The 107,598-nt window shown below is 41.7% G+C and overlaps 5 protein-coding genes across 7 annotated transcripts; 4 read left to right on the top strand and 1 right to left on the bottom strand.

Annotated features, from left to right (window-relative positions):
• The first annotated feature begins 32,407 nt into the window (after positions 1-32,407).
• Positions 32,408-39,901, top strand: LMO2 (LIM domain only 2). 3 transcript variants are annotated; one of them, XM_056493589.1, is made up of 4 exons: positions 32,408-32,529; positions 33,192-33,369; positions 35,919-36,134; positions 38,943-39,901. In XM_056493589.1, exons 1-4 carry the CDS (start codon positions 32,469-32,471, stop codon positions 39,160-39,162), a joined length of 675 nt encoding a protein of 224 aa, XP_056349564.1. In that variant the 5' UTR covers positions 32,408-32,468; the 3' UTR covers positions 39,163-39,901. The 3 variants fall into 3 exon arrangements, with proteins under 3 accessions (XP_056349564.1, XP_056349566.1, XP_056349565.1); XM_056493591.1 differs by lacking the exon at positions 32,408-32,529 and adding an exon at positions 32,890-33,094; XM_056493590.1 differs by lacking the exon at positions 32,408-32,529 and having other exon boundaries at positions 33,110-33,369.
• Positions 39,902-41,512: 1,611 nt separating this feature from the next.
• On the bottom strand, positions 41,513-48,075 carry LOC130254237 (putative surface protein bspA-like). Its single transcript, XM_056493587.1, has 2 exons — positions 43,361-48,075; positions 41,513-41,735 (listed from the first exon to the last, which is right to left on the bottom strand). The coding sequence occupies exon 1, from the start codon at positions 47,861-47,863 to the stop codon at positions 47,291-47,293; it is 573 nt and encodes a 190-aa protein (XP_056349562.1). The 5' UTR covers positions 47,864-48,075; the 3' UTR covers positions 41,513-41,735; positions 43,361-47,290.
• On the top strand, positions 48,075-59,774 carry FBXO3 (F-box protein 3). The gene is made up of 11 exons (XM_056493586.1): positions 48,075-48,281; positions 50,194-50,283; positions 50,739-50,902; positions 52,445-52,559; positions 54,126-54,330; positions 54,605-54,650; positions 55,721-55,805; positions 56,470-56,592; positions 56,986-57,101; positions 57,444-57,634; positions 58,702-59,774. The coding sequence occupies exons 1-10, from the start codon at positions 48,082-48,084 to the stop codon at positions 57,629-57,631; spliced, it is 1,332 nt and encodes a 443-aa protein (XP_056349561.1). The 5' UTR covers positions 48,075-48,081; the 3' UTR covers positions 57,632-57,634; positions 58,702-59,774.
• A 2,783-nt stretch (positions 59,775-62,557) lies between these two features.
• On the top strand, positions 62,558-68,740 carry CD59 (CD59 molecule (CD59 blood group)). Its single transcript, XM_056493585.1, has 4 exons — positions 62,558-62,727; positions 64,786-64,858; positions 65,536-65,637; positions 67,111-68,740. Exons 2-4 carry the CDS (start codon positions 64,795-64,797, stop codon positions 67,302-67,304), a joined length of 360 nt encoding a protein of 119 aa, XP_056349560.1. The 5' UTR covers positions 62,558-62,727; positions 64,786-64,794; the 3' UTR covers positions 67,305-68,740.
• A 3,997-nt stretch (positions 68,741-72,737) lies between these two features.
• Positions 72,738-106,772, top strand: LOC130254234 (golgin subfamily B member 1-like). The gene is made up of 29 exons (XM_056493584.1): positions 72,738-72,856; positions 75,197-75,254; positions 75,915-76,058; positions 76,770-76,916; positions 77,998-78,120; positions 78,644-78,811; positions 79,021-79,206; positions 79,503-79,625; positions 79,769-79,882; positions 79,991-80,312; positions 80,661-80,770; positions 81,119-81,236; positions 81,327-81,418; positions 81,898-82,048; positions 85,506-85,615; positions 86,424-86,514; positions 87,393-87,523; positions 88,678-88,787; positions 89,051-89,219; positions 89,572-89,676; positions 89,940-100,613; positions 101,013-101,164; positions 101,244-101,403; positions 102,677-102,829; positions 103,332-103,499; positions 104,348-104,445; positions 104,796-104,930; positions 105,567-105,681; positions 106,150-106,772. The coding sequence occupies exons 2-29, from the start codon at positions 75,210-75,212 to the stop codon at positions 106,306-106,308; spliced, it is 14,373 nt and encodes a 4,790-aa protein (XP_056349559.1). The 5' UTR covers positions 72,738-72,856; positions 75,197-75,209; the 3' UTR covers positions 106,309-106,772.
• Positions 106,773-107,598: the final 826 nt, after the last annotated feature.

The raw sequence follows: 107,598 nt of genomic DNA, 5'->3' as shown, positions 1-107,598 counted from the left end.
TTTTCTTCACATTGCCATTGCAATTCTCCATACGTTCTGGGCAGAGCTTAGGCACATTTTTCAGCCAAGTTCTGATAGAGTTTGTACTCAAAACCTTTTGAGATGTTTATTCTTCATGGAAAAATGAAATACGAAGCAGCAAATGTTCATGGTCTCAAAAATAAAGGAAGTTAAAACACTCCTCTTGAGAGGAGTTATTGCATGAGATTACATGGTCGATCTCAGCTCCTGAAATACCTCTCAGTACTTAACATGCTCATAACTTCAGGCAGGCCTTGCTGTGAATTATTGATCTACCCCTTTGCCACTGTTCCTGTAGGAACAGTGACCACAAATTCCTCATCCTTCTGTGCCAACAATATGGATCACCAACACCTGGCAGAGGAAAGCCCCACAGAATTCCCAAGCACCAATAAAAGCTGAGACCTTTGCTTGGAGGAAGTGTTGCTGAGCTGTGGGTAAACTCCATCCTGGCAACTTCCAGCTTGTAATCAGCATTTGGGTCTCAGCATTTACATATCTCAGAGATAAGTATCCATGCACTTCATGTTTGGGAACTTTGCAAAATAAAAGTCAGCTCTGGAGCTGCTGGGTTTGGAGTCACATTTGTTCAGTCACCAGGAAAAGGCCCAAGAGGAGCGAAAGTCGCCCCAGCAGAAGCATTTCCACAAATGGGAACCTTTGGAACACAGAATTGCTTAAGATGAGGGAAATCACATTCCTGACCCTTCCCATTTCAAATTTCTTCCCTTCTGCACACTTTGCTCCCCTTTGCATGGGGACTTTTGACCAACCAAGCCTTGCCACTCCCTCGGGGGAAAATTCTACAGGGAACTACTACTAGTCCTCTACCCTCTTGTCCTATCTCCAAGTTGAAAAGAAAAAAGGAAAAATTACAGCTTTCCCCCCACCTGCCAATGCCCTAAAAACTATTTCCAAGCAAAAGCGATGTCCCAGGTGAGCTCCTTGTGAGCTCCAAGGATGAGCGGTCTCCCTGCAGCTCTATCAGGCTCTGACCATTCCCGTGCAGGTAATCAAAGCACACAGGTATGTGCTTCCATCTTCCCAAACCTGGCATCCCATCCCTGGGTCCTTTCATCTTCCGGTTCCCCACTTATCCAAAGCAGCAACTGGTTCTGCAGCTCGCCAGCTTTCCTACCCTGCTGATCTGTTCCCTGCTTCCCCAAACCAGGAACTCTGGCCCGTGCAGTTCTCTTTCCTTGATCGCCATATCTACTTCCTGGTTATACTCAGGATTATTCTGAACAATATAATTAAATTAATGTAATAACTTCCATTTTTTCTGTGCTGGGTTGTTTGGTTTTTTGTTTGTTTTGCTTTTGTTTGTTTGTTTTGTTTTTTTATTTTTTTGGGTTTTTTTAACTTTTGTTTTGCTTTGGGTTTTTTTTTTTGTTGTGGTTTTTTTTATGTGTGTGGTTTTGTTGTTGTTTTGCTGTTGTTGTTTTTAATAGGCTCCGTAAGACTAAAATAAAATTCCCTTCCCGCACGTTATCACAGGTCTATTCATCAAGCAGTTCCTTGCCTGAGCTCATGGAATATTATGAGATTTCAGTATTGCCAGTGTTCTGTTGGATTCTAGAGATAACCACAGCCTATGTTGAAAAGCAGATCCCATTACACTTCTGGAGCACAGAAAATGGGAAGGACCAACCTCTGTTTTCAGTTCCCAGATTTGTTATACAGGGATTATGGTTATTAGGTTTTGAGAGGGGCCTAGTCTGCACATTTCAAAAGCAGGGCTTCCTCCTACTTATCAGGATGTTTTAGAAAGGTATCGCTTGGTTGTCATTTAGGTTTCCTTTTTCCACAGGAATTTGCTCAAAGGAGAGAAATTCCAATTGTATTTAAGCCCACAGGCTGGGTAACTTTCATAATAAAATGAGACCCAGACAAAATAAACTTCTCTGAATAAGGATGAAAGCTCAGTGTATGTTTTTCCCCTGAATAAGATTAAAATACAAGGTTTTTATCAGAAATGTTAAACATTGATGTTTAGGGAGAAAAGTCAGTAAAAAATTCAGAAGGTATTTGAGTTCAGAGGAGATTAAATGAAGTCTAATGGTATGATTAGTCAAAGCTAACATAATTCCAATCCAGTGCAGCAAAAAAATTGATTAAATGCTACTAAATGATAGATTTCCCTACACAGCCATCAATGGGAAATCCTTACAAAAGGTATTTCTGTTTCAGTTCTTCGAGCCCTTCCATGAAGCAATTGTTTACTGAAGTCTCCAGCTGCAGATCCAGGTTGGGTGACTCCTTTGCTCCAAAACCTTTATGCAAAGCAGATCAAGCCTTAGTTTATGGACAAAGCCCTGGCACAGGAAGGGAGGAGGTTGGTCACACATGCCAAAGGAACTCTGAAAAGCAGCCCAAAACTGCCCAGAGCTTTATATTTGCCTGACTTAGCTAATTTGGATGGGCCCAGCTCACCCCACTATCCAGGATGTTCATGTCTGTCCTCTCTCTAATTTACTCTTTCAGTCCTCTTTTTGTATTTGTAAAGTAAATTAAGTAATTCTGTGTTTATTTCCTTACTGCTAAGGAAAATATTGTGACAAATGCTGAAGCCTCAACCAAAGTATCTTCTTAAATAACATTCTTCTGTTCAATTTGTTTCAATTTTTTTTCCAGCCAGTTTAGTGTATTACAGCCATTTAAAGGAGACTATCACAAGACTGTAAGTCAAATTTAGGCTGATCATAGTCTGACTGTCTTAGATCTTTAATTCTGGAGAACATCTACAGAGGTTGTCAACCCAGACTTGTAATCACCTCAGAAAATATTACTTATTTTTTTCTCAAAGAGATCTGCCGTGTAACTGTGGAATGAAAAAATGGCTCTTACTGAAAGGATAATCAGCCCAGTGCTGAAATGTGTCATGAAAATCAATAATTGAAAGGCAAAGATGCTGCCAAGAGCCAGGTTTTACTATAGGTGGAATGGGTAACATGGGGCTCATGATGTGCCTAATCCCAAATTTTTACCCTTATTTCTATGGATAGAATAATTTTATCTTTATTTCTATGGCTCTTTCTATGAATGGAGGAGTCCAAACAGTTCTGACATGAGCAGATCCAATACTTGCCCTCTTATACCTCCCCCCTCCCAGGAAATTTGTGCCTGAGCCTTTATCTCTTCAGCTGATTTGGTCAGGCACAGTCATTAGAAAAACAACGGGTTTTGCTAATTACATTAATAGTTTATTCATGCTCACAACACCTGAAAATTGCCAATCAAACCTCACACTCTCCAAGGGGCACGCCAGAATCTTCCTGCACATCACATACATAAGAAAGGTAAAGGAGTGAAACTGGAAGAAACTGAAGGTGAAGGATGACGGGCTATTTTAGGGAATCCATAATGCTGATATAGGAAGAATTCTTTCTTGATACTGCCTTTCTTTTTGACAAAGAATGACTGGAAGTTATTTTTTATGTAGACTGGCTTTGCACCCACTTTACTGCAGTTTTCATTTGGGTCATGATATCTCCAGGCTGCCTCTGAGCTGTGGGAGAGAGTATCAGAAACCTTATCAAAGTCAGGAGATCTTCCTCTGATTTTCCTCTGCTTCTCCTCTGTCCACCTGTGGAACAAAATGAAATGGCCTGGCACAGTTTGGTTGTGGCAAATTCATGTTGCCTGTTACCTCGTTTTTTCCGCAATCACTTGAGATGCTTAATGAATACAGGTAGAGCATCTCTAATTTAATTTAGCAAGACCCAAGTACACAGATTAATTTGCAGGTGGCCACATCAACTTGTTGCTTTAGTCTTGTTTCCCAGTTAAAAAACTCTTATGAAGAGCTTTCAAATAGCAAAGTTTCTCCCAGAAACATCTGAGGTGAGGGGATGCCTCTCTGCAGTTTGAGTCCTGTGCACTGACCTGATCAGCTCAGGCTGTATTATATAATTTACATTTCTTAGCTCAGTATCCATTTGCCAGGTCAGAGACGGACAGGAAATACTTAAATCTCTTGTACAAAATATTCTTCTGGAGAGAATAAAAGTGTTCTTAGTGAGCATGGCTGAAAGAACTGGAAGTAAACAAGCCTTAACAAGGGGCGGGTACAGGTTGTACCTTTCAGTTCCACTGTGCAATCTTTGTAATGTAGCCATGGAGCAAAAGAGAAGAAAATCACAGGATGTTTTACAATTTTCTTTCCATCATATTTAAGCTGTCTTTTGGAGGTTCTGAGGATTTCTCCTGTAAGTCAGGTGTATTTTTAGGTTAATAATATATTGACTGTAATTGAGTAGTTTTTCTGCCTATCTGTGAGATGGGAGAGTCTACCCATCAGCCTGTTTAGCTAATAAAGTGATAACAGAGATGTCATTTCCTCAGAGTGAACAGAATTACATCTCTCATGGAATGTAGAAAGCCTCTACCCCTGTAGGATAAGGAGAGCAAGGAGGGGCTGAGAATTCTTACTCTCCAGTCAGTGCTGGAGGCTCAGCTGGGCTGTTTTAAGGAAGACTGATCCCAGGCCCAACGCTAAAGAACAATTAATGGTTGCTTTAAACGAGTATTTTCAAATCTGTTGGTGTGACAGCTGCCTTTACACATGTGCTGGCTCCAGGAATGCCCACTGGCAATGCAGCCCTTTTCCTTCCTGTGTGCTCATCACTCTCAGAGAAATAAATTTGGGTGTTCCTCAAGACCATATCCATCCCAGGTAAGCTGAACTAAAGAATTCTTCCACTAAAACTTCCACCAAAGAGTTGCAAATGATTTGGCGTGGAAAAAGCCTCAAACGGACCAAAAAAAACCCAAACACAGCACAGCCCCACAAGCCACAAAAATAATGTGAAAACAAATAAGGAGATCAGATTTCTTCCTAATCTTTACCTGTGCTTCAATAGTTTTTTACTTGAAGTCCAAACTCTTCAAGTCCATTGGGCAATTCTGTTCCCCAGTGCCCCAGTGATGAATGGATCATAAATGTGTTTCAGGAGCTCTAGAATTATTTTATCTGCAAACACACAGGGTAAGACTCTGCTGCAGCAGAGGAAATAAGAAATTTGGGAACAGCTCTCCCTGAGGAAGCTGGAGCACACCTTGCCGAGGAGCAATGAAAGATATAAAGTAAAAAAAAACTCCCAAAACAACACGTAATTTGATTCACTGCCATTAGTAACTAAAATATTGCAGTAATAACATGTTACACTCTGAGAATTCCAATGGCAGAACAATTATCTAATTGGAAAGTAAAATTAATTACGCCATATTTTAATGATTTAATAAGCGAGAAATTGTCATCAGGCTGGGAAATGTCATGAAAAATTAGCAGGGAGTGCAATTTGCTGGCTAACAGAAAGTTTTCCTGGCAAACGAAATTTGGGAGCTGCTTTGCATCAGCTGCTCACAGAGTCACCACTGAGCTTTGTTTTATGTCTCCATATCTGTTTGAGGACAAGAGGGCTTGGTGAGATGAAGAGCTGAAAAATGTGGGATTTGGAATAAATATTGGGGATACAATCCTTACAGACCCAGGATTTTTTGTGAAGGATTCCTACTGGAGCAATCTCCCCATCTACTTGGAAAGCAGCTTGCTGTTTAAACTGAATGATGATGATGATGATGAAGGAAGCAGCCGTGAGGGGAAAGGCAGGCAAACAAGAAGGCACAGTCTTAAACAGGCAGCAGACAAAAATAAAAGAAAACATTCAAATAATGTGTGTCTGTGAAGCAGGATGTTTGTTTTTGCTGGACAGGTTGCAATTAAACTGTGAAAAGGTATGTAAATAAATAATGCTCCATGCAAATATTCCTGTGGACATGGGCCTGTGATCTATTAATTATTCCAACCCAACACCAGGATTTTGTCATCGCTGTCTGTGGCATGTTTCTTGCTTTAATCTGTCCTTTGGTCTGGGAGCTGCCAGATTTCCATAACTGGGTCACCCAGTTCTTTCTCAACTTTGTTTTCTGCTGTGAAGTGAAAAATTAGCATTTTTCTGTGGCATACATTCAGGGCTTCTGTGAAGACCTTGCGTGGCCACTCTGGAAATCTGGAATCCTGAAATAGGCGGGAAAATAGGCAGGAAAATATTCATAGTTGTGGATAAGATTAATTTTCAGTGAGCAATCACACAGTTTGGATGAAAATTTTTGCTTGTTTGAATAGATAAATGTTATTTTGATGCACAGGAGTGAGGTTAAACTCTCTTTGCACTTTACATAGTGAAAAACACCATTCCGTGGTGCCTAAGAATAAATTGTAATAAAATATTATTATAATTAGGACAATAATTATAACCCTTATTTTAAAATCTTTTTATCTCTGAGAGGCATGAGTCACAGCGAGTGATTTATTAATTAAAATTGAGGAGGTGATGGAAGGTGCCATTAGCAGTAGTTGCTCTTTAACCACTAGAGAGCGTTCAAGAACTGCTTTAAAGCTCAATTTTCAGCTCATCCCTTGAGCTCCAGGATTTATCTGAGGGACTCGGGACAGTCACGGTGGTTTGAAGGAGATGTGGGGACACATCTCAGTTCTGGCTTCTGTTGGTGACAAAGAGTGTGGTGAAGGAAAAGAGACAATCCTCGATTATTTGGGGTTTTCCCGTGATTATTCCCACCGGGTGTATCCATTCCTAGTGGCCAACAGCACATCAGAGATGGCTGTTAGGGAAAAATAATCTTGGAAGTCTTAGAGAAGGTGAAGTTTTTGTTTCAGTTTTTTTAAGAGAAGGTCTGGATTGCATATTCCAAGGATGAGTAAGCAGTGCCATTTTATTAACTCAGTGCTGATAAAATTTTTAATTATTTGTAAAATTCATCATCCTATGAAGAGTTTTGGCTAAAACTGGAGCAGGATGCCCAGAGAAGCTGGGGCTGCCCCATCCCTGGAAGTGTCCAAGGCCAGGTTGGATGGTGCTTGGAGCAACCTGGGATAGTGGGAGGTGTCCCTGCCCAGGGTAGGAGGCTGGAACAAGATCTGCTTTAAGGTCCCTTCAAGCCAAACCATTCATAATCATGAGATTTCTACTGGGACCTCCACAGAGAATTAAAAAATCTGTGGAGCCCTTCAGTGCTGCACTTTGTCCTTCCTCTTTGGAGTTCAGCTTCCAAATGGGGGTTGTACCCTTATAATCCCTGGAATCAGGGTGAGAAGTGAGAACAACAGTCATTGTTACAAGTAAAAAACCGGAAGATTTCTGCTGGATTCCTGTTAATAATGATGTTGAGCAATCCAAAGCTAATTTTCCCTTCAGGAATTCTCACTCCTGCACTGCTCTCCTGTCTTTTCCCCACTAGAAGGCAGAAGTGAGGTTTCATGAGCACATTTACCAAAAAAATTAATTGCCCAGCAGGAAGATTTACAGCAAACTGACTGCTGGTTTTCTATGGTTTCATCACCTTCACACTTCCCATTTTCCAGGGTGCCAGGGCCTCCCCAGTCCCGACCTGACCCCAGGGCTGTGTGCAGCACCCATGGTATCCCTCGGTGGCTCTGTGGCTGGCTCTGCCTCCTCCAGCCTCATAGGGCACACATGGAAGGATGTATTATCCTGCTGAAACTTCAGGGGGAATGTTAGAAGGAGAGTTGTAATTAATTGAGTTGGAATTTGGCCAAGGCAGAGACTTTAATATGTCTTCTTTCCTGGCTCTTTTTTTTTTTTTTTTTTTTTTTTCCTGCAGGCACAGGAATTGTATAACACCCTTGTCTAGAGCTTTGACAAATTCCTGGCAGTCCTATTCCCAGCAGAAAGGTCCAGCCATGGGGCTGGGGGGACCCATTCAGCTGTGTGTAGGTGCAGGCATGTCTTTGCTGTTCCCTCATCCGGGTCCCTTAAAGATAAAATTGATGTGTACAGCATGTATTTAGTAAGAGCTTACAGAGTGTTAGTGCTCCCTTTCAGCACATTGATGCTTTCATGTGTTTAAGCTCTTGGCTAAGCAAATCTTTGTATTTCTTTCCTACTTTTCCTTAGCACCAATTAAACTCCCTGGGCATATTTACACAAAAATCCCTGTTCTTTCCAAGGCAGAAACACTCTCTCTGTCTTCCCAACAGATTTTAAACCTCAAGATGACTGCAGCAATTTTGCCAGTTAGCAAAGAGAACCAACGTTACCTCATTTCTCTGGCAATTCTGCAATGCCATTTGCATAATGTGAAGTTTAAATCTTCCACTGTCACATGCTCCCACTCATTTACCACCCTAATGTCCATTGGAAGTGCACGAAGGAAGTGCTGGAACATTCCTAGTTCTTTGTTTCATATCAGGCTTGGATTGAACCAGTTGCTTAATTTTCCCCAATTCCTGCAGCACTGCAGGAGTTCCCAACATTTGTCCTCCCAATGTGCTTGTCTGAAGTGCTGTATCGTTTTTGCTGCATTCTCTAATGGCTCCCTCCAAGTAAAATGCCTTTATAGCATCAAGGAAAATAACTTTTAAACCTCATTCTTCCTTATTTTCCCCCCCTTAAACTGTAATCTGCATATCTGATTGATGCAACTTCATCCTGATCTGAAGCCACGCTGCTTTTCTCTCACCACTCCCTCCAAAACTGGCTCTGATCTGCTGGCTATGATTTTTGCAGAGGTTTTTTTTTTTCCTCTGTACTGGCAATCAACTTTCACCTCCATAATTATTTTGATCAGCAGAGTCACCTTTTGCCAGGATTGAGGCAAGCATTGCCTTCAGCCAGGCACCTGTGAGTCTCTCACTCCCACACCTGTTTGTAGTGGTGTTATTTTTGTACATGTTCCACAGCCTCTCTGTTTTTTAACTGATTTGCTGCTCTGGTGTTCCTCTGATCCCAGCTAAATATGGATTCAGCCCTGCCTCACAGCCTGACGAGTCTGTTCTTGCAAAGTGTTGTGGAGTCTTTCGTACACAAAGATGTGCTGGGTCTGATCCTTCATGTTTAATATGCAACTACAGGGTCACAGGATCATGGAATCAGAGAAGGGTTTGGGTTGGAAGGGACCTTAAAAGTCATCTCATTCCACCCCTGCCATGGACAAGGACACCTCCCACTATCCCAGCTACAAGTCCCATCCAGCCTGGCCTTGGACACTTACAGGAATCCACAGCTTCTCAGGATAACCTGTGCCAGGATCTCACCACCCTCATAGGGAAGAATTTCTGCCCAATATCCAATTTAAACCCACCCATTGTTACATGCCTTTTATGGGAAAAAAACCAAAACCAACCTAACAACAACAACAGCAACAAAAAAAACCCCAAAAAAAACCCCCAAAAAAACCAAACAAACCAAAAAAACACACAAACACACACCAAAAAAAAAAACCAACCAAACAACAACAACCCAGCCACTAATCTGTAATTTATAGAAATATTAGATATTTAAAACCCAATTTTTAAAGTCCTTCTGTTTATTGTTCCTATAAACAGGGTTAATGACAAAAGCAGATACACTTCATTGCTCCTGCAACAGCAAACCATGTGGCTTCTTTGTGTTCCAGCTACATTTTGGACTTTAATTAAATATAGCATTTCAGTCCCTGGCTTTTCTCTCCACTGTGTCACTTCTCATACCTTCATTCTTATTTTCCCCTTGTCTTCCCCCCACCCATATTTTCCTTTTTACAGCTCTCTCTTCTGTGAAACCTTAATTTATGATATCCATGCCTTGGGTGAACTCTGAGCCCCTGCAGCTCCCACAGCCCTGAGGTGGATGTGATCAGCACTTGCTGCGCAAGGATTTGGGTTTCCCAGAGCTCAGGACATTTTGTGCACTTCCCTTTTCTCCTGCCAGTGTGAAATATATGTGACACATAATGTGATGTGCGATGGGAGGGTGTATGAAAAAAGAGAGAGGTGCCTTCAGGATGGTTTTAAAGAAAAAAAAAATGGAGCAGGGAATAAAATCAGCAGCAGAAATGTTTGGTTTTGGCTCCTTTCACAGGGTATTTCTCGGTTGGTGCCGTTGCTATCGCTGTGCAGGGTGCTTCACACGCCCCTGTGGAAGGGGTGTCTGCGCCTCTGGGCACCCCGATAAGGGCGGCTCGGGGGCGGGGGGCTCGCCCTGACCACACAGCCTTTCCCTTCCCTTTCCTCCTGCTCCTCCTGCGAGGAGGGATAGCCGTGCCCTCATTATCATCTCTGTGCAGGGGAGCATCGCAGCATCTGCCCGGGCTCCGCTCGTCCCTCCTTTCCAGCCCTGCTTTATCAGCTCCTTCAGGAGCACGGGGAGTGGCGCCCAGGACACGATTCTGCACCTCAGATCTCCAGAAAGGGATGGCCCCACGTGGGGCGGGTGGGTCTGGGCCAGCAGAATTGCTCATTTCTAGGGATCTCTGTCAGTATATCTTCAGGAGGCCAGGTTGCCTTCCAGCATTTTGCTTCAGCAGTCAGGGGTGTGCCAGAAATATCTTTTCATCCTCCCACCATCCCTCTTCAAAAGTTTTTTAACCTCGCAGGAAGGACCTCAAGGGAATACCATACACAGAGCTGATTTCCTCCCAGCTTTCCACAGCTGGGATCCAGTGAACAACAACCATCCATCCTCTGGGAGCCCCTACCCTCTCAGGGGCCAGTTTGGATGGCTGGTGGGCAAGCAGCCATCCCATCTTCCCAGTGATGTGACCCAGTCCCTCTGTACTAATCCACAACATAGATTTTACCCTGCTTAAATATCCCACCATGGGAATTCTCTGAAATAGCAATTTTGAATACAGAAACTTGATGTTCTCCTTATCAGTGTGCTGCTGACCTGGAACCACTGAGGCACATAAATATCCAAGAGATTTTACACAGTCCTATTGAGTTCCACCCAAATTTTTGCACTTTTTTGAGAGTTTTTTTTTTTTTGTACTATGTTCTCATCTGCAGATGTTTTAGGCCAGCAGCTGTTTTTTTTTTGTGGCCTGGCTGGTATGATAGGTGAACACCTGAGAGCTGAAGCCTCTGCAGACTGATGTGATGGTATATCATAAAATCATGGATGATTATAGATGTGTGAAGAAATTCAGGGAGGAGTTGGATCACGGTCCAGGTGACAAATGTCACCCAAGTCCCTTCCCTGCTATGTCACAGACCACGGGGAGGAGATCTGTTTTGCTGGATGCCTGTACACGTTACCAGCCTGCATTGGAAAACCTTTTATTTTATTCTCAGTTTTATCTCCCAGTAATCTTTCAAGTATTTCTACAATTGAGCAGATGTTTAATACCCAGGGACAAGTCTAGAATTGAAGGAAAGATATTTTCCAAGTAATTTGGGGGAACCTGACAAGAATCCCTTAGTGCTGGCTGCTAACTGTGTTTTCTTCCTCTTTTGATAGATCTGGCTGTGTCAAGGAAAGTCTCTAAGGATTTGGTCTAACAAAGGCATGATGGATCTGACCCTTTGTAATCTTTGCCAATAAAGCTGGAAAAAATGTTATTTCTTTTAGTCTGTTGCTATCCTGCCAAACATAATTTTGCTCCCAGGAAAGACTGGCTTTGTATCATGCTTGGTGCAATAGTTACCCACCTGGCTTGTATCTTTTACCCAAGCATGCCAACTATTTTTTTTCCCCTTTGTATTGCCAAGGTTTTTTTTTATTTATTGTGCCTCAGCTCTTTCTGAGGTAACGTTATTTTGAAAGAAGATTTTCCTGATCAGTTGCCATAATAAACAAAGCAAATCTGACTTGGGTGACTGCAGCCATTAAGCACACTCAGATCTCTGTTTCTTGGGATTTATTATGGACCATAATGTATCTATGGGATGCATGGGTAGGAAATTCAGAGGGGAAAAAGGGCTCCTATCCCAATTAGGCTGGTGAAACTAAGTAGGGGAGAATGGTGAGAGATGCAGAAATAAAGATGTTATTTCTGATACTCTAATGCAGAAGGAGAATCTGTTCAAACTCTCCCAAAATGTCACTGTTCACTTAAAATGTGCTTGCTGCTTGTTAGGAACAATCTCCCAGGCTTGCTAGCACTGCTGTTGTTAATTACTGACTCAGAAGCTGTGTGAAGGAGGTTGAGGACTTAGATTCTTTGGACATCTTCCACTATCCCAGGCTGCTCCAAGCCCCTTCCAACCTGTCCTTGGAGATTTGCAGGGACAGTCACTGCTTCTCTGAGTAACCTGTGCCAGGGCCTCACCACCTCACAGGGAACAGTTCTTTTCTAACTTCTGACCAAAATCTCTCCATCTCTTATCCTTCTGTTTGATTTGTCTCTTATTTTTTATCTCCAGCACAGCAAGTGAGCCCAAAATGACTCAAGGATTTAAAATTAAGTCTTCGAGTAGTACAAAATATTCCAATGTTTTTGTCTGGTTGAACTGCTCACTTTATAAGTAATATTTCCTAATTGATGTTCTTTCCACCAATCATTCATTCCAGTGTCATTTGTGACCCCAGCTCAGCTGTTCAACCTCAGTGTGATGGATGCTGTGCAAACACAGGTCTGGGGTGGATCTGCACAAACAGTTCCCAAGGATGAGGCAGGCAGAAGGTGCTGGGAAGGAAGCAGCATCATTTGAATGTGCAAGTGGAAAAATTCCAGAGGCACACAGGGCAGTTTTCCCAAGAATACCCTGGGAACCCCTGGCACAGCCAAGAGCTGAATTAACATCCTGAGTCCTTCAAAGACAATCCCTTCTCCCCAAATCAGCTCTATTTTCTAGCAGAAAGCCAGAGGAAAGGACTCTGTTTTCAGTGATTTAAGCAGAGTCCCAAATGCTCCCAAAAATCCATTGCTGCATTCCCGGGCCACCTTATCCAATTCAGAGAGGAATTTTAACCTCTGTTTCTGTCAAGTTCTGACTCAAAGTCAGGTAAAGGGTGGTGCCTCAGCAGGAGCTCTGGCCCCTCACTGGCAGTTCTATGAAAATGATTTATTTTTGTCATTCCTTGTGATTAGTCATGTCTCACATGGGATACATTGGTACCATCTCTCTCTCCTTTTGCTCTGCAGTTTGAATTCAGACATGGAGTGGGGTTTTTTTTTGCTCAGCACACATCTTGTATACAGAACACTTCAAGGAAAGTCTTTTTCTGACCAGTCCTTATGATGAGAAGACCCAGTGTTCAATCTTTATCATAACCAGAAACCAGTGGAGGCAGATGCTAAAAGTTTGTAGCCCACATTTCCAAGAAAATCAAAGAGCCACATTCTTTTCCTCTGCTCTGTCCTTATTCTAATCCTTGTACATTTGCAAAGGCTTAAAAAGTAAAAGTAAAGGATGTGGAAATGCCCATGCCGAGTATATTTGGTTATCAGCTAATTCATTCTCAGGAGTAAAGCCCACACTGGTGAAGTCATCCTGGGTAACTGGGCATCCTGAAAGATTCTTTTTTTTGTCCAAATTACTCGGTGAGTAATATATTCAATTTCTTTTTTTTTTTTTTTTTTTTTTTTTTTTTTTTTTTTTTTTTTTTTTGCATTGTCAGGAAAAAAAAAAAAAGAACAGCTTTCAAGTTTCACTTGGTAGGTTTTTCACATGCCAGAGGTGATTCCTTTACATATTTGAAAACTCCCACATCCAAATTAACTCATTCAAGGATGCTTTTCATTCATGTTTTTCAGAGAGGGACTTTGAACAAGGGTGTGGAGTGATGGGAGAAGGGGGAATGGTTTTAAAATGAGAGAGGGTGAGTTCAAATTGGATATTGGGAAGAAATTCTTCCAGGTGAGGATGCTGGGGCCCTGGCACAAGTTGTACAGAGAAGCAGTGGATGATCCCTGGAAGTGTCCAAGGCCAGGCTGGAAGGGGCTTGGAGCAACCTGGGACAGTGGGGGATGTCCCTGCCCTGGAATTGGGTGATCTTGCAGAACCCTTCTGGGATGGGGTGGAAGTTTGTCCTCGAGGTGTGTGACTGATGGCCACGGCTGGCGAGGGCAGGGCAGGTCACAAGTGGCCTTTCCTTGTCACGCCATGAGCTGCTCTCCTGTCAGATCCAAGGAGAACAAAAGGGGCCATTTGTTGCCGAGCTGCTGCCCAGCTGTGGCTGCGTCTAATCAGAGTTAATTAGGGCGAGGGAGGCTCTGCAATGCTCCTGGTCCCTGAGCTCCCAAGGACCCACCGCTTCACCCTCCACTGCCGATTTTGGGAGCTGCCTATTATCAAGCACCAAAAGGTAGAGATTGCACAGGATTCCTGGCAAGCAACACAAAGTATCCCAGCTTAATACTAAAGCAATGACTAATCAGAACATCCCAGGAGGAAGCTTTGCAGTGCCTCTTGCAAGGGTAATGAGGACAATTTCCATAGCTATGACACTTTCAGCCAAGCAAAATGCCACAAATCTTGTTTATTCTTATTTATTCTCTCCTATAGCAGCAGGTAACACCGAGCCAAAAGAAAAGGACTTTTCCTAGGGGAGGAATTGCACCAGACGTTTTTCAGGATGAACAGCCAGGGTTGTTGTTTTATCATGGCAGCACTAATAGCTAAATTCTATTAATTGCTGAATGCTGTTTTGTTTGGCAAATACAGGAAGCAGTTTACATGGCTACGCAAGTGCTCTGGTTCCCAGTCCTTCTGAAATGGTATTATTGTAACGGGATAATACTGATTAAGGACAGTTCCCTGAGGAAGGAGGGCCTTTTGATGACTGAGTCATTTCCTCTCCCTGCTTGACTCCAGGGTGATAGTGCTTCTCTGCCACAGGCACACACCCTTTGTAGCCAGGGACCTCTCCACAGAGGAGGTCCAAAGCACACCCTCAGCCTTTGGTGGAAATGCCCGAGGCCATGAGTTCTAAAGAAAGCACTGGAGCCAGCAGTTCAAGCAGAAACTTCTTATTTCCGCCCAAAATATTTCACTTGCCAGTCCTTTTTCAAAACCACTGTCTTTGGCTACACCACTCTGCTGGAATTACCTATCAGCCCCTTAAAACTTTGATTTTTGTTCCCCTAGAGGTTTGGCAAATTAATTTGCTAAAGGGCAATAACACCTCTGCAACCATGGCAGTGCAGCCTTCTCCATCTGCTCGTGGTCACCTGTCACCAGTGACCACCAGGCCAAGGCCACCAGGTCAATTAACACAGGTCAGGAATCAGTAATAGCAGAACTGTTCACTCCTAAACTACAGAAAATTCAGAGTAAGGGCCTAGAGTCCTCTCACAACTGATGGGCTTCCCAACCATGCAAGCACAAGGACATCTGATCCTAGTGAACATGATAGACAAGAACAGCCCTCAGCCTTTCCTTTCTCTTTGATTTTTGTCACGTATTGCCGTGGGGGATGCTTGAATGAGCTCAAGTCTAACCAGGGCTTAGCAAGAAAATGCTCCTGTTATCACTTCTGAGCTCAGCCTGGGCCCTTCTCAACGTTTTCCCTTTTGAGGTACAGTAATTGCTCTCCGATTAGGCAGGAAACTGTACCAGGGTTATTGCTCTAAAGGAGCCAGTGTTATCAAAAAACAACACATCAGGGCCTGTCCTCACAGGAAGGGAATCATAAGTAATCAGCAGTGCTATAACACAATTGGCTGCTGCTCCCTCCCTGCTGAACAAGAAAGAAAGCAGCCTAGGACTTTTTTTGGGGTTTTTTTTTTTTTTTTTTGGTAGCCAAATTATTTTAAAAGAGCTCTGGTTCCTCTTTGCCTCCCTGTTTGGCTTCTCCAAACATTGCTGTGTTTCCTCAGCAGGACATTAAAAACCCTTGGTGTGTGCAAGGATGGGGCGAGGGGGCCATCCTCCCAAATTCTGCAGACTAGTGCCATCCCTTCCCTGAGTGCCTCCCCAGTTTGGGAGCAATGTTAGTCAAAGGGGAAGATCTACCCTAAAATAGAAAAATGATGAAGATCCTTGGGTGATGCCCTTCCTGCTCTTTATTCCCTTTCAGGTTATCTCCCTTGGAAATTCTTTCTAAAAATAGGTGTTCCCCAGTCCAATGTGACTATTCACAGGAGCAGTGGCGGGTGTAAAGTTGGTTCTTTTACACAGCTACTTGCCATAATGGCCTTTTAACCCTGTCCAAAATGGCAAGATGAATTAATTTCATTCATTAGGAGCTGCATCAATATAATTTGATTAAGCAGGACCTCCATCCATCCATCCATGAACACACCCACAGCGTGCACAGTGCTTACATCTGGGTTACAGAGCTCAGCATGTGCTACAAAAGGAAACAGAAATAGTGAATTTGGTAATAACACAGAATCCAACTGGAAGAGATGGCCAGGGAGCAAAGGGAAGGCAGGACAGAAAGGATTTCCCACATTGCTGGACCACAGATGAGGATTTCAGGGTCTCACCCTGGTCAGGTGGTCAGGAGACATGGTGAAGGAGAAGCTGTGAAATCTGTGAGAACAAATATTCCTGGAGGAACATTTTAACAGCTCCTCCTGCTCAGCTGAGTCTGCCTCAGCACTGAGCTTCTTACAATCCCCCATGGATGAGGAAAGGAAGGAATAAAGCAGAAAATGAAGAATTCTGTCAATAGACCATTTTGGAATGTTTCAATATTTTGCTGTTTGGTGAGCTTAACCATGAGTAACAAAAAGAACAATATGTGAACCTTGGGCTGTCAGAGAAGAGGATGGAAAATCAGTTGGTATCAGCATGAAAGGTCCCAACGTTTTATGCTTATCATGTGTCCCCAGAAATAGAAATATTTGTCCTTTGGTCTCTGCTTTCCTGTCTGTTTTCCCCCCTCTTTTAAACAGGGAAGTCCTTAGTGCTTAACTGAGCCCCTGGATGAGTTGGAGTTTGGACACACAGGGATGTGATCACATCCCTCCCACAACCTCCCAACCTCCCTGGCAGGAGCCTGGGCTGCTCAGAACTCACAGATAAAAGTCTGAAGGGCCCAAGTAGGAACATCTGCTTTGCCAGGAGTCACGATTTCCCCATTTGGTCTGATCCAGGGGTCATGGTCCTTCAGACCTCAGCAGAGTTTTTACCCCAAGGGGTACTTTGAGTGCTGAGCTGCTTTTACATCTCAGCTGCTCTCCCCTAAACGACTTTTGTCAGTTTGGTTGTTTGTTTTAGTGGTGATGTTTTTAAACTAAAGCCCGTGTGCCCAGAAGGCACATAAAATAAGAGGCTTTTAAAAGCCAGAGGATAAATAAAACACAACCTTGAATAAACAACAGGCTTTTGTCCTAATTTCCTCCCATTCCTTAATGGATGCTGATAAACTATCTGAATTTCTCAATGTATTAATGCCACAATGACAGCAGCACCAAACCTGAAACTTCACAATAGCAATGATTTGACCAAATTGTTGCCTTTGAGGCAAGCAATTGTTTCATTCCGAGTGGGTTGTAGGATATCATGGCCGTACTAGGCTTCTCCTTTCTCTATCCCAACACAGAGACTTTCAGTGAGAGGCATTTGTCAAAAAAAATCTACTCAGGGCTAATACATTTCATCAAAAAAAAAAATCTTGTTTGATCAGGTAAGACCATGCACATCATGTCTCATTACTAAATTTATGCTCAGCACTCCTACCAAGTGAAACTGTTAAATTTCTCCCCTGCTAGTTTGCCTGCTGCAAAAGTGCCACAACAGCTCCAGTAGTGCCTGGTGTCCTCCACAGTGACTCTCACCAGGAAGACCTTGCCTTTGTTGTTTCTGATTATGTGGTTAATTCCTCCCCTCACCCAGGTTTGTGTGTTTATGGACTTTTCCCTGAGAGGGTGGTGAGCACTGGCACAGGTTGCCCAGAGAGGTGGTGGGTGCCCCATCCCTGGAAACACCCAGTGCGAGGTTGGATGGGACTCTGAATGGCCTGGTCTAGTTGAAGATGTCCCTGCTCACTGCAGGAGGTTGGACAAGATGAGCTTTAAAGTCCTTTCCAACCCAAACCGTTCCAGGATTACAGATCCATGACCTGTGTTTAAGAACAAGAACTTCTGCACTGTAAATAACAAGGAGCCTTTTTATCCCTTCTTCCCAGTGGGAATCAGAGCCTGAGCCCAGGATTTCTGCTCTTAGCAGCTTCCATCCATGTGTCCACTCACAAACTGCTCTGGACTTTGCACCAATGGCAAGTCCAAACAGCCTGAACACCCACCCAGAGCTTTGTTTGGAGAACATTGCCAGGGCATGTCACACCCAATCCCTTTTTCCTCCTGAAAGTCTCAGAACAAAGCAGGGATGCTCGGTAACATAAACACACAAGCACCAAACACAGCCAGAAACAGCCAGCAAGCAAAAACAAAAGTTACAAGCAAAACAAATATACAGAAAAACACGAGTTTGGGCATGTCTAGACACAGCACTAATTTGGCAAGTGGATGTGCTTAATCTTTATTGCTTGGTGAGAGAAATTGTTCCTCCTCTGTATCATCCCATTCACTTCTGTTTTTTATTTCAGGACATATATAATTTTTATTGAAGGGGGATGATAATTTTCACAATCAGATTTAATTTTGCTTCAGAAGCAAGCAAAACATTAAAATGACTCAATTCATAAAAACACACTAAAATATTTCACATAAAAAGACCTCATCTCCAGGAATGAAAGCTGAGAATTCACATGGGAAGCACAATGGTTTGTTACAAGGGGAGCAGATGGGCATCATCCTAAAGAGAAGGAATATTCGTTCATCCACTGTTTCTTTCCTAAAGGATTATTTCCTCACATAGCAAGAAGAGAAGCCAGACCTTACATCATCAGAAACAATCTCTGGGCATCCACGTGAGAATCAAGCAGGGCATGGATTCAAGTATTAAAAAGAATTGTGGGGGTTTCTTCAACTCTGATTTTAGAGAGAAAAAGGGGCTGAAAAAAGAGACTTTTGAATTTATAATTAATAGGCATTCCAATCTCCACGGCAAATTACAGTTCTCCTATGCACAGGGTTATCCCAAACCCAAATGAAATGGAAGCTGAGTGTTCCCCTTCCAGTCACAAGCCTTTTCTCTTTAATCCCTAAAAGCATCCTGGACATCACAGCATGCCCTCAGTCCATCCTTGGGAGCTGGCAGCCTGGCACAGGAGCAGGGCTGGGAGCACTAGGCCTGGCTGTGTTATGATGAATTCTCTGTTTTAATGATTTGGAGGAAAATATTGTTCGTGAGCTACATAAACAATTTTAATTGGCTCGGGTGCCCAAAATGTGCTTTTTTTGTTTGGCTGCCAAGGTTGCTTTCTCGCTTGCTAATTATGTTTCGCTTTAGCTTTCAGCAAAAACAGGAAATAAAGCATCCATTACTCGAATGACAACTTTTCAACAAGCCAACATTTCAACATCCATTGTGTAATTTCCGACCCGGAGCCAGCTAGGAGCTAAGTGCCTTTAGAGCCATATATCCCCTCTCACAAGGGCCTTTTGGGCCCCTCGTGCTCCTAAATAATGTTTGTGTGTCTGAAACAGGCCAGACACATTATCTGCTGCTGGATCCACTGCCCAAAGAATTCCCTTTCCTACCACAAGATTTCAAGGATCCTGAAGAAGATCATCCTTTTTTCCATGGTTATGGAGTAATGGGAGAAAGGGGAATGGTTTTTAAATGAGAGAGGGTGAATTTAGATGTGAGGAAGAAATTCTTCCCTGTGAGGGTGGTGAGGCCCTGGCACAGGTTCCCAGATAAGCTGTGGTTTCCCCATTCCTGGAAATGTCCAAGGCCAATGCTGGACAGGGATAGTAGAAAGTGTCTCATGGCTGGGAGGTTGGAATGAGATGGTTTTTAAGGTCATGGTCTTTAAGGTCCCTTCAAATCTAAACTATTCTGTTATTCTGGGATTCCAGGTGTCAGGCCAAAGGCCCCCACATGTCTGGAAATCAAACTGCAGAGATTCTAGGGAAAGATGAAATGATCGTTTCTCCTCCCTCAGGTGAGAACACGGTGGTCCCAAGCCCCAGCACCACAGAGGAAGGTTGGACTGATGAGTGTGTGTATGTTTTGCTTTTAGTTCTCTGTTTCTTCAGTGCTGATATTGATTTTAAGTTCTGATTTGTCAGGGTTTTTTAACAAGTCCTCTGAGTCAGGCTTTTTTTCCCCTCCTGAGGTGTTCTGTCTTTTGTGGTTTCAAAACACACTTTCAAAAGCATCCAGAATGGATGCTCTGTGCCATTTCCCAGCTCTTCTTCCTTGTGTTCAGCCAGCTGAGCTGTTCTTGGCAAAGCAAGCAATAGGTACCTACCACATGGTGGGGGTGAGTGAGGATGCCCTTTAAATTACCTATAAAACCCTTTGATTCAAACTGCTGATGTTGCCATAGGCAATTTGCGAAGCTTATTGATCATCTTCTGTTTAAATTAAAGTTTGATGTCCTGGAACAGGCTATTCAGCACTGAGAGCTAATGGGTTGGGATAAGATACAGGCAGCCAGAGAAACATGCACATGGGGGAAATGGATTGTGGTAAAAAAGAAAAAAATAGAGGGTTATATGCTGAATAGGTTCCATGGGTCAGTTAGCAATAAATACTGTGGTTGTAAAAGACTCCAGTGTGGATGTTGGAGCAGAGGTTTGTCTATGTAATTAAAGGGAAATGGGCAGCTTGTTAGAAAATTAAAAATTTCAGGGAAAGGAAGTGAAAAAAACAAGTGTTATGATTTATTATAAATGTGTGCTTAGTGATATCTGCCGGAAATTCCAGCTGCCCCAAGTTTTTGGTAAGTTGGGTGAGATTTGAGCCAGTAAAGACAAGAGGTGACTGAGATAAACATTGGCCAAGGAAGTCGGGAGAGGTTGTCCCTTGTCTCCCCATCTCTCAATCAATCATACAATCATTCATGCTCACACAAAATAAAGCTTTGGAATGGAGAAAAGTCAGGCTTCCATAAAGAATGAAAGATTCCTTGCTGGAGCCATACCCAGCAAGATTGAGGCATTTTTTCCCCCTCCATGAAAATCAAGGTTGATTTCCTGGTTTTAGATTAATTTTCAAGCCTTTCACTATTTTCATTACACACCATCACATTTGTCCTAAAGTTAATGTAAAATGCACTTGCTGAAGAAATATCAATATAAATTCTATGGCTAAGTGTAAATGGGGTGACTGCACTACCTAATTAGTGGCTTGTTTTAATTTTCTTTTGTTTTTTTTCTCAGAGTCAGGATTAAAAACATGAAGGAGACAAATTTCTTGTGTTCGAACTTGGTTATTTATTAAATCTTATCTAAAGTACAGAGAGTTCTGCAACACTTCTAGCTACCAGTTAAAAGTGAGCAAAATAGAGGTGAATTTAGCTAGTTACAAGGTCTTTTAAAGCTAAACAGTTCACTAAAGAACTAACACCTATATTATTTATATTTTTGACCTAATAATTAAACTCTTGTGATTCACAGTGCAGCACTAACTATCCAACCAAAAACTGCTATCTAAAAGCATGAAGAAGAAGGAAGAGTAAGACAGAAAGAGACAACACTCAAAACCCCTCATCTTGTCCCATACCTATTATTATATTCTAAAAATCCCTAATTCCAAATCCTTCACCATGTGAAATTACACACTTCTATTTTAACTACACATTCATGACTCTAACTCCATCACTCAAATTCAGAAGGCTTCTCCAAGGCGTCAAGTCAAAAGCAGTGTTCTCCTGGGGATCAGTGTCAGAAAGCACAGAAAGCTCAAAACTCACAGGTTTCTGGGTTCCAGCTACTGAGTATCCAGAGGAGTAACTGAGAAAACAACTAAGCTTTTCCAGCCTAGGCACTAAACTTTGCCCACCCTGACCTAGGAAGTAATTTTATAACCCCACAAGCTTATTAAAGCTGAAATAGTATTGGTAAAGAGTGGTCCTGTCAGATGTTCACAACCTATGCTATGGAAAGTGTCCCTGCCCACAGCAGAGGGTTGGGATAAGATGGACTTGAAGGTCCTTTCCAACCCAAAGCATTCCAGGATTCCATAACATCTCGAGATAAGCTGACTGCTGTTGCTGATTTTGACAGGAAACTGTCAGATGTTCTCCTTTATCTCCAATATTACTGTAAATCTGTAAGCCCGTGAATTCTCTAAAAAGGAAAGGCTTGCAAGACATGGACTTCTTTATGAGCTATCCAGAATTTTTGTTTCTGAGCCACCCACTTGGCAACACACAGTTCCCCTGGGCAACCTGTGCCTCGGCACCTCCCAGGGAAGGATTTCTGCCCAATATCCCACCTAACCCTGTCGTCCGTCAGTGTGAAGCCATTCTCCCTTGTCCTGTCACTCCAGGCCCTTTTCCAAAGTCCAGCACTCTTGGAGCCCCTTTAGGCACTGGAAGGGGCTCTGAAGTCTCCCCAGAGCCCTTTTTTCCCCAGGCTGAGCCCTGCAGCCTCCAGAGCTGCCGCAGTGGCCGGGAGGAGCTATCGCAGGAAGCCATCTGTGCACAGGCAGCTCTGCAGGAAACCCCGCCAGCCCAGCACCCATCTTTTATTATTATTTCCCTCCCTGGCAGTTTTTCTCCTTGACACTTTCCCCAAATGACGGCGGGGAGGAAGTGAGTTGTCAATGGAGCATCATCGCTTGTTCCCAGCCTTGGAATGCAAAGTGCTTTAGTTAAGAGCCAGTGACTATTTATTGGGCACTTATTTCCTGTAGGACACAGCTAAGAGGAAATCTATTGGAAAGAGAAATAGTTAGAAAGCTACAGTGGGTGCTTTTGAAATCATAAAAATCACAGAATCAGCTAGGTTGGAAAAGGCGTTTAGGATTGTCAAGTCCAACCACCCTTTTACTGAGAAGGGTGATTTTTGTCTGGACAGAAATTCTTGTATTGGTGAGTTCTCAAAAACACAGAAAGTTGTGGAAACAAAATCAGTTAGTGGACAAAGCCTGATAAAAACTTTTAACAGCTCAGAGAAAAGCAATAGTGCAGAATGTACCTGTAGGATCTCAATGGACACTCCCCTCTGGATGCAAAGCCAATCCCACCTTTCAAATTGAAATTTTATCTTTTCCACGGCTAAATAATGACTTAAATAGACATTGATGCTACAAAAACGGTCATTCATTCTGAAAGAGCCACAGGATAGTGGGAAGAAAACACAGAAAATGTTGCTGAGATTGCAAACCATCCTATTGTTCATATTGTCATGGCAATATTAGGGCACTAATCCCACCTGGAATATGTTTTTCCTCTGCCCAGGCCACTGGTTGTGCAATTATTAATTGCATCTCAAATGACATAAAACAACAAAAATATCTATAGAATATTCTCTGAACAATTGATACAAATCTTCTTCGATTGAAACTGCAAATCTATAAAACAAATCTAAAATCTAAAAAAACCTAAGCCAGGTTTATCAACTCAGTGTAGTTAATATTATTCTAAGAGTCTGGTGATCTGCTTGTGCTACCTTTAAAAAAAGAGATCATAAGTCAGCCTTTCCCCAAACATAAGCTTAGAATAAGCTCAAAGCTTGTGATTTCTGCCCTACTCTGCTGTGGAGAACACCACTGGATTTTGTTTCACCTGAAGAAGGCGGCAAGAAACTCCTCAAGAAGATGCTCCAGAGCAGGCTGCCCAGGGCAGGGCTGGAGTTTCTGTTCCTGGAGGGATTTAAAAGCCAGGTGGATGTGGTGGATGTGGCACTTGGGGACATGGTTTAGTGATGGCCTTGGCAGTGCTGGGGGAACAGTCTTAGAGGGTTTTTCCAGCCTAAATTATTCCAAGATCTAAGCCGTGGTTGCACAGTCAGGATTTTGCTGGGGTAGTATAACAGCACAGGCAAATATTCCCCATTTAGATCTGACCCAAGCTTCCCACTCAGCAGGTAGTGAAGGAAATAGGAATTCAGACCTCAGGAAAACCAAGAAGACATCTCTGAGCCTGAAGGGGAAGTTCCCAAAGCAGAAATCCCTGGGTCAACAGGGATGCTGGGGACTGTCCTGCCTTGCAGCAGCCCTGCAGCTGCAGCATAACCCAGCTGCAGGGGCAGGAGGGCAGAAATTGTGCAAGAAGCTCAATCGGCGCTGAAATGAGGAAGGAAATAATGTGTTAAATGATTTAATTCTCTGAGCTCACTTTGTTCCTTACAGATAGACCCGGAATCGGGGCTGATTACAGTGCCCTGTTTTGATTAACGGAGGGAGATCTGAGACAGAGACATTTCTATCAGTTTCAAAGAGTTCCCACATCTTGTATTTCATTTTCACAGTGGGGTCAGGAATTCAAAGAACATTTATCTTTCATTTTTTATAGCTAAAAAATTATTTTCAACGATGCTAGCTTAATGCTAGTCAACTCCACTGACCTTATTATACTTCAGTGGAATTACTTCAGATTTACACCAGTGGAAGTAGGTGGACTTTATCTGAATGAATTTATGGGCTTTGAGTACTCTGTATATGCTTGTTCTACTTCTTGGGGAATTTGGTGGGATTTAAGGGTGATCAATTATTTTAGTTTTGTTTCAGCTCTACATATTCCATCAGTCAGGTAATGCAGCCACAATTTGGAAGTTAATGGGCCAAGTGCAGCCTCAATGCAGCCTGGGATGCTGTTGAGGCCAGGTTCCCCACCAAACCATCACTCCTGCTGCCAGCACCTGACAAATCCGAGCTCCTCTGTGCTGCTGCAGGAGATTAAAGCAACATTTCTTTTGTACTACCCAGTAATCTTTATGTTGGGTGGTAAAGTTAATGTACAGGATTGTCACTCAATCCATTTCATCAAAGAGCCCAGAGCAGCTCTGAGCCAGCAGTCTGGAGGTGAGAGCATCACCCACCCATTCCTCAGTCTCAGAGGATGTGTGGAGCCGCTAAATGAATCATTAAAAAGAATTGAGAATTCCTGAACTGTTGTAACTACTGAGAACACCTCCACCCCCACGAGTCTCCAGCTCTCGGGAACAGCAACGCTCTCTGGGCCTGATGGGAGAAATGTGTTTTAAACAACTCAGTTCTTTAGTGTGTGTGTTGCTGCTCACAAGGAAGGGAGGCAGGCTTGCAGAGCCCATTAGCTGTTCCACATGCACATCCACTGGCAAGGGGAATTAGTTTCTGGCCGGCACACAGCCACTGGGTAACACAAAGGACAGACTCCTTTAATCTTCAGCAGCAGCATAGCGGTGTCCAGGCTTGTCAGAAGCTGCAGGAGGAGTGATGGCTGTGCTGCTGACAGCCTTCTAATTGGGTAGTAGAAAGCAGCTCTAAAGGATGTGTTTGTGCCAACAAGTGTGGCTTGACATCAAGAGAGATGTGCCGAGGAGCCGAGGGGGGAGTGCGGCAGCGCTGGATGCACTCCGAGCCCAGCAGGGCTGGGGTCTCTCAGCCAGCAGAGCTGAGCTTGGCTGGGCTGCTGGAAAGCTCCAGCAGGGAACACATTGCTCGAGTGCAATCAGGAGTGGCTGGCCTGTCTGCTGTGCCAAAACGAGCTCTCTGCATCCTTGAGCTCCAGAGAATCATGGAATGGTTTGGGTTGGGAGGGGCATTAAAAACCATCTCATCCTGCCCCCTGACACACCACAGACGATGACAGGTGTGAGAGCCACAAGCACTGGAAGCCATTTGCCCACCATGGGTTTGCCCACTGTTCCTGATTCTCTCACTCCATATCCCAGAGCCCCCAGAGCTCCCAGTGCTGGGATCCAGCAGCTAGGACCTCCTGTGTCAGTCCCTGCTCCTCCAGATCCACTGCAGAGCAGCACCAGAGCTGACTGAAACTTCATGCTGAAAACCACAGTTGGCAGTGTAACACAGCCTTCACTTAAATATTAATAGGGGATGCTGAATAATTCCACCTTTAGACGTCGCTGGAAGGCTGGCTGATAGGGAGTGTGTGATAGAAGCTGCTGCACTTACCTGTCACTGTGCTTAGGTGACTCTACTGCTCAGTCAAAGGGGAATTGAAACCACAAATTAACCTGAGAGCGCTCAGCCCCTGTGGCTTTGGAATTAAATGCCTGCTCTAAATATAAATAAAGGCTGATGGACTTGCTGCCTAAAATATCTGGGAGAGAGCTGTAGCACAGGCAGGGTGAGAGGCACCTGGCCTCAGCTGCAGGGACAGAAAATGCAGGGACACATAGCCAGGCTTCCCAAGGCTTTGTTGTTGTTTTTCCTGATGACCAGAACAAGAAGCTGAAACTTCTGGGTGGTGACATCAGTGAAAAGGTCCCCAAAAGGGCTTGGAAACCAGAAAGAGCTCCAGGGAAGGGTGCACTCCAAAGTGGATCTTTTTCTTTTTCAGGCTTATTTCCACCTGAGAGTGGCCCAGTGGCACCTGGTCCATAGATGAGAGTAGAAAACTCTGCAGTGGGTTGATGGTGGTGACCAGGTGGGGTGGGATGGGATAGGATGCTCTGCCAGCAAACAACTCAGCATCCCAGCTGCCCTGCTTTGGCACACACCTGCCCTCCTTCCCCATGTCCTGCCAGAGTGGGGACATGGCACTGCTGGCAGCTCTTGCTCCACAGGCAGGCCAGGGGCTCTGGAGGTGACTGTGCAGAGAGAAGACATATGAGGATTGCAGCAAGAGGACTTCACAGAGTCCTATTTACAAAATGTGCCAAGACTGATGAATACTCCAACAAATGTGATTTTGATAGAGTCACTGTAAAGAGATGCAGTAGCAGTGTGGAGAGACCCTAGTTGTGCTGGAACCAATGCTCTTTTCTCCCTGAAGTGAGATTTCTCCACAGACCTGCATGTGTGGGGAGGGAGCCACACAACTTATATCCATGGCATCCAGAGGCAGCTAATAATTCCCTCAGTGGTGGAGTGCAGCATGTTCCCCTAACATCTGCAGTAACTGGAAATTTACCCATCCAATTTTCTCCTCTCCCCCAGCCACAAAGGGAGACCATTCCAATTATTTTTCAGACAGAATTAAAGCTGATGTTTACCATTATCTCCCTGGTAACCCTCTCCTCATGACTACATTATGCAATATAATTGTAAAGTCGCCTCAGCTCACTGGGGTTGTTATTAAATGCACTCTGCTGTATTTTTTTTTTTTTCCCCAAGGTCAAGGCTGGTATTCTTGGGACAGAGCCTTGTTAGGTAGGAAAAAAATTAGGAGGAATTTAAAAGATGCATCAGGCATTCCCAGGTGATGAAATTCCGCCAGCAGAAGGTAGGCCTGTGAAGGAAGGCGGATTAGGGGATGTGAAGTGGTCCAGCACATAGGTCTGCTGACGAAACTTGGACAGACTCAGGGCTGAAACGTGTTGGATGAATTTCCACAGGGAACGCAGGAAAGCGAGCGCTGATATTGCGAGCTGAGGTGAGCATGGCTCCTCTGCACTGCAGCCTTAATTGGAGCTGGTGGAACAATAGCAAATGGAGCTGTTTGTTTTTCTTCTGGCTGGTTTTTCTCCAAAGGTCCGCAGTGCTTGCACATGAAGTGTCAGCACCTTATTGTGCACGGCAGGGAGGTTGGAACGAGATTGTCCTTCAATGTCCCTTCCAAGCCAAACCACTCCATGGTTTTATGACTACACAGTCCCCAGGCCATGTATTCTTAGGGATTTGCCTGTGCAATGGAATGGGGCAGCCACTGAGCACAAGTTCTTGCTATTTCCCTGGTCCACATAAAGTCTTCTTTATTAAATCCACCTCCTAATATACATAGTTAGGGAATATTGCTTCATTGCATGTTGAAGGAAATAAGAGCAGAAATAACAGCATTTCATGGGGGAACAAGAGGACTGATGGGCTCCTGGAATGATGTCAGATTTCCTGGTAATATTGCTGGTTAGTGCCAAGACTATTAAATCTATCTGGTGACTCTCCCACGTGGTAACATGAAGAAGTGTGTTGACTAGAGCCTGTAATCTGGAAAAGCTGCTTTTACTGGGAAACAACTTGGAAAGAAGCACAAGATGAAATCCTGCAAGTCTGCGAGTATCTCTTTGCTCATAATTATATACATAATGCGTAATTATATACATAATACATAGAAATGTGTAAAAAAATCCAACAACATAAATATATAAATATATAAATATATAAATATATAAATATATAAATATATAAATATATAAACATATAAATATATAAATATATAAATATATATGTACATATCTGTGTCTGTATATATACACAAGAGAGCCTGAGCTACAGTTTCTGGTTCTCTATGATTGCCTCTGAAATTTTCCCTGAGGGAATTGCATTCCCAAGTCACCATTTATTTTCTAGACTGGAAGTATTTGTGGGTCCAGCTCAAAGACCGTTTTGGTTCAGATGTCTCTCTCCCCTGACATGAATGGGTTGGGATGAGATGTTTAATGCCAAAGTCAAAACTCCCCCCAGTGCCTTAGTGGGTCATTCCCATGCACCAGCATACGAGAGAGTATTTACCATGGAAAAAAGAGGGAATTACTTGAAAAGACTGTACTGTAGAGCAGTAGCCTTATGAAAACCATGACAGAGTAATTGGATCTGGCTTGCGTGCAAGGCAGCAAGAGAAATCAATAAAAGAAGAGGGAGGAAATGGGGAGGGGGAACCTTTCACGTTTTGAAATATCCCTTCATCTGACTGCCTGTAACTAATTTTTCATCATCCCTGATGTGATCTGTAGTTGAAGATTTCTCTGGGCTATAACCACAGATGCTGGGCTGGGTGGTTTTTTTCCCCCCTCTCATCTTTGCTGCTTGTGGGAGAAAATAAGGCAAAACAAAACAAAACTTTGTAACTGCCCAAACCTCTTTACGCACTAGGATCCTTATCTAATTTCTGGACCTCACAATCCCAGGACAAACCTCACCCTGACTGCGGTTGTTATTGTTCTGGTTTGTTTTCTTCCAGTTCAAAGGAAGAGTTAAGCCCCAAAAAGAGAAGTGTGTCCTTGGTTAGAAGTCTGTAAGTTCCCTGAGTCACACTTCACCAAAAGCCTCAAAGTGTGTTCACGTCAGTGCATGTGGTCATCACTCAGTGACAACTCCTTATCCTCTCTATCCACCTCTGTCCTGAAAAGGGTTTGATATGAAAAAGGAAAAAACAACAAAATCAAAACAGCACTTGTGGAGAGCACACAGACCAGACCAGAACTTACTGGCTGAAACAAAATTTCCAGGTTCATGAAAAGAGAATAAATAAATTTTTTTTTTGTCTTTGAATTATGTGGTGTCCTTCATGCCATTAATATGACACTGTGGTGATACGAGTAAATATTGATACAGCATTGGCTGTCCAGTGGCACAGTCCCATCTCCTTGGCAGCAGCTGGTTTATATGGAATCATGGAATCACAGAATGGATTGGCTTGGAAGGGACCTTAGAGATCCCCCACATCCAGCCTCCAAATTCCTTCTCAAATATTCTGTGTTCTTTAAGAGAGACCAAGGTTCTTGTTCTGTGGTGTCGAATTTGGGTTCAAAAAACCGAAACCAACCCTAAATTTCCATTACTTCAGAACCTCATCCCAGGGGCTGGCAGGTCAAGGCTTCAGTCCAGTGTGTGGCGGGAAAGAGGAAGATTCTTGCAAATAGGTGGATTGGAATGCAGTAGTGATTCTACCACCAAATGGTGGCTCAGCAGCAGAAGACAGCCCAAATTACAAAAATCCTGACTCTTTTATACCACCTTTTTTGTTAATTGTTCACCTTTAGTCACAGTCCCGACTTTTCTCTCCCACAGAAAGAATTAACAGAAAATCTAGGCCACTGCTACTGAGTTTTAATTCTTCCATCTATGCAGAGACTTCAATCTTCATAAACTGCATTTTTAGGCAACCAGCATTACTGGCTATTGAGGGCAGCAAAGTTAATCTTACTGAACACAGACTTCTCTAAATGAGGATGACCTGAAATAGCTCAATAGTATCCATAAGCTACTGGGGGCATAAAGCTGGGATATATTAAGGGAATAAAGGTAGGAACAACCTGAGGCTGACTGGTGATGGTGATATTTTGGCCTTCTAAAACCAAGCTGAAAATACTCCCTTAGGACAAGAGAGGATGTTTCTTTGGAAACAGACACATTGAGCTATTTCTTTACATTACACCACTCATTGAAATGATGCAGATTTGCATTAAATTCTTATTGAGAAACATCTAGAATAGCTGACTTATTCATGGCACATTATTCCGAGCCCCAAATGCCAAATGTAGTCTCTAACAGCAGATTTTACCTCAGCCATGGTCCAATAATGAGTCTATAATGTGATCTTTATTAATAAAAGTTAATTGAAACCAAAACTCATCCCTCAGGATTTTCAATCAATGAACACAAGCACACACACACGCAAACAAAAAGCCACACTAAAGAGCACTGGAAAATCCAGCTTCACAGAGAAAGAAACAATGGAAAGAAAAGCCCTCACTAAAAATAGTGCTGGCCTTTTTGTGCCTGGGCAGGAAATGTCGGCACCACCAATTCCAGCACTGAATAATGCTTTGTCTTTGGGAACATTATTCAGCAGGAGGCAAAAGTAAATCAACAGCCAATTCTGCTGAGGAAAGTAAACATTTGCAGATGGGAAAATTCAGGCAAAGAGGTATTAAGGGACTTGCTCAAGGTGAAGAAAAAAAGTCTTTCTTGGTTACCGGTCATCTCTTCTAATGGGACTGAAAGTCCTCATCTGCAAAGGCCAAATTTCACTGTCCAGAGCAAGAGTTTATTATATGTCAACCCAATAAATGAAAACGGAACTGTCCCAAAAAGGTGTATGGCTTTGTTCCTTAGAGGTATTTGAAGATGCAGCTCTTGCTTGGCTTTCTGAGGACCTTCTTTCTGAGCTTTTTGCTGCAAATCCAGCTTTTTTCCACTTTTCTTTGCTCACAACTTTGCCTGGCATCTCTCCTTCACAGGACTGAGAGAAAACAAGAAATAATTTCACAGTTTTAATTACAATTACTTTAGATGAGGAGACAGATGGTTCTTGCAGGCCCATGGAGTGATCCCAGCACTATCACAAGTTCTGTGCTTAAAGATCTGACTTCATCTGGGAAATCTGTCCTGGATCTGACTGAAAAAATGAAACACATACAAATTGTCCTCTCAGCTTCTACATTGCACATTGTTCCACCATTTTTATGGAGAAAAGCTTTTCTGCAGGTGAAAGGATTGATATGGCAATGCGGGGAATGTTCCTGGTCTGTCCGTGTCAGTGCACGTTGTCAACTATGAATATGAGAAATATCTCATTATCAGCCAGACCTGAGGTGGTCTGAGCAAAGCAAGGAATTCAAAACCTTAAAGATTGTGTTTTTTTCTGATAATCGCTGGCCACTGGGTATTGTAATTCCTCATTTTGATGTTCTTCTTCTAAAGAATTAAGTAATTCCTTATGTGCCAATGTTGATGCTTTTGTCCCTCACCAAAACCTTTGAACTCTTTTAGATACACAAAGGCACAGAGGTCTTAAATATATTAATTTCCTGCGAATTTTGGGAAAATAAATAGACGGAGGGCAGCAGGCCAGACGTCTGCAGTGTGTGCACAACTTCTGAGACCAGAACATTTACTGACATTATGGAGTTGCTCATATTATTCCATCAGGAGTTTATCAGAATATGAGTGTCCCAACCATCAGGGAAATTTTGCATTTATATTTTAAGAGTTTATATTTTATTAAACCTCGAGACACTGTAGAAATAAAGCTCATAGATATGTCTTGGGGTTTTTTTTAAACATGTCTGATGTCCTTCTGCATGCTTTTGAGCCATCTTTAATTAAATTTCTGATTATTTTTTTAACCAAGTGAAGTCCCTGGCAGATTTTTTTTTTTTGGACTCTTGCAATAGTTTAGTTTTTCAGTCTTCTAGGAAGATTTACATTGATTTTACTTTGCTGATCACAGGGTAAACATGACAGAAATTAAATAGTCATCATATAATTCAGTTCTGTCTGCGAAAACTTAACAAAAGATCCTTTTCCTTCAACAGAAAGGAGAGTGACTGTCCTGCTGTAATAGTTTAAAATACATTGGAGATAATGTGTTTAAAGAGTAAGAAAGATGTGTTTAATGACCAGTGATAGCTCTAAAGTATTTCAAGAGCTTGGTTCAAAGCCCTTTGAAAGAAATAACAGTCCTTCTATTAACATTACTAATCTTTGGATCGGGCTCATTAATGTATTGCAGATATAATATCCCCAGCTGCCAAAAAGCTGAGAAAAAAAGGAGAATGTAGTAATAAAAATAGACATCAAATACATTTCCCTTCTGGGAATTAATACAGAAGTGAAATATTGCTGCTACTACTCTCTGGGTCTTTATTGCAGATATTTCTTTACTGTTTTTAAATGAATTAACAGGGTAAGCAGTTCATCTCATCCAGAACTCTGCCTCCAGCAAGGGCCAGTGTCTGATGCCACAGAGCTGGCAAAGGCTCGGATTGCTGCAATAGTTTTCACTCCAGTGCTGTAAATCAGTCCTTTCCGGGATGTACTGTGCTGATGGAGGGGAGGAAGGGTGGGAGAGAAAATAGACATATTCGGGGAAGACTTTCCCCATCTTTGGCCCTCTTGGATTAATTACAGATCGATACTTGGTACTCGCCGACTTTTATAGCTCATTAGCATCCCACGGTGCCAGCGTGTAAATTTGTCACACAGCTTGCCAAGAGCCCGAGGGTGTCCGGAAGCAAATGTTCACTCGGGGCTATAAATGAGACACAACTGAGCTGACCAGTTTGAACTCCGGGTGGACAAATAATGCTCGGAATCTTTACCTGCGGCTCTCCAAGCGCCGTACAAACCCATGTGTGCGTGTGGGCATTTGCACGTTAGTGTCACAGAGGGAGAAGGCGAGGAGAGGGATGGTGAGTGCCGCTCCTGTGTGCAGCTGAGCAGGCGGCACAATCCGGAACCAGGCGCTTATTTTTTTTCTTCCAGCCCTTGGGATCATTCTCAGGTCGCCCACCTGCCTGCGCACAGGGACAGCGTTAGTAAGGGAATAATAATAATAACGTGAGACCGCCTCGGCAGCCCCCAGCCCTGGCTCTGGGGAGCCCCGCTCTGTCTCTTTAAGGAACCCAGCGAGTCGTGATGCTGCTGTTTGTATTGCCGAATCCCCAGGAGTACAGTTAAGAAACGGGCAGCTGTCTCTTTAAGTGTGATTTCCTTCTATTGTATTTGAATCGTGATCAGGAAAAAGGAAATGAAACCAGAGAGCCGGGGCTGAGCCACGGAGTAATAATAATCGCGGGGATGCGGCTCGCAGCGCTGCCGCCCGGGCGCGGAGCGTGTGCGGAGCTGCCCGAGCGGAGCCGGAGCCGCTGAGCGCCGGGCGCGGAGCCGCGGTGGCGGCCGCAGCCGCCGCCCCCCGCCCGCCGCGGGAGCGGCCCCGCCGGCCGGGGCGCGGGGGGAGCGCGGCGGGGATGGGAGGTCAGCGCCGGGGGGGCCGTGCGGGGCCGGCGGGGGCCGCGCGGGGCCGGAGCGCAGCCCCAGCCCATGTGCGTGTCTCTGTGTCTCGGTGCTGCAGGAGGAAATCCTGTGAATGTCATCGCGGGGCGGCGGGGCAGCGCGGCTGGCGACAAGGCTCCTCGAGCAGACGGCCTCTGCGGGGGCGGCGGGGGCAGAGCCCACCACCGGCACGCCACAAAGGAACCGGCCCTGCCAATGTCATCGGCCATCGAGAGGAAAAGCCTCGATCCTTCCGAGTAAGTGCGCGTTTTTTCTGCCCGGTCCCCCGCTCGCCATCGTCCCCGCTCGCCTCCCGGTGCCACCCCCGTCCTCCCCGACGGAGCCGCCGCCGGCATTGTGTGCCCGGCAGCCCCGGAGGGTTCGGCGGCGACCCCCCTTCCCCCTCATCGCACGCTGCGGGGCTGACGGCGTGGGGGAGCTTCGGGATAGCCCCCCAAGTTGTGGGAAGGAGCAGCCGGGAGCAGAGAGGCGCAATTCCCCCCGGGCAGGGCATCTCCCGTTCGCTCATCCCACCGCGGGGTGGTGGGGATGCTCGGCGGGAGAGGGAGCATCCCGCTTCCCAAGCGTTTTCCATCCCGAGGAACCCTCTCTGCCCCATCCCCGATGTGCCCAGCTCGCTGCAGCCGATCAGTAAAAGGTCAGGGCTGTTAGCTGCGGGCGCCCAACTTCCACGTTTTCATAATGCAACTTCCAAGAGCTCGTAGAAAGCTTTGGTGGGGGCTGGGTGTTCTGCCAAGAGCATGTAGACAGACTTGATGGACGGGATGTAGGAGATGAGAATTTCCCTCCCTGGATTTCACACTCAGGGAAAGGACCGGCTTCCATGCCCAGATCCAGGCTTTCTCCCGGGCTGCGCTCCGCTGTCCCGTCCCTGCTGCACACCCAGGGATGGTAACTCAGCACAGACACAGGTCACTTCAGCCCTGAACGTGCTAATTGACTGCACTTAGGCTTGTATGCGATCGCGATAAGAGAGAAGAAATAAATAAATAAATTATAAAATCTCCGTTTCCAGATAACGCTTAAAACATCGCTCTCAGTAAATTGAGTCATTCGTGGTTTGTTTCCTGTGAGATACTAAAAATGCCATCACTTGGGGCATACGGGAACCGCTGCTTTTGGGGATTAAATCACTTCATTCCACGGTGTTTTACACGTTCCATTTTCTTTTATGCTGTGTTTTAAGAAATGCTAATCCCAGCTCCTAATGATGTCCAGCTTTCATCTACAAAGTTTTTTTAAATCTTTATTTATTTACCTGCCTTGTGTTCTGGTGGCTTAAGTGCTGGCTTAGAAATCCACGGACATCAAAAGCCTAATGCGTAAACCAGGAATGCTGTTCCGCATAAACATCCGTTGGGCTGTTCCGGAGCTTAGGGCTCTCAGAGGAACCTGGCTTGGGATTCCCAAACACCCCTCCCATGAAATATTTTGGGGTACACTCCAAAGTTTCAAACAACAGATAATAAAGAATAATTATGTGTTCTTCCTTCTATTGGCAAGCTCTCAGAAGTTGTCAGCATGGAGGCCACATGTTAGGAAAAGGAGTATGTGGCCCAAAAGGATAACTTTGGGAAAAGTAGGGCCTAATCGTGAGTTCCCCATGATTTTAATGAAAACTTACAGGATAGAGAGCTAGCAGGAGAGGGGTATTACAACATAGTTTGCAGGGCACAGCAGTTTAAACTTAGAAGGGAGAAACCAGAGCAGAATAGAACCAGATAATATCTCAGGGCTTGGCTTGCCTAAATAAAAACTGCAGGATCACTTTCTCAGCCCAGAAATTCTGGACCAGAGGTCGTTCCTCCCTGCTGAAGAAACTAATTTTTGCCCAGAAAACTGCTGATCCAGTAAATAAGCAGGAGTAATCCAATTTTTTTCCTGTTGCCTGCTGGAAACTGGGAGCAGGGCTTCTTCATCAGTGTAGGTCTCCTCTGCCCCCACCAGCCCAGGGGAGGGCAGAACAATGAAAGAAGCAAATTGCTTGGAGACTCTGTGCTGGAGCACTAATCCAATAATATGAAAAAATTTGGAGTCCACTCTACTAGCCACAGGTTTAAAATGAAGCAAGTGCTTAAGGGATGGATCCAGTAGATTTTTTGATTGACTTCTCTGGCATTTAGGTGAAGTCCAAAACGTTATGAAACAGAGTTCAGGCACTCTTCTTTTAAGGCTTTTTGCCTTTTTTAAATTCATTTTTTTTAAAGTTGTGAATTTACCCCAAAAGATACAGAAGTCCTCAAGAAAGTAGCTTTGAAGAAAATTCTCACTTCTTTTACCTAGAATGAACCTAGATCTCCAAGCTTTTCAGAAAAAGGAACAAAATAAGGTGTATAAAGAGCCAGTGCTAATACCACAATAAAGATTTGTACCTCCTTTCGCTCATGGATGTGTAAATCCCAGATAATTGAGGTGTGTTGGCGTAGACCCATCCCAGGGGATTCATGTCCTTGGCTAAGGGAAAAAAGAAGTCCTGCAGCAGCATGAGGTAAAATGCTGGCTTTATTAAAACAGTGAGACTTAAACCATTTTGGCAACAGAATCAGCTGCTGTGTTTATTCACTTCATGCTGTTCTGAAAAGTGACAGCATCAAACTTAGTCTCCAAATATCCATTTCCCAACAGAAAGTGCAAAATCCCTTGTGTGCTTTTCTTAGCCCAGGTGAAAATGAGCAAAACCGAGGACACCCTCCCTGTCCTAACCTGTCCAAGCTCGTGGTTTATTTTGCTTTCCTCCTTCTCGGGATGGGTTTCCCTCAATCCAGCGGTTGTCTCGTTCCCTCAGGGAGCCGGTGGATGAGGTGCTGCAGATCCCCCCGTCACTGCTGACATGTGGGGGGTGCCAGCAGAACATCGGGGACCGCTATTTCCTGAAGGCCATCGACCAGTACTGGCACGAGGACTGCCTCAGCTGCGACCTGTGCGGCTGCCGCCTTGGCGAGGTGGGCAGGCGCCTCTACTACAAACTGGGCAGGAAGCTCTGCAGGAGAGACTATCTCAGGTATGCATCCCACCCCTCACACCCTTTCTCCCTCCTGCCCATCCTTTATTGAATACAGCTGGGAATGAGGAATTCATTTGGGATGGCTCTCAAGGTCTGGCAACGGGTGTAACCGTGTCTGCAAGCCCAGGTTTGCTGTGTGGGCTCCTGTCTTGGAATCCCTGAATCGTTTGGGCTGGAAAGGGACCTTACAGCTCCTCTTGTTTCAGCCTCTCTGACACCTTCCATTAGGATAGGTTGCTCCAATGCCCCTCCAACATGGCCTTCCACAGCTTCTCTGGGTAACCTATGCAGGACTTCACCTCAGGGAAGAATTCCTTCCCAATATATCAACTAAACACACCCTCTGTCACTTTAAAGTCCTTTTTGTCCCATTCCTCCATCCCTTGTCTAAAGTCTGTCTCCAACTCTCCTAGAATGCCTTTAGGCACTGGAAGGGGCTCTAATGTCTCCCCAAAGCCTTCTCCAGAGTGCACAGCCCCAGCTCTCTCAGCCTGTCCTCCTATTTTTGGGATTCATATACAGACGCTTTTAGTATTGCTGGGATTCTTCAGTGAGTTATAGATAAAACTAGGATTATCTGTGTTGGTTAGATAAGCAACTTGGAGTTGTTTATAGCTGAAACTTTAAAAATTTGGGGGGAAAAAAAGCATCTTTAATGGAAATGAAAGCAATGCTACGCATTGTGGACAAACCAGAATTATTTGATAATGTGAAGAATACAGAGAGAACTCCTAGGACTCAGAGTTGTTGGCATCTATCATTCTGCACATACCTAACCCCATAGCTCCAGATGGAGGGTCAGTGTGGCATTCTGGCAAGCAGAAATTGGAAAAGGGGCTGAATTCCAGCAATCTCCCACTGAGCTGGCAATAAACTGATGCCCCTGAATGGTTTTAAGGAGTTTTCTTCTTCTCCCAGTATTGCCTTGAAGGTTAAAGGTGTTTAATTCCAAGTAAGAGGTGAAAGATCATTTGGGTTTTTGGCATTCTTAAGCCTGGTGCTGAATAGACAAGAATTTGCACATTTTGCAGAATCAGATCCTACAAATACAGTTGTTATGGGTGCTTTCATCAATAACTCTCTGCCTGCCTGTTTTGCCAAAACTTGTAAGTAAAGGATTAGTTGGAGACCAAGATACTTCACAAAAATTAAAAACAAAGGATCTTTACATTTTAGATTAAAATGTATTGATCTTTGCTGTGTTGGTTGTGTCCCACTTCTTCTAATGTATCCTTAACATGTCAGGAGGTTTGTGGAACAGAATAATGATATTGGGTATTTTTCCATTTTTTTTACTGGAGGGTAATTTATCTGCCAATAAAAATGAAACCAAAGTCTCAGTGGACTTCCTAATTATGCTGTCCCTGGGTTTTGCTGATGGGAATTTTGCTGAAAAGAAATTAAGGACTGAGTTCTGCTAATGGGACCACTTGCAAATCCAGCAGTGGCCCGGTGTTAATTACACTTCCCAGATACTTTTCATCTTAAAATGGAAGCAACAGGAAATATGGCAATACAATTACTGCATTTTCTTGCAGTTAAATCCAACGTTTTTATGTATTTAATAATGCAACAGATAATATCTTCCCTCATTAATGAAAAATTTGGCAACCTTTGTGTAACCTTAGCGTTACTTTCACTGGGCAGAAGTAAACACTGACATCTCCTGGTAGACAAAAGGAATTATGTTCTTTCTCCTTAAAGGTCTTTTAATTTACCAGACATCCTTTTTCTAGTTCAGAAGGTGATTTAAATCAGGCACAGTACATGCAGGAGATGTGTAGGAGGTGGAAAAACTCTTTCCAGAATTAGTATGCAAGTTTAGAAGTCAAACTCAATGAATACATCACCTGTAGCATTCATCTCTTTTAAGAATAAAATATCTATATATTCATGTTTCTTTATTACTGATTTGACTTAATAAACTCTGCAGGCATTCATTAGAGTCTCCTTTTCATAGACAATATCATGAGGATCTCAGCATGGTTTCTCTATGTGGATTAAAGAACAGTCCACAGCATAAAATCTGTCTCACAGGTATATAGAAGATCTTAGAATGTGTCCTTCTGAAACCCATCGGGAGTGACTTCATGAATCAGAAGTGCCTTTATGGATATAGGAACGCTCGAAAGGATTTCCAGTGTGGAGGCACAGACAAAAGGCAGGACCTTAGACCATGGCTTATTCCAACTCCTTTCTGTAAATTACAGAGCAACAGCTTAAGAAAGGCAAAAAATACTAACAAAAAGTAATTTCTGTCGATCACAGAAGTGGAAGTGTTAATATGGCACAACTTCATGCAGTGCTCTGGGCAACCTTTGCTCCTCCAATTCAGGATAAGGTCATTGATCAGGAAAGCCAATTATATTGATAGATTTGAGTAGATTGGATATTAAGGAAAAAATCGTTCCCTGTGAGGGTGCTGAGGCCCTGGCACAAGTTACCCAGGGAAGCTGTGGCTGCTCCATCCCTGGAAGTGTCCACCGCCAGGTTGGATGGGGCTTGGAGCAACCTGGAGTAGTGGAAGGTGTCCCTGCCCTTGGCAGGCGGTGGCACAGGATGGACATTAAATTTCCTTTCAACCCAACCCATTCTGTGATTTTATCCAAGGTGAGGACCTTGCATTTTCTGTTTCAATTTTTGGTGTTGCAAAGTTTCCAGTTCTGCTGGAGAGCTTGCATGTGACCTCTCTCTAACTCCACACTGGTCCTAATGGATCAGGGGCACTGTGCTCTCGTTTTGATGTGGTTTTGCCTAGCTGGCCAGCACAGGAGCTGTGCTCACCTCTGTGCTGTGTGGTTGCAGGCTCTTTGGCCAGGACGGGCTGTGTGCTTCCTGCGAGAAGCGGATCCGTGCCTACGAGATGACCATGCGGGTGAAGGACAAGGTCTATCACCTTGAGTGCTTCAAGTGTGCTGCCTGCCAGAAGCATTTCTGTGTGGGGGACAGGTACCTCCTCATCAACTCAGACATCGTGTGCGAGCAGGACATCTACGAGTGGACTAAGATCAACGGCATGATCTAGCACGGACATGCCTGCGCTCTGTGACAGACACCTCCCGCGCCCGGCTGCACCAGGACATCATCCCTTGGGCTGCGGGCTTTGAAACGGAGGGAAACACCACGCAGTAGGCCCTTGGCAGGCAGTGCTAAGTAGAATGTAAACTACACCCAGGTGAAGGGGGGAGAGCAAAGCAATAGTAGCTAGACTGACCTGTGTTCGCAGTACGGACAAGAACTGACATCAGCTGGCAGCCGGGGACAGACGCAGCACCGTAACCCATCCTCCCAACCGGAACAGAGTAGGGACTTCTGTAAAGAGATGTTATGACGTTGTCACCTGCAGACTAGGATTGTGCAATTCGGTTTTCTTTCTGTCTTGTTTTCATTACTGAGTCTAGATGACAAGCTCCCACAGTAGGCGTGACGAGGAATACTGGAAGGAAGGAGCCATCCCTCACGTGGTCATTCCATATGGCCTTACACTTTGGGTGGGAGTTATTTTTGCATGGATTTTTCCTTTTTCCTTTGAGAATAAACAGTACATCCTCTAGTCCCAAACTCTTCTTTTAAAAAACCCTGCTGAATAGTTGTTTTTGGGCACTGCTGTCTCAAGACAAGATGTTCCCCAGATCATTTCTATACAAATATAAATCTAAAGAGTTGTTCAACTATTTTATTAACTTAGATTATATCAATAAAATATTTGTCGTGTGTAGTAAGACTCTGCAGCTTTAATAAAAATAAAGAAAGATTTGAGTGTTTTGGGGTTTTTTTGTGATTTGTGCTGGAATTTTTGTTTGTATTATTAATTTTATATTTTTGTAGCAGGGTTTCTACTCTGCTACAACTGGATCTACTTGTTGCATTTCAAAGCACAAATGTGAGAACATCGAGGGCTCAGTAAATCTTGTGCTCTTTATTCTAAGAAATTAGATTGTGCTGTAGGAGAAATTAGTGTTGTGTGACACCAAGGCTCTTTGGTGTTTATGAGTTCTGGTTTTTGCAACAGATTGAGTCTATCTGATCATGGAGATCATGGAGATGGTATAAGATTTGGGTCTTTTAGAAAGCTAGCTCATCCTGATTTTGCTCTGGATTATTGAATCCAGGATATCACGAGAGCCAATAAATGTATTTAGAAAGAATTAATTTCAGTCATCTTTAAGGTCCCTTCCAACCCAAACCATTCCATATTCTATGATAGCATATTCTCTCCAACTGACTTTTCCTGGGGGGACTAGTCTGTTTAATGCCTCTGATAAACTCTTATTTCTCATCTCTGGTTCTACATTATTCTTTCTGAGACTGGGGCAACAACTGCAAGTTGTGTTGTAAGGCACTAAAAATTGAAGCTTTTCCCACAACTGAGCAAGTCTGGCACTCCCAGAAGGTGCTTGGCAGGTCCATTCACTCCATCACTACTGACACATCAGCAACAGTGCCTAAACCTGTGGATGTCTACTTGACTATTCTCAATAAACTTGTCACCCAGGGGATGTCCCAGCCACTGATCAATGACGATGTTCTGCATTTTACAATGCATATTCTGAGAGCTCTTTTCTTGCTTTTGCTCTCACAAGTAGAGTTGGGGACAAACCCTTTAAATCTTGTTATCAGTGAAATTGGAAACTACACCTAATGAGTAACACTTGGAAAGTACAGTTTGAGGGTGCTGGTATTTAGCTATTTTCCAGTGATATGCTGACCTCTGGAGGCCACAGGCAGCTGGTAATAATTGTAATTATTAGCCTGAATTCCTGCCAGCAGAGGCAAGGAAAGGCAAGGAAAATACAGTTATCAGCTCTCTTCATTCACAGTGACTCCCTGCAAATATTCTGTCCAGCTAGAAACAAAGCCTAAAGACATTAATGAGTTCATTTACAAAGCTTGGTGGGTGTAGCCAGGATGCTGAGGTAGGGTGCAGGTACACAATGGTTCTCCAGGTCATGTCACACATACACAGAGTGTGAGCCATAACAGGGCTGATTTTCATGATTTCTCCTCACAGAAAACTTTGAAAATTTAGGGCAAGAGACCTCATTTACACCTGGGCTGAGATCAGGGAAGAGTGTTAATAGCTAAGAGAGGCCTTATAGGCTTGGTGTTTTGTTCTCACCTCAGAAAGTGACTTTTGGCAAGGTAGTTCAGTATTTTGCTTCTAATTTACCCAATTGTAGAATGGAGATGTTCTTATTTATTCCATAAAATTTCCTAATGCAAGCCCACTCATTATTTTGTGTAAGGTCTAGCTTACACAGGGAAATAATTTTTTTAGACCTAAGTGTATGTATTTGTAAAGGAAAGGGTCCACAGCAGATACCATTTTTTTATAAGACTACCAGTTTTATTTAGTCCATGTAACTTCAGAAAAAGCTTAAGTTGAACTGGAAAGTGACAGAAGAGCCTCCATTTCAGCAATACTGCATCTTGCTCTCCCCAAATAATGATAAAAATCTGTCGCTGGACTTTTCTGTGCCAGCATTCCCAGTGCTTGTTCTCCAAGTCCAGGAGGAGAGAGAGCAGATTTCTCTTGGAATTAATGTAAGCAACACTTTACTTCACCTTGATTATGTTCCTTTCAGTAAGGATTCTCTCCTGCAAAAACAAGAAAATAAAATGTTCCAAAAACAGCAGCAAAAAGGGAAGCAAAGCTGATTTAAAGTCCTAAGCAAAAAGCACAAAAATCTGAATATGACTTCATCCCTGATACTCAAATGCATCGTCCTTTCTGTGTTTTTGCTATCAGCAGTATTTTAAAAGGCGTATCATCCGTCAAGATTCCCCTTCTTTGTCCCCATTATTCAGTGTCATGGCAGGAAGATGAGAGCATTACCATCGATATCACTTTTTTAATTCCCTGCCCTTGAATAAGGGCAATAAGAGCCCTGCATAATAGAGTTTTCAGGGGAGAGAGTAAATGGGAATCGGTTGTTAATTCAATACAGGATCCAGAAGCCGTCTTTCCCTTCTCTTTTCTCAAGGTAATACTCTGCCTCCAATTGTCATTATAGCTGGGAATGAAATTATTTGAATTCTGGACACATCAGCACAAAACCCAAGACTCCCTGCCAATTTCGTTGCCTGCCTGGAAGAGAACATCAGAGAGCATCACTCATTTATACGACTGCCAGCCTGAGACTGTAAATTCAGAAAACAAGGAGGCCTCAGGTGCTGCACTTTAACAGGTCTTTCTGCTCCTGAATCACTCCCCCTCACACACAAGGTAACATTTTATCTCTGAAAGGCAAAGCTTTCAAGCATCTGCCAGAGCACACGCTCTGTATGGCCTGAATGTGAATTGAAAATGAGACTATTAAGTTTATTAATTGGTATCAGTGACTTAAGGCTTTGAAGGAGATTCATGGCACTCGGGAAAATAATCTATAAAGATTTTTGTTGCTCTAAAAAGACAGTGCAGCATCAGCTTATTTCACTTGCAGCAGGTTCATCTCTTTTATGGAGCACATACTGCACTGCAGGCAAAGGGAATTTTAATGGACACTGGGAAAAATTATCTATTCCTCCATCCCACAACAACTTAAAAAAACATAAAAAAACACAGTACAGAGAGATAGAGATATGCTATCACAAAACATTTGAGGCACTATAATTAAATTAAGATTCAGAAGTCTGTCAGTGAGATGAAGATTAAACTGGCAGAAAGTTGAACCATGTTTGAAGCAACTTGTTCTCTCCTGCTGAGGGTTGCTTTGTATCAGGCAAATGAGAAGGCACATCTCAGAAAGGTTCCGAACAAACGAGAAGATCTCGGGTGGTAATTAATCAACATGGTTTACAGGAACCATGTGCCATGTTCAAGTGCCTTGCAAGCATTAATTAAAGCATTATTGTATTTCTTGCTCTCATTTTAAGCCACAAGCCCTGCCCCATAGCAGGCTGCGCATGACAAATTTTGATTTTTTAAAGATGTTTTGGTGAAGAGATTTTTCTTTTTTTAATGAAAAACTGAGTACACCTTTTGCTAAGTGCTCCATGATCACCTCTGCTCTGTATCTGCCTTATTCTGATTACATTTACAGCTTGGCATAAGGCAGCAAAGCCTGTAGCCAAGGAGGAATGGACTGCAAGGTTGATTTCTGTGGAGATGCTGGAACTGGAGGAAAGGCAACAAGGAATGTTGTAACAGGAAGCAACTAGGGTAATGGAAAGCTGTTGCTTTGCAGAGAAACAACTCCTTCTGTAGTCCAGTAGCTCTGTACCAGCTGCGTTTCATGTGATTCCTGAGATGTTTCCTCTTCGGGAAAGTAACTTCTTGGGTTGGTAAAAATTCATAGGGCTGGTTTTCATCTCTCCTCAGATGAATCTTGCATCTTGTCTCAGCTGTGAGCTGGTCTTGAGGTACAAAAATGCTTTACTTATTTACTTATATTTTAAAGAAACCCACTAAAAGGGAAATTCTCCTTCAATAAGTAGTCTTCTGTCTGGCATTGTGACAGCTCCCTAAACCAGGGCCTATCACATTGCTATCTCATAAAAAAGATCCAAGACCTGCAATTATCAACCTAAAGGTGCTTTGCAACACAGGGAAACTCCTGGTGGGCTCTAAGATAAGGCCCCATCACAGGGTGGCTGTGATTTTTTTGCAGCCCATGGCTGCGAGAGAGTGCTTGACGAGCCATGAGGCAGCCGCCCTGGAATTCCTGGAGCTGGCCCAGCAGCGCGTGTGACCCACCATTCAGGAGAAGCGTGCTGTCCATTTGATAAGGAAGCGTGCATCAGCAAATACAGCTTGTTTATCCCATAAAAACCACTTTGGAAGAGTGCAAGCAGAAAGAGGCCGGGTCTGCACTACACAGATAAGAGCTTTGACCAGAAGGACGACCAAAGGTCGTCCAGGCTCCTGGAAACTCCCAAAGAGAAGCTTTCAGTGGGAATGGATGACTAAGGGAATTGCAAAGGGCTTCTAGAGGCTTTTATCTGTGCACTACCTCTCCGAATCCAGCTCAGCACTTCAGTCATTTGTTGTTGCACGCTCTGATGAATGTGCTCTGGCTCGAGATAGCCAAAAAACCCCACTGCTGCAGCTGTGACCGACTGCCTGCCTCGTTAACAATCTCAGCTAATGACCTAAGCACAGTGTGTGCAGCTGAAAAGTTCAATCTGGGTCATACACATGTGGAGGTTTTTCAGGTCAGGAAAGACTCAATAGCAGTTTTCTCCAGGGATGCCTCATTATTCTCTATGTTCCTCAAATAAAGGAAGATCTCCTGAGCTTCCACACAGAGCAAGCAGGGTCTTGGCACTTTCCATGGGATCATGAAATATTCCTGCAGCCCCTTTCAGTGGGGTATTTTGCACATCCCTTAGGCCATGAACCACATCATGACGCTGGGAATCACACACAGTGAAACCACTGGAATTGTGTGAAATTACAAACAATCCTGAGGCAAGTATTGTGCCTTTCTATGCCATCCATGCTCTCCAAAGTAAATTAACTTTATTTTTCATACTTTCCTAGGTAAGGTAATGTTTCCATTTGTAGTATCTTCTATTTGATTTATGTGAGAGGATGATATGAATTGAAAACCAACCTGGAGCTAAGCAAAGCTGTGAAAGAATAAAACTTGGCTACGCTGGTTTGTGTCAACATGGAATCTTTGATCTGAGGAAAAAAGCAGTCTATCAACATTGCCCTCCAAGTGGGATTCCAAGCTCTCCAAACATACATAAATATTTCAGAACTGTTTTGGAGCTAAGAATCTGAGAAAAAAAGATTTGCTAATAACCAAAGACAAGCCTGAAGCCACCTTGATGCAGAGCAGGGAAGATCGGACATGATTTTGATAACCTCAGGCAACCGATGCTGGCAAAAGCATCCACATGGGAGATGGTCCAGAAGGATGAAAGCTGATTGCAGACTCTAGTTGCTTTGTAAGCACCAGATGAAGTCCATTGATTCTTGGAGATTCCCTGCACTTCATTTGACAGCGGAACTACCAATGGTAATTTACCACCCTGTGAGGTTTGAGAGGGGTTTTGTTGGTTTATCCTAGGTCTACATGGCTGTAACAAGGCAGGGATTTTTTCAGCTGTTGTTTCATTGTGTCAGGAGGCAGCTCTAAGCTGTACTTTGCCAGAGATCCCAGCTAAAATGTCCAACAAGCTCCCGTGCAATACTTAGTTTATTCACATAGGCATTTCCCTGAAGTTCTGGCCCTGCTCCCTCCCTGTCATCTCTCACATCTGATCTGAGATTCACTCTTGGGAAGCCTGAAGATGCAATTTGTTATTAGTTCACATGTAAATCCCCCACTGTTCAAAGAACTGCTGAATTGTCTGTATGTTTGTATGATTCACTGGGGTCACTGCAGGATCGTACAGCTACTGTTTTAAATTTTCCTACCCTGCTCCTTCCGTGCTCTTTATTACGGTCAGTCCTTGTGTTCTGGTTAATTTTACACAATCAGATTTTCAAGCCAAGGTCACTGACTGGTTATTCCTGTGAAGCCCTGACCTTATTGCATCTTTGCTACACCAAAGAACTGACCCAATACAGAACAGAATAATAACAACACAAATTTTCTGGACCTCGGCTTCTTTCTTCCTACCAATTCCTGCCTCCTCCCCTCAGTCTTACGTACTATTGTCCACTTAGAGCAGTAAAAAGCTCATCTTGTGAAGAGCAGACCGTTCCCCAAAACCTTAGCACATTAGTTGAATTTCCAGAGACACTCAGCACCCGGTGGTGAAGATCCCCAGTGTATAATTTCATTAGATTTTCAAGACTTAAAAATAAATGAAGGATGCTAAAAGCTTCATCACCTCTCACAGATTAAACACAGGACACACAGAGCAATCTGAGCAGTTTTCAGCCTGGTGAGTGCCTCTGATCTATTTGGCCATTTGGGCTGCACGGCCAGTGATAATGGAAGAAAAATTAGGCTCCATTATTAAACTGGAAAAAAACCTTTATGTCTAGGCTGAGCCAGAAAAATTCCATGATAATTTACTGGTGCCACGGTTTCTGCAGCTGTCAGTTATTTGATGGAGGATGCAAAGTCTGCTGTGGGTAAAACACTGAAATACTACAATTTTTAATGGTTTTATGTTTTCTTTTGGTACTGTGGGTTTTGGTTGGTTGGTTGGTTTTTGTTTATTTTTTTTCTTCAGTCTCAGCAACAGATATTTTTCTTTTACTATGTTTTTGGTTTTGTTTTTTAATAATTGTTAGGGTATCCATTAGGAAAGTAAAATGTCAGCCATTTCCGCACTTGAGGAGCCTCTAGCCTGACCAGGGGTGATAATCAATTCTTATAACTAACTCCTATAGCTCCTCCACTCCATCTTTGCCACTGCCTAAGCCCTTGAGTTACCAGCTTGGATCTATGCAAGTGCCAGAAGCAAAACTATCCAGGCTTTTGGCAAAACCTGAAAGACATAAAGAATTATAGACCTTCTCTTGGCTCTGCATTTTTAGATTTCCATGGGCCACAAACCCAAGGACAAACATAAAAATATAATTTTATTAGCATTTAAATACACTTTTGCTATTGTATTTTCTTCTCTACAGGGAACTTTACAATTACAGAAATTATAAAGGACAAAAATCGCTTCAACAGCTAGCAATAGTGCAGTCATAAAACCATTCCCTTGTTCCTTTCCAGCTCTTATTTGACCGGTGCTGCTAGGACAATGAATTGTTTCATTAAAATCCTACTGATACCCGAAAAAGAAGAGCAAAAAGAATTTCTAGTGTAAAATCATGCAGAAGAAATAATTCCTTCTTTCATGTTAGAATATATGACTCACTGAAGGTGAGGGACATCAAAAGAATAGCATCTATTGTTTGTGCAGCTGTCGCACATTGAGTGTTTTTTTCCTATAAAATGTGATCATGAAGACGTAACACTTTTTGTTTTGTTTTGTTTTGATGATATTCAACTAAGTAAGTTTATTTTCCCGGTCTCAGTTTTGCCCACTTAATATTTAGATCATGAAGAAGCTGATCCTGTGAATATAAATTGAATTTCAAGAGACCAAGGGCTGAGTTCTGAGGGCCGAATTCTGAGGGCTGAGCTCTCAATTCTACGGACTGAGTTCTGAAAGTCGCGTTTTGAGTCCTGAATACTGGGGGCTGCGTTCTGGTTCGGACTTCTGGGGGGCTGATTTAGGAGTTCTGAGGGCTGATTTCAGAGTTTTGAGGGCCGAGTTCTAAGGGCTGATTTGGGAGTTCTGAGGGCTAAGATGTGATTTGGGAGTTCTGAGGGATGAGTTTGTGATTTAGGAGTTCTGAAGGCTGAATTCATCCTTTTGAGGGCTGAATTCTGAGGGCTGATTTCGGCGTTGTGAGGGCTCATTTGGGACTTCCGAGGGCTGAATTGGGTGTCCTGGGGGTGATCTGGAAGTTCCGAGGGCAGATTCGGCAGCTCCGAGGGCAGATTCGGCAGTTCCGAGGGCATATTCGGCAGCTCCGAGGGCAGATTCGGCAGCTCCGAGGGCAGATTCGGCAGCTCCGAGGGCAGATTCGGCAGCTCCGAGCGCTGATTCGGCAGCTCCGAGGGCAGATTCGGCATCTCCGAGGGCAGATTCGGCAGTTCCGAGGGCAGATTCGGCAGCTCCGAGGGCAGATTCGGCATCTCCGAGGGCAGATTCGGCATCTCCGAGGGCAGATTCGGCAGTTCCGAGGGCATATTCTGCAGCTCCGAGGGCAGATTCGGCAGTTCCGAGGGCAGATTCGGCAGCTCCGAGGGCAGATTCGGCATCTCCGAGGGCAGATTCGGCAGTTCCGAGGGCAGATTCGGCAGCTCCGAGCGCTGATTCGGCAGCTCCGAGGGCAGATTCGGCAGCTCCGAGCGCTGATTCGGCAGCTCCGAGGGCAGATTCGGCAGCTCCGAGGGCAGATTCGGCAGCTCGGAGCGCTGATTCGGCAGCTCCGAGGGCAGATTCGGCAGCTCGGAGCGCTGATTCGGCAGCTCCGAGGATGCCGCGGCCGCGCCGCCCCCGGCAGGCGCTGCTCCGGCGGCGCGGAGGGAGGTGCGATGGGCGGCGCGTCCCGCGGACGTCTCGCAAGATGGCGGCGCCCCCGGACATGGAGCTTTCGCCAGCCCTCAGCCTGGAGCTGCTCCCCACCGACCCGCTGCTGCTCATCCTCAGCTTCCTCGACTACCGGGATCTGGTGAGGTACGGGCGGCCTGGGGGATGGTACGGGAGTCCCGAGGGGACGGCAGGGGCGCTCCCCGGGCTGTGCGGGGAACGGGTTTGCCTGGCTCTGGAGGAGGCGCTGAGGGGAGGACACGGCCTGAGCACCCTTCCCTTCCAGCAGCTGCGGGCTTTACCCCCGTTTACCTTCATCTTTCTAACAAAATGAAATGTTCTCTTTTACTGAGAAGGTGGTGAGGCCCTGGCACATGCTACCCAGACAAGCTGTAGCTGCCCCATGCCTGGAAGTGTCCAGGGCCAGGTCGGATGAGGTTTGGAGCAGCCCGGTCTAGTGGAAGGTGTCGCTGCCTGTGGCAGGAGAACTGGTTGATCTTTAAGGTCCCTTCTAACCCAAACCATTCACTGAATCTTTTTTTCTCTCCCCAATTATGTGTTTGTACCTAAACGAAGCTGTAAGTAAATTTGTGAAATCAATATTTCCCCGAAAATTGTGTTTCTACGGGCAAACAAAGGGTGGTCTTGTTGCTAGTAAATGTATTCCACCGTTTGAGGAGAACCAAACGAATCGAAATATAGTGACTTTTCAAGGTAAAAACTTGAATTAAAGTGGCAGGTGCCTCTTGGGCTTCGTGGCTAAAAGGTTGTGAGTCATACAGTGAAGATGCGAGTGTGGTTTTGAAACCTCAGCAGTCAAGTGCGAGGTTTGGCAGTGATTGAAACCACAGTGTTTAATCAAAGAGAGAGGAATAAGTGTAAGAAGAAAACAGAATATTACCAGAAATGTCGGGCTTTTGTTTTTTTTTATTACCCCTAATAAATATTAGTCAAGAATGATAAGGATATCTGGGAGAATTCTGTTAGGATATCAGCAAAAAAGACATTAGGCATAAGCCAAAACTATAACATATGTTACAGTTGTTATGGTGGCCCTTAGATATTTGATCATGTGTCAACTTTCCCCTTGTTTGTGTAATTAGTGATAATGGCTTTAATTGCACTTTTATCACATTTGAAGCCACATGTTCCTGTGATGCTGTGGTGACTTACTCCTTTCCAGAAATTACAGGCTTGATTGGTAAACACCAGTACACTAGATTTCCGCAAGGGCTTTTTGACTTCAGGATATTTCAGTTCCCTACCCCCAAAAAATATAAAAAAATCCCCATGTAATGAAATTTTTGTGCAGTCAGATGTCCAGGTGTTTGTGTTTGTGAATGTGTTTGTGGGGATGTGAATGGAAAGGGTAGTGTCAGGGAATACAGGATAATCACTTTGTTGAGGTTCATTTTGCGATACTAATACAATACTAGTTTAAACATTTTATAAAACCCCAAAAACAATAACTGGAACCTTGTTTGGTCCCCTCATTTGGGGTATTTAGATGTTAATCACAGCCTTTGAAACGCACACTTGGCACTGTAGAACAAGCTACCAGAGGAAGTGATGTTGCCACATCTAAATTGATGGTGTCTTTTGGAGACTTTCTTCAAAGTTTGTTTTTTAAACAATGTAAAGTGGAAAGTAAGTTTGTAATACTCAAACTATATGGTTTCTGTGGCTTACTGTGGAAAAGATAAGGCAGAGCCTGACCATCCAGATAAAAAGGGATTGAAATCATAGCAGCCTGTGCTACTGGGTGCTTTCCACTGGTGGAGTGGAGTCATGCTGGAATCTCTCAGGCACTGTTTACTCTGGTGTGGGTCTGCAGGGTGACCTGCTTTATAGAAGTACTTAATTGTTGTCAGTTTCTTAAGTGTGTGGAAGAGTAGTTCATGACTTAGACAACTGTGATGATGAGCTTTAACCATTGTAAGCACAGCTCTAAAAGGACAGCTAAATAATTTTCAAACTCTGCATTTATTTCATGAGAGTGTGATACAGCATTTCTCCGTTTGTTTTGCTGCAATCACATTTAATGATTTTATATTTATAGTTGCTGCTATTTGAATCGAAGATTAAATCAGCTGTCAAGCCATGACCCACTGTGGAAAAGACACTGCAAAAAATACTGGCTCATTACAGAGTAAGTGGGATTGTTTTAAGCTTTTTTTCCTATGAAAATGAATTTCTAAGAGATGTTGCTCAGCTGATTTTCAGTCCATCTTACATCTAAGTCATACTCTCAGCTTCTCCATAGCTGAGAAAAGCTGAGTAATGAAGGATATGAATTAGCTTTTCACCAGCTCTAAGGTTCACTACCAGACATAGCTCTGTTCAGAAGGCACTCTGTGTAAAGCAATATTGTTTCTAAATTTTCCCCTAAGTACCCCAAATGTTTCCTCATTCTGTTCCAAGTTCCTGTTGAATAGATGCTGGAATTAATTGAGTTTGTGTAGCTTCACATGGCACAGAGTGTTCCTGGGTTAATGTTATGCCAAAATAAAAAAAAAGTTCCTGCCAAATAACAAATACTAATTCCTTGGGTTTAGAAGACTCTTCAAGCTGCCATCTGAGCACATTTTCATCATGTCCCCTTAGGGAGGAGAAGACCCGACGGAATCAGGGCTGGAGAGCCATCTTCATCAGTACCTACTCTGATTTAGGAAGGTACATCCAATATTATGCCACGCTGAAAAAAGCCTGGGATGACCTGGAGCAGTACTTGGGGCAGTGGTGTCCGCGCATGATCGGCTCTTTGAAAGGTACCCTGGCACATCTGGAAGTAGCTTGGCTCACCCAGCCCTGCCTGTTATTAAGCCTCATGCTGCTTTCATGAGAGGTGTGTGCCTTAATTAGCAGAGTCCTGAAAGTCAGGTAGATGTGCTCTCCTTTCCTTGCAAACACAGGCAGAGTGTTTGCCCAGTTCCTGCTGATCTGCAGATTCTCTGACATCCAGGTGATACTCTTCTAGTGATTGCTCTGTCTTTATCACACTTTTAGGTTGCTGTGACCTGTTGTTTGTTATTTTATATGTAGTAGTTCCCTTGCTTCGAGGACCTTCTGGTGGGATTTTATTTGTTAGGTTTTCTTAAGGCCTCATTAAAACACTGAAAGCAGACATTTTAATCTGAAACCAAACAAAAATGATGTGGCTGGGTTTTATTTTTTTTCTGTAGGTCTCACAGTGGTCCAGTGCTAGAATTTTTTCCTTTTTTTTACTCCCCTCCAAGATTCTATTTTCAGTTTCAGTTTGTATTTTAATAAATGAAGTACTTCCAGTGTTCTGGGTCATAAATCACAGCTACTGTGAGTTTGGGTTTTTCTGGTATAGGAGACAAAAAAGCTTTTACATTTTCAGCTGCATTTCAGTTTTCTGGATGAAGTTGACTTTTAGACCATGATGTCTAATTCAACCTGATCTGTGAAAATAAGAAGCAACTGATCTCTTAAGAGACAATATTAAGAGATAGATTATCTCTTCCCCATTTAAATTTTGCACTTTCTTGGTTTGCTTGGATAGTGCTGGATTCTTATGTTTTGCTGAGTATTTTTCAAGATAGAATGTGAAGCTTTTATTTATGTACAGAAAGACAAAGACAAATTTCAAATTACCAATTTCCACTCTTACATAATGATGGCAGATTTTAGATAAAATTTAGGCCATTTTCATATCATTTGTAAGGGATATTGTTTCAATGAATTGTTAATTTATGTCCTGTTAATGAAACAGATAATGAGTATGAAAACAGTTTAAAAAATTGATTGGAACAGACCACAGGGGCCACCCCGTTGATTTTTGCTGGAAGTGAGGGTATTGGAACTCCCCTGAAGTGCATGTGGAAATGTAAGAATAGGTCTTCTCCACCCCTTTGTGTTGCTGATTTGAAAATCCCCCTTTTAAAACCCATTTATTGCTTCAGTTTCCAGGTGAATGGGGGCAGCAGCCAGCATTTCTGTGTCACTGATTGAACTGGAAACTGAAAGAAGTAACCCTTGTAGTGATTAAAGAGTAAAATCAATACTGCCTGAGAGCTGTAACTGGGTCTCAGTTATTAGCAGTGTTATGGGGAAAAGGTTCATTCCACTTTATTTGCTGCTTTCAGGCCTGTTGAGGTTGCACTGGACTGGGATTGCTGCTGTATTAAATAATCAATTATAGTCATTATTTTCCTTTCAAATTTGTGTGCCACCCAGCATACAGTAAAGCCACCAGATACTGACGTGAGTCCACCTTGGTTGGATGAGGGCATTTGTAGATTACATGCTTAGTGTTTGAAATACCTGAACTGTCCTTTCTTTTCCAGAGAGTGTGAGGGAGGAAGATCTGGATGCTGTGGAGGCACAAATCCACTGCAAACTGCCCGATGACTATCGGTGTTCATTCCGTATCCATAATGGACAGAAGTTGGTTGTTCCAGGGTAAGGACTGAAAGCTACTTACCAAGTATTAATTCCTTTTGTATTTCTTAGACACTTCACTTATTAAAAGGTGAAATGTTCCTGAACAGGATAAATGAAGCATTTAAATGTATTGTGACTGAGTCACTGCTTAAGTGATGCTTCCAGAATTGGCTGTCTTCTAATTTTGGAAGTAATTGGAAGTCCAGTGTGGTTTTCTAATTGCTCAAATTACTCTTACATTTCCCCTTTTCCTAGTGAGAACCCTTGTCAGTTTTTTGCAACAACTCTAAACTTCCAGCTGTTAGACTTTTAATCATAGCACTGCAAGTTGCTCCCCTGAAGTTTGGCTTTATATTACAGAAGTAAATTAGCTCCTTGCACTCCTCAGGCTTCATTCTTTAATAATTCTTTTATTCTTTGAAATGATTAGGGAATGACTTAAAACCAGTTAGTCATACTAAGGTAGAATCAAATTTTCTGTTCTGCAAATTAAGTTTGTTCAGTGGAAGATTTTACTATTTTATGTAGTTTCTGCAGTGAAAAACTCCCTTTTACATTAAGATGAGAAGGATGATGATCAAAGTTTCTGATATTTCCACTGTAGAAAAATTAGGTGTTTGAAGCACCTGATGAAGTGCTGCAAATATAAACAAAGGATGGAAAACTACAGCAAATCTTTGCAATGTCTGTAGGGAGGAATGTACTCATATTGTTCTGCCAAAACCTTCACTCATAGCAAAGGTGCAGCTTTCTCCAATTCGAGTGTTTTATGTGCAGAAGGGATATAGGAAACTGCTTTATGAAACCATAAGGGTGATTTCTAGTTCTGTTTTCCAGGAGAGACTTTAAAAATTTTTAGAGAGGAGATAAGTGCCCCAGTTCTATAGATTTCAAATGGTGCCCTGCAGGTTGTGTGCTTCCACTCTTCCCACTATTTCACTCCCAGGAAGCCTCTACTGTAATGATGTGGCTATGGAGGGGCTGCAGGAGCAGACAGAAAGCTCTGAGGAAGTCTTCCAGCTTGGAGAAAGGCTGCCAGGGGAAGGTGGGGGTCCCACTGGTGGGGGATGAATACTGGGAAGATCAAGGGTAGGCAGTGGAAGTTTGTGTTAGATCAAAAACAGAAACAATTGTCAGATGCTTCAGGTTTCTGTGTTGGGATGTTTGCACTGCTTCTGTAAAACGTGCTAATTCCAGGCCAGACTTCCTAAGGAGAAAGAGAAATGGAACCTGTTGCCCAGGATGGGATCAGCTTTTAGCATGCTGACATGTGGCAGCTTGCACCTGAGTCACTGCTTTCATAACACCAGTGGGAGCTCAGCATCTGCAGGAATTTACATCTCATTTGCCTTTCCCTGGTGTTCCCAGCTGGCAGTGTGGGTGTGGAGTGTACACTCAGGTTTGGGTGATGCTTCCCCAAAGCTAGAACTAATAACCTAGTTCAGCATATGGATATTCAGCCTGGATTTCACCTCAGTCTAGTATGCATCTAGAGCATTGAAAGAAGCAGTTTCCAAAAGATTACAAGCCAGCTCTGCCTTGTGAGTGATGTCTCCTGTTCATATTCCCTGTTTTTGTTCCCAGACTGATGGGAAGCATGGCCCTGTCGAACCACTACCGCTCTGAAGACCTGCTGGACATTGACACGGCAGCTGGTGGCTTCCAGCAGAGGCTGGGGCTCAAGCAGTGCCTGCCCCTGACCTTCTGCATCCACACTGGCCTCAGTCAGTACATGGCCCTGGAGAGTGTGGAGGGACGGAATAAATATGAAATCTTCTATCAGTGTCCAGTAAGGAAGATGTGTTTCTATTTCCCTATGTACTTCTGTGCTGGGTAGTGCAGGAGCCTTAGTGGGAAGTTGAAGCTGTAAATTCAGTGGTCATGGGAGCACTCATGGGGACAGGCATGTGAGTTTTACGTGTCTGAGGACCTGATTGGGACTAAAATGATGTGTCAAGCAGCCAGATTTCAGGTTTAGTGAATATAGGGGAAGTTCAAAATTCAAATTTTAACTTGAAAGTCCAGTGCTCTCCAATACATACTTAAACTTCTTTCCCTTTCAGGACCAAATGGCTCGCAATCCATCTGCTATTGTTATGTTCATTACAGGTAACACTTTAGATTAAATATTCAAAATAAAATAGTAATTGTGGGGTTATCCAAAATATTTAGAAATATTCCACTTGGCTTAATCTTGGCTTACCATGGGGTGGTGGGGAAGTTCCATACACAGCATTTCTCTTGGCCTTTTGAAGGTGACAGGTAAATAAATCCACTTCCTCCATTCAGAGCTACTTTATACAAGGTTTGCATTTTGTGGATTAGCAGTAGAAAGGAGGATAATAAACTTGGAGTCCCTTAGAATTCCATAAGATCAAAGGACAGCACACACAGCTCATGCTCCAAGGAAGAAGTGGTAAGTACACTTAATCTAACAGGAGTGGGAGTACTTGATAACACATCAGGAAAGGCAAGGATAATAATTTCTTGGTAGCTCAGCTTCAATCCAGTTTTGAATCACTAATATTGACAAACAGTTGAACTCTCTACTTTTCTATTGAACTCTATATTGCAATGCTTGGAAGATTTATGTCTGAGAAATTCTTGTGCAGAGAGCTGGTATGTGAAACTCTCTTCTTTGAGAATTAAATGTGACAGCTTGAGTGTCTGCTTAGCAATTAAGCTATTCCAAAATAATGGCTGTGGGTGTATGAAAAGCTGTTCTCTGACAATGGCTGCAAGTGTATAAAATCCCAGAAAGACATACAGCCTTAGTCTTCTGAGGTTGTAAGAGGAGTGCAGAGTGTGTGTCTGATTTATTCCTCTTTTAAAGGAGAGGAAATTCTGCAGTGTTCCTTAGGAGCTTTCCATATGGAATCCAAGTGATGAGACACCACTGAAGACCCTGATTGTAATGTTAAATGCTTAACTAAGAGATTCTTTGTTGGCTATGTCATTTCTGGAGGATGCACCCTGAACTCTTTAGTTCTTAATTGATTTCTCCAAGTTATCCTTGTTGGTAGAATGATCTGGAATATTGACTGACTCATCTCAGGAAGCCTGAGAGTTTTTTATAAAAATAATCAAAGCTTTAAACTTTTTCCTTGAAGTATTCACTGTAATGTGCTTAGTGGTAAATTTGCCCATCCTTAGGAATGCTTTTCTTCCTTGGCATCTAGGTACATCTTACTTGGAATGGTTTACATCCTATGTAAACAAAGTTGTCACTGGAGGTTATCCTATCATCAGAGACCAAATTTTCAGGTATTGTGACTGGGATTTGTAACCTCAGTGCCAGGTTTTGGTGCTGCTTCTATGCATGCTCGCCTCTCCTCAGGTAGTTTTGGGTGTCTGATACAAAAGCTGGTGGTGGGGAGAAGAGAAAGCCCTTGAAACTACTGAAAATAAACATGCAAACCAGAATGCTTAAAGCAACTTTATTTTTTTTAACCAGAATTTTCAGGGCTTGTAACTTTGCATTAATGGAACCAGAATTTTGCATTTTAAGGGATCTGAAGTTTAGCAAACATCATGATATTTGTTCTGTGTGCCATGAGTGTGTTTTTGCTGCAGGAGTTTTCAGAGTTACTAGAAACTCAAATGTTTCAGCTAATTGGTCTCTTGAATATGTAAATAAGCAGGACTTGTTCTGGTGTTTGAATCTTCATGCACTTGCAATTTCTTCTAAATACAACCACGAACCTAAATTCTGTCAGACTGGGATGCTGTAGAACCAAGTCCTTGGATCTGTAAATAAATTTGCTACTAGAGTTTCTAGGTTTGTTTTTTTTTTAATATAATGACACATCCCTATTTAAATAAGTGTTTTATTAATATTAATTATTAATAATAATTAATCACTTTGTGTTTAGTTTTCTGTATTGAATGTACAGAGCTGTCTGCAGAGTTAACGCTCTCCTCTTTATAGGTATGTGCATGATAAAGATTGTGTTGCTACCACAGAAGATATCACTGTGTCTGTGTCCACCTCTTTTCTACCTGAACTCAGCTCTGTACATCCACCACATTATTTCTTCACTTACAGAATCAGGTAGAAATAACTGAATTAATTCTTACAATGCAGGATAGACCTGTGGAATATTCAAAGCAGCTTTATGCACAGCATTCAGAAATGTTCTGAAATGAACAGGAGGTGCACAACATGCTGTGCTTTTTAATAAAATATTCCTAATCATTACTTGGTCAGGTACACAAAGTACCAGTCAAATTGGTAATTGCTAAAATACAGTGATGGGTGGGGGAAAGAAGTTACAAGCAGCTCTTGTGATTTAGAAAAAGGTAAAAGACATGCATGGAGATGGATCCTGCCAACTGATTTGGGTCCCCTTAGCAGGTGTTTTCATTTCCCAGTCTGCTTGGTGATCCCAAGGGCACTAAAGCATTTCTTGAAAGCAATGTAGTAAATATGTTCTTTGGCTTCTAGAATTGAAATGTCCAAAGATGCCCTTCCTGAGAATATCTGTCAGCTGGAGAGTCGATACTGGAGAATAACAAATGCCAAAGGTGATGTCGAAGAAGTTCAAGGTCCTGGAGTAGTTGGTAAGTGAAAAATTACTGGAGAGAGTATTTAGTGTTCTTGTTATTAAAATTCTGTTTTTTCCTGTTGGTTGGGTTGTGGGTTTGTATTAAAATGAGAGAAAAAGAGATGTGTCTGTCTGTTTTGGCTTTCAAGTTGTTTTGTAAGGGGTGTCTGAAGCATCCTGCTACTTAACCCCTCTCCAGTTTTTGTTAGTGTCAGTAATTACTGAGAATCAATTTATGCATCCACTGAAATACAAATTAATCTGCTTGAGTCTGATGTGGAGTGCAAGTCCTTCAGCAACTGCTAAATGGTAGTTCTCCATCAGTCCTTACTCTTGTGATGTAATGTTTTATCCACAGGAGAATTCCCGGTTATCAGCCCAGGAAAGGTCTATGAGTACACCAGCTGTACCACGTTTACCACAACCTCTGGATACATGGAGGGCTACTACACCTTCCACTGCCTCTCCAACAAGGATAGATTCTTTAATGTCACAATCCCTAGGTTTCATATGGTGTGTCCAACCTTCAAGGTGTCTACAGCATGAACGGTAAGTAAAGGTGCAGCTGGCTAAAACAAACCCCAAAATTATAAAAATTACAAAAATGACAGTGCTGAATAGTATATTCATATTGCTGATTCCGTACAAAACATGCCCCATGATTTAGAGCTCCTCACTGGTGCCTGCAGACGTGGCATTGCATGAGCTGCTTGGGTTTCAGAGCTCCCTCCTTGGTGGGAGCACACTCATTAATTTTAGCCATAATAATATATCTGCTCTATTCAGACATGCTCCGGTTAGTGGCAGTTTAAAAACTGTAGAGTCTGTGATGTGCATTAGATCTTGCTGAAAGTGCATTTCATAAAGTCACTTAATGACTTTGCAAATCACCAAGATACTTCACTTGCTGTTAATTATAATGTAGTTTTAATTTGGAGGTTGTGGGTTAATTATGTCATTTCCCCCTTTTCTTTGGCACATTTAGAGAAGAGCTCTTGATTAATTTTATCCCCAGTTTTTATGCAAGCAGTGAGGAGCTGTGGGCTTTCCTCAGGAGCGGGCAGCTACTTGCACACTATGATAGGTTTATCCCAGGATTTCAGACACTCGTTCCCAGTGCCACCCAGTAGGTGCCAGCAGATGTCATGCTTCTAACAGAAAATGACATCTTGCTCACATTTTTGGGAGTTGTAACTGCCTTTCTGTCTAACTTACTTCCCTTCAGCTGTTTGGAAAAATAATCTGCTTTTCTCTGTTGCTCCACCCCTGTTTTAAAAGTAGTAATGACTCTTTGGTTTTTAAGCTACTTTAGTAAAAGACAACCTAAACCACCAAGAAAATGGGTACAGCTGAGCTCCTGAATTGTGGCTTTACATAATTGTATGTATGGAATATTGAAACCCAGTGGATCCTTAGCAAGTGAAAGGTCAAGTAGTTTGGCAAAATGACCTTTGTTGCCATTTAACTTTTGTTTTAGGACATAGATCACAATGGAAATTAGCTTCAGCTAATGGGTGTGATAATGGAGCCCAGATTTTTCTAAGCAGTTGTTAGTGCTTTCTTATAATTTACTGGAAGGAAAGATTTTAATTAAACCTGGGTGTGTTTTCTATTAGGCAACAAATCCTAATGAATCTGCAGTGGATGAAGACCAAGATTCCACAGGCACTGATGACTCCTGAGATCCACATAGAGTATTGGACATTGCTGCACCCTCTGGATGCTGCCCATGTCTCACTAATGGGATTTTCTCCCAAACAAACTGTTTGCATAAGCTGAACTCTTTGGGGCTAGTGCATACGAACATTTCTGACTGTTGTAAATGAACTCTGTTGCACATCAGGACAACTAGCATGAATGTTGGTGCCAGTTCTCATATTCATTAGAGTATAAGTTATATTTTCCTGATTTGGAAGCGGGGGAAGAGGGAAGAAAATGGGGAGGGAGAGGAAGAAGATGTGTTTGGGCTTTGTTCACTATTTTCTGAGGTGTCAAACAGCTTGATAGTCCAAGGTACTCATATCTTACATTTTTAAAATATTGCCTACTTATGATCATACTGCAAATATGGTGTGTGGATTTGGTTTATACAAAGCATTAAAAGGGTGTATCCTGTTGTCCTTTCTCGTGAGCTTCTGCTCTGGATATCTGCTGCTAAGAATGAAACTTGCAGTTTGGTCTGAATGTCCCATTTGGGTGAGATTAGGTGCTGTTATGCTATTTTTTCTTTTAATTAACACAGTAACAGCAAAAAATTCTGGTCATCAAAATGTATGAATTAGGAGTGAAACTGGCCTTATTTTTAGACAATCTCTTGTCAGATGGATTTTATGCTAAGTGACTCTGACTGGAGAATGCCTCTGGGAATGTAGTGTCCATGCATAATCTGCCACTCGTTAACTAAGGAATTTCTCTATGACTACAGAGTATGGATTTGTAAATACGTTCTGAGGGGTTTTTCCCGTTACATGATGTTTGCTGTTGTCATAGGTGACAAATTTATGTTATGTATCATGTTTTCCTGAGCCCTGGATGGATTTTTGTAACTGAATAAAAAATAAAAAGGGGGGAGAAAAAAAGGAGGCTGGCAGAACAGCAGACGACTAGAAAATTTATATTTAAGAAAGTATCTGTTTGCTTTATCATTTTTATTTTGTTTCTGTTGTCATTAATAAACAATTTAACTGCCTCTTTTGTTCTCAAGTGTTACATGGGACTGTGTTTCCCAATACTTGAGCAATAATTTTGTGATCAGCACTGATGTAGTCAGTTCTTTCTTTTGATAGCCCAGATTTGTAGGTCTTATAAAGTATATTGTGGTTCCAGCTCAGATTTTCCATTATTGACTAATTTCCAGATTTTTTTTTTTAAGTCCAGGTATTGGATTCTTCATGTGCTCAGCTTTCCCTTGTGCATTTCCCACAGTGGCACAAGGTAGAAAAACAAATATTGAGTCTGATCCCTACAACAGTCCTTAGATGAAACATCTCCAGACCCAGAACCAGCTTGTGTTGTCACTCACAGGCATCACTGAGTTGCTGGAGTGCTTCCAAAACACGAGGATTTGTGAGGGTTACCACACTATTACCTGTGAGGGATAAGAAAATTCCACAAAAGTTTTGTCAAGGATCGGTACAAGGTTTTAGTGTAGCTAGAACTTACTGCAGGGCTTGTCAGTGCACTGTGTGTTTCCCAGGACAGATAACTCTCATGGCTGGAGGCCATTCTTGGGAAGTTTCCTCCAAGGATCTCTGTGTTCTAGTGCAGTGGAATCAGCTCAAGGGCGTGGGACTCTACACAGCAAACATTGGCAACTCTTGGCAATTTCACTCTTTTAGGGAGGAATTCTTGCTTTCTGTGGGAGAAGTCAAGATCCAGTGCTGTACTTTCAGCCCCTGAGTGCTGTGGTGCTGGGGTTTGAGCCTCAGCTCTGGGTACAGCTGGTGGCAGAGGGGTCTGGAGTGAGGAGAGAACCAGGCAGGGAATTTGAGAGATTGCTGCCCTTTCCTGAGCACGAAGGTGTTTGTAGCAGGCGAAAGGGTATTTCTTTGCTTCAGGCACCTATTTTAGCACAGGATGCGTTGCCTGGAGCTGCCAGCAGCACTGCAGCTCCTCATGATGTGCATTTGAAAATGGGGCTGAAGCCAGTGGCTCTCCTCACCCCTCCCAAGAGGTGTCAATCATGGAATCAATGTGAAATGAAAAGTGAAGGAGCTGGTGATGTGCTGGACTGTGGGAATGTTCACTGAGCAGCAGGAGGGAACTGAGTGGAGGTCCCACTGCTGCAGGCAGCACCTCACTGCTCTGGGTGAGCACAGGCGTGGGGCAGGCAGGTGTCACTCCAGTGCATCCAGCTGCCCAACACTTCCTGTAGTCACTGGAATCACGGGAATGTCCTTCAGCCGCTATCCTGCAAGCTCAGCCTGAAGTTCTGCCACCTTCTCTTCACTCAGATCTGACTCTCATGCTTGGTTAGGAATTTACCTGGCCAGGTAAAACCAGCCTTGTTGAACATCTATGGACTCAGCTTGTGGTGAAACTCTGGCACATCCAACACAAATATGTACCTGGTCTTGTCCTTTTTCTGTCCTTATGCTGACAATCTCTATAATTGCTCTGTAGGATTCCTTCAACATTTTTGTGGGATTTTGCTGGCTGAATGGTTTCATGGAGGGGACCTTTGGCCACGATTTCTTTGCCATGCCAGAGAGAAAAACAAGTGGTGTTCCAGCCAGTGGAATAAAAAAAAAAAACCAACTGAAAGTTGCTGTGCAAGTTATTCCAGTGTTCTCATGCTGGTTTTATTTTTTTCTGTCATTGTTTAATTTCTCAAAATTTATGCAAAGAATTTAAGATGAAAAGCTCAGGTTAAGTTTAAAATACCATTTATCTGTGTGCTCTGTTGGAGGGACTGTTGCCAGATTTTGAGAAAGGAAAACAGGAAAATGTTTATCTGTGGCTGAAGTTCCTTGTTTCCAGTTCCTTACTAAGTGAATTAATATGGGATTTTTTTTTCTATCATATTAGTAGAGGAGATTCTCATTTAATAAGCTGCATCCAATAATCCACAAGCATCTTATTCTTACATCCCTTTGCTTTTATTTATAGCTTAAACAGAGGCAAAATCTGTTAGACAGATCACATGCTTACCTGACTGATAATCAACACAGCAGGAGAATTTGATGTAAGTTCTGAGTGATTTAGGGTTTGCTTTAGGTTTAGTAAATAAATTGGCAGTTTAGGTGGAGTAACAAAAATTAATCTAAGAATATTTTTTTAAATATTTTAAAATATGGTAGTTTTACAGGTATTTCATATTATCCTCAAGTCAGCACTGAATTTTTTTTTTCAAGATAGCATGGATCTAAGTATTAGTAAAATACTTCTGAGGTCCTCATTTCTATTGCTGTTCAATGTTTTCCTGGGTTGTGAATGTTTAAATCTATATTCACATACCTCTGGAGGAACGTGCCACTTTCCACTCCTGGTTTTTCCTTTGTGTGTTCTAAAACTCTTCACTGTTTTCATTAATCTATTAATTCATACCATGAGGTATCTAGGGAGACCTTAGAGCACCTTCTAGTACCTAAAAGGCCTCCATGAAAGCTGGAGAGGGACCTTGGACAAGGGCCTGGAGCAACAGGACAAAAGGGAATGGGTCAAGTGACAGATGGTGGGTTTAAACGGGATATCGGGAACAAATTGTTTAATCAGAGCAGGGTGAGGCCCTGACACAGATTGCCCAGGGAAGCTGTGGCTGCCCCATCCCTGGAAGTGTCCAAGGCCAGGTTGGATGGAGCTTGGAGCAACCTGGGCTAGTAGAAGGTGTCCCTGCCTATGGCAGGAAAGAGACGGTCTTGAAGTTCCTTTTCAGCCCCAAGCATGCCAGGATTTAATCAAAGTGGCGACGGCCACACGACGGGTGAGGGAAGGTGGCACACGCGCTCCTGGCAGCCTTCCCGGCCGGAGGAATCGGAGCGGGAGGCAGCCCGCGCGCCCGGCCTGAGGCAGCGCTTCTCCCGTCAGCGGCTCCGGCCGCCGCCCCGCTCCGCCCCGGAGGCGGCACCGCCGGGACAGGCAGCACGGGCAGGGGCAGCTTCACTTCTCTGCTCCCCGCACACGGCAGGATTTGCTTGAGGAAGGTGAGCGGGACAAGCCCGGAGCAGCGGCGGCAGCGCCGGGAGCCCGGCGAGGCCAAGCGGTGGCGGTGGGGGGAACGCGCGGGTCCCCGCTGTGAGGGAGAGAAGGGGACAGAAAACCGGGAGAAAGGCGGCTTTTCCTGGGAGCTGCGAGGAACGGGGAGCAGTGGAATTGTGCGCTTGGCCCGGGGCAGGTGCGCTGTGGCCGTGCCCTGAGTCACGGCGGCCGCACCGCAGTGCGCTGCGCGGCGCGGGCCGGGCGCGGGGCCGAGGGACGAGGCCAGGAGGCTCCGGCACCTGCCCCGCCGCGCCCGCAGGGATGCGGATCGGGGCCCCTTCCCCCTGTCCTTTCCCCTTTCCCCCCATGCTGTCATTCGCGATGACAACTGCAGCGGGTCTTGTCCGCCTGCCTCCTCCCAGGTGGGACTGCAGAGAAATTCTGTTTCACAACCGGGCACGGAGCCTTCCGTGCTGTAGCATTTGCTGTTTCTTGTCATTGAGATGCGTCGTATGCCTGACTTATAAGACTAATTTAGAAAATTCAGCTTAGGGAATGTTTTCTCCTTTAATTTCTTTTAAGCCAGGATATAGATGAATAGAATTACTACTGTTTTTCTGGCTTTCTATTCATCTGCCTAACATGCTGGTCATGACTTGGTGTTGCTGAAAGGCAAAGCTGTTTTTGTCTGCTGACACATGGGTGACTGAGGACTCCTGGTAGATGGAGAGATTCCCAGGGTGGTTCTGTTTGCTGTCCAGAAGGGCTCTTGCTGTAACCACCAGACTTAACAGCACTCCTGTAGATCCACATCACTGTGGGACAAGCCTCTGGTCTTTGAAGGCTTTTTGCAAAGTTGTTTACCCTAGAAAATAAGCTCACTTTGCACATTATGGTTCTGTTTTTTATAGTTTCCCCTCTGCTCAACAGTAAGTCATACGAAGAAGACAAAAAGGAGAGCAGGTTGGTTTTTTTAGTCATTATATGGGGTTTCTTAAGGTTCTTTTGGATAGGTTTGGGTTTTTTGTTTGATGAGGTTTGGGGTTTTTTGTCAGAAAAATTAACTAGGCTTAAGTTTGAGAAGCATTTAAATACTTTTTGCTGTGAACACATCTTTTCAGGTCCACAGTCACTGGGAGGAAAAAGCTCCATCCTAACCTGGTTAAGATCTGCCATTCTAAAATCTTATAGTTGCAGGCAGAATTAAGAGCAGTGACTGTTTCACTACAGTTTTATCAGATGTGAAACTTGTTATCTGAATACCTTTAATATTTTGGAACTTTGAATGCCACTTGGGCTTTAAAAACAAACACAAATCATGTTCTCCTAGCATAAGTATGGTACTTCTCTCCCTGCTGTGTCTGCTTGATACCTGCTTGTTATATCTTACTCTGCAAAAGCAGAGGTTTTTTAGTCGGAGCTGTGGTTGTAGTTCAGAGTCTGTGTGCAGAAATCTGTCTGAGAACTCCTGCTTTGGAGCTGCCTATGTTTAAAAAACTCCTGACCTTCCCACCTCACTGCTGTCTATGGATTGCAGCAGCCATGGAGACCTGAGCCATTGCTGCAGGCACTTGGTGAGTTATTGCCTGTATCAGTCCCTCAGTGAGAGGGACAGGTTTTGGGAGAGGAGAGGCAAAAGCTCCTGTAGAGCAGCCAAACCTCTTGCAACTCCATGAGAGAGGAGAAAGGAGAGCAGTCTGGCTCCAGGGTTACTGGGGAATTGCTGAAAGAGAGAAAGCATTTGATTCTTTTCTTTTTATTAGGTGTATTTGTAGCTGTGAGAAATTGGGAGGCCTGTTGAATGGTGTAATCAGAGAGGAGAGAGGAGACCCATCTGAGTCTGTCAGGGCTCAAATATCAGTTCTGAGAATAAAAATCCTGTTCTCAAAATAAAAATCCTCCCTTGGAAAGTGCAGTTATTTCTCTCTCTTGTGCTTCCCTGTTTTTCCTGGCCAGTGCTTTCAGTTTTATACTGAAAGAAGTCTTGAAACCTCGGTTCATCCCCAGGCACTTTGCTTTTAAATAGCATAAACTTGTAATACCTCTTTATTCCCTCAAATTAGGGAAGAAGCATGACCAAGATGAGCTGCATCCTGCTGACCACCTGCATTATTCTGATTGCTTTGTGTGGCTCTGGTGAGTAGAAGAGAGGGACTTTGTGGTTTAATGTTATGATGAAGGCTGAGAAAATCATGGCAAAAAATGCCAAAGGAAGGAAAATCAGCAAGAAAGGCCTGGATTATTTAATACCACTGTGGGGAATGGCAGTACCATCAAAGCAGGGCTCAGTTTCTGTTCTGATTGTCTTGGGTCAGGAGAAAGAATTTGGGGCAGGATGTGGTGCTGCTTAAAACAACAGAAAACTGGTATTTTGCTAGAAAATGGGATTCCTCTTGTGTGAATTGGAAACTAGTGTGTAGTATGAGAGGGAAAGGAGATTGAGTTAAAAAAATGAATAGAAAAAACTCTGCTGCAAGTATCTGTCATCTGGAACATGCAAAAGGCAGTCTTCAAGAGCAGATAAAAAGAGCAATCATTTAATATCTTGTGCAGGCAGATAATGGGCATTTTTAAAAGTGACATAAATACATGCTTCAAGATGTGCCTATCAAAATTGCGAGCCTCAACTGGTGCATTGACATAAGCTTGTCAGTTTTAACTGAAGTCTTGAGGTTAATAACGAGGCATATGTTTTGGGACAATTAGATGCAGATAAATGAGTCTTTTTTTTTTTTTTTTTTTTTTTTTAATGCTGCTGCTGCTGCTGTCTCAGTAGTTTATTACTCAGTGAAGATAAACCCTTGTTGTCTTAGGTTATACCTTAAGATGTTACCACTGTGACAACAGCCCTACCCTGTGCAGGACCAACAGCACCTGCTTAACGACTGAAGACACTTGCTTGCAGTTGAAATTTGGTATGTACAGTGTCCCACAGACCTAAAATAAACCCACTTGGATCAGCTTTCATTGCCTGGACACCTCTAATCTGGCCCTAGCATGCATTTCTCAGCCTCAATCAAAAGGAGCTTGCAAATACTCTTGAAGGTCATGCTTATATCCAAGCAGCAATGAAATGATTTAGATAGGTGAGTTGTAGCGGTACAAGCATGTACATAGATGGCTGTATATCCAGATTTAAAAAATAAACAGGCAAAAACCCACACAAGGGAGCTAGGGAAAAAAATCACCAAAAAACAGACAGCATTGAAATTAAAATAAAGTTTGTTACTCTTTGAAAACAGATAAATGATGTGTAGCCCACAAAATAAAGCTGCAGATGAATGGCTCAGTCATTTATGAATTGACACTATTAAAATAAATTCTCTTCTTCTGAGGGTGAAGTGATTTGTGTCTCAGGAAGGACATCTTTAACTACATCAGGTTGCTCAGGGTCTGGCCTTGAATGTTTCCAGGGATGGAACATTCCACCACCCCTCTGAACAAACTGTGCCAGTGTTTTACCACCCCTATCTACTCTTCCTGCTCTGTCTTCTGCACATCCTTCACTGAGAGCCTTGTCAAGTGCTGGCCCAGGCTGCTCATGGCAGTGCTGGAGTCCCCATTCCTGGAGGGATTTAAAGATGCCATGTGGATGTGGTACCTGGGGACATGGGTTAGTGGAGGGCTTGGCAGTGCTGGGTTAAAGATCAGATTTGATGATCTCAGAGGTCTTGTTCAGCCTAAATGATTCTGTGAAAGCAGGCTGAGCTGGCTGGTGATGCCAGACTGCATTTCCCAGTGGGTGAATTGGATACACACTGCAAAATTCCTAGTGAAAGCAAATTTGGAAACTTCTAAACACTTGAACTTAGAAAAGCAAGTACATGGCTGTGGCAAAAACAAAACTCTAGGGCTGATACTGGGGGCACAAATGGCCCATGGACTACAGGAAACAAGACTTTACCAAAAGTGTCCCTTCTGGGGTGGGTGAGAGGCCAAGCCCAGTCATCTGTCCCTGAAATTTCATGTTGAATTCTCATTCCCAGTTTGCTACAAAATTTGGGGTACATTATACCTTATGATCCACTGCTGTGCAGAGTGCTGTGGATGGGACTGTGGTCAGACTTTCCACTCTTTGTACAGAATATTTCTTGGTAAGAGATTTGTGTTGGGTTTGTGCAACACATTTCTGAGTGTGGGGTTGAAGAACCAGACCATGCAGTTCTGCCTCCCTTCACTATCCCCCAATGCCATGGCAACACAGACCACAAGGCCTCCATCCAATTTCTGTGTTTACACCATGGGCCCTGCCACAGATTGAGCTCTGCCTTCTCCTCAGTGTTTTATTCTCTAATAGTGGCAGTCTAAGCACTGCTTCTCTCTCTGTACCAAAAACGGTGTTGCTGTCAATTCTCTCTTCATTTGTTTAATTTTTTTTTGTTCCATAGGTAAATTGAGAACTTTCTCCTGCTGGAAGACATCCCAGTGCAGTGTGAATGAAATTGCTGATGCTTTTCTGTTGGATAATTTTGACTTCTTTTGCTGCCAACAGGACCTGTGCAATGAGAGTGCAATTACTGGGGTTAACAAAGCAGCCTTCAGTATTGCTTCTGTAATGGCCATGTTATGGATGCTCATGTAATAATCCTGGTTTGTTAGCTGTCCTTTTGAGATGCAATTACATAAAACCATTTAACTTTTTTCTATATTGCATATTTTCACCTCCTGTCCATAGACAGAAACATTCCCTTGTAATTTTAAGTTGTTGTTGTCTGTTAAATCACTGTCTCCATTGATAGGAAGGACATGTGTGTTATTACCAGTTATTGGGTGTTTTGATCTGTCCCCCTGTAAATGGGGAACAGCTCTTGTGAAGTCATGTTATCTTTTGGAGAACCTAGGCAAACTCCAGTGGGTGATGTGAAGGAGAAGGAACACTGCAGCTTTTCTGCTGGAAACTGTCATTTTTTCCTTGTCCCATAAACTGTCATTATTTTTGGTTGGCATTTCTGTGGGTTTTGATTTGTTTTGCTTTGGATCTTCCTTGTCACAAACCAAGCAGTAGATTTGCCCTCAACACAAGAAGTGTTGGATCATAAGTGTACCTTGCTGCAGTCTTTGTGATTAATATGGAAATATTCAGTTTCAAGTCATGTAAACACTTTGTTCCCATCACTGTACCTTTTTTATTTTCCCTACAGGCCAATGATATAACCTTGTCAAGTGCTGTTATTTTGGGAGAAAGCATCTACATTTCTTAAACCAAAACCAAAATACTGCTATAAGTGAGAAACACTTACCTTTTTTTTTTTTTTTTAATATATATATATATATTTCTTTGAGCATGTAGATGACATGTGATGGCTTCTTTTTTTTTTGTTCCCTCATACATTATCCATGCTTAGGATTTTAATTGAGCATGTGCTTTGCACTGAGTATTTATTGGTATACTGAAAATGGATTATAAAATGTTAAGGATTTGAAATTAAATGGCACAAGTCGGTTACTTCCCCACTTAGTTAGCTTTTGGGTTTTGTTGAAAACAGCAACGTGTAAACTTAACTCTTCAAGCTTCCACCTAAGAGTATTAAAGTCTTGCAGAACTTTATTTCCATAATGCCAATGCACAGTATAGGTGTGTATATAGCATGAATAAAACCTGCTCCATCTGTAGGTGTGAGAGGTCAAATACTGAAATATTTATATTGCTCTGCTCTGTGGTGGAGACAGACCTTGGAACATCTCCAGTAGCTGGGGACCCTCTCAGTCAGTTGGGATGCCAGATCCTCCTTTTTCTCCTGGAGCTGCTGGCATATCCCTGCCAGAGTTGTGTGCATTACCAATGGGCTATCCCCTTGCTGAGGACCCTCGCTTGTAGTCTTGACACCAGCAAAAACAGTGACACAGTGACACCAGTTCACCAGTCACAACAAGGCTGTTGTTCCAAATCCCCAATGTATTCCACAATGTACCTTTTGGTTGAGCTTATTGTAGCTATTAAAGTGTCCTGGGATCGCTCCCATCACTCGAAATATGGAAGTTATCCTGTCTTTGATTAATAAAAATGTCAAAAAAGAAGAGCATGGAGTGTGTGGTGATTTATTGGTATTTACAGCTGGACATAACTCCAGTTGTTTCCATGGGAGATGCATCCATGCTTCCCATCCAAAGACTCAGCAAGTTCCAAGTAGACTTCTCTCCTTCCTTATTTTTATATCCCACCTGATTAAAAACAGACACTGGAGTACACCAATTTCTGCACAGTAACTTTTTCCATTGCTGCAGCACCATTTGTCAAACACAGGCTTATTTCAGGTAAAAATGTATTAAAGCACTCACTCAATATAAACTGGGGGAAGGTTTGTAGCAGAGAGGTATCTTGGATTCCTTATGCTTACATCATCCTGATGGCAGCATTTTTTCCCCTATTATATTGTCAATGTCTCTTTTGATGGTGGTACTTTTAAACTTGTTTCTTTGCTGTATGGCCTGCATATATAAAATATTCTCCTTTTTTGATAAGTGCCGTGTATTTTGTCTAATAATCAATATTCTAATATTTTGTCTAATTTCTTTTTTGATAGCCTTGAATACTTTGTCTAAATTATCCTACTTTTTTGTTTCTCTTCTAAAAGCAGCCTAAGCAATAAGTCCTTGTGTTTTAAGTGTATTGCTTTTTGTAAAGATTAACCAGAACATGATTTTGTTCCTGTAAGGTGTGCATTTTCTGAGTCTGGCTGTGCTGACTGCTGAGCCCTCTCCTGCAGTTTCTTGAACAGTAACTGCTCCTTGAGCTTTGGCATTTCTCCCCCTGCTGCTGCTGAGTTATGCCTAGATTTGCTGGCCAGTCTGCAAAGAGGACCATTAAAACCAAGAGAGACAATAAAGCTTCAGTTCAAATATTAAAATACTAAAATTTGTTCAACTCTGAGTCCACCAGGACTCCCAAGCTTTCTGTGAAGCTGTTTTCCCTCTGGTTGGCCCCCAGCCTATGCTGATTCCCAGCACAGGGTGATTCCCAGCCTTTGGGGTGGGTGTCACAAAGTGGTGCCTGAAACCCAGGGACTCCTCTAACTTCGGACCTCCCTCAGTGGGACTATCAGCCAGATATTGTGTAGTTCAGCTGTGTCCTCTAAGACCCAGGGTAATGCCAGATGAACTCAGGGTGAGTGGCTGTGCCACTGTGCAGAGGTTGTTGCCCCCTGCAATGTGTGCTGGGTAACTTGTCACTGTTGCCGGGGCTGGTTTGGTTTTATTTTGTAGTTATCTGAGTGGTTTGCTCTGTTCTGAATTTGTGGCATGAGTAAAACCTCATCCTTTGAGTGTGCTTTTTATTTACACTACACATCATTTATGTACTAATGGTTATCTGATCAACCGAGAATATTCTTCCCTACATCTACTTCTCAGTTGCTCACATAACCAGCAGTCTCTTTGTTGCAGGGTGGACACACAAGTTATATAGGAACAAGAAGAAGGTAACAAATGAAAGCTTCAGCAACAGCAGGAATTCATTCTTTGTGATCTGTTTTTACCATTAATTCCTCCTACAAGTCCTCATGGTGATGACCAAGTGTTTGACTTGAAGTTGGGCATTGAGAGAGCTTGGAAGCCTCGTGGTACTGGTAGTAATGTGGGGCTGATACACCTGGCTGAGAAGAATTTGGCTTTATCCTGTGTGAAATCCTTCTCTAGTTTTATCATCCTTCATAAAAGATGAGGTGGGATGTCTCCGTGTTATTTCAGGATGCAGGAAATTGTGAAAAGAAGCAGATGCATGGGGAAAGGCAGAGCAAGCAATTTCCTCCCACTGCTTTTTGGTGTGAGAGGAATGAGAGGCTGACCAGTGAGCAGCTTTATTTTGTAAAAAGGAGTTGCTAAGATAACAGAAGTCCCAGCAGAAAGCTGCACATTAAGTACCTTGCTGTTGCACTAACTGGGGCATCTGGATACTGCTCTAATATAAATATTAAATACATTTAATAACAGTGGTGTTCCTTCAGCTGAAAGAGAGTTTAATGTGTCTGAATCTCTTTGTGTCTCCAAGGGTTTGGATCTCATTGGTAAAAAATACAGCCAGTCCTAAGCTGGCATCACAGCAGGAGAGTTTGGCTATGCCTAAACAGCCAAGAAAGCATTGTGACATCCCGATGTTTATTGAGGCAGAAACAAGCACACTGCACTTTCTGACTCTACACAAGGTGAATATTGCACTAGCAGCTCAGTGCTAACACCATTCTGCATTTTAGAGAGGGAGAGGGGAGCAGCTGATTTTCTGTGAGCTCTACAAAAGAAGTGCGTTGTCATCTCCAATCCTGTCTTTCCAAGAATAATTTGTACATTGGGATAAAATGAAGGCCCACAGATTACATTATTTTTATGGGTATGACAACTTACAGCATCGGGAAAACTGTCCTGGCGCCTAGGAAAGGGCAAATTAAAAATACTTTTGGTTTCTTCCTCCTAAATGGAATGAATTTTAAAAATACTGTTTGGAGCAAAGTTCCCCTCCTGAATAATGAAATCTCTGCATGTGATCCAGTGTTGGTTCTATTTAAGGGATAAGAAGTCTTAAATTGATTTAGATGCTTCTGAACCCATACCCCTGCACCTTTTGAGTCCAGCTGAGGTATTAATGGCACACTAGCACTGTTCAGGAATGGCAGCTTCACCATTTCTCACTCACAGGGTTGGTATGATGCTTGATACCATTCAAACTAGCTCCTTGTACCGTTTTGGTAGATAGGGATGAGAGTGAAGCACCTGCACTCCTGTTTTCTCCTCTCTCACAGGTATTCAGAGATGCTGATGTGGGGCAGGTTTGGAGAAAAGCTGTGGAGACACAGCAGGATGGGGATAAAATCACAAAGGTTACAGGCTGACAGGATGGATGTTGTGGTCAGATTCATTATGGAATTTGTTTTGGAGTCTGCTGCAAACCACAGAAACCTTGCTCTCCAAAGGATTCTCCAAGGAGTGCTCTGTGCCACGTGCAAGCCCGATGTTCTGGAGTTCATTCCATGCTCAGACTCCTATTTTCAGAGATGCTAAAGTCTTCCAAGGAACTTCAGGCATCCATCATCAGCAGCTATCATGTTCCTAAGTGGTCAGAACTTGGCTGAGAACATGCACAAGCACCATCATTTAGCTTGCACCCAAAATGAATGACGGTGAGAGAGTTGCTCCAGGAAAAGATGAAAGTGGTTAAAATGACAGCCACATCCTGAAATTTAATGACTTTTAAAGTCTGATGGGTTTCTTCTTTCCTGTTCCCAGTCATGGTAATGCTATAGGATCCTGTGAATTGAGGTTTATTCCCTGTTCTGTGGGATGAAGTGATGCTTGTCTGGGGAATGGTGGGGCTGTAGAAAGCTGCACACAGATAAAAGGACTACCTAAAAGATTACGAAATGCAAAATAAAAATAATGCTGCTATCAGATATGATGCACAGCTTCCTTTTATACTTGTGTGTTTTACTCCATAGCAAGCTGGAGGTGCTTTTCTTTCATTTTCTGCTTAGAAAAAGGGTTTTCAATCCATTCCTCTCCTTGAAAGTGAGATCAATACAACTATTGTTATGAAAATCCCCTTTCCGAATAATACAGCAGCCAGTTTTTCTAGTATGAAAGTTTTTAAACTTTATTTATGACTATCCCTCAATTACATTATGCACTGCAACATACTGAGGTGGTGGAATTTTACTGGAGACTTTGGCACCGCTCATCTGTAAATATAACAAACTAAAGGAGAGTCTAACCTGGAACGATGGCCTTTGCCTTGGGGTAATGGCTTTAAATTACAGAAAGGTTAATTTAGAGTAGATATTAGAAAGAAATTCTCGCCTGTGAGGGTGGTGGTGAGGCACTGGCATAGGTGAGCAGTTAATAAATACGTGGTGATGTGCAGGGATAGGTACATGGAGGCCCCTTCTTCCCCACAGAGAAATGGGAAAAACACTTTGGAAATCTCAGGAAATCAACAGGCCTCGGGGCCGGAGCGCCGTGTGGGAGGCGGGCCGTCCTCCGCGCCGGCAGGGGGCGCTGTGGCGCAGCGGGTGTGGGGGGGCGGAGCCGCTCCCGGCGGGCTCGGCCGAGGCTGCGGGGCCGCAGAGGCGGCGGCGGCGACGGGGCCGCGTCGGCGCTGAGGGGGCTCGGCGGGTCGAGGGCCGCGGCCGCCCCTCCGCCGCCCCGCAGGTGAGTGAGGACATCGCGGCCACGGCTAAACCACTGCCCTCCGCCGGCAGGCCCGCCCGGGCCTCGGCCGGTGCGAGCCCGCCCCGCGGAGCCGCTGAGGGGGGAAGGCAGGGGAGGTGGGGAGGTCGCGCATTCCCATTGCCAGGCCCCGATGGAGCTGGGCGGGAGGGGCTGGATACGTGGGAAGGGGTCGGGATGACTCATTGGAGTTCTCTACGCCCCACATGCACCTGCACTGTTCTGATCTGCTGTTTCTCCACTGGCTCTCTCTTACAAAACAGTGCTTCCCTTGTATTATATATATTTATATATAATGCATTTATTATGAAAAGTAAGTAACAATTCATATTAATATTTAAATGTGGTCAATGTGACTAAGAGATTGTGTTTATAACAGGTCCAAGTAATAGCCATGTGAATGTCTCAAGTATATTTTCGTAAGGTGTTTGTGCTGTGTATTGTATGTTTATACAGATTTTGGCCAAAGTTTTATCCAGGAGCTTTTAGTTCGTATATGGCACAGATCTTTTGAAAACAAATTCAGTTTGTTCTGCAGAAGAACCAGAATCTTGGTGGGTAAAAGCAAAAGTGTACTAGGAGAAAATAATTAAATAGGAGTGGTATTCTTTCAGTGGGTGTGTTTCCAGCACCAATTTGTTTTGGGGAACAGGTTTAAAATAATACTAGGCTTAGCTGGGTTGTTACACAGCTTATTTTTCTCCTGTAAGCAGGTGGCAGAGAGGAGGGAGGGGACTGCTATTACCTTCCTTAGTAGTGAGAGCTGGAATGAGCTGCTGCCCAAATCTGTCATGTGCCCCTTGTGCTGGGCCCTGTTGTCTCTGACTCAGGGGACTGAGGAGGCTGGAAAGTGCCCAGATGAATAATACATGATTAGGTTTTTTTAGCTGAGTTTGGCTGCAGCTGGTAGGGGATGACTTAGGAAGGCTAAGCTGCCGCTGGGGTTTTTGTTTTTGGTAACATTCTTTTTGGTTGTGATCAGAGCTGAAACCTCAGTTGTACTTTGAGCATTAGGGGAAAGTTGTTTTATAAAATTAACCGGCATCTGTTGTGTCTCATGGAAGTTGTGGAAGAGTTGAGGGATTGCAGCTTTAACTGAAGATTGCAGCTTTAACTTGCTTGTCTGTACCCTGGGAAAAAAAAAAAGCGAAACCCATCCTTGGTTGATTTCATGCCAGGTAGGAAAAGCCCAATCAGTTTTGTTTCCCAACTTGATTTTGAAAACTTGTCAATGTTTAGTGTCACTGATGTAAATAAGAAAACACCAGGATGGAGCAGTTGATGTATTCGGGTAGGAATGCTTGCAGGTGAGACCAGCAAAATATTCCTCAGGGCTGGAAATGAGCTGAAAAATTTACAAATGCACCACCGTGTTCCATCTAGTGAGTCATTCTAGCCTCTTTGTACCTTGGTAACCCTTTGGTGTGTCTGGAAGTGAGCTTTTCACTGGGAACAGGTTTGATACAGCTCTGCAGTAGTTATGAGAGGAGCGTTTCACTTACAGGTTCTGCAGTTCCCATCCCCACACCTATGTCCTATTTCCTGATTTTAATGTTAGGAAAGATCCTTAGGAGGATCCAGTCTGGCTTTGTAGGTTGCAGTCTGTGATTCCTGGGTTGAGCTTTGAAGTGATGAACTGCTTTAAAAGCAGCCTCTGCTATCAGGCTGCATTCTTTCAAAGATAAGCTGTGTGCTAATGCTTACTATAAACTGGTTTCTAAATTCAGGCGTGATCTGTGGATGTGTGGTTCTGGAGTCTGTAATACAGAATACATGATTTTCCTCTGGGTGTTGCTAGTTGACAGTGACAATTACTGAGCAGTTGCAGTGCTGGTTGTACTTTTCAGATAAGCAGCAGTCACAGCAGTTCAGGCAGTTTGATGTTATTTAATGGTTTTAGCCTTAATATGTGATTTTTTAGAAATCTGCATTGATGTTTTCCTGCAGTGACAGGCAGTGTTTAAGGTCAGGTTAAATATTAGTGAACTATATGTGGTTTGTATCTTCTATTTATATGTTGGAGAAGCAGCTGTGCTGAATAATACTCCATGGCATTTATTCTTTAAAGACTTCTCTGGATTATTTTTGGAAGTATTGGCATTTTACTGGCTGGCAGTTTTTAGAAAAGGCATGTTATGCATGTTTTGTACATAATGAGAAGTGTTATTTCTCAACAACTGGTTGTGTAGTGGAGATCAGAGGTGCTGTTAGAACTGAACATATCACTCTCAAGCATTTCACAACAAGATACATAGAAGTATGAATTAATTACAGTTATTTGAGTCCCTGATACTTACTATGATATTATTTATGTTTCTGTAGCCATCGCGAAACTATGTGGAAATGGGGTAGTGGAGATGATTCTCCTTCCAAAACAGCAGTAAGTACTGAATTATTAATAATATATTTTTAAGACTCTCTGACACAGAGAATCTTTCATTTTTCATGCATTAACCATATTTATTTTCTCTTTTATAAAGCAGTTGTTTGATTAGTTTTGCCATGACAGTTTTAGGGCTCTAAAAGTCAGGTTGTGTCCTTGTTTTTTATTGCCTTGATATTTAATCTCTCATGCCTGCCACAGCTGCCACGCTTGTCCTCACTCTGCTTATCCTGCCTTAAGGAAACATCTGTAGGAGTTACATAAGCTCCATCCCCAGAGTATCTTTGGGCAGAGTTGGTTCAATAAAAATACTTTATGGGTATTTATTTTATTTAGCATCAGTGCTGGCTGTCACAATACAGGTCCAGTGAGTGAGGAAGTTCAGGTGTTCATACCTAGAATGCTTGGATGGTTTTGCTGTATTTCAAGCCAATATTGCTAAAGCAGTTCATAAGGTTTAGAATTCTGTGTGACTTGGTGAAAACAGCCTGCTGTAAGTATGTATAATCCATGGAAGTTTTAGCATTGCATTTGCTGACCTGTAATAAAGTGAGACACCAAGTGCAGGCATTTGAGGAGCAGCGCTGTCTGCCCCATTTGGCTTTTTGAAAGCACCCTCAATTCTGCCCAGGCTGAATATTCCACAAATCTCTCCAGGCTCCAGGCTCCAGGGACGTGGGAAGTGCGGCGGTGACGGATCTGACGGAGCAGCTGACAAGCACTGAGCAGCTGCTGGCACAGCTAAAGGAGCTTGTCAGGGAGAAGGATGCTGAGCTCCGGAGCAAAGATCTTCAGTTAAAGGTGTCGTGCATGTGTTCATGTCAAAACCATTGTTTAAAAACCCCCTTCAGTCTTTTTTGTTGTGTTCTACAAGCTTCTAGTCTGTTAGAGCGGCTCTGGGATGGTCACAGGGAGCTGTTCTGGGGTCTGGGCATTGCTGCTTGTTCCCAGCATGTGTTCTGTTTCAGGATTGAACTAGAAGGTACTGATATTAGATATCCTGAAGGCTTTTTTGGGGCTTGTTACTCTTTTTAAAAAGTCATGAGGTTGATCTCTTCCTACGAGAGATTTCTTTCTGCCCTTTTTATCTGTGGATGTGAACAGCCAAGTGTTAAAATACTGCATGTTTTAAAACTCACTGTAAATCGAGTTCTCTTTAAACAAAATGAAATAAGCTTTTATACTATCCTGAAGATATCTTTTAGTATGTCTTTATGAAAAAATAATTATTAAAAAATCCAGCCTAGAATTTGTATTGCTATGAAAAAATGGGGAAATTTATATCATAAGGTTTTGAATTCTTTACAGTAGTATCACTATGTGCAGGAAGTTTAAATAGAGAAGATTTAAATAATGAAAATTAAACATTGTAATGTCTCTTCAAAGAAGATATTTTTTGTTAATCATTTCAGATTTCTCCCTCTCTCTTTTTGTTTTTTTTTTAATGGAAGAATCGAAGCAGGCCGTTGTCTGTGTAGCTAATTTAGTTTGTCTTGACTTTGATGTTTGTAGGAGGAGAAGGAATCTGCTGATGCCAAACTTTCCAAGCTGAAGCTGCAGAACAAAGCCAAGGTTGCATCATTAACCTCGCAGCTGGAAGAACTGAAGAAGCAGTTACCAGTGGCAGGAGGCTTAGAGGCCAAAGCAGAACCAAAAAAGGTGAGGTATTCTCACATTTGAAAGCAGATACAATTTCTGGGGTGCTGTAGGCTGTTTTCCATGCTGGATTCAATGGGGAAATTCAAATTTTGAGCTGAGTCAGGTTAGGATCAGGGTAGACGGAGTGTGTGTTGTCAGTTCATCTGTGTTTCTATTTAATTCTTTTATTTTTCAATAGAAATCTAGAAACTTGTGCATTCCCTTCAAATCGTTTTACTAAAAATTTCTCACTCCTTCATCCTATTAGCAGCTCAAAGTTTCGACACATGAATCAGGCGGATAAGGTTTGGAGAGGAAATGAAAACAAAAACTATCTTATTCCTTAGGAAATGTAAAACTGTCCTTATTAGCAAAATGTAAATAAAACACCTACCACTTTCCATCACTTTAATGTTAATGAGAGAGTCTCAGATCTGTTTGTAGTAACACAGTTGTGCAAGTAGACTTGTATTTCTTAAGAGCAGGACTTCATACAGCTTCTAAAATAACTTTAGTGAGGCTTTAGTTTTTCGAGGGGATTTGTATGTTAAAGCTATGCTGGAATGGAATGGTAACAATGAGTTTGCTGCAGTCCCCAGTTTTCCTCAAAATGTGCAGTAACTATTCTTCTGATCTTTTTTTGGCTAGCAAAGCATTCTTGGCATTTGCACTTGATTTCTTGTAATGGCAGATAATTTTTATGAAACAGCAATTAGAACTGTGGAAATTCTGATTAAAAACATGCTTAGGAATGGTTGATTTTACATTTTTTCCCTCCAGTAGTCCTGTTTTCCCTCTGATACATATGGACTACACTTGCCAGATTATTTAATTTTCAATTGCCAGAGGAAGTGACTCTCCTTGCTGCACATTCCAGTCCACTTTTCATCAGTAATTAGCATGAATATTTTAAATACAAAGACTTTTATATGCTTAATAAAAATTCTGTGCTAGCTTTTACATTGAATATGAAATATATAAGAGAACTGAAACACAGTTTATGAATAAAATCTTCTCCTTTCACCAATATTATCAGTCTGTGTAGAGGTACAGAATCCAAGAGTTACCTGTTCATGGAGTGCAAACTTCCCCGTTTTTGCAGGCATCAAAAGATGGAGACCAGGAAAATGCTGCAGCAAATCGAGGGAAAATATTAGTGCTGAGAAGGAGAATTGAAGAGCTGGAATCCCAGATCACACAAAAAAATGAAGAGTTACAGAAAAAGGTGGTGTTTTATATGATGTGACTTTTCATCTTTGTGGTATAGGATTATGTTTGAATATGTTTATTTTTATATATATTTAATTCTGTGCTACTGAACAGCCATTCTGGGAGTTTTGTGTTGAAAAATTGCCCTCAGCAAGGGCAGTGGAAATTCTGTCATTGTGCCTTCAGTGGGCAGGGAATCCTGAATGAATGGAGTAGGATACATGAAGATGAGCTCTGTGGGTCAATGTTATATTTAAATCTTGCATTTTGAACAAAAATACTGGTTTGCTTCAATTTTCCTCATTGAAAAAATATAACTTTGATATAACTTCCCTGAGGATTGTGGCAGGAATGGGAATGCTGCAGAGTTTGAGAGAGAAGGGTTCAGTAAATAATGACTGCACTTCAAACAAAACCAGTTATACATGTGCTTGTAATTTTTGGAGTGCTTTAACACAGGCAGTAAGGAAATGATGCAAAGCATTCTTTGCTGGAGATGGAAGCACAGACCACAAACAATTCTGCCTTCTCACCTTCAGGATGCTGAGTTGGAGGCGCAGCGCAGCCGTGGGGCTGATATGGATGCCATGCTGGCAGAGAAGGAGAAGAAGCTGGCTGAAAGGGATGCTTACATCAGGGATTTGCAGGTGGCCTGTGGATCCAGCGATGCTGCCAATGAAATATTCCTGCCCAATGAAGAATTGAAGGTATGTTAGCAGCTCAGTTATAAAATCTCTGTAGAATTTTCAAGGAACCAATAAATTCTGATGTTGTGTAGCCAGTCCCTCTCTGAAGCACAGTTAATTCTTTACTGACTATCTTAATTTATATATATTTACTTACTTATTTTGTCCTTACCAGGGGAAGGCTTCACAATTGCTATTTTTCTAATTGTCTTTTGGTTTGCATTGCAAAGAACCAGCTGGCAGCTAAGGAGTCATCACTGCAAAGCATGGAGATTCTGGTGCAGAACCTTACCAAGAAGGTGGGAGAGAGTGAAGAAAAATGCAGCTTGTTCCAGGAGCAGATTGAGAGCCTGAAAAATACTCAAAACAAGGAAAGAGAGCATTTCCAAGGAAAAGAAGCTACATACATGGAAAATGTAAGTAAATGCAGGATTCCAAAAGTTATATTCAGTTCTTAGGAAGATGGTAAGAGAGCTACAAACCACGTTGAAAGTATGAAACAGGTGTTTGAAGATGAGATTGCCATTTGGGCTTGGAAGAAACTTGCTAGGAATGAACCTAAGTGACTAATTAGTGTATTTAATGTTACTTGAAGCAAAATTCAGACTTAATTTGGAATCCATTATCTTGCTATACCTTTAGTTAGACAATTCAGTGAGATTCTACTATAGTTTGTGGGCTGGTTTTATATTTATTTTCTTTGTGGTTTTAGGTACGTGTGTATGAAAATATTATCCAGGAAAAGGAAAAGGAGCTGGAAGCACAGAGAGAAAAACATGAACAGGAGCTTTTTAGATTAGCTGCTAAATCTGATGCAAGTGCTGACCTAGAACAGGTATGTTGCTCTGGAAACTCAGCAGCTTGAATTGAAAGTCATGTAATTATTAAACTTTGTGGCACTGTTCAAGTGTCTGGTTGAAAGAATAAAAATATGTCTTTTATAGATTGCTTGATTATTTAAATTTTAATTTTTGATAGCTACTAAAGGCCTTGAAACAGAAGCTCCATGAAAAGGAGGAAGTCATGCTGGGAAGGACACAGGTGATTGATGTCTTGCAAAAAGAACTGGATGCCAAGGACCAGCAACTGAAAGTAAGGAATGCCATGAAGTAGGAGTACAGGTATAATGTTTGACAGTGGTAGTAAAAATACTTTGCATTAAAATTATAAATATTTTTTGTGCTGTGTTTTTTTTAACAGGAGATTAATGAAAACCTGAAACGCCTTCTGTCTGAAAAAGAAAACCTCCAGTCTAAACTGGATGCTGAGAAACATGTAATGAGGGCCCAATTAAAAGACATGATGGAGAAACATGAGCTTGAAATGACAAAAGTTAAGGCGAAATACAATGCTGAACTGCATGAAATTCGAGAGAAACATGAAACTGAGCTGCAAGAAAAAGACCAGGCCCTGGTTCAGCTTCAGAAACAAGTGGCAGAGTTGAAGAGTGGTGGACAGAGTAACTCCAAAGAAGTCAAAGATCTGGAATCTGTAACCAAAGAGAAGATGGAAGATTTGGAAGGTATCCTATTTAAACAGTGGTCACTGACAATATTAAAGGTGTTTTCGCCCCAGACTTTTTACGTGTTTTGATCCAATTTCATACCTAAAGCAAGTAGAATTACATGAAATTTGATGGAATATTATTGCCACAGTAATTAAAGTGATCAAGTACTATAATAATGAGGGTTAGAGGACTACCAAGATAATCACATGAATTATAAATTTCTCACTGTTTCTAATTCTTATGTTTTTCTGTACATGCTGTTGTCTTGTGTATGTAGCTTCCAGGTGCTAAAGGAATTGCACACAAGGTTTGTATTAATAATCTCTCAACAGTTTTAAATAATTCCTGCTTCTTGTTTCTTAGTACAAGTGAAATTGAAAACAGAAGAGGCCAGCAAATCTGAAGCAAAGTTTTTGAAAATGAAGGCTTGGTCTAAATCAAGAATCAAACAGCTGGAGGATGAACTGAAAAATGTATGTGTAGCTTTGCGTTTAAGGCTCTGTGTCTTTCTCCAGCTACTGTGCTTGGAGATTTGATTGGGAATAAGTAAATTGTGGGGTAAATAGAGTATTAAAATAATTTGCTTTATGAGTTAATGTATGAAAATGGAATGGACATAAAATGTTGCTACAAAATGCAGTTTAAATGAAAAATAGTACAAATTGTGTTATCAGCACTCAGGTAAATTTGTTAGAGATGAGCTGTTGTATTGCACTTCAAATATTAGAAAAACAGCTATTCTAGGTACTACTAAAGAATAAGAAGAGGACTTTGCTGTGATTTTGCTGAGTTTGAAACCCCATAACTCTGTTTTCTTTCAGTTTTCCTCAAAGAACAATGACATATCTGCCTTAAGCAATCGTGTGTCAGAATTAGAAGTTGAAAAGGAAGAACTACAGTCAAAACTGCAGTCATTGCACGAAATTAGAACTCAAAATGGTAAAAGAAAATTTTGCAAATGATCCAAAGTAAGGAGACAAAAAAGAAATTATTTGTGTCCTCATGAACCAAATTTATTATATTTTGTAGAAGAACTGCTGAAAAAGCTGGAGCTGTATGAAGAGCAACAGAGGAAGCTGCAGGCTGATCTTGACCAAGTTACAAAGAGAGCAGCTTCACAGGTTGACTCGAAAATTGATTTGCATGAGTTATTGATTAATGGTGCTAATTAGACTTTGAAAAATGTGTCAGCTGGATTTTGGAGCCAAGAATTAATTTATTGATTTGTGGAATCATCAGTGTCAGTGACTGCTCGGTTGGAGAATGACACGTTTTGAATTACTCAAAAAGACTGATTTCTACTTACTTTGCACACACTTTAAATTATATTTTTCCAAGCAGTTTGCTGCTTATTTAGTTACGTTTAACATGAGTCATCAAAGTGTGGTGGTTATTCTGTAGACAAAAGATTTTTAATATTTTATGAAGACGTGGGAGTTGTTTTTCACATGATCTAAAATATCTACATACTACACTTACCAATTTAATAGATTTTTATTTATGTAAAATGGCGAATTACGATGGTTTGCCAACTTAAAATGTATTTACATTTGCAGAGGGGTGTGGTAAATTTATTTTAATACAGAATTTCTCTTGTTAGGCCAGTGAATCAGGTAGCGTGGATGAATTGCAGAGTCAGCTCTTGGAATGGCAGGAGAATGTCCCAGAGTCAGAGGAGTCCCGGGATCAAGTCCGAGAAGAGAAATCTGCCATGGCCTTGAGAATGGCTCAGATTGAGGAGGAGAGAGAAGGTGAATTACTTTATTTCCAGTACAACAATCCTGTTTTTGTAGACCTGTGTGTATCTGTTGTGCTTCAGACCGAATTCATAGCACACCACCGTGACTCATTTATGTAGTCATACAATATGTATGGTTAGTGAAATTGCTGAAATTTGCAATTTCTGCTTTTCCCTCGAGTTTGTTTTTCATAAACTCATCTTGTTTTATATAATTTTTATTAAGTAGATGTGCTGTTCTGTTTGCCATTTGAGCTGCTGCTCTGTAAGACTGCTTGAAAGGCTTATTGTCTGCATATGATAAATGATAGAAATGATAAATTATGTTTTATCAATGATACATAGTTCCCCATTGAAATATTAAAGTTGCCTGCCTAGAGAACTGCTGAAAGTGTGGGGGACTATAGTGTTGGTTTGAATGAGAGGAATGAAGGCAGTGCTTAAGCAAAATGTACCTGACATGGAGTTTCTCTTTAGGAAATTCTCATTAATTCTGTTTAGGATATTTAGTGATCTGTTAGTAGGTGCCATTTTTATAGGCCAGCTGAATAATTCTCACTGGCAGTGGCTTGGAGGTAGTTAAAAATACCAGATTACCTACAGAGAATAGCATTTCAAGTAATGTCAGGTTTTAGAGCTTGCTAAATGATTAATTAATCAGCTGTTGAAGTTTAATAGAAGTAGCTTCTATTAAAGCTTATAAAAGTCTGGTTAAATTTTAAATAGCTCTTACTGCTCTTTCCATGCCATCTGAACTAAATTACAGTTTTTATCCCCTTAGTTAACTGCGTGGGGAGTAATGGCAAATTTTAATACACAGGACCTACCATCACAATTAATCCAGTTAGTTAATTTGGGCTTTCTCTTTTCAGTCTGCAACTGAATTATTTTTCATTTCCATGATCCATTTGAAAGTTCAGTGTGTAAGCACAGAAGTGTTTTAAGGATCACCTCTCTTCTTTTTGAAAGATTTATGCTTTGGTATTGACAGGGAATTATACCCCTCCATTAAATCTACCTGTTAGCTCATCTGTGCTGGCCACAGAGCCATATGCAATATTAATAACACTTGTAAAATTTCCTGTGCCTCAGTCCAGGTTTAATTTTGCAATTTTTTTTCCCCTTGGGAATAGCATGACCTTTCTGTTTCTTTTTTTCCTGCCGTTCCACCTGGTGAGCCCTGAGCGTCCCTTCCCCCTCCACTCCTACCCTCCACTGCGATTTGGGCAGCCAGGGAGAGCAGTTTCCCATCAGTTTTGTGCATGCAGGTTCCTGCAGCAATGGCCCCTTGGAATGTACTGCTGCTGATTTTCTCCTGCTCTTGCTTCTTGTGGAGAAAATTGCCAGCAGTACCTTGCAAGCTCTGCCATTGATGGTTTGTGGTTCTTAGCAATACATGTAACAACTGCTGGATTTTAACTTGAGTTTCTCCTGCCTTGCAATACCTGTTTCTTCTTTTGTATTAATGAAATCATCTTCATTTTTTCACTGTAGTAACAGCTGACTCCATATTTATGTTGTATCTAGAAACAAATTTCTTGGCTTGCCACAAGTGGTTGTGACTAAGTAAGAATCAAATTAATTCTTAGTACTGCCTGAAATTTGGTAGTGTTTTTAAAAAATAAATACTCTATCCCATAAATTTCTGAACTTTGCCTGCATTAATATTAGCTACCAATATTTTAAGCCATATGTAAGTAATATGTAGCATCACTAGTGACTCAGGGAAGTGCAGACACATCATAGTTTGTTTATATGCAGTGTGTATCTGAAAAAAGGTGTTTTTCAACTTTTTCAGGGTTTTAGATAATTGCAAATGAAAAGCTTCCTAAAGTGCTGTAAAACTTTAGAAAATGTATTTACTTACTAATTGTTGTTAAAGAAATGCTCAGTTTAATTGGAAGTGTTTTAACACTTGTGTGAGTATGCTAAATCATTTTAAAACTCCAATTTCTATACTTTCATTATTCTTGTGACAATGGTAATTTCATTGGTGTTTTCATTATCAGATATTTAGGAGCCTAAATATATTGGGTTCCTGCATTACGGTGTCAGAGGAGGGATTAAATTTTTAACTGGAATAGATCTTAGTCTTTGAACCCCTTAACTGGCAGTTTCTGTAAACAGAGGTTTAAGGCCTGTGATCAAAATTTGGCATTTAATTTTACAGCGTTGAAAATGTATGTATAATGATAATGATTCTAGAAAATACACAAAAGTGTTTAAAACACTTAGGAATTGACAGTGCAAGAAGCCAAAGTGTAATTGAAATGGGAAGTGTAATCCAGTTTATCAATTCCACTTGAAAAGGGTCATTGTTTTTTTCTTTACCTTTTTTCCCACTAAACTTTTCTGACAAGACATTAGGTGTGTAATTTTGAAATATTACAGGAAGAATGTAAATCTAGCAGATGCTACAGAATTGTGAGTTAAGGAAATCTGTGGTGTAAGTAATCCTTGGCTAAGTCTGGTGAAAGTAAAGTATTCCCTATAGGGCTGAATCTCCAAATAATTGCTGATGTTGTCCTCTCAGATGCATTGAAATCAATTCTCTGAATTGTGTGTTCTGTGAGGACAACTGTGGATTCGTGCGGTTAAGCTGAAAGCCAAATTTGTAATTATCCAGTTAATGTAACTTTCAATTAAAGTATGGAGCCACCTTTACTTTCCCTCCCTTTCCCTGGCTGTGCTGTTGTGTCTGCTTTGCATGGAACGTGGTGTTTCCTAATCCTAAACTCCAAACGTGTTTTGTTGTATCACAAAACAGATGGGAATGCACTTCAGATGACAAATCATTTCTAACAATGAGCAGGATGTATACCTAAGATTTCATATTCTCAGTTTATTCATTGTGTTTATTTACTAGTGATTCTGTGTTTGTCCTGAAAAGAATGATGTTACTAATTTACGATAAGGTGGTTTGATGCCAGTTTGCAGTGTAACACATGCTTGTGACTTCCTCAGATAATCTGACTTTAGAGCTCGTACTAAAATTAAAGTTTTTATAAAAATGAATGTGATTGTTGAGATTAAAAAGGCATCAGCTGAAAAAGCTGTGGTTTTCATCATACAAATTGGGTATATTTGAACCTGGTAAATTGAATTGAGATGTAATTTGGCATTTTAATTGATTGGCTTTCCTTTTTAGTATGGTATAACCTCACCCTTTTCACCCTCCTATATAAAGTCTTCTTTTAGAGCTGATGAAGAAGTGAAGTCAGACTTCGGTTTGCTTCTTCTTAGTGAGATACTCAGACTTTATGTTCGACATAGCAATGTTGAAGGGAAATCACAAGGTGAATGCAGTGGATTTTAATCTTTAATCTTGTTCCTGTCAGTCATTTTTGTAGGGACTTCATCCTGTCCCTGGTCTCTTTTCATGTAGTAGTGTCTGATATAAATGTAAATGCTTTCCTGTGGCACAAAACTGATTGAGGATGACTGGTTCTTTCCTGGCTGCTCCAATCCAGCCATAGTCTCAGGGCAGCAGGAGCTGGAGGAGGAACTGGCCACAGTTCAAGGAATGGGCAGGCTGCAGCAGGCAAGAAGAAAAGGCAGTCAAACCAGCAGGAAGCTGCAGGTGGGTTCACAGAGACGTGAGTTTATTTTTACCTGTCTGTTAATAAAAACATGGAAAGTACTGTTATTTATGTGGTGCTTTCGTCTTTAAAACATTAGGAGCTTAAGAACATAGATTGGAACTGAAAACATTGATAAATTTAATGATCATATACATAGCCAGAAGATGAGAAATTCTAGTGGTGTAACACCTCTTACTCTTTTCCAGTAAAAAATCACGAGGCTCTCTCTGGAGTAATTCCCATGCCTGAAGCCATGTGCGTGCTTCAGATGTTAAGGCCATTTTTGGCTTCAGTAAAATCTTTACAAATCTCTTTGCCGGTGGAGCTTTATAAGAATAATTAGTGCCACTTAATTCAGGTGGACTTCCAGATAGGTGGTGCTGTACCTTGCATTAAAAATGGTAACTCTGGTAAGAATTCCAGTGTTACTGTCACATTAACAGACCATTGGAAGACTGTAATTAGCTAACTGGTACTTTAGAGAACTCTTTACTTTAGAAATCAGAGCACTAATTAAGATATCCAAACATTGTTATCCCTTAGCTTCTCATATAGCTGCAGGTGTTTTTAAAGGCTTGCAGTTATCTTAAGAAACCTGTGGGAGACTTGACTTTTCTGAAGTAATAGCTGGAAGCTGGGCATGCTGTTCTAGTCCACAGCAATCTTGCATACTTGAATTTAAGTGCCTGAATCAGTGCTAAGTTTTGGGATTTTTTGATTGAAACAGTGGTTTTAGTAGCAGAATTATCTCACCCCCTACTTGCTTCCTTCTTTAAGTTAAACTTCCTTCTCATGTCTTGTGTGTAGGAAGAATTCCCTTTCGATGGCAAACAATGCTTCCAAGAACTGAATGTCACCTTGGATAGCACTGACTCAGCTGAAGGAGAAAACATGGGAGGTTGGTGGCCAGAGTACCCTTCACCCAATGCAGGTGTGATAGTGACCAGACAGTTGATGGAAGCATGCACACAGCATCTGTGTGTCTTATTTTTGTTTTCAAATTCAGCTAACAGCCCATTTGTGGTGTATTCTAAATTGTGTTGGATTTTTTTGCCTTGTGTTTTCTTCCTTTTCATTTCCAAGCATGTGCGTGCTGGATGAACTGCCTAGTTCTGGCTCACAAGTACAGCATCAATATGGCTGAGCACTGGAATTGGATGAGCTTTGATGCCCATCAAATATCTCATGTGGCAAGATCACATGTTTTTTTTAAGTTATGAGTCTTGCTCCTATGAATGTGCTTCCAGCTTATATCACACTTACGTTGCAAACCAGAATTCCATTCCATTGCTGCTTAATTTAAAAATACAATTCTCAGTTTTTAATGCTGATGTTTTTATATCAGTGGTAAAGATTGCAAATACATCTTATTGTTAAGATGGAATGAGCTCACTTGCAAATTGTCAGTCCAGACCAGTTTATTAATAATTACTTAAGATATGATACTGCAAGCACCTGATCAACTTGTGGTTAATGTACCATGAGCCCCACTATTGGTTGAGCCAGAGTACTGGTGGCTCAATATTAGAATATTTCTGCCAGGTCTTCTGAGTTCATGAGCTCTGCAACTTTATTTTGACTTTCCAGCAGTTAAGGGTACTTTTGCCATTTAAATTTTGGGGATATAGTGCCTCAGGCGTTTCATCTAGAAATGGGTGAGATTTGTTTGTGCTCTACACTGATGAGAACTTTGAATAAAGAGCTTCATCCCTTTCTAGACTTTAGGAAATTTGGTAGGCTTCTCTTGAAAGAATTTTTCTTCTTTGACCTGAGTAGGTTTACGGAGTGTGGTTGAAGAGCTGGAATTGGAAAGAAACCAACTGCAGGAGCAAATACTTTTTCTGGAAGAGCGTTGTCAGGATTTGGAAGACAGATTTCAGCTTCAAGGTAGAATGGAAGCTCTCCAGGTGAGCTTCGGAGATGTCTAAACCTGATGATGCAAGAGAATCATTCTCAGTTTATGTTCTTTATATCACAGCCTACAGTAAGCCAAACCCGTCAATTTTCATCTGACAAAAAATGGCTGAAGCCTATCTTACACTAAATTATGTTATAAGAGAATGTGCACATCCTATATTATGCTTTGAGTTTGAAGCCTGTTTCTTTTGTTTATCACGTGTAGAATTATGATTAGGATTTATTTCTTCTAGAAACATAATAAAAAGATAACATGACTTTCTTTGTGGAGGTCTTTGCCAGAAGGTCTAGATTAGATTTGATTATGACTCGTTTGAATTTCCTACTCCTTATATCCGTCACGTTTCTTTTCTGTTAGAGTGCGTGTGTATTTAATTTTTCATACATATATGTATTTTCCTTATAGAGAAAATATTCATAATTTTATATAAATATTTACACATGCAATCTAAACTCCAGATTTTAGCTAGACACATATTTTAAAACCACTCACTGAAGGCCCTACAAAAACAGTTGAGTTCTTTTAAAGGGAATTTATTTTTAGTATTACCTGATTGACAAATTACTATGATAATTTATGAACTGTATTTTCACTGCATGACACAACTGATCTTGTACTCAAACTCTAGGTGCATTACTCATAGTTCTCTATTAAGTTGCATGTGTATAAGAAAGAATGACTTGAATGACTGGTTTTAAGATGAGAGACAAGCTTACGTTAATTATTGAGAATCTTATAACAAAGCCTTTCAATACAGGTAACGTTTGGTGTAGAGGAAGAAGGGCAGCTATTGAGGGCGGTGCAGGTGTGTTCTGCCTCCTCCAAAATGCCACCTTCTGTTCATGAATGGTGACAAGTTTGCCACGTTTGTCCTATGTCCTGTTGATTCTGGATGTGTTTTGCTTTTGGTTGTTGGTTGCTGTTGTATGACTTTTAAATTTTTTTTTTTTTTTTTTTTTTTTTTTTTTTTTTTTTTTGTGGTTTTATTTTTGAATTGATGCAGTGGATCTGACCTAGAGTAGGAGATTTTTACTGTGTTTTAAACCCCCAAAAAGCTGTGTGAACAAAGCTTGCTTCCTTTTTTTCTCCAGTTCTCTCACACTTGTCTGAGTGATAATGCTCTTCATCATTGCTTTGTTGCAGAATGAAAATGAGCGTTTGCAAACTCAACTCACCCAGCTGCGCAACCAACAAATGCGAGATGTGGAAAAGCATCAAATTCTGATATCTGGCTTGAATGAGCAGCTCAAAGGGTAAAATGAAGGTTCTTTACAACTCCACACACCATTGGCTTCCTTTGCTTTAAACTTCAACTTCTAATGAGTATAATCTCTCAAAACATTTAAAAAACCAATTGCTTGGCTCATATTTCTGCTTGCAGTTGTGGTTTTTTTATATTTGGAAGTTTATGTGGAAAGTGTAAAAATAACGATTCTCTTAGTTTGGAGTTAGTAAGTTTAGAAAACGTAATGCAGACCTTGTTTTCAAAATGCCTAAATATGTATTTTCTTCTCAGATTAAGTGACAGAAATAGTTTCCTTGAAAATTCACTTGGAGAAAGAGAACAAAAACTGATGAGCACAACAGAAAAGCTGGAACAAATTGAAGCTTTGAGGAAACAGCTTCAAGAAAAGGATATTATGAACAAAGAGCTTGGGGAAAAGTTTGCACATGCTGAGCAACAAGTAAGTTAAACTTACAGTTAGTATTGCACTTATTAGAACTGATGAGCTTTAACCATAACTTTTGATTTGTGTCCCAATAGAATTATTGCTGTTTTCCCAGTCTGAAAATTTTTACTCTCTTTAGTTTTGTTAATTTAATTGCTTTGCTTTAAGTTTGGTGTAAAGGTTTCCTTGCCCAACACAGCTTTTGCATGAAAGTATTTATGTTTTATTGAGCTGATAAATTATTGTTTATTAATTTCAAAGTATGCACTTGACTGTTGTGTGAACTCAATATTACAATTGGTAACATAAAAATTTTAATAGAATTCTATGTATTTCTATCACGTGAACTTTTGCTTTTAATACTAAGCTGAATGAAGCCTTAAAGAAATGCAGTGTGTATGAAGTGGAGAATGTTGAGCAGAAAACAGCCATCAGTGATCTCACAGAAAGAGTTGCTACACTGAAAGAAAAGGTAATTCATAAAAGTAATGTAAGAGAAGAAGTTGTATTTTCATTTTTCATGGCCCATTTAAATGTCAGCTAAATTGACAGCATGAGCTGCCTTAAATTTCATACACTGAGGTTTCTGTTTGTTAAAACAATCTAAAGAACATCATCTTGTGACTTTACATGGGGTACAGGCCGATTACCTTAAATGCTTGTTACAGCGTGGGGTTTAACTTCCCCCTCTAAAAGGTATTTGGAGTGTTGTGACATTATTTTCTTGTTGTTTAGACTTTGAAACAAGACAGCATGGTGGAGTCCATGCAGCTGGACCTGGACCAGACAAATGAAGAGCTTGACAAGTTGAATTCAAGCCATTTGGAGGAGAGGTCTCAACTCATTCAGGATCTGCAGAAATGTGAAAGAGAAATTGATAATCTGAAAGAAGCACTGGCAGAAAAAGACAAGGAGATGTCTGTCCTGTCTCTGAACATGACAGAATATTCAGAGCAGCTTATGATCCTGAAACATCAAGTGCAATGCAAAGAGGAGGAGATGCGAGGTTTGGAAGAGGCTTTATCAAAGGCTAAAAGGGAAATGCATTTGTTGAAGGAAGTACAGACAGCTGATGTGAGAGATGCCAGCATGAGGATCTCTGTGCTTTCTGAGCAGAGTGACATCATGAGAATGGAACTGGAGAGAGTTAGAGCTGACAATGAAGCTAAAACCAAAGAAAACGAGGAATTAATAAGGCAAAGCACTGAAAACAGCATGACAATTAAGGATCTCTGCTCTGAAATCAAGGCGAACAACGTTGCGTACCATAACAAGCTCGCAGAGTGCGAGTCACAAATTACTCTGCTGAAAGAGCAAATTACTAAATCATCTGAAAAGCTGCAAGAAACAGAGGATAAACAAAGAAAAGAAACAGAATATTTGAAATCTCAGCTTGAGGAAAGCAATGAGCTGAAGGAAAAATGGAACAGTGTGCTTAAAGAAGAAGAGAGCAAAGCACAGACATTGGAAAATGAGTTAAAGTCAATTAAAGATTCATACAACAAACTGGTTTTGGAAAACACTAAAAAAGATGAGGAATTGGCTGAGTTATCCAGAAAGCTCACAGAACATACTGATTATGAGGAAAGAGCTAAAAAAGAGTTGCAAGAGAAACAAGAGCTCATTATTTCATTAGAGCAGAGACTTGGGGCTTTGGAGGAGCAGAATGAAGAGACTAAACTTAAATTAACTGGGGATCTGAAAGCCAAAGAGACATGTTGCAAAGAACTTAATGACCAATTAAATGAAATGCATAAACAAATTAAAAAACAGGAGATAGAGACACAGGAGAAAGCTTCAGCTAATTACCAATTGCAGGCAGATCTTGAAGGGAAACAAGAAAAATTGGCAGAGCAAATAAAAGCAAATGAAAATCTGAAAAAGAGGATAGATACAATGGAAAAAGAGAAGGAGCAGCTAATCAGAGAAAATGAGAATTTGTCCAAACTCCTAGATGTAAAAGAGTGCGAGTTGTTAAAGAAAACCCAGGCTGTGGCAGAATTGGAGAATAAGTTATCTTTTAGCACTGCTGAATATGAAAAAACTCTTTCAGTAGTAAATTCTGATAAAAACACACTGGCAAAAGAGATTGAACAACTGTCAGTAGTTGCTAAGCAAAAGGAAAGTTCAGTTGCAGAACAGCTGAGGGAGAAAACAAAGGAATGTAATGTGCTGGCTGAGCAGTTGTCTGAAAGCAAGAAACAGACCCAACAGTTGCATGAACAAGTGCAATCACTGCTCATTCAGCTGAAGGAGATTAGAGATGAAGAAATAAAGAAAGAGGAAATGTTAAATAATAAATTATCTGAATGCAGTGGTCTAATCCAAGAGCTCAGCCATAGCAAGGAAAAGAATTTACTCCTACAGGAAAAAATTCAAAGCATAACTTTGGATTTTGAAACTGCAAACAGGTCACTAGAAGAGAAAAATCTTCAAAATGATTCATTACGGAAGGAAATGGAAGAGAGTAAGCTTTGTGTTGTAGAATTGCAGGATGAAATAAAAAATCTTAAAGATGAAAAAACTAAATTGATGCAGTTGGTAGAGGAAAGAGACCTAGCTGTGGAAAGTCAGGGTTCAGAACTTGAGAAGTTTCAGAGGCAAATTTTTGAAAAAATGGAAGAAAATACAGTGTTAAATAATCAGCTACAGTTATTAAGCAAAGAAGTGGATGTGCTTAGGCATGAAAAGGAGGACTTCTCAGGCTTATTGAGTGAGAGGTCACATGAATGTAAACGTCTCCAGTCTGAAATTGCTTCAGCAAGGCACCAAGCACAAACAGCAGCTCTGGAAAATGAGAAATTGAAAGCAGACATAGAGACAGTTAACGTTACAGTAATCAAAAAGTCAGAGGAAATAGCTGCTTTAACTTCACACCTGTCCCAACAAAGTCATAATATTTTAGATTTGAAGGACCAAATTGACAGCCTATTGATGGAGAAAGAAAACTTAAAAATTGCCTTTGAGGAAAAAGAAACTCTCCTTTCTGAAAAAGAGGCTTTGATTCAGGAAGTGAAAGATAAAGTGGCAGGACAAGAGCAATATGTGGAACTGATTTCAGATCTGCGATGCCAAATACAAGCCCTGAACTTTGAAACCAATGAGCTCAGACACGCAATGCAGGAAAAAGAAGATGAATTTAAAAGGCAAGCCCAAGAACTTAAGTTATTAAAAGATAAATCTGAAGAGTCTGATGTACTTAGGGTTCAACTGTCTGAGAATATGGAAGTTATTTCTGACCTTCAAAGTCAACTTAAAAACATGACAAACCAGTTATCCCAGTTGAATAATTCAATTGTACAGAAAGATGCATCTTTAAAACAAAAGGTAGATGAATGCATCAGTTTAAAAGCACAGCTTTCTGAGGTACAGGATTCTTGTGTTGTGCAGGAGAAACAGTTACAGCTTTTAGCCTCTGAAGCAGAACAGTTAAAAGTACTTGTTTCAGAAAAAGAATCAACCATCAACAGTATTTTGATACTCAGTGAGAATTTAAAGATGAAACTTCAAGAGAAAGAGACTGAGTTTGGTGTTTTAAAGAAACAGATGGGGAAGCTGCAGGAAATGAAAGAGAATTTCCAAAAAGAAATAGAGCATCAGAAGAATGTAATAATTGAGAGGGACAGGTTTTTATCAGAGAAGGAGGAAAAAGCAAGGAAAGATGAAGAGAAGACACATTTAATTTCTCAGCTCCAAAGTCAGGTCTGTGAACTAACACAAGAACTTCAAAACTCTAAAGAGCTAGTCCGTGAGAAAGAAAATGCCTTTTTATCTCTCCAGGAGAAAATTGAAGCACAGTATGAGCTGAGAACTGAGTTGCACGTGGCTCTTGGGCAGAAGGAGGAAGTTATTGCTGGGCTGCTTAATTCCTTAAAGGAGAAAGATGTCAGTGTACAGTTGGCAGAGAGCAGTGTTAATGCTCTTTCTAGTGAGATTGACATTCTCAGATCCAAATTAGAAGAAAGTGGAACAGCCATGATGAACCTGACTGAGGAATTTCAGGAAAAAAATGAGAAGCTTGATAATCATCAGAAAAAAATTGATTCTTTGACTGTTGAACTTGACTCTCTTAAAAATGAGCACCAAAAAGCACTAGTCCAAATAAATACCCAGGAACAAGAACTACAGCAGAAAGACTTGGCTGTGGAGTCTCTGCGTGTAACATGCACTGAACAGGCAGAGAAATTGGAATGTTTGAAGTTGGAGTTCAAAAACATAAATTCCAAATCATCTCAAGACTGCCATGACAACGCACTTTTAATAAACAATCTTCAGTGTCAGGTGGAGTCTTTAGAGAAAGAAAAATCCCTGTTGCAAGATGATGTTGGTAAACTGATGGCTGAAAACACTCAGCTTGCTGCATCTCAGGCTGATTTGCAAAAGAAATTGGAAGAGCTCTGGGAAATCCATGAAAAACTAGAAACCAGTGAGAATTATGCAAGGATGCAGATAGATGCTGTCAAACTGCAGATGAAGACTGAAAAAGAGAAGTTACAGATGCAGGTTAGTGTGAAGGGTGAAGAATTTTCTAAATTAGAATTTAAGTGTCAAACTCTAGAACAAAGTCTGCTTGAGTTGGAAAACAAATGGGTGACAGAACTTGATAGGGCAAATTCACAAAATAATGATCTTGCTGAGCAATTGAGCAGTTTAGAAAGTGAAATGAAATCAAAAGATAGCAAAATCCAGTCCTTGCAGCAAGAGCTGGATCTTATAAAAGAGAAAATAACTCAGAGCTTATCTCCATTACTTAGTAGTAGGCTTTTATGGAAAGAAAAGGCACAAACTTCAGATTCTGAACTGCAGCCAACTGATAGTAAAACTCAGTTGGAAAAATTCTCCGCTCTGGTAGATGCTATTCTGAGCAAAGAAACAGAAGGAGAACGTTTGCAAGTGGCACTTTCAGAAAAACAGAAAGAAATAGACACTATGAAAGATGAATTAAGAAGTATGGAGTCACTTGAGAAGCAGAAGGAGGTGCTGCAGAGTGACATGGAAAAGATGAAGGGCAAATACACATCTGAAATGGAATGTCTGTCAAAAGAAATGGTGTCACTCAAGGAAACATTAGGCAAACAAGTGTGTCTCCTGAAAAAAAGGGAGAAGTCTTTGGCAGAAGTAAATGAGCAGGTGAAATTTCTTCAAGACAAGATGAATAAATCAGAAGAAATGGTGAGAACTAGTCAAGAAGAGCTGCAGGCTGAAGGCAAAAAAGTAGCAAGTCTCCTTGAAGAAATGAGGGAAAAAGATCACCTCATCAAAAACTTAACTTCCCAAGTCAATCAGCAGAAGGATTTAATTTCTGGTCTAAGTCAGCAAATAAAAGAAAAAGACTCTTCTATTACCCAGATCATGGAGTCATTGTCTAATGAAATGCTGAATTTTTCTGAAGAGAGGAGTACATTAAATGCCAAACTGCAAGACCTTGAATCTGTTCATAATAGTTTAGTGGCAGAGCTAAACCGAGTATTGCAGGAACTCGGGGATTGTAAAAAAGAGCTGGAACAAAACCAGATTATGTTAAGCAGTAGAGAAACTGAGTTTAAAGATTTGGTGAATGAAAAAGAGGAGATGAAGTGTAGTCTTGAGAAAATGGGCAAGGAAAAAGATAATCTGAAAAAGAAGCTTCAAGCGGCATTGATAGTAAGAAGAGATCTAATGCAAAAAGTTGGGAAATTAGAAAAGAGTGGACAGGAAGAAATAGAAAAAGAGCAGAAAAAAGCAGAGGAGCTATTGAAGCAAGTTAATGAGTTAACAGACAAACTGAAACTAACTGAAGGACGAAATAATGATTTGGAGTCTCACCTTGGCACTTTGAAACAACAACTTGTAGAAAAAGATGCCAAGATAAGTGATCTCACCAAAACCTTATCTTCAAGAGCATCCTATTTAGAGGAACTTCAGCACAATATCACAAAACTGAATGATGTCATAGCTGAAAAACAAAATGTTTGTGAGCAAAACATAAAATCTTTAGGGGAGAAGGATTGTATGCTTGCTCATCTGCAATCTGTGCTTGATGAAAGAGAAAGGGCATATCAAGAGGAACGTTCTCTGTTGCTCTTGACTCTTGAAGAGGTGAAGTCTGAGCTTAAAAAGAAGGAAGAATTGTTGAAAAATTCCAGTTTAGAAGAGCTTGGTTCAAGTGCTGGAGACAGAAATGAGTGTCTGAATCCCAACAGTGATGTTAATGCCATGAATCAATTACAAAAAGAAAAAGAAGCCTTACAGAGGGAGGTTTTGGTCATGGAAGAAGATACGAAAAAATTCCAGCAAAAACGGGAAGAACATGTGAAACTGGCAGCAGATTTTGTTGAACAAAAAGCCCACCTTGAGCAGCTTAGGCAAGAACATAAGGCACTCTGGGAAGTTCTCCAAACAAAATGTAAAGAGCTGGGCTTTAACCTGTTAGAAGGGATGGAGCTGATTCCACCCAAGGCACTGCTGGGAGGAGAACAAGCTGACCCAATGAATTTGGAATCAGACAAACCAAGAAACAAGTTTCAGGTTGCATCCTTGAAAGAGTCAGAAAACATGATTACTTCAGTGCCAAGTGAAGACATCAAGCTAAAAGAACTAAGAAGTGATTATGCAAAACTTCAGGAGGAAGCAGAGTTGCTAAGGAAAGAGTTGAGAAAAATATTGGTTGAATTCAGTGATGATAAAGAAGAAATAATCAGTTTAAAGTCTTTGAGACAGGAGGAGCAATGTCAGAGCAGCTTGTTGGAGGACATAAAGCATCTACAGAAAAAGTTGAAAGCACATCAGACTGAAACTGTAGAGCTCAAGGCAGTGCTTGAACATGTGAATAATGAGAAAAAAGCACTTCTTAAAAAAAGTGAAGAGGATTACAGGATGAGCCAGCAGGAACTGCAGCAGTCAAGAATTGAAGCTAAGCAGGAGGTTGCAGGAAAGAATGAGGAAATAGAAGCACTGAGATGTTCACTTACGGATTTAAAAGAGAAACTTGGTCTGGAAAAAGACTTACTCAACAAAGCTGTAAAGGAAGGCCAGGAAGAAGCCCACCATTACAAAACAGCATTTGAAGACATGAAGAGTGAAAAAGAGAAACTTCTCAGCTCTTTGGAAAAGTCCAATTTGGAACTAATTAAGATGAAAAAGGATGTAGAACGTTTCAGTGAAGAAAATAAAAATCTTGTAGCAGAGCTGTGTATGCTGCGTGAGAAGGCTGAGATGAGTAAACCTGTCGTGTTGGGCAAAGAGCTTAAAGATGAAAATGGGACTGAAAAGAAACTGGGAGAGGTTAGTTCAGAAAGTAATTGCCTTCAAGGAAATTTGGAAGGAAAAGTCACTGTTTTTCAACTGTCAGAGACTGATTACTCTGGGAAAGTTAAACTGAGAGAAGCAACAGAATATGAAATCCAGAAACAAATGCAAACGATGGAAGAGCCACTGGCAAAACCTGCAAATTTAAATGATTCCAAAGCCCAAGAGCAACGAGCTGTAACAGAAGAGAGATCCAGAGAGCGCCTCCAAAGGAAATTGCAGGCAGCTTTAATATCACGTAAAGAAGCCCTGAGAGAAAATAAGTGTCTAAAGGAACAGATTGATCAGCTGATGTTGGAAAAAGAAGAACTGGTGAACAAGACAGGAATGCTGGAGCACTTCCTAGAGCTTGGCAGAGAAAAGGAGAGGTCAAGTGCTGTGGCTTCATTGTCCGGACAGGAGAGCCTTGCTTTGGAAAATGCGAGGCTGCTGACCGAAAATGAAAACCTCACTGCAGCATGTGAAAGTTTGAAATCCACCATGGAGTCCATAGTTCAGGAAAAAGAGGCCTTTTCTTTCCAATTGAATACCTTAAAAGATTCTCAGACAGTTGAATTGACAGGATGGAAGGCTAAACATAGTGAATTAAAGCAGGAGTATGAGTCGCTTCTTCAGGCATATGAGAATATCAGTAGTAAAGTGGCAGATATGAGGCAAGTCATTGATCTCAGTAGGAAAGAGAAACAAGAGGCTGTTCAAAGACTGAGGGAAGGGCAATCTGAAAAGGAGGCTCTGCAGAAGCATTTACAAAATCTCCTTGATGAAAATGAGGTTATTAAGAACCAACTGAAAAAACTCGGTGAATCCAAGAAAATGGAGGTTGAGGAGTTGCAGAGCAAAGCAGAAAGGCAGATCCGTGAGCAGGAGGCCAGGATGCATGAACACCAGGATCGCCTGTGTGAGCTCACTGAGCAGAACCATCAGCTTATGGAGGAGAATGAGCAGCTGAAACAAACCTCTGAAAACCTAAAACAGGCTTTAGAGAAAATTCAGAATGAAAATGATGTCCTTCATAATAACATCACTGTAACTAAAGCAGCCTTGGAAGAGCTGCAGGTTCAAATGGAAGTGTACCAAAATGATACACAATCCAAAATCAGTGATGCATTATGCAAGAATGAATCACTGTTAAAGGACATTAATGTGTTAAAGGATAAACTCTCTGAAAAAGAACAAGCTGTGCTTGTCCTAGAACAAGAAAGAAAGTTAATTTCAGAAAAAGCGCAAGAAACTGAGAAATCTTTGTTCCACAAAACTCATTGTCTAACAAAGCTGGACATGGAATGTAAAAGTCTAACACAAGAAATAGTTAGCCTAAATGAAAAAGTCAAGATTTTAAAGGATGACAAGTGTTTGTTACAGGAAGAATTAGAAAATGTACAAGAAAGCTCTTACAAAGTAAAGAATGAGAGAGAATTTCTTGAGACAGAATTGCTTCATCACGTTAAAAAAGTTGATCATCTTACTGATAGGATGAAATCTGCCCAGGTACAGAATAGCTTGCTGTTACAGCAGCTGGAAGAGTTAAAGGCAGAAAAATCTAATGTGGTTAGAGAAAAGGAAGAGCAGCAGCTCCATCTTGTAAAGATATTTGAGGAGAAGGTGAAAAGTGCTCAGAGGGATAATAATGGGACTAAAAACAAAACAAAAGAATTGCAGGAACTCTTAAAGGAGAAACAGCAGGAGATCAACCAATTGCAAAAGGATTCTATAAAGTTCCAGGAGCTGATCCTGGATTTGGAAAGATCTGTGAAATTGTCACAGACAAAAAATGAAAAGTTCGAAAAGGACTTAAGTAATGCATCAGAAAAGCTGGCAGAATCAAATGATGAGATACTTCATCTCAAGGGAAAGCTTTCTGCACAGATGAACCTGTTGGATCAGTCAAAGAGGGAAGTGGACAGGCTTAAAGAAGAGAATTTAAACTGGAGGAAAGAACTTCAGAAAAAGGGAGATGAACTGCAGCTTCAAAAGAGAGGATATGAGACACAATTGGAATTTCATCTCCAGCAGCTGAAACTGCTTCACAAGAGTGAAATTTCGGACCTGGAGAAAAGACATGGTGCACTTGAGAGAGAAAAGGATCGGGCGATGAGTGAGGCTCAGGGTTTGCAGGAGGAAGTCAGCATGAAGGACTCTCAGAACAAGCAACTGCAGACAGAGCTGAATGCAGCTCTGGCACGATTGGCTGCTTTCACAAAGTGCATGTCCTCCCTTCAGGATGACAGGGACAGGGTCATCACCGAGATGAAAAACTGGGAAATGCAGTTCAAAGAGGCCATCCAAAACAAGGAGAAGCAGCTGGAAGACAGTAACAAAAGAATAGTGGCCTTGCAAGATGAATTGAAAGATAAAATGACTCAGATTCAAGAACTAAATATCAAATATTCTGTGGTAGAGGAAACAAAGGATGAATTGTACTTGAGGCAAAAATCTGTTGATATGCAACGCTATGAAGAGCTCTGTAGGATAAAGGAAGAAAATACCTTCTTTTTTAACAGACAGCAAGAGCTGGAGAGTGTCCTTCAGTCCAAAGAAGCAGCTTTGCAAGCACTCCTGAAAGAAAATAATTCTCTTAATCATCTCATAGAGAATAGTAAGAGTGCAGGAAGAGAGATAAAAGCTCTGGAAAGTAATTTTACAAGACAGGAGCAAGAATTGCAAGAGCTTCTAGTGGAGAAGGAAAAAATGAATGCTGAATTGCAAAAGCAGATGACCATTTCTGAGCAAATGAAGATCATGTTAAATAATAAAGACAAAGAAATTTCCTTACTTATTTCTTCAAAAGGGGATGAAATTTCAGATTATCTGATTCAGGTACAGACTCAACATAGGAATCAGATCAAAGAGTATGAACTTCAGGTAAGGTCTTTGCAGATGGATAGACAGCAAGCTGAGGAGTCCTGTCAGAAGCTGGAAAACGAGCTGAGAAATCTCCAGGTAAAAGCAGAAAAAGCAGGTCAGGATAAGGCTGTGATTGCCAGTGAAATAGATGCCTTTAAAAAATCCATGTCATCTCTCCAGAATGACCGGGATGATCTTTTTACCAGATACAAGGAGCTGGAACATCTTCACCAGGATGTCTTAAACCAGAGGGACAGTCTTCTAGTTGGTAGTGCAAGTGAGACTAATGCTTTGAAACAGGAGTTAAGGGTCCTCCTCAATAGGATAGATGATCTGCATTCTGAAAATGCAATGCTGAGTGCACAGCTGATAAAATACAGGGAAGATCTTAACCAGGTTTTATCTCTGAAAGACCATCAGCTGAAGGACTTACTTAAGCAGAAATTGGAATGTATTAAAAGCCTTGAGCATGAAAAATATGATCTTCAAAAACAAATAAAAGAGATGCAGCTTTCTAGTGAACTGCAGAAGGAGACTGCTGTGGCTTTGGAACATGAAAATAAAAAACTGGCATCTAAAGTAAGGGATTTAGAATCTCTAATAGTATCACTAAACAAAGAGAAACTTGTTTCTGAATCTGGAGAGAAGCTGCTAAGTAGTGAGAGTATTCAGAAAAAAGAATCCAATGGGCAGCATGGAGGAAAGCTTCAGAAGAAGGTTCAGGAACTCCAGAAATCCAGAGGCAGAAATGCAGATGAGGAATGTAGTGGGACTCTTTTGAGTCTTGAGGATGGAGATAAACCTGATTCTTCTGCAGAGAAGATGCTGCTCAAAGTTCAGTCTCAAAACAGTGAGTTGAGATCCCAAAATGAGGCCTTTGGGAAAGCAATGACTGCTCTGCAGAACGACAGAGATCGGATCATAGAAGACTTTAAAGTTCTTCAGAGCAAATACACCTCTGATCTCAAGACTGAAAGAAAAAAAGGAGATGAACTTTCAGCTGAATTGAAGGGGTTTAAATGCCAGCTCATGAATATCCTCAGAGAAAACTCTCTTCTGGATGGGGCTGTCCTTGATGCTGCAGATCAGGTTACCCTTGCTCAGGTGGTTGATGACATTGGAAGTGTCTGTAGGACTTTAGTCAGTCGGGAGCTGGAGGTGAGCAGGCTCTCAGCTGAGTGTGGGAATTATGCCCAGCAGATTGAAGCGTTTGCCAAGGCTATGGCCAGTCTCCAGGATGACCGAGACAAATTGCTGCAGGAGCTCAGCCATCAGAAGGTAACTTCTGAAGCCAAGCAGGGCACGGCTTTGTTTCCTATTGATTGCAGCAGCATCAATGAGACAAATTATTTTAAAAGTAGTTTTGATGTGCCTCAGAACAATGGGGAAACTTTGGTAAGTTGTAATTAGCCGCATGGCTCTGTAATTTTATTCTTCGTGCAGAGAATGCTCAGAGACATGATGGATTCTGGAGTTTACCTTTGTAGATTGTGTGAGTGCTGAGATAGCACTGTGTGCCCAGAGGAGGTGTGTTTACAATTTTAAGAGTTAAGGTAATTACCCTGTTAAACAAAGCAAATGGGGAAAACCTTAGTCTGTAATTAGAATTTTAGCACTAATCTAACTTCACCCATCTAGTTGCCATCCCAGTTCACTAACGATGTTTATTAAACCTAGGCTAAAGAAGGAGCCAGCCTTGCAGCTGTTGAAATATCCAAGCTAAAGGCCCAGGTTGATGATTTGGAGAGGGCTTTGCATCAGACAAAAGCCTTCCAGGCAGAAACCGAGAGAGAGATCACATCATACCAGAATGAGCTGGCTGGATTAAGGTATAACAGTACAATTTTATCCTCTTCATTGATTTGTGTAGAATACATAATCACTTAACATCTGATGTTTTATGTTCAGAATGGAAAAAAACCTCCTCCTCTCTGAGTCCCAGGCGCTGAGGAATCAGTGTCAGATCACAGTGGCTGAGAAAGACCGGCAGATTGCTGAGCTTCAGAGGATGCAGCAAGACATGATTGGGAAGAAGACACTCCCAGCTGGCAGCAGTTATCCAGTCAAGGTAAAGAAATGGAATGCAAAGTGGAAGGTAGCAGTTTATTGTCTGAAATTTGCAGCCCGCTTCTCAGAAGAGCGGCCTATAGTAATCCTGTAAGTTACTGTCTTAAATTAGTTAAATCCAGAATGTAAATGGAAGAAGTTGAAAAAAAAAATTAAATTGGGTTATTTCTTTCAGATTTATTATGGCTGTAACCCATTTCCAGGGACAGGCTTTTTAAGAGGATCAAAAAAGAGCTTGGTGGTTTACATGGACACCAGGTTTCAGAGTTTGTACAGCTGATGCAGAGAGGTTTTCAACACCTAAAGAAGTTCATTCTTCAGAGCCTAAATCCATGTCTAGTTCCTGCAGATTGGATTAGGGCCTGACTGGGGGAGAAAGGGGAATGGAAGAGTTCTTGTCCTTCCCCTGAAGCACCTGGAGCTGGCTTCTGCCAGGAAAAAAATACTGGATTTAGAAAGGCAGCAGCTGACACCCAGGCTGGCAAATGCCTTTTTGTAGACTCTCATGAAAGATTCAGGGAAAGTACTATTTTAGAGTAATATTCTTACTTATCTTTTCTGTGCCAAAGGAAGGAAGCAGTACTCATTTTAATTTCATTAAAACCAGCATTTTAGTTGCCAAAGTTTGAATGCTGTTCATTTTCTGTGATTATAATAATGAATAAGAGCTATTGACCAGTAATGTCTGTGGGTATTGGAGTATTTTATGTGGTAAAAACCTTTTATTTCATGGTTGTATGGGTGAATAGATTCCATAAAGCATTCGAGATGGCACATATCCCTCCTTTATTGGAAATTAATATCAAAATGTTGAGCTGCCAAAGATAAAGAAGGCCAAAATCGTAAATTGGTAATAAATGTTTTGTTTTCAAAGTGGATTATTTTGGCTTTAAATTCATATTTACCGAACAGCTGTTTTAGAAATCATGAATACAATACTTTATTAGCTTGGAAATAATTTTTGAAAGGTGTTTTATGTTAATCCTTTGCTATTTCCCCCCTATTTTTTTTGTCCTTCACATTATTTGCAAATTAAAAATTAGGTTGGGTTGCCTTTTTGTGGTAATTTTTTTGTTATTTTTTAATGCAAGTATTAACACTATATATATATTCTAAAAAAATTGTATTTAAAGTGTCTTTCAATTGTATTATTAAGTTGTGAGAAGGAAATAATCTTGTGAAAAGGGAATTCTCTAGGGTATATTTAGTGTTGGGGTTGTGGATTATTTAGAGAGCTCTGTACCGTTTACCCTGAATGTCCTGATATCTTTAAGGCTTTAGAAACTGCCTCCCTTGCTGGAAGTGCAGATGGAGCAGAGGAAATCAAACGTGTCCTGGCTGAGAAGAACCAGCTGCAGACTGAGCTGCAGCGCTGTCTCCAGGAGATGCAGCAGAAGGACCTGCACTTCCAGCAGATTAATTCCAAGGTACCTTGGAACAAAAACCCTGATCCTGAAAAGCTCACATGAATCAGGGCTAGAGTGGTGGTGTCTTGCATGACTGAATGGTATTCTGCTTTGAATAGTAGATATTTTAGAAGAACTCAGCCTAGACATTCAGTTAAATGTCAGTTTCCTTTCTGCCAGACTTTCCTGACTTGATGTTTGTCTGAGAGGTTTATTTGACTGCATTCTGAAGACATTGATGAACCTCTGAGCTTCTACTCACAGTCAAATATTTTTCATTATAGACAGAAACAGCTGTCTGTCTTAGGGTAGAACAAGATTTCAGCTTCTGGTTTGGTGTCCTGATGGCAGGGGGAATCACTGCTCACTTTTTATTATTTCATCTGCTCATAAAACATCTTAAATCCCAACTGAACTGTGACCTTGCCAGAAAGTGGATGCAATTTTGAAACAGCAGGTCTCAAATCTTCAGGGGTTTCCTGGGTGAGTTAATTTTAATGGCTTCAATTTGAATTTCTCTCAGGTTGTGCAGTCAGCAGAAGAGAATGCTGTCCTATCTGCCCAGCTGAAGACTCTTTCCCAGACTCTGAGGGACAACCAGCTTCATTACAGTGATCTGCAAAATCGTTACTTAAGGCTGGAGAGGGAGTATCAGGCGATGCAAGTGACATCTTTCCAAGGCTCAGTTCAGGTAAACAGATACATGGAAAGGTTTTTAGGTTTCTTCTTCTGCACTTACTCTTTCCTGGTTTTCTTGCTAAAAATGAAGTAAAGTATTTTTTTGTAGTGACCCTGTACATTTGCTGGCCCCTGACTGAAGATAATTGTCTTTATTGTTGTTAAACTGGTCTAATTTGACTTTTCATTTAAGGAAGCTGTTTTATGTGGGGTTTTTTTTGTTTTAAAACATATTTTTTGAGTTGGTCTGAAGCTGGCAGAGATCGTTGGATGATCATTGCTTAGTGGATCAGGAAATTTAGTGATAATTTCACATCATTTGTGGATCATTTTACAATGCTTGAATTACATTTTCAGAAGTGAGATCTACATCACCAGTTCAGCATTTCAGTACCCTTTTCTAACCCCTAATACACATCTGTAAGATTGTTATTCAGGGTTGGAACTTCATGATTTTTAAGGTCCCTTCCAACGCAGTCGTTTATGATTCATCATTATTCCTTTATTTTTAAAAAGCTTTCCTGTATTGCCTTGGTTACTCATTAACAATCATTAATAGAACACCCTGAAATAGCATATGGGCACATACAGAAAACAACCCTTGACCTTCCATAAATGGAAGTAAATCTGAACAAGAACTGTAAATTAAAAATAAATGAATAACTGCCTTCTGGAATTGTGGATACATTTCTTTCCCCTCAGATGTTCTTGAGAAATGGAACTGAAAACATTAAGTGGCATGAAGAATTATCTGTTCCACTGTTTTGTGCTGCTTATGGCTTCTGTAATTGAAATAAAGTCTTTTGGCAAGTAGAAAAATGGTCACTTGTTTGGTATTTTTCCCCCCTTAATATTTTCTAGGATGAAACCAGAGCAGAAGTTCCCCCTGGAGCACCACGGGAGAGATCTGGGATTATTATGGAGATAGACAATACGGAGCTAAATGAGCTCAGGAAGAGGTCAGGACTCAGCATGTATTAGCAATATTATTTTCCTGACAGCTGTGTTGTGAGTGTGAAAGTAATGCTTTTCTATCCCTCTGAGGCATTTGTGTGGAGAAGGGGAAGGAGTGGATTTACAGTGGATTACATGAATCATAAGCCATATTCTTGAATTGTTATAATCTGGTAATACTTGCAGTTTGTATCTGTACGTAAATGTACTGATTATTGGTGACTTTATCTCAACATTTAAGCTAAAGTATCTTATTATAATTAAGTCTATCACAAAAAGGAAGATTTCCTAATAAAAAAAAACAACAATTCTTTGAGTCTATAAAATATTCATTTCAGATTTTAATTTGTCCCAGGCTTGCAGAGACTGAGCAGCAGTATGAGTCAGTGCAGCAGGGTCTCTCCCAGCTCACAGAAACACTGGCAGAGGAGAGGAAGAGGAGAGAAGCTGCCGAAGAGGCTCTTGGACTCTCTGAGGAGAGAAGTAACAGGTAAAACACAGATTATTTGTTTGCCTTTTATTTTTAGTGAGATTAGTGCGAGGTTTTCCTGTGGGTCTTGGATTTTTTTAAGATATTACTACTACTTCTACTAATAATAATGATAATAGTAATAGCAATAATAATAAATAAATCTGTGTGTGAGCCCACAGTGCCTGAAGCAATGAAAATCTGTGTGTTAAAAAGCCAAGTTAAACATTGGATCAAGAAAGTGTTTTAGGCTTTTGGATTTTTTTTTAATTTAATTTAATTTCATCTGTTAGATTCAACAGTCAGTGCTACATCTTGTTTTCCAGGTTAGGAAAAAAATTTCCCACATAACAACTTTAGCAGAGCCACTGGTTAGGTTGAAAATATCATTATGCACCTGCCTAAATATAGTGTTCCTCACTGCCACCACTGAAAATCACTGTTCAGTCAGCTGGTGATGATGGGGATTAATTCTGAATAATTGAAACACCTTGAGAGTAGATTGTAAATAGAGACTGAAAAAGACCTGGCAACATAAAGTGGTACCTTCCCTCAGTCATTTTAAGTAGGCAAAATAATGTTTTTTGTGTCAATTCAGTACTTAAAAGAGGAGATAATTCAGCAGTGCATGTCTCTGTGCCTTGAATTTTTCTCTAGATTTGAAGCAGGCAGTTACAGGTCTGTCCCCAGTGACTACACTGTCCAGATGGAAGCTGAGGAGGAGAGGGAAGCCTTAATCATCAATCCCAGTGAACACCTTGTTGTGAGAAAGGTAAGGGATTGGAAGCCTTTAAAAAGCTTGAATTACCAGCTCCTTAAAAGTGGTGGAAAAACATCCTTCATTTCTTTCTGTTGGGACTGTGAGTCCAAGATCAGCAGCTGTGTAAACTGTGCCAGAAAACACACTGCATATGTCCAGGTAAAAAGTATGTAATCATATTTATAATACACATGTGGCCATTAAATAGACTGTGTCTGCATTTAATTATGCATGCCCAAAATGCAGTATGCATATTTGTGTGGAGTTGCATAACACACAGCTTAAAAGATTAACTCCTTTCCCCTCTCATTAATGCTGGGTTTGGGGCCTTTAAATCATTTTGGTGTTTGGGATCGGTTGTGTTTTGGGGTCAGTTGCTATGTCAGTTCTGTTGTAGTGCCTCGGAAAGCCAGGCTGCAGTGGGGCTGTTCTGGTTTGTATTCCTGATTCTTCCTCTGATAACTTTTGTCTGTTCCTCAGATGAAAGGAGGAGCCCTTTCCGTGCGCCGCTGGCTCCGGGGGCGAAGCCTTTACTGCTCCAAGCTGCTGACGGCCCGAGCCAAATCCCGCTATTTATTCCTCACCTACCTGGTCACACTACACCTCCTTGTTCTCCTGTGCCTCACTGGTGTGCTCTGAATCCACTGCATTCCCTCGGTGGCTCCTTTCCCTGTGGGCAGTGCCAGTCCCAGCCCAGAGACTCCTTACATGCTGCTGTTTCACTATGCACTGGACACAGTCGTACAAATCCCTGGGACACCACACAGAATCTTGAGCTTCTCCAGTGAAATTCCTGCATATCACACTTTCTCCAAAGTTGACTTGAATTGCTCTTTAACAGTGGGATATTATATTTGCTAAGGAGAAAATATTCCCCTCTGCCCTATAAGGAAACTGCTGCATACAAGTTATTTAATACTGTTTGTGGGTACATAATGGTTGATTACTACTGAATGGGTTGTAAATCATATCTTTTCTATACAAATTTTATTTTAAGAGTTAAAATATAAATTCTAAAGGAATATCAAGCTATTACTGTATATTGGCTTCTTGATTATAACAAGGAGTTTTTTTGGAGTGCAATAAAGGAAGAACTACTGGAATTTTGATTTTCTTTGGTTGGTTGGGTGAGGTTTTTTTCTTTTTTTGGCTGAAAATAAAATAACTAAGATTCTTTGTCATTCAGTTTGTAAAGAAATCAAGATGCACAGATCAGTGTGTGATAATGAGGTAAGCTGATGATTAAAGATTCAGTAAAGGTTCACAGTTGAGGTGACATAAATATCTCCAACTTCTTATATTCTTTTTGTAATTTTTTCTTTCTGTAACTTGTCGGGATTCAGTATTTTTTAAATTTACTTGCACTTCTCTTGGTGAGGCTTAGTTACTGCCTGTCTTGGAGACAAAATGTACCTCAGCTGCAGAACACGTAAAATTCAAGCTTCTAAAGACATAGCCTTACATATTTTACATGTTTCAGCTTCAAGGTACAAATCAATAAATTCAGCTAAGAATCTTGTGGGAAACTGAAAACTCAGTGAATATGGAAAACGAAGGCTTCCACCAGTTTTACTGATGAGCAGAAACAAGGTTACTTGGAGATATTTTAGTGAAGTGATTTATCTGCTTAAGGGGTAGTTACTGCTGCAGGTAAATACTGTAAACCACCTTCTTTTGATGGTCTTTAATTTAGTCTGGTAAAGGTCTGGATTTTTGTATAAATCCAATACATTCTGCTATAATAGATTTTTTTTTTTTTAAATAGTCATGGTTCATCTCCTTTGAATGGCCGATTCAATCCCTGTGTTTAGTCATGGTGTCACCCAAATACTGAGATAACTCATAAACACCAGGTACATGGGAACATGAGTACTGAGGATTTTGACTTTTCCCTTCCTAGCCTGAAAAATGGGTGTTAGCAGAATGATA

Source organism: Oenanthe melanoleuca, chromosome 5 (genome assembly GCF_029582105.1).
Source record: "Oenanthe melanoleuca isolate GR-GAL-2019-014 chromosome 5, OMel1.0, whole genome shotgun sequence".
Taxonomy (NCBI): Eukaryota; Metazoa; Chordata; class Aves; order Passeriformes; family Muscicapidae; genus Oenanthe; species Oenanthe melanoleuca.
The sequence above is the reverse complement of the archived record's forward strand: the minus strand, read 5'-3'. Positions and strand labels throughout refer to the sequence as shown.

Excerpts from the sequence above, each read along its gene's own strand:
- LMO2 (XM_056493589.1), top strand. The coding sequence starts at position 32,469 with ATGTGTGCGTGTGGGCATTTGCACGTTAGTGTCACAGAGGGAGAAGGC. Across the intron at positions 32,530-33,191 it reads AGAAGGCGAGGAGAGGGATG|GAGGAAATCCTGTGAATGTC; the intron begins GTGAGTGCCGCT and ends TCGGTGCTGCAG. Across the intron at positions 36,135-38,942 it reads TGCAGGAGAGACTATCTCAG|GCTCTTTGGCCAGGACGGGC; the intron begins GTATGCATCCCA and ends GTGTGGTTGCAG.
- LOC130254237 (XM_056493587.1), bottom strand. The coding sequence starts at position 47,863 with ATGCCGAATCTGCCCTCGGAGCTGCCGAATCTGCCCTCGGAACTGCCG.
- FBXO3 (XM_056493586.1), top strand. The coding sequence starts at position 48,082 with ATGCCGCGGCCGCGCCGCCCCCGGCAGGCGCTGCTCCGGCGGCGCGGA. Across the intron at positions 52,560-54,125 it reads CAGAAGTTGGTTGTTCCAGG|ACTGATGGGAAGCATGGCCC; the intron begins GTAAGGACTGAA and ends TTTTGTTCCCAG. Across the intron at positions 55,806-56,469 it reads ATCAGAGACCAAATTTTCAG|GTATGTGCATGATAAAGATT; the intron begins GTATTGTGACTG and ends TCCTCTTTATAG.
- CD59 (XM_056493585.1), top strand. The coding sequence starts at position 64,795 with ATGACCAAGATGAGCTGCATCCTGCTGACCACCTGCATTATTCTGATT. Across the intron at positions 64,859-65,535 it reads GATTGCTTTGTGTGGCTCTG|GTTATACCTTAAGATGTTAC; the intron begins GTGAGTAGAAGA and ends TTGTTGTCTTAG. Across the intron at positions 65,638-67,110 it reads TTGCTTGCAGTTGAAATTTG|GTAAATTGAGAACTTTCTCC; the intron begins GTATGTACAGTG and ends TTTGTTCCATAG.
- LOC130254234 (XM_056493584.1), top strand. The coding sequence starts at position 75,210 with ATGTGGAAATGGGGTAGTGGAGATGATTCTCCTTCCAAAACAGCA. Across the intron at positions 78,812-79,020 it reads TGCCCAATGAAGAATTGAAG|AACCAGCTGGCAGCTAAGGA; the intron begins GTATGTTAGCAG and ends TGCATTGCAAAG. Across the intron at positions 87,524-88,677 it reads GTAGAATGGAAGCTCTCCAG|AATGAAAATGAGCGTTTGCA; the intron begins GTGAGCTTCGGA and ends GCTTTGTTGCAG.